At 28.6% G+C, this 144,179-nt stretch overlaps 8 protein-coding genes and 1 long non-coding RNA gene across 17 annotated transcripts in view; 4 read left to right on the forward strand and 5 right to left on the reverse strand.

Annotated features, from left to right (window-relative positions):
* Positions 1-7,833: 7,833 nt before the first annotated feature.
* On the reverse strand, positions 7,834-16,983 carry LOC119684671. Its single transcript, XR_005252748.1, has 3 exons — positions 16,847-16,983; positions 8,188-8,367; positions 7,834-7,919 (listed from the first exon to the last, which is right to left on the reverse strand). It is a non-coding gene; the product is annotated as an uncharacterized LOC119684671 (long non-coding RNA).
* Positions 16,984-21,681: 4,698 nt separating this feature from the next.
* Positions 21,682-55,455, reverse strand: LOC119684672 (probable multidrug resistance-associated protein lethal(2)03659). Of its 5 annotated transcripts, XM_038098765.1 has the most exons (14): positions 54,999-55,455; positions 54,900-54,905; positions 54,454-54,621; positions 40,796-40,901; positions 39,497-39,582; positions 29,800-29,959; positions 29,358-29,724; positions 28,885-29,302; positions 28,475-28,826; positions 26,329-27,156; positions 25,722-26,266; positions 24,887-25,665; positions 24,416-24,832; positions 21,682-21,929 (listed from the first exon to the last, which is right to left on the reverse strand). In XM_038098765.1, exons 4-14 carry the CDS (start codon positions 40,870-40,872, stop codon positions 21,900-21,902), a joined length of 4,059 nt encoding a protein of 1,352 aa, XP_037954693.1. In that variant the 5' UTR covers positions 40,873-40,901; positions 54,454-54,621; positions 54,900-54,905; positions 54,999-55,455; the 3' UTR covers positions 21,682-21,899. The 5 variants fall into 5 exon arrangements, with proteins under 5 accessions (XP_037954693.1, XP_037954696.1, XP_037954694.1 ...); XM_038098768.1 differs by lacking the exon at positions 54,900-54,905 and having other exon boundaries at positions 54,454-54,607; positions 55,308-55,455; XM_038098766.1 differs by lacking the exon at positions 54,900-54,905 and having other exon boundaries at positions 55,308-55,455.
* A 4,394-nt stretch (positions 55,456-59,849) lies between these two features.
* On the reverse strand, positions 59,850-60,791 carry LOC119684366 (40S ribosomal protein S13). Its single transcript, XM_038098394.1, has 3 exons — positions 60,683-60,791; positions 60,304-60,431; positions 59,850-60,212 (listed from the first exon to the last, which is right to left on the reverse strand). The coding sequence occupies exons 1-3, from the start codon at positions 60,703-60,705 to the stop codon at positions 59,908-59,910; spliced, it is 456 nt and encodes a 151-aa protein (XP_037954322.1). The 5' UTR covers positions 60,706-60,791; the 3' UTR covers positions 59,850-59,907.
* A 1,273-nt stretch (positions 60,792-62,064) lies between these two features.
* LOC119683394 lies at positions 62,065-96,796 on the forward strand. Its single transcript, XM_038097056.1, has 7 exons — positions 62,065-62,570; positions 74,792-77,122; positions 78,661-82,477; positions 94,412-94,488; positions 96,055-96,183; positions 96,271-96,501; positions 96,567-96,796. The coding sequence occupies exons 1-6, from the start codon at positions 62,238-62,240 to the stop codon at positions 96,430-96,432; spliced, it is 6,849 nt and encodes a 2,282-aa protein (XP_037952984.1). The 5' UTR covers positions 62,065-62,237; the 3' UTR covers positions 96,433-96,501; positions 96,567-96,796.
* A 2,362-nt stretch (positions 96,797-99,158) lies between these two features.
* Positions 99,159-101,725, forward strand: LOC119685820 (MORN repeat-containing protein 4 homolog). The gene is made up of 3 exons (XM_038100203.1): positions 99,159-99,308; positions 99,374-99,599; positions 101,410-101,725. Exons 1-3 carry the CDS (start codon positions 99,287-99,289, stop codon positions 101,675-101,677), a joined length of 516 nt encoding a protein of 171 aa, XP_037956131.1. The 5' UTR covers positions 99,159-99,286; the 3' UTR covers positions 101,678-101,725.
* A 282-nt stretch (positions 101,726-102,007) lies between these two features.
* LOC119685818 (MMS19 nucleotide excision repair protein homolog) lies at positions 102,008-107,315 on the reverse strand. The gene is made up of 7 exons (XM_038100201.1): positions 107,201-107,315; positions 106,760-107,143; positions 106,343-106,695; positions 104,741-106,201; positions 104,440-104,685; positions 102,397-102,564; positions 102,008-102,327 (listed from the first exon to the last, which is right to left on the reverse strand). The coding sequence occupies exons 1-7, from the start codon at positions 107,271-107,273 to the stop codon at positions 102,130-102,132; spliced, it is 2,883 nt and encodes a 960-aa protein (XP_037956129.1). The 5' UTR covers positions 107,274-107,315; the 3' UTR covers positions 102,008-102,129.
* A 1,976-nt stretch (positions 107,316-109,291) lies between these two features.
* Positions 109,292-116,042, forward strand: LOC119685819 (katanin p60 ATPase-containing subunit A-like 1). The gene is made up of 7 exons (XM_038100202.1): positions 109,292-109,474; positions 110,065-110,286; positions 110,340-110,563; positions 110,632-110,996; positions 111,203-111,324; positions 113,937-114,493; positions 115,481-116,042. Exons 1-7 carry the CDS (start codon positions 109,463-109,465, stop codon positions 115,677-115,679), a joined length of 1,701 nt encoding a protein of 566 aa, XP_037956130.1. The 5' UTR covers positions 109,292-109,462; the 3' UTR covers positions 115,680-116,042.
* Positions 116,043-117,857: 1,815 nt separating this feature from the next.
* On the reverse strand, positions 117,858-118,845 carry LOC119683804 (vacuolar protein sorting-associated protein 37B). Its single transcript, XM_038097668.1, has one exon. The coding sequence runs from the start codon at positions 118,692-118,694 to the stop codon at positions 118,056-118,058; it is 639 nt and encodes a 212-aa protein (XP_037953596.1). The 5' UTR covers positions 118,695-118,845; the 3' UTR covers positions 117,858-118,055.
* Positions 118,846-120,988: 2,143 nt separating this feature from the next.
* The window catches only part of LOC119680023 (trithorax group protein osa), a 91,014-nt gene continuing 67,823 nt past the window's right edge, over positions 120,989-144,179 (forward strand). For all 5 annotated transcript variants that reach the window (XM_038092637.1, XM_038092639.1, XM_038092635.1 and 2 more), the window contains exons 1-2: positions 120,989-122,464; positions 128,305-129,271. In XM_038092637.1, coding sequence (XP_037948565.1) covers positions 128,411-129,271 — 861 coding nt within the window. In that variant the 5' untranslated portion in view covers positions 120,989-122,464; positions 128,305-128,410. The remainder of the gene's footprint in view (positions 122,465-128,304; positions 129,272-144,179) is intronic.

A 144,179-nucleotide genomic window follows, 5' to 3' on the forward strand; every position in this document is an offset into this window, starting at 1 on the left:
ATTATTAAGTAGAATAGAAGTAGATTATTTATTATGGTATATTTTTCAAAATTTTATTTAACAGGAATTTAGTGCGCATACGTATTATATGAGATACACATAATAAATTAAATTAATTAAATTAATTTTCTGTAATGCTTCTAAAAATAATCCCAACGGGAAAATTTCGTTTTTTAATAAAATTTCATAATGATTTGAAATCAATATTGAAAATGATTTTGTTTTAAAAATAAACGATTAATATTAGTACTTAAATATAAACAAATTTGAATTGTTTATATTATTATGGTAACGACCAACGCAAAAAATTTAAGTCGTTATATTTAACAGAACTTAAGATATTATAATTTAAAAATATTATAATTTAAAAAAATTTGAATGCAAAAGTCTCTAAATACTATGAGTCCTAAGATACTACTAGTCCTAAGATAAAAAAAATTTTAGTCTAATCACAGATTTCGAAAATTTCGTTAATTTCTGTCAAAATCATTTTCGCTAGTAAAAGATATATATATATAAAAGAAATATATAAAAGAAATATGCAAATTTTACGTAAAATGAAGTTTAAATATTTTTTAAAGTTTAAAGTTATATATAATTTTTTTAACCGTGTTGTATTATGACTACCATAGACGTATATTCTGCATTGTCACTTATACGTTTGAACTAATATTATACGAGTAACAGAGTAATACCAGCTTCCATTAAATTTTTATCACATTAATATCTGGTAATAAATTATTGTTGTGTACATAAGTCTATTATTATAATTTTGCAGGAAGAAGAAGATTGTCTTTCGCAAAAACACAATGATTTTATTTTGCAGTGCCATCATATCATCTTATCAAATTATTCTCTATCAGCGTTTTAATGTCTGACACGTACATTTTTTTTAATTTTATTATAAAGATATTCTATTAAATCCACACATTCGAATATGTACCATACATTTTTATGGGCGTATAATGACTCTTCAAATTTATTCAAAACGGAATAACTACAATTATTATCTTAAGAGATGTTATCTAATCGAAATGAAAACCAATATTTCGTATAAATATTTGTAAAGATACTTCAGGTAAATAAAAATAATAATCTTTAAAAAATATTTTTGATTATTATTGAACTTTAGACTTTTGTTAAGAAGAGAAAAATGATGAAATAAAATATACATAATTTCATAATTAAGTGAAAACTAATAAATATGTTGCAACATCCACTAAATTTAAATTAGTGGATTTTGAGTTTCTATTTCTTAATGGATATATTATTATTTTTGAAATATCTAATGTTATAAATCTAAAAACTTTTTAATAATTGTTCAAAATTTAACATCAACCTTTAATAAATAAATTTATAACATTATTTAGAGCGTATATTATTTAGAATAAAAATGAAAATAACAGAATTCTGAGCTTGCACTGAAGCAGTGTAACCATAGCAGATCTTCTGCTCAAGCAACTGATATTATTCGAATCAAACGCATACACACTTTTAAATAAATGTCTTTCGTTAAGATTTTTCTAATATCAGATGTAGATAAGATTTACATATTAGTATTCCTATCTTACATTAAATCAAATCTGGGTAGTACAGAATGATACTAGAAGTCTCATCCTCTTCCAAACAGAGACGATATCTCAGACTAACCCATCTTATCGATATAATAACAGTAAAGATTGTCAGACTTATTTTCTTATCTTATTCTAAATCAAATCCGAGTAATAAAGATTGAGACTAGAAGTCTCAACCATCTTATCGATATAGTAACCCAAATAAAGATGTCCTGAGGGGTAGTCTGCTAGCAGCCTTAGCTCTGTCATATTTAAGACAAACATCTTTTTGTAAGAAATAAAAATACCATTTTAATCTGGCGGTCATCTAAAGTTTCACCTTCTTGAGATCATAATCAGAATTTTAGTTGTGCATAAACTAATTCCATTATAAGGTGACAGTTCATAAATTTTTATTGTTAAATCAGTTCTACAGACATTTTCTGTAGATTCATAACGGATCCAAAATATGTATGCACCTATTACTCGAAAGAATATATGGAAAACTACAGCATAAACCAATATATCGTTTTTAAGGTATATTAAAGTATAAATAATCGGCTCTCAAAATGTGTCACAAATTATTGTCAATATTTGTTAATTTATAATATGGTTTCTGAGAATAATGTGTATTACGTATTATTAACTACAAAGTCTGTTGTTTTTTATAACAACAGTTTTTGTATTAACTAACAATCATTGATTGACTATTCTAGGGGCTTAGTTTTTAAAGGATCTTGTTTGCCAAAGGTTCAAGGTAGTTTATGGGGTAATAGGCCTAGGCGAATGCTCAGAATCGTTAGTATAACCTAACGTTATCTACAATCATTTGTCAAGATATTGTAAAACAATAAAGATAACTATGTTAAAAGCTGTAAATTAGGAAAAGCACAAGCGATCTTTTACGTTTTAGTAAACCTGTAGTGGTCGCGCGTCACTGTAATACTATTCCATTGCTTCAACTATGGTTTGTTATTACAAACGAACTGCATACATGTTGTCATAGCAAAAGGAAAACCATCACACCTAATGACTTCTGCCAGGACTATAAACGAATTGATTCCAATATCTAGAAAATAGTTTACCTACTAGGTAAGCAGTGATATTGAGGTAGACTGATTGAAATTTGTTTACCTTATTTGAAAGATAAAATCGTTTAACACATATAGCTTCTGGAGTTATATTTGTATATTTGTATAACCTGGTAAATTGAGGGCATTATAATGTACGTTAGATGACTTTGAGTAAAAATTATTTTTTTTTGTGCCCTCTAAATCTGAACTAACCCAATACTGTAAATTGTTCTTAAATTATAAAAAAAATATCGAACTACTGTTTTTATTTATTTATTTAATCCTTTTATTCCTAGGTGGAACAGAGGGCCGTAACAAATAGTTTCCATTGAACTCTATCTAATGCAAGACGTTTTGTTTCACTCCAGCTCTTTCCAGCATTTCTTAATTCGGCTTCAGTTTGTCGTTTCCAAGTGTTGCGCGGACGCCCTGGTCTTCTACTGCCTTGAGGGTTGAAATCTAAGACATTTCTTGCGATATCATCAGCGGGTTTTCTTAACGTGTGGCCAAGCCATTTGTATTTGCGCATCATTATTTCATCAGTTATAAGAGGCTGATTCGTTCTAAACCAGAGCTCATTATTGGTTAAGGTTGCTGGCCAGAATACATGAAGGATGCGTCGTAGACAACGATTGGCAAAGGCTTGTAGCTGTTGTGCGTCTCTTGCCGTTAGGTTCCAACTCTCACTACCATATAGTAAAGTTGATTTTACGTTTGCATTGTACAGGTGTATCTTAGTGCGTTGTGTGATGTTGGATGAACGCCAGATTTTGTTAAGGGTTCCAAACGCTTGCTTCGCTTTCGATAGCCTGTACTGTATGTCTTGCCGACTGCCGCCGTTGTTCGAAATGTAGCTTCCCAGATAGCAGAAACTTTGTACATCTTCGATGTAGGAGCCATCTAGTTGAAACTTCGTTAAGCAGTTTGAATTGAGACGCATAGACTTGGTTTTGTTGATATTGATTGACAGACCAGCTGCCAATGCACGCTTTGCGATGTTGTTTAACGATATTTGCATCTGGGAAAAGTTATGCGTTAGTAAACAGATGTCATCAGCGTAATCGAGGTCAGTAAGTTTGTTATGAAGGCCGAATGATATGCCATGGTTTGTGCTCATAGCTTCCGACATAACCACATCTAAGACTATATTAAATAGTATAGGTGAAAGAATGCAACCTTGTCGGACGCCAGACTTAATTTGGATTTGCCCGCTGAGACGCCCTTCGTGAAGTACTGAGCAGTGCGCGTCAGAGTACAAGCCTTTTACTAAATTTATTAATTTACTCGGTATACCTTTACACTCTAATGCATACCAGATGGTGGTATGGAGAAGTGTATCGAATGCACGTTTAAAGTCGATAAACAGCAAGTATAGGGGAGATCGCCATTCGCTAGACTGTTCGACTATTATTCGAAGGCTGTTTATGTGGTCGGCACATGATCGATTATGCCTAAATCCTGCTTGCTCGGCTCGTAGTGTAGGCTCAGCGGCCGAAGTTAAACGTTTATGTAAAATTTGAGCAATAACTTTATAAGCTACATTTAGTAAAGTTATGCCTCTCCAGTTGGAGCATTCCATCAGGTTACCTTTCTTTGGTATATTAATAATGATGCCGTCTTTAAGATTAGGCGGTAATGACTCTTGGGACCAGAAGTTGTTGACAATTGGTTGAATAATTTGAGCAGCTGAAATTTTGTCTGCTTTGAGCAGTTCGGGGGCAATATTGTCCGGACCAGCGGACTTACCTGCTTTAAGCTGAGTTATTGCTGCCTCAATTTCACTGATGTTAGGTACATCTGTGTTTATATCGTTGCGAGCAACATGTTCGTGGTGTCTACTACATAGTTCCTGCTGAGGATAGGTGTTGTTTCCCGCTAGGAGATTTCTGTAGTGATCTTCCCAAACTTTTAGCTGATCTTCGGTAGAGTGTACTAGTTCGCCCCTGGTATTTTTTATTGGCTTTGCAATCCTGTGTTTACGTCCCACCATAGTTTTAGTGATGTTGTGTAGGTCTTTGAGCCTATGTGATTCGCTTGCTTTTTGGGCTTCTGTTGCTAAATTGTCGAGCCATCTGCGCTTATCGGCTCTAGCGCTGCGTTTAACTTTGCGGTTGGCAATACTGTAGTTGGCTTGTGCCTGTTGCTTTGTTTGGCGCGTTCTTGCCCTGTTAACCTTTTCTTTTTCTCCTTTGCGCGCTTTTATAAGATTCCATGTATGTTCGGTGATCCACGGATTATTTTGACGTTGAGGAATACCGACACTTTGTTGTGCTGCTTCAGTGAAGGCACATTTTGCTTGTTCCCAATAAGTTTCGGCTTCAAAGATTTCTTCTTCTAGTGGCAAGGGATTAGGGATTTGGGCCGATAAAAGAGATTGATAGTTATTTTGAACAGTAGGGTTGTCGAGTTTGGCGAGGTCGAACCGTTTCCTTTTGAATTGTGGCTTTCTAAAGACCGCATTTAATTTGAGTTGTATTTCACCGATTAGTAGATGGTGGTCAGAAGTCATGTCTGCACTTCTTTTATTTCTGACATCACATAATGAATGTCTCCACATTTTGCTGATGGCAATGTGGTCGATTTGATTTTCTGTTGCATTATCTGGGGAAACCCAAGTGACTTTATGCAAATGTTTGTGCGGGAAGAGACTACCTCCTATGGTGAGGCCCATGGTGTTACATAATTCATAGAAACGCTCCCCATTATCGTTCATTGTGCCGAGAGCATGTTTACCCATCACTTGCTTTCTTCCATTGTTATCTGGCCCGATTTGTGCGTTGAAATCTCCCATGACGAGCTTTATTTCACCTCTAGGGCATTTATTTAAAACAGAGTATAGGGAGTCATAAAAATTTTCCTTGATTTGTGGGTCGGTGACTTCAGTAGGCGCGTAACACTGTATGCATGTGAGGGTTCTGGCTCGAGTTTTAAATTTTGCCAGAATTATTCGGTCGCCATGTGGTTGCCATTCTATGAGCGCTTGTTTAGCTTCTTTGGATAATAGAAAGCCTACTCCACTTTCTCTTTTTTCGCCTGTGGCCTTTCCAGAGTATATGAGTGTAGCGCCGGAGGATGTTTTGTATTCGCCGCAGCCATTCCATCTTACTTCGCTTAGCCCGATGAATAAAAGATTGAGACGTACAAATTCACGTTCAAGTTGAGCAAGTTTTGATGTTTCTGCTAGAGTTCTTATATTCCAGGTTCCGAATCGTTTCCGTATTTTCATTCCAATAGTCGTCATCAAAGGGAGCCGTTGGTTATAATTATTTGTTTCGGTTTCAGTAATCGTGTAGATTCAGATGAACGAGTGATTAGCCCATGCATCCTATACTGGTACTGGGGCTGCCAGTTAAGGCCACCAGTCAGACCTTCAGACTCGAGAGTCCGAGAAAACGGTGGGCTTCTTAGCGAAGATTGATGATGCTGTATCTTGCCTACATCCCGGGACGTCATGAAGGAAAAAGACCATCCGGGTCGCGAACCGTTGTGGATTGCTCTTAGCTTCAGATGCTCCTCTTTGACCTTACCGGCAAGGGAGGCCCTACCAGTAGCTACGCTACCGCCGGCATCGCTCTCAGGATCATTGCACCCTACTAAGCCCCCTCGCCACGACAAGGCCACAATCCCCGAGAGGGGATTGTGGCCTCTGTTTGATATTTAGAAATTAATGATTAAAAATAGTTTGGTAGATACCATTTGTAATCTAATATTCAGTTATATAAAAAATCCCCTAGCAGAAGGTGTATTCAAGGAAGTTAATATATAAAACTTTTTATTACTGTGAAAATAAAGCACTTTATGATAATGGGTATTGTTTATTTTGACTGATAAAATTTATAAAAATTGTTCAATGGGTACAGTTTTAAAGATTAAGTAATATGCAAAATCTTGAATTGAAGAGAGGGAGAGGTCTCAATTGCTTTTGGTGTGTTCGTGTTTATTATGTGAATGTGCAGTATAGATATAGATTTTAGCATAACAAAGTTAATAATAATAAAGTTATTATATACTTTTTAAAACTAATATTTGGATAGTCAAGAGCAGGATACTGATATTTAATGTGTAATATTAATATATTTTATAAAAAGAAAACAAATTGTTAAAAATAAATTAATAAACGTTATAATGATAAAAATTCAATTTAAATAAATAAACAGTATATGTAAATTTGTGATACTTTTACATATGATATGTATAAATATTTACATATTCATTATAGTTTATTACAACAGAATGAAATTTAATGTGTTTTGTTATCTCTCTGTTGTTACCTGATTTAATAGAATTAGTAATTTTTTAAAATTACATACTATATTTTCTAAATTATATTCATAGATTATAGAGTTTAAACTAAATATGTATTCGTTAATGATTGTAGTTTTAGTTTTCCACGTTTAAAAATTTCATTACAAAATTATAAAATGCAAGGTGAAATAAATTCATCTAATTCATTTTTTATACTACAATTAAATTTTTTTATTTTAATTATAACTAAAATTAATTACGAATTATTTAATAAAAATGTTAAAACATGTTTAAAATGCTATTCCAAAATTAAAAAACCTGTATTATCATAAATTTAACCTTTGCGTTAATTTTTAAAAATTACTAGAATTAGAATAGAATAAGTAGAATTAAAAAGGTTAATTTAAAAGTTAACCTTTATAGAAATCATTTTTAAAAAATTCTTCTTCAGATGATTTCTAAACCGAAGCTGTCTAGACCAGATGCGTTCGCGGGCCAATACAAATCACTGTACAGATTGAAGGGCCGAAGAAAGAAATACATACGTTCATAGTTGTTTTTGATTAAAATAAAAATAAGGTTATAATGTTAAATTTAGTTTCATTAATTTATCAATTTAAATTTATTTGGCATACCATAAAAATAAAATAAGCTAGTTTTACCAGTAGATCAAAAGAAAATTTGTGTAATTGTAATAGATTAAAAACATCTACAAATATTACCCACGGGTAGCCTGCCGGCCGTGCTTTGAACAGCCCTGCTCTAAACTATTATCAGAAATGATCAGTTTAATGACAAGAACTGTTAGCAACAGTCAAATCTAACTTTTAGCTTTTATAAATATATAATTTGATTGAGTAGTTAATTACTAATACTATACTCTAGTATAGTATTAGTATTAATACTCTATATTATACTCTAGTTTCTATAGTTCAATTATAACAAGTTTGTTACAGACTTACCTGATCTATGTTCCTGTAAAGCTCGATAGAGATCATTTTGATCTAAAGTTTTTTTTCGGCCCTTAAAAAATGTGGGCATTGTAAAACTAAAAAGAAATAAATTTTAAAAAAATTAATAACAATAATAAAATAATTATTTCAAGCATTATTTTTCGAAAAAATAAATAAATGGTGAGAAGCACTTAAAATGTTTTTGTAATAATTACATTAATTATAATTTATAAGCGAATTAAATTGCTGTTTACAAGCGCTAATATACAATATATAGTTTCAGTTATGGCCTTGATCATATAATATATATGTATATATTTTTACAATTGTTTTATAGAAAAAAAAATAGATTTTTTAACTTACCAAAACATAAGCGTTGAGAGTGGATTCGCACGCTCGCGGGGATTTTCCGGCAGTTCATCCGCTTTTATTGATTGCATTTTGTATATATGTTGGATGTGTGTAAAGGGGGTACGAAAGGTTGATGAAAGTGTTTTTTTAACACTATATTATTGCTATTTTATTTTGAATTTAATGTTGACTCTGCAATTTAAATAATATAAAAAGAACTTAGTAAATTTTTAAAAATTAATAACAGATAATGCAAATAATTCAACAAATTTTTAAAAAATGAATATTTTTAGATGATGTGCATAATATGTGAAGAAAATATAGATATTTTCTTTAGATATTACATTTAATGAGTAATACTAAAATTAGTTTACTACAAAAATATATTTATATTTGTATATTCCTTTATGTGCATTCAAATTGTATTGAGTGCCTTGTCTTCAATATTAAAACTTGTTGAGTTAACTTGAGAGAAGCACTTTAAATAATACTGTATATATTTACAATATTTGTATGTAAATAAAATCTTAAATTAAGAACCTTTAGACTTTATTGACATATAACATTTCTACATACAATAAACTCACTCTATATAAAGTAGAGCTTGTAAAATAAACATTATAATTATTAATATAAACAACCGCCTATTTAGCTATTTATTTTGACATTTATTAAATATGTTACAAATTAAAACCAGTTTCTAAAAACCATATGTATGATAAAAGTAAATAGCTCAACGATAATTCTATATGACTGAAACCTTAAAAAGAAAATTTTAATGAGCCATATTTCTACTCATATTTAAGATTTTGAAAAATGTATAATTTTATTAACGTTAATATTTTTTTGGCCGAGAATGTCGCGTTTTATGAAAAAAACAAACTATTTAAAAGTTAGAAAGGTTCGAATAGAAATGAAAAGACAACAACAAAAATTTTAGTTAATTTATTAAAGTCGAGAGTACGCGGCTAATTAAAAAAAAACAAATATTTCCTAAGACCACTGATGATGAGTATTTGGCAATACTCGAAACAGCATTGTATGGTCAGTCAAACTTCAAACCTTGTCTTTTCATTTCTATTCGAGCCCCTCTAATGTATAATTTTAATTCAAATATTATAATATAAAATGTTGTTGTAATATAAGAAAAGAAACTAGGAAATTCAAAAATCTTAAACATTATTATTCCTCATGGGAAGCTTATATGGGTTACACAATTTTTATAAATTGAGGGGTTCATGCTGCAATTGGGCATTTAAAGATAAGTATATGTCAACGATTTTATGTTCTATATTAACCTAGTCTTTCAAACAAATCTTTACATTTTAAGATAAAAAATATTGCTACTCATATCATAATTAATAATATTCTTAGTACAATAGTACTAAGTATAGTACATACTACTTTGCACCCACAATATTACCGTTTATATTTAAATTATATTATTCTTAATATTAATATTAGGTAATATTTAATTTTTGCAATAACCCACATTACTATGTTGTTTATTAACACTATTTTATTTTAAAATTAAATAAGGAAATGAAATTTTTCTATACATTCATGGGCTAACTTTTATGTCTTTCTAAGCTCTGTAAGAAAAACACTGGCGTGAAACTGTCAAATTATCTCAACAATCAATACCAGATTTCATTTCACCAGTCTGGTTTTGAACTACTAAACTATAATTTTCTCTCACTCACTCGAGGAAAAACAAAAAAAGCTATATGGAGACAATCTATCAGGGTTTCAACCTTCAACCCATAATTATTTAAGGATTGTATGCAAACAAAAAAAATACAACTTGAGAATTATTACACAAATTTTGATAGGGCACTGTGGATTAAAATATTATCTTACGGAATTGCAAACTTTCTCTAATGGAGACCTCAAAGCACGTGCCGGGAGTTAACCGACACTTATGCAAAACAAAAAGAATATCGAGGTGTATATATTATATCAGATGAAGACGCAAGACTACAATACTACAACTTATTAAGGGAGTTTAGGTTAAGTTATTAGGGCGATTCCTAGAAAATCACTTAGGCCTATTTGCCTATGTGTTACCGTATCAAACGAGTTCAACTTAAAGAAATCTTCTAAATTCATGAAGTGCACAGAATAGATCTCTAAATTGCAGTGCTAGTTTTCCAAACGATAAAGATAATAACGAAATGAAAAAAAACATTCCATGATTTTCTGAGTCATTGTTGAGTAAGAACGCTCAATAGTCTTAACAATAAAAACTAATAATTACTACTTTAAAATATATACTCAGTTCTGGAATACTATAAGCAAATCGCAGTTTTTAGGGTGACATTTACGTTATTAATATTCCGTAATTTTGATGTAAATGTTTGGTTTTGATTAATCTTTGTCTCATTCCTAAAGTAATTTTCTTCACACTTCAACGTTTACAAATGATATGGTAATTTTAAACTATCTAGATAGACAGTCTGGCTGCCATTTATCCTTAGGAATAAAATGACAATGCATTGAAATTGCAATAATTTCTGAAATAAACATTGACATTGCAATGTTACTTCGTAAAACATTCTTTTAGATAAAAAATAATATAATTCAAGAAAGTTGAATGAAGTCTCACGCTGTTATTTTACAACGTATTAATTAATTAAGACTCAATCGTTTGTAACACTGAAACACAATTTTTTTTATACAGCAGTATGATTAAACTATCTTGGACTTATGCTTTCTAGTAAAGACCATAGTCAAAAAGATATATAAGAAACAAAAATATTTTTAAGAAAACGCCAGATTGGCAAAGAAAACTTTAATCCTTTCCCTAGAAAACTTGTCTGTGTGCCTAAAATCCACTAAGAAAGCTGGTTTATTTCTTACTATTTTTTTTTAAATTGTATATTTTATTTAGGTTAAATCTATTGAAGTGCAAATTACATATTTTAGAGGTCTTGTAGTATACAGAAGCCACACTGCAAAGGGAAGTAGTTTTCAACATTTATTAAATAATATGAGTTATAAACTAAATTATTTGGGTTAGCAACTGCTTATATAAATATTGTTCTATTTGGTTATTCCCACACAAAAGACTTTTATACTATTATTATTGAAGAAGAAAGGATACTGCATTGCGACCTAAAAGATCTATTATGGCACTTAGTTGGATTAGAATGTTTCTCAAAGTTCGATTTCTTTAATGAAAGACAATATAGAGCCTATATTTCCTAGTCTTGGATCCTTATGATCCATGAAATACCCTCGTACGTGTTTCTTCCGCTTGTGTGTCACTGCCGGGCACTCCCCAAGCACATGGTATGCAGTATTTCTCTCTTCTCTACATTATCTACTTTTGTTCTAACAATGTACTACATACTACATCAATTTATTTGTAAACGCGATAGAAACGTACTGTGGACTGCAAAAATGTTTTAGACTATTTATCTATTAATTTTTTCTATTTTAATTTTATAATCAATAGTTTCGACAGCTATTGATTGAAACCATTACTTTTAATACTAATTGTACATAATAAATTATCATTTTATATAACTTAGATTTATGAAAAATTTTATATGATCACGAGCTAATTTACAGAGACTAAGCACTATTAAGCACTATATATAGATAAAACTAATAATTACAATTATATTTTTTATTTGAAAAATACTTTCCTATATGAATAGATAAAATTTTAATATATTTTCTTTTCTGAAAATTGATACATTTTTTTTCACAAATAAATAATAAAATTAGCTTTATTTATGATTATTACTCATATTACTTGTACGTAAAAAATCATTTAAAAAAAATATGTTGGAAAGGGTCCAGTAAAACTTTTTCATGCATAACATATTTTTATTTTTTATATATGAATATTCCATACATTTTTAGGAGCTATGAGAACTTATATTCTTTTTCGTTAATAACAAATAACTTTTTATGACGGCCCGAGTTGACATTCATTCAACACATAATCTTATCGAAATTGTATGTTTTATACGTATTTACTGATAACACACGATATATTTTTTGTTATAGACGAATTTGAAACATTTGATGGAATTGTATTTAAGCTCAAAAGTTCACATGGTAAATCAAAGTTTATACTTTCATTTCGTATAATACACGTTTTGAATATACATATAAACACAAACTCATGGTTTTAGACTCACTTGGAAATTATAGTCAGCTAACATTATAAACAATATATATGTATTTGAAAAACATACTAGGTTGGTCACATAATGTTTGTTTAAATTGCTTTTCAAAAAACCAGCTCCGATGTATGATTGGTAATGTAGATGCGCTTATGTTAAATAATTTCCCAATAACATCTTTACTTCGGTAAGTATATAAATGGTTATAATAAGAAATATTTTTTAACTTGTTTTTATTTATACATACAATAAGATATTACCAATATGAACAAGTAATTAAAAACGTTCTCAGATTTATAGAAGTTTAGGTCGAATATTACCCTATCATACTTATATCATCATATCATCATATATTAATATTACATATAAAATAATAAATATAAAAACAATAATAATAATAATATATAATGTGCGAGTTCAAGTAAATTAAGGTAAATTGAAATTTCTTATGGATTTTTTGCAACTGCACTTATGTTTATATTTATTTATTGCACTTATTTATTATTTTTGGTTAAGCGTTTTAAAAATTTATTTATTTATTTATTAAACATCTTTTAAAATTTTCACAATGTAAAATTTTTCCTAATTTTTACCCAATTTATCCTACTCGAAATTCTGGTAAATACCAACATTCGCTGCCATACCGATATAGTTTACTGTTTCCCACAATTTACTGTTAATTTTCGAAATTGAAAAGTACAGAAATATAGTGAGGTTGATATGCAGACCTACAATAGCGACTGTTTGCTATACATATGTTCCCCATTTACACTACTTATATATCAAATATTAATATAAAATTGATTTGTGATAAAATTATAAAATTTTTTGTTGAATATTGACTCTATATTATTTGGAAGATATATGCACCAACTAATTTCTTTAAATAAACAACAATATAAATAATAGAATTTCAGTCTTAAGAATTTATGAAAAAGAGACTGACGTCTCTACGGGGCATCTCAATGAGAATTTTAGAATTCCCTTTTTCGGAAAGTGGCCAGATTGCATACAGATGTCTGCATATCGCTGAGTCTTCCATCTTTTGTTTAAGATTTCTGTACAGAAAGAGTTTAGTAATAATTTAAAAGATGTTCGCGATATGCCCAAATTGTCTAGGTGTTCCAAGTAAGGTCCTGAAGCACCCTTTCTTTGTAGCTCGTCTGCCCTGCAATTACCGAAAATATCCCTATGGCCGGGAACTCAGATTAGCGAAATATTGAGCTGCGTCGACATTTCGTTTAGATGTGTAGCAGTCAAAAACCGTCCTAGATGTAAATTGGACTGAACTCAAGGACTTTAAAGCAGATTGACTGGCTGATAGTATGTATATATTCCTGCCCAAAAATAAGTTACACGCTAAGAGTTTTATTATTGACTGCAAAAAATAATAGTTATTTTTGAGTTTTTCGTTTTTAAGGCGAGAAAAATAATAATTTTTAAAAAATATGATACAAAGTAATTTTAATTATTATTTTTTGAGTTTTATTATAAATTCCAAATATAATTAAAGTGTGCATCATATAATATATGAATGTTGTTAAAATAATAACTACATACTTACATAAATAAGAATTTAGACAACGATATGTTCCTAGTTTTTTTCTTGAAATTTTTTTAAATCACATTTATTTGCAGATCTAGAATTTCATAGAATTCCGATGTCTACTAATAAGGAATTAAAAGAATTTACTACAATGTTTTAATTCAATTCAGTAAAGAGAATTAATTGATATTGATACATACATTTATATAGTTTAATATAAATACTATTATATCAAATAAACACTTTTTAAAGTCTTGTTGAAATATGTTTTAATCAAAGTAATGAACTAATAGGAAATTAAGGAAAAAATAATTATGATCATTTTTAAAAATTACGTTTAGCAATATATAATATTACAATCATATAGTATTCAATAATGTTAGAAACGAACCAGTATATCCTGGACTGGACTGGGGATCGCTTCTATTACTGAAAAACTCAGTTCAGAATTTCGATGCTGTTATTTGATTTTAGGGTAAATTTGTATGTTTTAGTTGGTTGTTTAGTTTAATCACACTAAAAGGTCGTAGATTCTAGATCAAAAACGGTCGGTTTATAACTGTTCCCAGATCGGTTTTAAAGCGAATGAAATTTTATAAACATAAATTTATTTTATATTATTAATTTTTAAAAACGTATGAAGTTAATTATAAAATAATTAAGTTGCTAATGAAGTTATTTTCAAAAGTTTCTAAAGAAAAACTATTAATTAAATATTAGAGTAATCTCAAAAAATAAGTAAGTCAGCAAAGTAATTAATTTTTGTAGGGGTATTCTCGATCTCGCGTAACACATTCATTAATTGAATAATATAGTTACTGTGCAAAGCGACAACGACATGAATCATTTTGAGTACATATATTTTGTGGTTGGTAGTACACAGTGTTATTATGTTAGTCGAGATCCTAAATAGTTTTTATGTATATTTGATTTTGTAAATTACAGTTATCATGCTAAAAGCAGAACTTCCAGCCACTAGAATAAAAAAATACTCTTAAAGTTGCTTAGTGAGATTTCATTTTTTTATGTTAAAAATTGGTTTGATTTATGATTTGAACATCCTACTTTTAGCTGTTAATAATATTGATACAGCAGAAAGTTTTGTTTGATCTGAACCTTGCAAAGTTTAATGACTCCAAAATTTGATAAATCTAAAATGATAAAATCTCAGTCTTGTCAGAACAAATGGAAAGTATTTAGTTCCTCTGTTTTTAAATCACTCATTATCTGATTTGAATTGTTCAGTTACAACATTACTGAGATACCTTAGGGCTGAGCATTTTTAGTATTTTGTTAAACATTAGTACATTTTTTTACAAAAAGTAAAAATACATATAGCATTTTCTTGCTCTTATTTGTCATTTTTATTACTTTATCGCGATAGAATTATAAAACGCAGGCATTTATCATTTTATCACTTTACAACTTCACATTGTAAGCTAACTATCCTAATATAATTAGTTGTAAAAATAGATTTATTGAAATTTCGCTATAAAGTTTAATATGAGTAAAATAAATAATAATGTTATATACAAAGATATAAACACTTTAGCAAATACAAAATATCATCTTGATATAAACTTTTTAATATAGATAATTATCTCTCTTGTAAACCAAATAACTATCATTAAAGGTTAAAGGTATTAGGCTTAGTTGTATATTTTTGAAGATATAAATATATTTTATGTTATATATATTAATATTATAATAATTTTGTAAATATATTCACAATAATATAATTTTCAAAGATTCCTGCAGGAAAACTATTAATTAAATATTAGAGTAATCTCAAAAAACAAGTAAGTTAGCAAAGTAATAAATTTCCCAATATCTTTCATTATTAATAATTTACGATCATTATTAATAATTAATAATATATTTAGTTTTTATATTTTTTACCGGGCTTAGGTCGTTTAGTAATGTGTTATCACTATATGAAAATTTTTTTTTAAATAAAATAAAAAATTACATTTTTTTAACAGTGTTAAATATTTAGTTATATTTAATTTTTATTAAAAAAATTTATTTCTTATTATTATTTATTAAAAGACCTAAACCCGGTAAAATATATAAAAACTAAATAAATATTGGTCGTAATAACAATTTATTAATAATTAATAATTTATTAATAATACGAATTTGTAAATTAATAATTTTCGTATTTAATCTTTGTATTGCAAAAATAATTATTAATTATAATTATTAAATATAAATATAATATAAATATAATATTAAATATAATAATGATTATATTATTGTTATAATTAAAAAATAATATATTACACTTTATAATAGATGTAAAAAAAAACTCTATAATAATAAGTAAAGTTTTTATAAAGCATACAATTATATCACATTACAAAGACTTCATATAATTTAGTTATGACAAAATATTGTCAATCGGATATCAAATTTTTTCGTATATACATATATTATTAACACATTATTTTTATATAATAAGTTTATGTCTATTTTTCTAGATTATTGCATATGTTTATTTATTTAATAAAACATATTAAGTGAAGAACCTTAGCTTCATTCTTACATTACCGCTCGTGTCAAAATAAAACTTCACAAATAGCTGATTTAACAAATATTTTCTTATAGACTTCTAACTTTTCAGTTCAGTTACAATTTAGAGAGTTAAATTATTCACTTAGGTCAAGACGGTCGTTCACACTATTTTTAAATTAATGTATAACAGAGTACAGAGATTTCAATTTATACTTTTAACACTAGAAAGTTATTTATTGAATACCAATTTTTTTTCAATTTAATTTGCACTCCGCAGAATTAATTTGTAGCGTTTTATGAATTTGAATTCTGCAAATTCATGCTGTTCAAATAATATAATTCAAATAAGTTTCGGATATTGTGAAATTCGGTACACCACGCGAGAATATATAAATACATATAACACAAGGGCAAACATCTTATTTGATATTGGATTAAAGATACAAGATATTCTTCGTGAAATGGTAAAACTTACAATATATTCAGTGCAAGGAAAGTAAAAAAAATAAAATTAGATTAAATATATTTCTAATTGTCAAATGACACACGCCAATATATTTTTATATGACACTTTTATAGCACTACACCGTTTGGTACGGCTATCTAAACCAAAGCGTGTACGTCTTACTGCATAGAATACGAGTTTACCGAAAACTGTACCGATCTAACACAATGCTCAACACGTTCTGAGACTAATTCCATTTTGATTCTCTTGCTAAGCAAAAATTTTCACATTAACTATATATACGTATCTGTACACGTATCTATGTACGTTGGAAAGTGTTTTTTTATGGTTACTGCAAAGCTCTTATCGTGCTAAAGGCAGAACTTCCAGTCACTAGAATAAAAAATACTCTTAAGGTTGCTTAGCGAGATTTTATATTTCTTTTTATTTATATTATTCAGAGCGTAAAATATGCTCTGCCGGTTTTTTTATATATGTTTATAAAAGAATTATTTGTTACAAATTTGTTTTGATTTTGGTAATACCCTACATTTGGCTGTTGATAATATTGATACAATAGAAAACTTTGTTCGAGGGAAACCTTGTGAAGAGCAACGACTCTAGTGTTTGATATGTTAAATCCTCAGTCTTATCAGTGGTATTGTAAAGAATTTAGAGCAGAGTGTTTATATAGAACAGACATTATCGGATTTGAATTGTCCAAAATAAATATTCTGTTTTACAAGTAGTTAGTCATAGAAACGATTTTAAACTTCATATATTAACTTGGTGTGTTTTTGTTTTATATTTGATTCAAACCTTTTTTAATAATTTAATCAATTAAAAAGTAGTAAATTTAACCATTAAAAATAAATTCAGATTTTTCTTTCATCTGCTTCAAAACAATACATACAAATATATTGAAAACACATTCTAAGCAAACCATATGTAAATATTTTATATTATAATTAACTATCTTAATTTTACATGTAGTTAGACTGCAAACCTCTTCTTAATGTTTTTAAGAATGTAAATGTACTTCAAATAAACCAAGATCTTTGTGAAAGTTCTGTTTATCAATACCATTTAAGGCTATCTGTTTAATTTGTTGCTACAATACTCATATAATGACAGTCTTGTTATATTGTTCGTATCATATGACATATATTTGACTTAAATCGGTCTGTAATTAATACAGATATTTCAAAACGTGTCTTTGGTGTCTTTAGAGTGCCAAAAAAGTGGCTTTTTTTTATTTCCCAACTGTTTTAAGTTCATTTGATACCGATAAGATTGTAAACCGAAATCCTTTTTCTCGAGATATTTACTTGTTATACAACATCAGAACATGGATTAAAAAACAATCTAAGCAGCGTATTTGAGTCAGCAACAAAAAAAATTGTCTGGTTTGTCAGTTTAACTTTGTAGATCTTGAACTCAGACGAATTACTTAGATAACACACGCTGCCATTTGCAAGTTCTGCGAAAGACGGAGCGAAATATCCGTACAGCATCTTATGTGTTACAGACCTGCGATCACCAGAAAAGAAAAACGTTACATACATACATATTTTCATATTTTCGTTGAGCCTAATGTGGACTAGCCAAGAGAAATTTTTAAGCTGATTAATACCTTAGTTTGCTCAAGTGCGTTTTTTTTCTGTATATTTTAATTATAAATAAACAATTGAGTGTTAATAGTTTCAAATTAAAGATTATTGATAATACATTAAGCCGAAAAAAGTAGAAGACTTTGAGTTATGCTATTAATAATTAATAAAACAAAATTGAAGGAAGGCTCGATATAGGAAGGAAACAAATGTCTTGGCTATGAAATATTTGAAAGTGAACTGACATAAGCACAAGTAAAAAATATTACACCAATAAAATTTCAAAAATAATTAAAATTAATTAACTTAATTTTGTAATTTAAATTAAATTTTTTATGAGTTCCCTTACGCTATATTAAAAAAAAATTATATGTAGAAAAGAAAAGATACATGGTCAGCTTAAAATTGCATTCAAAATTTCACGGACGTAGCCAAAGAACGTTGGCCCCTCTCGAAAAGTGTGACCAAAATGAAATTTTTTGATGAAAAATGGGTCTATGGATCTCGATTCGACGATCTTGTTAAATGTTAAATATTTGTATAAAATTATTCTTGCTCATCAATTTATACAAAGAGAGATGTCTCCAATTTATTTTACTACTTCATCATATACACACAAAACTATAAATATTGACCCAAATATCAATATAAAAAGATATAATGAATTAACTATATGCATAAAAGCTCTTTCTTATTCATATTTTGCATTTATATAGGTATATCATGTACATATATTTTATTCACGCAACTGTTTTTGATTGTTTAATAGAAAGATTGTACTGTACATTTAAATTAATGTAAAGGATGTGTAGATCAGATACTTATTTTATAGACTATACTATTAAAGATATATATGTTATAAACAGGCACCATATTCAAATCAAAATAATTGGGTATGCTGGCAATATAATGTTGATTATCGACTCGCAGAAAGATTTATAGAAACTTTTGAGTACAACCCAAAATTGAATTCGAATAAATGATATTACATGGCTGTGTACAAAAATTACCTCGAAGTAGTCTGAGTTTAAAGGTATGAGCTCAGGAAATACTTCATAATAAATTTAATTAAAACTACAATTAAATTAACAATGTGATTATACTTAAAAATTTAAAACATGAAATGAAAAAGTAAGGAATATTTTCAATAAGTTCAAGTAATACCCCGCGCAGATGACAATCACATGCCCTTTCTGAATATAACTGAGGATTTTTATTGTATAGTTCGAATGTTAAATATTACGTTTTTCCTAAATTGTTTTGGTGTAGGGGCATTATAAGTAACATCAATTCATGAAGCTGACGTCATCACAATTTCAGAAATAGTGTGTATAAACAAATAAAAACAAAGTTTAAAAACGTTAAAGTGATGATAACTCGTATAATAGTCTTAGGAAACCTAAAAAAATAAAAAATTGAAAAAATAGTTAAATGCTGGAATCTATCATTAAAGTCAAATTTATAGTAAATCCCGGTTTTCTAAGAAGAATTTCCTAAATGTACATCACATAGATAGTGTAGTATCGATATTTTAATAGAATATGAATTATGTACTTTAAAAAGTATTTCAAATGAAAAAAAAATTAATTTATGAATATTGTAGCAATATTGACCAATTTTGCCAATTAGCGTTGACGAAATTTAAAAAAAAATAGATCTTCAACTACATATTAAAAATATAAATTACTCAGTCAGTGCCCAGGACTATTGAAACAGTTCCCAGTGCAAACAAAATAAGTTCACAAAAATATCACTATAAAGAAATAGTTATAATACATTATTTCAGTGTTCTGTAGTAAAATATTGTACTATATTATATTATATTAATATATACAATAAAAACATAGAATCTTTCTACATATTATAAGTACAGTAGTCCCACCTATAACGCGTTTTCATATTACGCGATTTCAATCCCCCGTATAACACGGACATTCCTCAATATAAGGCAAGGACTTGTACCTGCTTCGCGTACCTTTGCACATGTGTATACGGGGTATACGGGAATACCCTTATAACACGTTTTTCTATAACGCGGAACCAATCTACCGCGTTATAGGGGGATTACTATATATCAATAATTATCTTATAAACGTTTTTCCGGCAAAATCCAAAATTTTTGCATGGAATGCAAGAATAATAAATGTATCTGAAATCTGAATCAGCTCTGAAATCAATTTTTAAGTAAATTAATATTTAATCCATATTACATACGCAGGAGTATGTGAATTTGTAGCTTATTTAAATTAAAATGAATTATTGAATATATCGCTTTATATCTACATTTCAATTGTTTATAAAATACGGAAAAGATTTACAATTCCAAAAACGCTTGAGAAAATGCTGTGCTCTCATAAGTCCCAAAGCTGCACCGTAAGTATACAGCAAGGCACAAACGTATTATACACAATAAATAAAAATATAGCAACTGCTAGTAAAGAAAATTTTTGAATTTGACTTTTGATGTTATTAATTTCACTTAATTCTGAGCAATACGCAATTATACTCACATAATAATAACTATAGTTTTTATTTGTTCTCTTATAGTGCCATTAATACAAATTATATATTGCACAATAAAAATATACACAAAAATTCCAGCGAGCGAGCGAATCCACTTTTTTCTACGTTTTCGCAGCGTTTTATATATTAATTTATTAATATATTGTGTAAATAAATATTTAATTTATTAATTCATTTAATTTAGAATAAAGCCATTGTCACTAATTGTATTAGAATTTCGTTGAAAAAAATATATATGCAAAAATATATATATACTATATTTTCATTTTGGCAGTAATCAAAACAAAAACCACAAAACGTCAAAAATACCACGTGTTGTTGTTGTACTTTCACTTTCTTTGCACATTTGTTTTGATACAAGCAACGGTGCTGCCACCACCCAAAAATTATAAAATAAACATACACATTTAAAAATTTAATTTTTATTAGAAATATTTATAACATTATATATCAATATTTTATTTAATACAACAAATATGCTTACAAGTTAATATAAATTTATAAAGGCACAATTTCTTTTAAATTTACTAATGTTACACATACAAATATAATGCATATATGACACAATACATAAATACACTGAAAAAAATTTTACATGCAAATTACAAAGAAAATTTAAATCGCTATGCACATTTTACATATTTATACATTAAATTTGTATAAGATTTAGTTTCAAGCAATTTTCTTAACTTCATATATATAATTTATATATATATATATTTATATTACAATTAAAATGAATGGGTATATTATAAAATTTTAAATAAAATTGTTTTTCTTAGAATTAACAGTACAAAACTTGACAGCAATTTATATATTTAGTCTTAAATTGTGTAAATATAAGTGACAATTATGCTAATATTACTAATTACCATAATTGGCGGGCACTTAAAATTCGTTTAAAATTCTTCAATAAGAATTTGTACTTCAAATTTGGATTTTGTGAGATTCTATTCCTCTTTTAAGGATTTTTCATGCGCCTGTAATAAAAAAAAAAGTTTGAGGAGTAGTTTATTATTTATTGTAAACAAGTAAAAAACAATATTTTTAAAGTGGAAGAGCTTCAACTTTTATTTCGAGCGTTATTTTTAGTATATTTCTATACGTATTTCGGCAAATTCGCTTTTACTTTCATCAGAAGAATTCTTAATATTATATAGGAAAATTCTCCTTCTCAAAATTATAAACAAAATTACAATGGTTTACTCTTTTAAGTAGTGTAAACACTTGATTAAATTGAAACTGTTGAAAATACCAGCCCCAAAAAGATACATACGTATATATAAACATACATATATAAACCTGCAGTTCAATGTGATACCATAAGAGAAGAGAGATTAATGTATTGTAAATAGTTGAAAAATATTGCTTAACTCAAAGAATTATTGTAGGAAGCATTATAAAAGCATTATAAAAAATAAAAAAAAATATCTGTAGAAAACCTCTACATTTATATATAAGGGCATAAATGTTGTAAATGCTATAGTCTCAATAAATAAAATAATGTTTTCCTATGTAAAACCGATCGATTATACTAAGTATAATCGATTTTATTATACTAAGTGGATTGATAAATACCCGGTCTAAATAATAAAAAAAGCATTTTATTTTGGAAAATTATATTTTATGCTTCAATATGGGAACGATTTTCTACATTTGGACACTCTTTTAAATAATACGATTTATCAAGTCCTCCAAAATATACCTCAGTATATTTCCATTCCACTTCATCATTTGATGCACATCTCTTTCCCTGGAACCATCTTTTCAAGTTTGGAAACAAGAAATAGTCACTGTGTAGTATATCTACATATTACAAACAAAATAATTATTTGTTAATGGTAATATGATGATATACGTTACTGGCACATGCCAAAAGCAAAGACATTGGTCACACACTTACCATGTGAAGAAGCGCAAAAGAAAAGTAATTTGATTCTTTTGTTTTGCGCAAATGAAATTCGTAAAGTGCATTAACTTGCATTGGAATTTCATTATTTAGTATTTCGGGTAATTATTAAATAATAATAATAAATTCATATTTTTAAATTAATTGAAATGCATATTAAGCATTTTTATATGAAAATTACTAGGCGAACATAATATTCAGGTAGGTTAGTGTTTAAGTTAGAATAAGTATATATACTGTACAAATTTAATAAAAGATTCAGATTCAAACAGAACATTGAGTCTCGCCTATCATTATATTCAAGTTGCCTAGTTGCAACCTAGTTTTATTCGCCTCGTTGCGAACAAGAAAGGCGCCTCGCTGCGCTAGGAAAAACTTATAATACAATACATAAAACCAAATCTTATTACAACTGAAAGCCAAATGTGGAGAATTCGTAATAAGCTATTCGTACCGTAAGTCATTTAATTTTGTCATGGTTTTCAGTGATGTGAGAGTAGGTACGTTATGCTGCAAAAACAAAATTTTATCTTCCAAAAATTTAGTCGTTTTTCTTGATTTTCTCATTCAATCCAAAAATAGATTTAATAATATGCAATAGTGGTCTGATGTTATTGTTTTTCTTTCTTGAATCAAAAAATACGGAAGGCAAAACTTTTTCAGCCGATTGTTGAGTTCGTACCCGTTTGGGAGCACTACTTCCGCGCTCTACCTATTCTCTGGCTTGTTGTTTTCCCTTAGGTGTGAAGTAATGAATCCATGTTTCATCAATTGTCACTACTGGACTCTATTCGCTAGGTTATGCTAGATTAGCATAAACATTTCCAAACAATATTTTGAATGACGAAGTCGTTGTCGTTTTTGATCAACGCGGCAACCATCTTGCCGAGAGCCTTTCATACTCAAATATTTATGTAAAATATTCGATATACGTTCATATGATATGTTTCTCATCTCTACTATCTCACACAATTTAATTTTTGGAATATCTAACACAATATCATGGATTTTTTAAATGTTTCTTTTAGTTGTCACCTCTTTTGGATCACGTTTAAATTCAGCTTTCTAATATTTTATTGTTGTCAATGATGGTGCAAGGTTGCCGTAAACAGAATCCATTCCCAATTTGATTGCATCATTGGTCATTCCTTTCAAATGGAGGAATTATATTACTGACTAATATTCAATTCTTTCCATTTTATAAGAAATCATCAAGGTAAACTATTTCAATTATTTGCAAAAAGGCTAACCGAACATCTAATGAAGCCAAAACTTTTATAACTGTCGTCTAATACTTGTCAGATATACATGATATTATTGATTTTATTCACCTGTTGTGAAGTCAGATAATTATCAATCCACTTAGTACTAATACTTATTGTTATGTTAATAATTTTGAAGTTATAATTATTTAATCCTGCTACTATTGAGTTTTGTCTATTTATACAAAAGATACTGTAAGACAATACTTTGCTAAAAAAATCAAAAATAAATAATAAAATTATTTAATATCATGTGGTCATTTTGAGAGTAATGTTTAATATAAATCAAACTTACTTTTTGCGCAACTTTTAATAAATTATCGAATGTGGTTTTGCCAGTTTGTTTAACCATGCCGTAAAAAATTTGCGTTTCACTTTCAGTCAATAATTCGTATGGTGTACCAAACTCCACTACTCGCCCGGCATCCATTACTAGAACCTTGTCAGAATCCATGACAGTATGCAAACGATGAGCAATCGTTAAAACAGTACAATTCATAAATTTATTTCTTATAGTTGTTTGTATGAGAGCATCAGTTTGTGGATCCACATTAGCTGTTGCCTCATCCATTACTAATATTTTATTTTCTCTTAGTATAGCACGAGCTAAGCACACCAATTGTCGTTGTCCAACACTAAAGTTACCACCACCTTCTGAAATTTTACTCTGTAAACCACTGGGAAGTTCAGCAATTAAAGACTTTAATTTGACCTAGAATAAAAGATATTAATTTTATTTTAGAAACTAATGTTTTCATACAAAAACCTCTTCTAGCGATTCCCATAGTTTGGCATCTGAATATTCATCGAATGGATCTAAATTATAACGCATAGTGCCAGAAAACAAAACGGGTTCTTGTGGTATAATTGAGATTTTACTGCGCAAATCATGTAAGCCCAGTTCATTTGTATCTCGACTATCAATAATAACAGAACCATCATTAAAAGATAAACGGAAGAGCGCATTTATCAACGAAGATTTTCCAGCACCTGTGCGACCAACTATGCCAACTTTTTCGCATGGTTTGATAACGAAGTTGAGTGATTTAAGTACATATTCAGATTTTGGATCTGGAAAATAACGCAAGCTTAATTCGTCAAAAATAACTTCACCATTTTCAGGCCATGAAGGTGGTGGTTTCTTCTCAGGTTTTGATTCCAGTTCTCCCTCCGGTTCAATGTCATCATATTCTACTACACGTTCCACAGCTGTCATGGTGTTTTCCAATTCTGCGGACTGTCTCATACCCCATTGCACCATGCCAGTCATACCCATAGCTTGTGTTATAGCCAAACCAACATCTCCGCCATTAGTTGGTGCAAATATAAAAAAGCTTAACGTAATAATAGCGATGTAAAGTACACAAAAGCAATCTAGCCAATAACCGAAAGCACGTGAAGTTGATATAAACAAAAAAAAAGCTGAACTATGCAAGTCTTGATGGTTGTCAAATTCTGATATGAGCACACGTTGAGCATCGAATGCTCGTATTGTTGACAAGCCAGTTAAAGAAGCCGCCAAATGTGAATAAACAGGCGAACGAGCTAGAAATAAAATTTCATACAATATTTAATTCTATATTTTTAAATCAAATATTTACTTATCGCTTCTAAGCGTTTTACATTCCGTGAAGTTTTAAGATAGAATGTGCGCAAGTTATAAAAAATTATAGCTAATATCAGTGTTGGCAGTAAAAATAACGGGTTAACTACAGCTATAACTATAACAATGCCAAAAAGTGATAAAAAGATCTGTATAACATCAATCATCACGGAAGGTAAAATTTCATCCACTTGTCCCATATCCTTAGAAAAACGATTAAGTATACGACCAGAAGGATTTGTATTAAAAAAGTACATTGTAGCACGAGTTATACCACGGAACATAGAATTATGCAAGTTAATCGATGCCTTCATAGCAACATTGAAAAACAGGAAACTGCGTGCGACTGTAATAACTATGGTGGCAATTGTTATAATAGTGAACAGGTATATATCAAGAGTTTCAGCATCAATGTTTACACCGAAATCGTTGATAAGTAATAGTAAAGTTGAGTTGTCGCGTTCATCAACCGATAGTGTATCATTACTTTCTAAGTTTGTTTCCAACTGCGCACTAGCTTCCATGGCACCTTTTTTATTTACCCTTTAATACAAAAAAATAGAAAAATTTAAATATGATCATAACAAATAAACAATATTATTTACCAGTAAGATAAGAAATAATCACCAACAGATGCCAATCCCTGTGATATGACGCAAAATACAGTCATTACAAAGAACATAAAAAATCCGCCGCCAGCTTTAAAATATTTTTTATACAACTCAAAACCAATTTTGCCTTCCTCCTGTGTTTCTTGTTGTTGTAATGTTGCATCCTCCAATACTGACTCGGCGGCCGATATTAAAGAAGTTTCACTATTTTTTCTGTCATACAGCCGCGATGACGAAGGTCTGGAACGCAATTTCTCATCCATTACTTCATCTTTATCATTATCAGCTAATAACTGTGCAAAATCTAAACCGCTTTCCCGTAACGAGTCATAAGTGCCGACAGCGCTCACTTTACCTTTATCCATAATCACTATTTGATCCGCATGTTGTAGAAATTGTAATTGATGTGTTACTAATATTACAATGTTTTCACGTAAATAATCTCGCATGCATTGATCAAATAAATGACGACCAACATGTGTATCAACAGCACTTAAGGGGTCGTCAAGTAGATAAATGGAAGTTTCTCGATATACTGCTCTTGCTAAACTAATGCGTGCCTTTTGACCACCTGATAATGAAGTACCACGTTCTCCTACAATTGTTTTGTCACCATTAGGCAACAGTTCGAAGTCACGTTCGAGTGCACATTTTTTAACAACTGTCTTATAACGTCTCCTGTTCATTGGTTGTCCAAAAAGTATATTTTGACGAACGGTACCAGTAAACAGCCAGGGCTCTTGGGATGCATAAGAAAAAGTACCGTTTACTTTTATGCTGCCAGACTCTGGACGTAATTCTCCAAGTATACTTTGAATCAAACTAAAATAGTAGAATAATTAAAATTATATTAATAATATTAAATAATTGAGAGTTCAGTTTCTAATAAAAAAATATAAATATAGTGGAGAGTACCTCTGATGGTAGGTATTTGGTAATACTCGAAACAACTGTATGGTCAGTCAAAAATTCAATTAATTAAAATAATATAAAAAGATTTTTTTTTTGTTGTTGTAGTCTACTATTTGTCGAAACCTCTCTACTAAATTGCTAGTTTCTATTAAATATAATAGTCACTTCTGTCATTACTAACGTTAAATTACAATTTATATTAAAATGAATTTACGATTATTGTAGAATAAATTGCAAATTATATCACTTAATAAATATAAATATTTGACTCGTATTACGATGCAAATAATATAATGATTCCATGGACCTTTTTAAGAATGTAATTGCATGCAAAATTGAAATTTTTTTATAAAGAAGCATTAAGGACAGATATAACTTAATTACAGAGTCTAACGTTCTAATGATATAATATTCATATCTTGCTATCCTTAAAATTAATAGTCTTAAATACATAAATAGAAATGAAATGCAATGCGCTTAAAGGTCGTTAAAATTTTACAGTAAAGATAGTGCAAGATATAATACGAGGGCGGTTCGATAAGTCAGTGCAACAGTCAGCTGCAATCTACCAGTGGGCAACTTTCTAATTTTGAGCAAGCTATGTCGTTCAGTTGATGTTTGATAGCCGTTTAAAGCAGACAACCTCGTGAATTTTTATGAAAATGGAAAAAAGTGAAATTCGTGTGCTGATTAAGCATTCGTGGCCAAAATCCACGAATTGGGATACGAACTGCTACCCCATCCAGCATATTCTCCAGATTTAGCCCCTGCGACTATTTTCTTTGGAAACAGATAAAGAAATGGCTGGGCGGTAAGATTTTTGAGTCGAATGAAGAAATCATTACCGAAACAAACGCGTATTTTAAGAGCTTTGAGAAAACCTATTATTTAGAGGGAATAAGAAAATTAGAAAAACGGTGAAAGGTGATTATGTAGAAAAATAAAATGTTTATTTGTCGAATAAAATTTGTTTTATTCAAAAAGTCACTGACTTATCAAACCGCCCTTGTACATATATGATCAGATTTATTAATACATACTATGTACTCATGTTAAACTTATAGTACTTTAACATTATATTTAATATCTCATATATATATATATATATTTATACTAAAATTATTCCAATTACTTATTGCCATTTCCTTTAAGGCAGATGTATTTATAAATAAATATAAATATATATATATCAAGCTACAGATTTAATACTGCATTCTATAACACCTACCTTGATTTGCCAGCACCTACTGGTCCAATAATTGCAACTAAAGTCCCTGGTTGTACCCGCAAATCAACATTATCTAAAGTATACTCTGTAGAATTTTTATCCCACTTGGATCTCAATTTGTGTATTATTATGCCAGCTTCGGAAAGAGTTGCATGACTATTTCCATTTAAAGGAGGTTTCTCATTTGTATTTTCTAGGTATTTCTCATCGTCTTTAACCGTCGATTCATTGCTGCCATTAAAACTGGTAGTATCTTCTTCAATATTTTTGGCACGTATATCAGTTTCATCATAGAGCATATAATTTTTTATTCTTTTTATCGAAACTAAAGTCTCAGCAAGTTGAGAAATACCTAAAAAAATAAAATTTTTTTATTTTGTTTTATTAGTTAAATTAATCTTAGCATTTACCTTGAGGAAAAAAGACAGTCATTGTAGTACGCAATATATTGTAATAAGCCGTTATCACAAAAGCTTTTTCCGGAGTCAATATATTTGCCAACAATACATAACCCACCAAACTTAAAAATATTGATACACGGGTTAAGAACATAATGAATGAGAGTAGTATACCACGAATATAGGACACTTTTCTTATGCAATTAATTTCCTTTTTACGTGCGTCAGCTATCATTTTTCCAAATGGTATTTCCCAAGCGTACATTTTTATAACTTGTATACCCGATATAATCTCATTCATCATGCGTACACGTTCATCGGTGCGAAGTGCTGTACGCAATCGTAATACTGATGTTTTTTTACCTAACCAACCTTGCATTGGTAAAAACAGAAGCATAAAAGCAACACCAAAAACAGCAGAGACACCAATCTGCAATCAATTAATTTTACTCGTCATAAGTATAAGAATTCTATAAATTACTTACTTCATTATACATCAAATATGTAATAAATATAGTTTCCAGTGGTCCAATCCACAGGTGATGCACAAATATCATTGCTAAATCAAAACGTCCAACATCGTTTGATATTAAATTAACTACTTGACCAGCAGTAGTATCGCCCAATGCGTTCTTGCTTAGGCGCAAAGCTTTTCTATAAATCATACTACACATTCCAACTCTTATTTTCATACCCAAGTGTAAGGTACCCAACATGAATGGATGTATGATAATTACATTCAGAGCGCTGCATATTAACACACCTGCTGCATAGAGATACGCCTTTTGCATATCGTTTTCATCATTAGCATAATATGCAATTAAGCCCAACAGACAAAGTGGTTGTAGTGATCTGTAAATATATATATAAGAGTAAAGATATATATTAGCCATTTGTGATCATTTTTAAAACCAAGCATTAGCCTACCTTACACCCATTTCTAAAAGAAATAGTGCGATGCCCAGCAACGCAAACTCACAGCCAAATACCCTCATTGTTGCTTTTAATAAACTGGGACCCTTTTTTGTATTTGTTTTACGCTCCAACTCTTTTTCCCAAGATATACACATCTTATTGCCTAGTTTTTCTTAAATAGATAAAATAAAAATCTTTATAAATTATTCAGTGGACTCAAAAAGTTGAAAACAAATTTTATGATTTTTATTCTCTTAATAATTTATATCTTATAGAGGTCAGTCAAAATTTCGTATGCAGCTCATGCAAAATGATTAATTATACTCATGACCGGACGTTAACTTTAAAATAATCTGATAACAAATAAATATTTAAATGTAATTAATAATCATAATAAATTACTGATGCCGTTATATGCATAAATTTAGTGTGATCATACCACACCTTGGTACATAAAAGGACTAATTATAATAAGCATTATAGAATACAATTAATTCCATTAGAAAATATGTATAAAGTTTTGACACAATTCCTAACAACACATACAAATGTTGTATTTTTAATATCTAGGATGATTGGTATATTTTAATAGACATTTGTATATAATGTCCATTCCCGTGGCGTCCTAAAATTTTCCAAATAGTAAAGGCCCAAGACTAGTTCATGTAAAAACTGACTACAAATATAAGACGTATTCCAAAGTCTTTTTTTTTTCCAACTCACTGCAGTTTCTGCATATGTCACTAGTTATCATTTCTGTCTTGTATGTGTGTGTGTTGCTAATCAACTGCGGACCATCAACTTACCTATGATAGATCTACAATCGTTCTATGACCTCAAATTAAGTATACTTTTTTTATGTACTGTATACACATACACATAGTATACACATAGCTACATATCTACTCTTATGGGTAAAAAAATCTGGTGCATAACCGCACCCTATATTATTGGATAATATATATACAGTAACATATATTAATAATCATTTAAAAACTATATCAATATTGATAATATGCGCCATTCATAAGCATACGACTACGATTAAGATATTCGCGAATATTTACTTGGAAGCATTAAATCTATTAAAATGTGTGATCTAAATGTTGGGTTCTTTCAAAAGACGAAGGTGAGTAACATTTCCTGAATACTTATTAGCAATTAACTAATTATTGCTCACTTTGTTGAAGATAATGTGTAAATACTGCTTTCGCATGCCTTATTGTATTGGAAATATGTATTGAGTAAAGTTTATAAGGTGCTTTTTAAAAACTTTTTATTTAGTTGAAGAACTTGTCACCGTTGTGGATAAAATGATTGTCAATAATGTGTTTGCATCTCTTAATGTATTGGTAGTAGATTTTAAAGAAAAAGTCAATTCAAACCGAAAATATTTGATTATTACATTTAAATATTTAAAAAAAAAAGAATTTTGTATTTTTCTGTAATGGGAATTTTCTTAAGAATGAATGTTGTTTGCTTTCTTGCCAACCACAAAATAAGCAACGATTTTGAAAATTCAAAAAACAACTTTTTCTTAATCTAAGTTCAACTTGCTGACACAGTGAATCAGTCAGTCAGTTCACTGAGCACATATACATTTCTTTCTTATATCTAATAGGAAAGACTAGACTTTCGACATGGTAGTTTCTCTTAACATGGTAGACATTTACACAGACGGCTCCAAATTCATAAACGAGTCGGCTTTGGTATATTTTCTAAAAAACTGTGTCTTAGCTTTTTACTTTGACTGCTTAACCATTGCAGTGTCTTTTAGACAAAAATAATGTCAATCCACTATGCTGTAAAATGGGCACCAGGTAACCAGATCCCTTATGCAATTTTCGCAATTTTTTGGGGCAGTCAAGCTACCATTAATTCCCTGGTAGGCAATACAGCCACATTTCTAGTAATTTGAGAATATCAGTCAACACTTAACGAACTACATAGGCGTGTCAGTGTCCAACTCACATGAGTTCCTGGCCCCAGAGAGATTTCGGGCAGACCAGCTTGCTAAGGCAAGCACTCTGCTTCCTGACATTCACTTCTCAGGTATTAATGTACCCCTTGCAACAGTTAACGAGTTCATGATATGTGTAATAGCTTTATACTTTTAGACTCTATAAGAGTGTCAATGATGCAGATCTTACATTGATGCAAACGAGTTCATAGCCCAGTGAAATGTAAGAACGATTACAATTGTGAAAAATTTTGATTTGTACTTCGGATCGAGTCTAAGAATTTTGGTGTGGTACACCCAGAAGTAGGAGTACAACAACCAAGCTGCCTTCAACATAGCTGCTAATGGTAAAGATAGTCTTAATGTGTTTAAGTCCTACATAAAACATAATTTAAAGCATATGAATTAATAAAAAATATTTATTTAATTAAAACAATATCAAGATAAGAATTTGATATAATTGAGAAACAAATGTGCTATTTTTAATATTTCCAGTATGATTCAGATTTTGTAAAGGGATTATTATTTTTATAATATAATTGTTTTATTTTTTTACATTATTTATTTTAATTTATTAACGAATTTTGTAACTCGTATTTTTTAAGAATATTGCACGAATTATCTTATTTTTGTAGTACATTTCCCATTATTTAATTCTGATAACTCATGAATTAATTATTTTAAAAACAACAAATATTAAAAAGTTCAATGACTTGATTTCTCAATCTTTAAACTCTATAATTTTATATTTTAATCTGTATTATCTTAATACAGATTAATTTGAAATATTATATTTTGCCAGCGTATATAAGTAAGGGTATATATACTATATAAAGGTGTCAATTAAACACATTTGCTGGTATATCTTTCATGTTGGAATGACATGTTACATGAGTGAATACAGCCATATTTTATTTATGGAGGGGCGATTGTTTTGATGAAATCAATTAGTAACATAAGCCACAGAATACGCACATTTGTCTACTGGCGGCGCTTCTCTATGTTTTATTTCTAGTTAACTTAATAATGCAAATTGATAAAAAAAAATAGCTAGCAAATGTGCCACTATAAATACTCGTGGCCACTTGTGCTTGCACAACCATATATTCTCGTATAGATACGAATATAAACAGATACAAATGACAGTAAGGAAAAACAACAAAAAAAAAGTAAATAAATAAATAAATTCGAGTGTGTAAAAAATTTTGCTAATGTTTTGAGAGTGTGTTATTTATTTTGCACTGCAATCTAATAATATTAAGCTTAGCAAAAAATAAAAGGCAAAATTACATTGTAAAGCAGCTGAAGTTTTTGTTTTTTGATTTTTCTGGAAATGCTTTGTTTTAATATCGTTTATTACAGATTACTATTAAAAAGTATTCTATAAACGAAATATATCAAATTACACATTCGAACACCATACAAAACCGCTTCGTAACAAACATCTGTTACTAAGATTAAATAATAAAGATAAAATGTCAATATGTTTTTGAACAATACTGTAAACAGACACACATAACATATTTCTCATCAACTTTTAGCTAAACACAAAACCTTAAATTATTAAAATGTAATATTTAGACTACTATGGAATTGGATTATTTGAAAACAACATAAAACAGCTATTATGTATGGCTAGGAAACATAGAAACCTTCTATTACCGGGCAACCACGAGGGCTTTGTGTATAATTGCCTGCAGTGTATTGCGCCCGTGCGAATCGTGGAGTATTAGCACGACTTGCTCAGTATTACGTTCCTAGATTAGGTTCTATACATAAAAAAAAAAAATACAAATCCCACTACAAACAGAATAGTATTGAAATTTAACAATTAAAAAATAAAAATATAAGTCATTCATTCAATTATTCTACAGCTGGTTTATGATTTCGTTCGAATATAAACGCAGCAAGTGAATTTGTTAATAAAACTTTCACAGAAATGTGACAAAACTCCAGAAAAATGTGCGAACATAAAAGTCAAGTACGGCTTTGGATCAATTGGTTAAGGTGCGCTGACTCTGAGTTTCAAATTTGGCAGGACACGAGTTTGATTCTGGTACTTGCAGTCTCAAAAATAATTATTTACGAATAATTAAATATAAGAAATATTTCCAAGACCACTGATGATGGGTATTTGGCAATACTCGAAACAGCTGTATGGTCAACCAAAAATTCAATTAATTAAAATAATATAAAATGAATTTTTGTTATTGTAGTTCTCTACTGTTAGAAAAAACCTCTTTTAAAAAATAATTATGCAGAAAAAAGAAATAAAAAAACAAAAATATTGTAGCATTAATAAGCATTAAGCCTATTAAAATAGGAATATTTATTTATTTGTGAATTACGCCGTGTGCGAGTTCGAATAAATTGAAGTAAAATAAATTGAAATTTCCTAGGGATTTTCTGCACTGCAATTATGTATATATTTATTTATTTATTTATTGCATTTATTTATTATTTATTTTATTTATTTATTAAACATCTTATAACATTTTTAAAATGGTAACACGTAATTTACCTAATTTTTATCTAATTTACCCTATTCAAAATTCTGGTAAATACCAACATTCACTGCCATACCGACATAATTTACTATTTGCCTCAATTTAGCATCAATTTACTCGAACTCGCACACGGCCTTAATACTAAAATTAATTTTAAAGTTAACTAAAAAGGAGAAATTGAACTACTAGGTCCAGCTTCCTAAACAAAAAAAAAAAAAAAGAAATAAAGTATTAGTAGATTGGACATACGTTTTGAAAAAAATCTAAGCATATATACGAAATTAGCAAAATTAGAAATACAATAGAATCTGCAAAGTTCTAGAACATAAAACATACCGAAAATTATATGTTGAAGACCAGTGGTCATTATAGCAATTCAGAAAACTCACTGGCGATCGAAACATATATTTCTATAACATACTATGCTTTGTATTAGATCGACAAACATTATTACAATATTTTAATAATACTACTTATTGAGAAAATTGGACAATTCGGCTATATAACATATACTAGCACTAATGGTATTTAGTACGTATGTTGAAAAACATCAAGGACATTGTAGCTCAAGTAGTAGAAATAACATAAGAAAGAGATATATTAACATGAGCTTATAAAAAAGATAGTAGAGCGCGGATCGCTTATTCTTATTATTGTAAAGTGTTACACAAAACTTAATTTAATTAGAAATTTGAAATGTTTGAAGATATAATAAATAGAGTAGAACAATTCGAAATAAAAAAGAAATAAAAGACGAAGTTATATTTGAATTTTAAATTTGTTTTTTCAAGTTTTTCTGGTTATTTTTTGCTTTTTTATACAACGAAATAAACAATTTTACATATATTTTTATAATATTAACAATACAATACATTTTACAATATTAACAAGAAAGAAAGATAATAAAAACAAACAAACAAACTACAATTTACATAGTTAAATTTATAATAAGAGGAGCAGTTATATTCCCAGAACTTAATAAAAACTATGATAAAGTTAACAATGGTATATAATTTAATAATCCTTTATTAATTAATAAACTTCGTCTTTAAAATATACGTTCAGACATTTGTGATTTTATTACTTTACCGAATATCGAATTACCAAATGTAAACGTAAAAAATTCAATAAAAAAATTATATACCATATTTAAACTGAGAAAATGTTAAATATTACAAAAATATTCTATATAAAGTTTGAACTGCGGTTTTAATGACTTTTAACCTTGGAATTAAAGATATTTTTAAGTTTTTAATATTTAAATCTATTTTCTTGACATATTTTATAATTTAGTTAGTGAGTAACGTCTGAGTACCCCTTAAATACGATTGTTTAGGAAAATAATATAATCGGTTAGAAATAAGCAGATATTGCATTAACTGAATGCAATATGAATATCACAGACAAATTATATATATACCATATATATATCCAATGCCACACAAAATAAATCTGCAATATTTTAAAATTTGATCATTCAGTCGTCATTTGATTAACAATATATCGTCTTTTATACGTATACTATAAATAAAGAAAGCCAATGTCTGAAACTCACCCATATAAAATAAACAAATGCATATGTACTTAGAGAACTTACCACAAAAATTGTACTTTCGAAAGAAATTAAGATTTAATGTTTTAATGAAGTGAGCTTGATTGAGAAAAATCTGTTTTTCCAACTTTTTAAGTCAATGTTGACAACATTTAAATCGTCTATGATAGTATTATTAATAAAATCGTTATTGTCCAATGGTTATGCAACAAAAGTTTGATCGTTCTAGAACTATTGAACTAATATTGAGTAAATCGACATATAAAATCATTTGGAATAAAACGAAAATTATTTAAATGAAATAAAATATTAAGTCTTAGTAGAGTTGAGTTGGGTAGTACGAGGGCTGCTATATATATTTCTGGCCTAATAACGAAAATACGAATATTTATCATCACAAATTATTTCATATTTTTTCAAAGTATACTCCAGCCTGATTTATACACTTTTGCATGCGCTCAAACTAATTGTCGAAGCACTTTTTCCACTCCGATTGAGACACCTCCAAAACATGGTTTTTGAACGCTTCAACAGCATCTTCTGGCGACGAAAATCGTTCACCACGCATTTTTTTCTTGATGTGCAGGAATAAAAAGAAGTTATTGGGTGCCAAGACAGGAATGTACGGCGGATGACCCATCAATTCGACGTTTTGGCCGGTCAAAAAGGCGCTGGTTTGAACCGATGTGTGAAAGCTCGCGTTATTATAGTGAACAATGATTCGTCTTCCCTTTTTCCCTTTTTTAGAATTTCTCCGAAGACTTCAGGCAAACGAATTGTGGTATACCACTCAGAAGTGACCGTCCTTCGTTGCTCAAGCGGAACAGTCGCCACATGAGCAGTTTTGCCGAAGAAACAGGCGACCATTTGCTTCGAAGTGCTTCTTCCACGAATAACTTTAATTGGATTTTGCTCGTCTTTGAAGACCCACAAGGTGGATTGTTGTTTTGTCACCTGTGACGAATTTATAAACGTCTTTTGAAGCACCGCGAACGTATTTTTTCAACATTTCTTTGCACCAATCGATACGAACCTTTTTTTGAGCGATTGTCAAATTGTGCAGGATCCAACGAAAACAAACCTTTTTTACGGCCAGGTGTTCATGCAATATCGAATGTATGCTGGTGGGAGAAATGCCCAAGGATGCCTCTATCTCACGGTATGTCACATGGCGATCTTGCATTATCAATTCACGCACGGTATCAATGTTCTCTAGCACAACGACCGTTTTTGGACGACCTTCACGGAATTCGTCGTTTGAGCGAGCGTTGACCACGATTGAATTCATTAAACCAGTTTTTCACAGTGCTATAGGATGGTGCTTCATCGCCATACAAAGATTTAAGTTCAACAATGCACTGTTGTCGTGATAATCCACGTCGAAAGTTGTGAAAAATGATCGCTGGAAAATGTTCACGTGTTAATTCCATTTTTTGGTCGAGATTAATTTTTCAAGTCTCTGTAAATAAAACAATTTACAATTAAATGACAACACGTTCTGAGTGATGTTATGTTAAAAAATGTCAACTTTGCTAATGGAAATGTCAGATTGTACCTGGTAAGACTTAGTGTTGCCTAGACCAGAAATATATATAGCAGCCCTCATATAAAACAAGTAATGAAGGAGAGGAAGAACCGTTTGCGTCTGGTGTACTAGAAAGATTTTCCTGGATTCAAACAAAGCAAAGCACTGATCAAACCATACTCCTACAGTAACATTCTCAAAAGGTGATTTAAAGCTGCTAACGGGTTTCATTATGGGTCAATATAGCCTAAAATTTTACCTACATAAATTTCAATTATCTGTATAATTCGGAATGCAGATTATGCGTCAAAGATGAGGAAACAACTATGCATATTCTTTTTGATTATTCAGCTTTAACAACGCACACAAGAAACTTGTTTCATGTGGAATTTCTGTCATCAGTACAGATCAAGAGCTGTTCTCCAGATTTAGTTCTGAACTTTGTTCATAAAGCTTTAAGGGGCTTTATGTAATTAAAAGTAAATTTGATACAATAGGACTCTTTTGGCCGTAGTAATTCACATTACTAGTTTTTTTTAAAAAAAAGTTCTTCGCTTTGTTTTCAAAGGGACACTCCTCACCTCTATGTGCTTCAAATTTTTACCTTTAAGGTGGTCCTTACGGTTTGGCGTACGGACAGTGTCTTATCCATTAGCCATTATGTATGCTCAAGTGGGCTTAATGTTGTACATCACAACATTGTCACTCCAAGCTAACCCTACCTAACAATTTATATACTTTAATTAATCATCTTCAGGGAAACTAAAATAAGTAAAATCAAATTTTTTTTATTATTTCTAAAAAATAAAATTTAATATAAAACATTATAGACTCATCATTATTTTAAATTAAATTGAAATTAATTAATTTTATATTTAATAAATATTTATAATTTCTATATAATATTTAAATATTTATAGTTTAGTAATGAAAAACAAAATATAGACATATTTAGTTATAACATGAAATATAATATTTTATTGTTTAATTTATATAAAAAATTTACTAAGAAATAAATGTTTGAGTGCAAAAATGCATATGACATTCAAAAAAAATTTGATTGTATATATACATCCATGGGTACATGCATTTATATGTTAAGAACAATAGAGAACAGACATTACGAAATTGTTTATAGTCAATTTATTTGTTTAATTGGAAATGATTGAAGAGCAATTCAATTGTAAAATAAATTCAGCCATTTGGAATAAGTAAGGCAATTTAAAATTAGTTTTTCATCACAGATTTTAGATAAATTAAACAGTAATAAAAAGATTCAATTTCATTATTATGTAAGTAATATAATTAATTTAGTCATTTAAAAATTAAAGTCATTTAAAAAGGTTTCGTTTTTTATTTTTATTCAGATCAAAGCATAATACGAGTTAGGTATTTGCTCTAAATTTTTAAAAATTGAAAAAGTTTATTTAAATAAAACGGCACTTTTTCCTTTCTTATCGAATACGTGATTCATTATAGTTTATTAATTACTTTATTTTTTTTGTACTTTAGAATATACACATGTAAGTTGATTTGAGTGCAACAAAAGGCAACAATGCAAATGCAAAACTTATGTAAATAAACATATCCAATTTGAATGAAAAATATTGTCTTATGTACATTGAAATGGACATAAATCAACTAATCAATTAATTAATTAATTAATTATTACATAATACATTATAACCTAAATTATTATTAATAATTAATTATTAACTAAAAATTAATTTACTAATTAATTCACTAATATTTAATTTGCAAGATTTATCAACAGAAAAGTTAGTTTTTATTACTAATTGATTCATAAGAATATTTTCGATTTGTGATATAATGACTCTAGTAAATAATGTTGAGAATATTTATCTCCCTTTTTCCTACATTTTTTGCAACTGTCTTTGACAAAGAGTCTCATGTTAAGTATGAAAAATACTGTAACATTCGTATAAACCAGAATTTGTTTTACAAATTCTAAGGTTAAACCATAAAAAAAAATTTATGATTTATAATTCATACACAATACTTGCTGTTTCACAAAATTTTTATATTTGGTTTAAATAATTCTACAATTATAAAAGAATTATTAAAAAATTGGTTTGAAATACAATTACACTTTCCATCAAACATATATGTAATCTATAATATAATTTAATAAACAACTTTCTTACCTGATTTATGTGTACTTAAAGTCTGGTAGAGATCTTTTTCATCCAAAGTCTTTTTGCGTCCTTTAAAAAAGGTTGGCATTGTATACCTAAAAATAAATTACGAATACAATTATCGTTTACTTATATACCATATAAGTACATATTTAAAGTATATCGATCTGGATAACTATATATTTTAATATTATGTATACTAAATTTATTTTTATTAACAAAATAATATAATATTAGGTATATATCTAAGAGATGCAAAAAAAAATTTTTTTATATAAAAAAATGTTTTTCTTATATAGGTTAGTTAATATAAGAAAAAATTAATAGTTTTAAATTTTATCATTTGTATAAATAGGCTGGAAGATGCCGAAAATTAATTATTAAAAGTTTTAATACAAACTATTTACTATATCACTGTAAGGTCTTTTTGACACAATATAAAAAAAAAATTTAATAATTTTATTTTAACTGGGCATACAGTCGGTTATTTAATACTTAAATTGTTAATAAGTAACATTAATTTTTATTAAAATCTTTATAAATTTTTAAAAAATATTTTTTATCCAAATATAAAAAATAAAAATATTTTTATACAAATATTTTTTAAAAATGCATATATTAAAATTTTAACAAAAAAATTAGTAAGTATTACTTATTAATAATTTAAGTGTTAAATATCCAACCTTAAGTCCGGTTATAATGAAATTTATTAATATATAAATCAAAATAAAAATTAATTATTTAAAAAAAAATTATTTAATAAAACTGGCGTAAAAAATTATTTAACCAGATTACTGAAAATTTTTAATTAATAAATTTTATATTTTATTTATTTATTACAATAATTAATCAAATTTTTGTTGTTGCTTTCTCATTACGGTTCGAATCCTTGTAATTTCTTTTCGTCACATTCGACAAAAAACTTAAATTAATTGCAATAATTACCTACTATTAATTATATGTTATACATATGTATCATTTTTACCAAATAATTAAAACATTATTTATAAAGGAGCTTCTTATTTATAAATATAATATAATAATACAAATATAATAATTAATATAATATAATATTCATCAATTATAATAATATGATTTTTAGTGTTATTCTTTAACATAAGTGATAAAATATTTAATAATTTCATTTTAATACTTTTAATGCAATTCAAAATTATTTTCTTTATCTGAATGAGCAAAGAGCTTAATTACACTAATTATTTGGTAATAGCTGTTTTTTATTTTTCAGTTAACCTACTTTTTAAGAAGTTTTTTTTTGTTATAACCAGTTATTTCTAATTTAATACTCACCAGAATGAAAGACATGATATCACATTTGCGCCCTCACGTGGGTTTTTTGGTAATTCTCTAGTTTTTATGGACTGCATTTTAATACTTTACTAGTACTGCACAATAGCTGTAAAATGTTGAGAAATATCAAATTTTAACAAAATTGTTTAACAATTATCATGACATAAAGAAAAACTACTTTAAATATATTACACAACGAAAACAATCTACATTACTTTATATAAACTTTTAACTAACGACAGTATTAAAACAATAAGCAAATCACCAAGGCAATAGTCATAAAACAACCAAGTACAGAATGTTGCATGTAGAGATATATACACAAATATGACGTCTATTTCCACATAGACACATTAAAAGATTCTCAAGTATTTACTAACAAACAATTGACAAAAGCTTAAATCTTAATCAACTCAAAAGAATCTAAAAATTACTCTGTGACATATAAACAAAAAGTTCGAAAACAATAACTTCACTACAATTTCATAGAATTTCATGGAAAAGATCACGCCACAAAAAACAATTAGAAATAAAATATATAAAAACGTTATGTGAGCATTCATTTATTCTATAACAACATATAAAATTGTAATAAACAAAAAATGAAATGTTTAATATTTGATTATTATAAATATTAATATTAAATATTATAAATATTATTATAATTTATAGTTATTAATTTATTTTCACTGACAGATCCAAAACAAGTAGTGATGTAGGCAGTGGAGTTTTCTCAGAGGAATTGAATAAATCTTCCTTCTTTAGGCTTCCGGATCATTGTAGTGTCTTTAAGGCGAAAGTGATCGCCATTAAGGAAGCTATAGCTTGTTTGAATGTGGATGATATATTTGGAAGGAATATATGCATGCTACCAGATAGTCATGTTGCTTTAAAGTTCATGAGTTCAGTCCAATTAACATCTAAAAAGGTTTTTGACTACTACACATCTCTAAAGGAAATGTCGACGCAGCTCAATATTTCTCTAATTTTGGTTCCTGGTCATAGAGATATTTTCGGCAATTGCAGAGCAGACGAGCTAGCCAGAAAGGGTGCTTCAAGTCCTCACTCGGAACACCTAAGTAATCTGGGCATATCGCTAACATCATGCAAACTGTTAATGAGTTCTTTCTGTGCTGAAATTTTTAATAAAAGATGGGAAGACTCAACAATATGTAGGCATCTGTATGCAATCTGGCCACGTTTCGATAAAAGGAAATCCAAAATTCCCATTGAGTTACCCCGTAGAGATATCGGTCTTTTGGTAAGTTTACTTACAGGTAGGTCACTGTAAACTAGGGAACCATGCTAGAAGATTAGGTCTCCCTTTTAATCAAACCGGTTGATGACAGTGTCTGTCATCTACTAGGAGCCCCATTTCTTGAGCATCTTGATCAATTACAAGACTTGACACTAAATAGCATTTTAGGCTTCAGCAAATGTTCTAGGTGATTTTAAACCCTGAGTTTTTCTTACATATACGGTAATACAATGTGCCAATAGGCCTAATTGGATCCACCAGCGATCGCCAGTATAACCTAATTTAACCTATAGTAATTAATTTACTTTAGATCACACAATATGGAAGCAGATGCCTCACAGCAAAATAATTTTTGTGATTTTATAAACAATTTTTTATAATAAAAATTATTATTAATAAATATTTTGATAAGTTGTATGAAATAACTATTTTTAATAATTTTTTTCATCGCTCGACTTTAAACGTTTTGATAATTTGTTGAACGCTGTTTACGGGGTTTTGTGTCATATATGCGCAATATGAGCAATATTGACATAAAAGTAAGTAGCTGATTTCCGACATGTTCTACCAATTTATTTGACGAAGACCATTCTGCCAAGACTTTACACTACTGACGAATATGTGGAAAATGGTATTGGATTATTTTCATATAAAGATCAGAGAATTTTCTGAAACTTTAGACGAGTCGTCTGATCAGTTTTAAAAAATATTACATCCTATTGCAATTTCGGCACAAAACAACTTTGGACGTAGCCACACTTCCTGACACTAAATATGTAATCGATTACGCAAACCTAAGATATTTTTAAGTAGAGGTTAAGTAGAGTAAAAAAAGTGCACACTGGCTTTACTGTGAAACGAGAATATCTATTACTTTTTGGGTGCGATATCTATCTCAGAGTCACATAATAACTTGACCATACTATATCATTAAAAAAAATATTATTTTTCCTACAATTAATTGTCTAGAAATACAAATCTGTATATATAAAAAACATATACCCGGACCAATCTTTGTAATGGATGCAAATTTTGAGGCCTTCATACTAACGATTGCAAATATTATGTAACATAAAATATGTCCACCGTTTTTTGTCTCTAGATGGTATCTGACAACACTTATCCAATTATATCTAACGAAAAGGTTTTGAAGACGATATTTCAAGCTACATTTTTTGTAAAGTTTGTTGTGTAGTTCGTCGCTCGTGTAAACAGATTAATTGATTTAGAAATTATTGAAATATCTGAAGAAATATCCTAAATTGTATGTATGTATTATCCAAATAAATTTGATTGACCGAACTACAATCAGTGAAAGTCTGCTCAACTACAACGAAATCAAACCATTTTTAAAGCCAATCATTGCGGGCAATAAAAAATTGATTAAATACTATAATATTCAACGCAAGCGATCATTCTCAAAACCTGGTGATCCTCCACAAACGACCACAAAGGCTCGATTGTCCGCAAACAAGATTAAGTTTCGAATTTGGACGGATTGGAAGGAAATTGTCTGTTACGAATTGATGTAGCCTGCTACAATGATTAATTTGATCCATTATGACAATGTTTAGTCACACACATTTTTTATGTTTTGGAATAAATTGACGGAACTTGATTAAGAAGTTTGATGTATTCACCATATAGGCTGGACCTTGTACCATCTAACTAGTATTTATTTCAGTCTCTGCAAAACTTTCTTAATATTAAAAAAAAAAAAGTAGTTCTTTAAAAATAAAATTTTATAACGAACAAATTTTCCATTAAAGAAAGATAAAAATGATTATTTCACAAAGATAATACGGAGTGAGCTCATGATCCATATCCTTATTAATAGACTTGAAAGTTTTTAAGAAACTCATAAACTACATGTATTTCCTAAACCATTTCTGTGGTTTTTTAAGTAATATACGGCATATTAAATAAATTAATAACTTAAAACAGGTAATGTATTACATATATTACTTACTAATATTGTATATAGTTAACATATAAATGATTTCAACATGAGTCAACTTAACTTCAAATATTATAAAATTTATTTATGTATTCATTACGCCTATTAAAATAATAAACATCATTATATAGTACTTATATAATACTTTACTTAAAGTGTTCATTTATAATAAAGATATTTGTGAATCGTTAAATCAAGAATGATTCATTACTAATAAATATTTTAGACGTACATAATATCAAAGTAATTAAACTATAACTATTTAAAAATAAATATATTTTAAGTGAAATTTAATGAACACAAAATTTATAGATTTTAAAATAGTTATTTTCAAAGCACATACCTAATTTATCTTTTAATAGATTTCAATGTTATCAACAAGTTTTTTTTATATCTAAATATATATATAGAAATCTAATGGATCGCAGTGAGTGTGACGGTGAGAATATCTAAAAGGGTAATGCCTTAATCATTGAATAACTATATATATAGATACAGATAGTGTAGGGAATCTCTAAAAATATAATGCTTTAATAGGGGACAATTTATGTATTAGCAGGAAGTATAATAATTATGTGACATATTATCTAAGCGTATATGATGATTTAACTATGAAAACATCATAGAAATATCTTCTTCTTCTTTCTTAGCATAACAGTCCTGGAGGGACCAGTCATTTAACTCTATCCGATGCCAAATTTTTCCAATCGCTCACCTAATTCTCAGTCTGCCTGTTCTTCAGGATCCAATTAGTTTTCTTATAAGTGCTTATTTTACTGAACGTACTCGGTTCATATGCTGAACGTGTCCTAGCCATCGTATAACATTCTGCTTGTCGATTGAATTCTTTAATTCGCATAACATTACATAGTAAAATTATTGCGATTATTAACTTCAACTTTAACTTTTTCTGTCAATTAACTCTGAATTTATAACAAATACTAAACGTAGTTCTTTAGAACTATTATTATGTTTAATAGATCATGTGGACTTAAGTTTGCTCAAGATACCCATTATAAAAGTTAAAAACAGTTTTGCGAGTAACACTGAAGAAGCTTCAATTTATTGGACGTTTTAAAATTCAAATATATGTTATATTCTTCATGGTTTCTATTTTTCGTAGGACATAAGGTTACAATATAAAAATAAAACATACATTAATATATACATGTATATAATATATATATATAATATATACAGAAGTAACATAGATATACTACAGAAATATTATAGTGACTCAATGCCATAAATCTCTACTTAAACTTGGTTGAGGCAAAGACTTAAGAGAAAGATATTAGAAAAAATAATTCGAACGGTAAAAATTACTGTAAAAAGTACTGTAAGAATCAAATCGTGTTACTGAGAGATTCTGAAATTAAAGTCAAACACTCAATACTTAGTTTTAGCACAGGTAAATATTAAAGAAGAATGTACTTCATCTCAACAAATATAAACTGCGTGATCCTGACAGTGTTACACTTTTATAACTAATTAACTATACTTTCAATGTCTTAAGAGTATTCGTCTATTGGTACCAGTTTATACCTTCAATGGAAACAGCAATACATCGACCACCCATTTATTTTTAGAATGTCGAAGTACTAAATGGGCTCGATATGTAATGCAAGTAACTAATCCAAGTGCTTTTAAAACGCACTAATAAAATGTCCATCATAAAACTACATTAATTACTATCATTATCAAATATAATGATAGATCATTTTTTAATCGCATTTACATTGACACTTGTTAAAGTAACACAGGGCTCGCGGCATGTTTTTAATACACCTGCTCAAAAAATATTCGGATTTTGTTGTTTGTTAACTACTCCTTAAGTAATAGACCTTTTTCAAAAAACTTATGTACCAACATAAGTTGGTACAACCTTTCTTGATATATGGTACACATTTGAGTGCCATCTGTCAATTAGTTTGTTTACAGCAGCTGTTAATGTGAGACTACCTCAAGTGCATTTAGCGATTTTTACTATGGAAAATTCTTGTTTTACTCGATTTTTTGACCAAACACCATATTCGCCAGATCTGGATCCGTGCAACTTTTTCCTGTTCCCGAAACCCAAATTGCCCTTTCGTGTTAAGCGTTTTGAGTCGATTGAATCGGTAAAAGAGAATTCGCTGAAGGAACTAAAAGCCATAGCTTCGCGGGCCTACAAAAAGTGTATGAAAGATTGGGTTAAGCGTTGGCATATGTGTATCGCTTCAGAAGGAGCATATTTTGAAGGAGATAAAATAAATTTGAAATAATATTTATGTGTTTTATTTACAAAATCCGAGTACTTTTTGAGCAGAAGGTACTACAATTACGCAAATTTTCTTTTGTTATACTGGTAGAACTAAATTTTTTTTTTATGGTATACCAAATAAATGAATTTAAATTGATAAATTAATAAAACTAAATTTAATATTATAACCGTATTTTTATTTTTGTCAAAAACAACTATAAATGTATGTATTTGTTTCTGCGACCTTTCAACATCTACAGTGATTTGGTCTGGACAGCCCTACTGTAACAAAATAACCGACAGTCCTGGCAGCTAGTGTTCTTTCAGTTGTAGAATAATAATTATATTACTATCCAAATATATACATTAATAAATAAATATATTTATACCTCTGTTATTAGTGTAATAAGAATGAAATATGTAGAAGTTTTTCTCAAACAAATACATGAATCTTATATATCAACTGTAACTAATCTTAATGAGCTTTAACATAACCTTTAGAATACTAAATACTTACTGTATATATACGAGCATAACTAGGGTCAATTCGTTTTGTGAAGTTTATTAAAGCACATATTTTTTATGTGATATCAGATAATATTCTTGCCACTATTTATAAAAATGGAGAACCCTCTTTTAAGACAAACGCCGAAACGCATCGCTTGCATTACTATTGTGTCTATTGCAATTTATTGAAGTTGCACAATTCAATTAAAAACAATTTAGTTGCAACATTAAAAATCAATTTTTTTTGTAATTAAAATAAACTTCATAAACTTAACAATGAAAACATGTATATACATATTTATTTTTATTTATATAAATATTAAGACAAGTATGTAAAAATTTAATACTTGTAATTTTTTTTGTTAATCTTCAATGTTTTTATTTAAATTATAAAAAGATGAAGAGAACGGTTGGTAACGCAAGAAAATTTCGAATAAAGTATTGCAAAAATAGAATTCAATGTGTTTTTGCTATAAACAAGTCAGCATGAATCAATAATAAACAAAAAACCGATAGATAATACAGACATTGAATTTCTAAGAAGAACGTTTAGCACAATAAGAAAAAATCAATTAAATTCATAATTACGTATCGGTGCACAGTTTTTATTGTTTTAAATTTAGTAGTGAAGACAGATTAAATATCTTAAAAAATCGGCGAGCAAAACTATCTTATTTGTAATGAATGCGAATTAAGCTTAATCGATTGACTAATGTAATTGATATTTTCCGAAGTTTATTAAAAAGAATTTAGATTTAAATGATATATAATTATTTTCTTTTTTATTATTATAATTATAATTATGGTACAATATAATTTTTTCTAATAGAGCTCCCAAGAGTCAGAATGGGATTATTCACATGAAAAAATAATTCTTCAACAAAATATAATATATAATATAATAAATATTTGTAACGAAGCCATCTCAATGCACATCAAAATCTTAGAGGCCTCTTTTCTTACTAACTGTCATCCTTTAAAATTGGTGACAAAACCAAGTTAATAGACTTATTAAGTCAGGTGCTCCTCTACTTGAAAAGGAGCAGCCGTGTCTACTATTATGTGATGCTTCAGTACTGGCTTTTGACTAGTGTCTCATACGTGGTATCACAACGAATTATTTTTGCGCTCAAGTGAACTTTCGAGACTACCTTTTTGCAATTACATCAACATTTTATGCAATTTGGAAGAACACAAACAGATATAGTGCAGTTAAACTAACAATGCTTTAAGATGTTGGTACTAGCCTTATGGATGCCTTTTACGTCCACAATATGCCTTAGCTTTATCGCAAAATTCATTATCGAAAAGGTAAAAGTGCTAAGTCAGATGCAGTGCTTAGCTAAGTATTCAGTTGTACTCAAAATAACGTTTGCAAAATCAAACCTTGATTAGTTGAAACCTTAAATGTAATATGTAGAAGAATAAATCTGTCGATCGAAGGGTATAATATTTGGTCATCCGTTAAAATGGTTATGCGCTTAAATCATAGACCAAATTTTTTATCAAAATATAGTAAGTTCATATTATAGGGTATTCCATTTTCGTAAATTTTTGTTCAAGTATAGATGCGGAGATCATCGACTTCGATTGGCAGACATATTATCATTACAACCCTTTTTAAACAGCTTTAACTGCTCATGAGCTTAATGCATAAATTGAAAATATTTAGTAAAACTTTTAACAATTTTATAACAAAATTTAATAGTTCTTTCTTCGATGGTCTTTTTTGTAACCATAACATAAGCATACTTAAACTTCAAGCGCAATAACTTGCATATAATTTTTACAGAACATTAAGGAACGACGCATAAAATTACTAATAGAAGGCATCACTAAAACTATGTTCCTACTTTCAAAAAAATTCTGTTTCTCTTCGATCTCCACCTTATATTGTTTTACCGACAGGCCCTACTTAGCACTATCTAATCTGAGAATAATCTTTGGCCGCACGGGACGGTACGCTGATCCTACATCAGTCATCGAATAATCACAAAGCTTTTCCGTAATACATAAATTAGTCAGTGAAAAGGATGGGAAACTCCCCAGCTATCAAAGAGTAAGAGTGCCCAGATGCAATAACTCGGAAAAGGCTCAAAAGTCGAAACTAAATATTTCTCTATCGGACTGGTACAGTAAATGAGCCATGCGTTAAATAAGTAATGGTTAGGCAATTTTATCAAAGAGCAAAAGAGCCCAGATGCACTAACTCGGAAAATGCTCAAAAGTCAAAACTAAATATTTCTCTATCGGACTGGTACAGTAAATAAGCCATGCGTTAAATAAGTAATGGTTAGGCAATTTTAAAGAAGTCGGAAGTTATATACTGCACTGCATGGGTTCTACACAAAAGGAAATTTTTCGATATGGAATTCTAATATTACCTAAATAGTGAGAAAAATGATTGGTTTCTGAAGAACTATGTATTAATTACTTTAATAAGTGATAACAAAGCTAGTGATCATTACTCTAACAATGGATACATTTGTAATTATCACACGACAAAAAATCTATTAATTCTAATGGTAACCTTATATACTATACATTATCTTATGTAATTAAATGTAGTCTGTTTCTTATTACACCAAAAATACTACAGTAGTGTAATGTTCACATTTTCGGATTGTTAATTGCTTTTTTAATATATTGAAAGTAATGTCTAATATATTAAAAATAAAATAATGTTAAAGTATAATATTAAAAGCAATAATAACAAATAAAAAGTATAAAAAAATCGCTTTAAACAAAAAACTTATCAATTATATATGCATAATAATTTACTCTATGCTGAGATTAAAATACACTTAAACTATCAATCAAAAAAGTCTCATGCTCAAGTCTCAAAAACCAGAGAGATAAAATGTACTATACATAAATGTATGAACACATAATGATTATATTAATTTTTGTAGTCTTAATCATATTTATGTAAGATATAGAATGAATTGCAAAATTTACGAATATATTGTGAAATTATCAAAATATCCTTGAAAAAGTAGTTTAACGCAAAAAATGAATACAATTAAAAGTATAAAACCATAAACTTTTATAGAAAATTAATTAATTTTGATGAAACTTAAAAATTAAATAAGTTTTTAAGACGATTTTAAACATTCTGCTACGATATTATCTACACCTGCCTAATTTTCATATTCTTAATATTATCCAGTATTTTCCCGGTATTTCTGTCCCTAAGTGCCTACTTTTCTAGAATTCGTAGAGTTTACTGAGTTTAATTCTCAAAAACAATTCAGTGTGTCCAGGATAAATAATATTCTCAAATCGTATAATATAAAGTATTACCTAGTTGGTATAGTGCATTCATTAACAAAGACCACTGAACAACAACAAATTACATACTAAACAATAACAATTCAGTGTGTCCAGGATGAATAACCACCAACTCAAATCGTATAATATGAAGTATTACATAGTAGGCCATTAATAAAGGCCACTGAGCAACAACAAATTACATACTAAGGAAAAAAATAAAATCGGTTTTACTACTTGTTGTTATATCATTGTCCTTCTCTACTAAAATGCACTATATAATTCTTTGTATATATGTGTTTTAAATACAGTGCTGGGTCAATGTAATAAATACTGATAACAGAAATGAATGACATAAAGCACTTTTTTTTAGAGAAATAACTCTAATGACTATAAAATGTTTTTAATGTAATAAATTTTTGGATAAAAACTAGAAATAACGTATGACCCAAACATTATATAATTCGTTATAATGTGCCATCATCACTGTATAAAAAAAACCAACTCCGTACCTGTCAATTCTACATTACGATATACATCCTAATTTTGTGAAAACCACAATTTGTTTGTATTCTAAGAAAATGCTTAAGATAAAATTGAGTAAAAATGTTGATAATGAGAATGTTACCAGTAACAGATAGATGAATACAAGATTCCAGGTTTAAGGCATAGAATTGAATATGAAAACTTCATCATTCAAATTATAATATGATATATATAGTGATGAAACAAAAATATCTGAGTATAGCAAAAAAAACTTAGGGAGATAAAAACGTCTGTCCAATCTCAAGACCTGGTCCAAACTGAAGAAAAAACTTACCAGTTAGCTGCTTCAACTATAGCATAACCTGTTTAGTACTACAGTATTGATGCTGTCAGGTCACTGCTTATAAAAAAGCATTGCTATGAAGCTGAGTCTATCCTAAAATTATATTTGTCGGATTCAAAATGTTCGGGTAAAGATTATAGATTAAAAGATCAAAGATTAATCAGAAGTAAATAGAAACCGATTAGAAATCTGTTATAATTTGGTGTAAAGTTACATTATGCCTACTAAAAAATATAAATACATTTAATCTTTGATTTTCTTTTATTGTTTTTGTTACACTCCGGTTACACCAATAACTATTAAAAATTATAAACACATTTAGTCTGAACAAGAAGATATGGGTTACGTGATTTTTATTATTGTTTTTTATAATGCATTGTATAACTCATTAAACCTTTGCAGTTAAAACAAATAAACAAGTAAATACAATAAAATCAGAAAATCAGATAAACAAACAGCTTTGGATTTATCTAAGCTGACCACTATAGGTTTCACATAAAATTCTTTATTTAAATCGTAGTAACTCTTATATTTACTAAAATTACCTAAGAATTTGAGATTTGTTTATAATAAACTGTTATTATGTATTATTATATTCAAAACTATGTCAAAACATAAATTCAAGAATAAAATTATATAGTAATGATGTTTATACATATATGTGGAATTACTTAATAAACAAAATTGTAGTAAATATATTAACAAAAAATAATAATTTCTCTTTGAGAACATATATATAAATCATGAATTGGCTTAGCAACCTATTGATCGTTATAGTTTTTGGGGTATATATAAATAAAATAAATTTCATTCCTCAGCGATCATATTAGATATATTTTTAGCAATAATTTATACTAAAATGACCGATATATAATTTGATAGATGTATATGTAAATTCATTGAAAAATAAAAATCTTTTTATGCACCAAGTTTGAAGTTAATTACAGCATTGTATAAATTTCGATCGATCAATAAAATTTTTATTAAAAATATGTAATATAACCTTCAATATTAAAAACCGTATTGAGTAAAAATATATTGACAAATGAAATAGTTGTTTCTTTTTATAAAAGCTTGTATCTAAACAATTAGTGTGTATTGCAGACGTAACGTCTGAACCAACATGAATTTAATTTGGAAAAAATATTAAATATTTTCTATTCATTTAATAAAACAATAGCAAACAGGATTCCCTAAAGTAATTAAATCTAACATTGATTATGCAAAGTATCTATAAATTGTTATAATAAATTAAATTCATTTAATCACGAAGTAAACTCCTTCATTTCACACATGCATGCAAGCATTTTCAACCTAGTGTAAATATATACATTAAATGCCAGCAAAAAAGGACACTCTTCTTCCAACCTCTCTTAACAATATTGCAATTATTTAAATAAACAAAAATAATTTGTTATAGAGACTATACAATACTTCTGTCACACAAAATAGCCCACAAACCTTCGATGCCCTGTTTAGTGAACAGTAAAAAATATGACATTTAAATCTCTTCCGAAAAAAAAAATTTTCACGATCTCAAAAATTGCTTGTTGTTATTGTAATAGTCCGTAGAGATCTACATGACAAATAACATAAAAGGAATCACAAATACAAATATATGGGTTAGGATATGATTGGATATGGTTGAATTTGTGAAAGGGAAAGGAGTTTTTTGGTAACAAGAGCGGATTGTGAATGAATGAGATTCTAATTAAAGCTAAACTGGCTCAAGGCGTCAAAACTTATCTATTGCAATAAAACATAGCCAACCATCAATGTTCCAATAACGTGTTAATATATAGCAAATGTACAGAACAAATTATGGCTTTTAAATATTTTGGAACTGCACTACTTTGAAGTGTCCTAAAAAGCACGTATAAAAGGGGGCATAAGAGTGATACAACAAATATCTAAATAGAAAAGATAATGACAAAACTTGTAGAGAAAAAGGGAAGAATAGAATCAGTATGTACAGATTTGAAAATTACGACTTAGCTAAGATTGCTAGAACCAACAGCCATAAGAACTCCAGGGTGAACACCAAAAAATGAAATGAATGAACATCTGCTTAATTCAAAAAATTTTTTTTTGGTATTTTTATGGAATATAAAAATATCAGATAATATATATATTTATATTATTGATGTGATACCAATCATTAAAAATAAAAAAAAAAATATGTTTGCTTGAAGATTGGCATAAACTCTAAAATGTAGGGAGTTCTATTGGCATCTTAAATGAAACTCATAACTAGATATGTATATGCACTGGAAAGAATATCGAGTCCTTCTTAATTAGTTTAGTAAACCGTTTTGATTAGCCGAACGCATTGATAAATTTGAGTACTAATCCTAATGCTTGTAATATCACTGACTGAATTACTCATGACTAAGTATAAAAAGGAAATTATTGAGATGTAAAATTTTAGCCAAGATAATTTAAACGTATGGGAAACAATTTAAAACATAAAATATTCTTAAGACTCATTAGATGTCATATTAATGATGTTAATCAATTTCAAATCTAAGAAAAGGATCTAGAATCTGTTTGGAAACTATTGTATGACTTTTATTAATATTAAAAAATAATGGCATGAAGAAACCTCTATATATTAAACCAGCAAAATTAAGCAAGATAATTTTTATTTATTTAATAATTTATAAAGAGATTTTACGAACAGTAGTGAACTACAAGAATTCATTTTATATTATTTTAATTAATTAAATTTTGGCTGACCATACAGTATTGCCAATTACCCATCATCAGTGGTATTGGAAATATTTGTTGTACTTAATTATTCGTAAATAATTTTTTTGGGACTGCAAGTACCAGGAATCGAACTCATGTCCTGCCAAATTTAAAACTCAGAGTCAGTGCACCTTAACCTACTGACCCAAAGCCTGAATAATTTTTTTGGGACTGCTAGTACCAGGAATCGGACTCGTGTCCTGCCAAATTTAAAACTCAGAGTCAGTGCACCCTAACCAACTGACCCAAAGCCTGTGACTTGGCTGCGAAAATTTTTTTAACAAATTCACTTGCCATAAACCAGCTGTAGAATAATTGAATTAATAAATTATATTTTTATTTTTAATTGTTAAATTTCAATACTATTAGAACCTAGTAGTATTCCAGAAATACTATTAGGTACATAATACTGAGAATGCTAATGTTACTCCACGAGTCGCACGGGCGAGACCAATATTTTGTGAATAATGATTTATGTTAACATAAATTTTTTTTTAATTAATTAATTATAAATGATTGTAATGTGAAAAACAACATTAGTGAATAAGCTTAATCGTCTTTTACATCCTACTATGAATTTAATAATTGTCATAAAAATTTTAAAAACATAAAATAATGACAATTAAAAAAATAAATAATTAATATTATTTTATTTAAATAGTTAATATTATTTTATTTAAATAATTAATATTATTTTATTTAAATAGTTAATATTATTTTATTTAAATAATTAATGTTATTTTATTTAAATAATTACTATACACAAATACTAATTAGTTATAGCTTTATCAAGTTTATTACATAGAATCTATTTAACACACATTTAGCAATAGTATATAGATTTTACCTCTTAATTCTACTATAATTCTTTTGCAATTCCCCTCTCGTTCGCACCCTTTGATGCAATAAAAAAGTTGTTGCACTTTTATTTTATGTTTTATTTAATTTTATTTAATGTTCTCTTTTTATTTTGAATTCGTCACATTGGCCCGCCAATTTTCCTAATGTGGAGGTACTAAACAGAATTATTTTTTATTTTTTTCCTTTACTTTTTTTTCAGTAAAAAGCTTAGAGAGTAAAAAACTGTAAACAATTACGGTAAATTAGTTACAGTAATTACACACATATATGCAGGAGCACGTTTTTTGCACTATAATAATTATTATTTAAAATATGCATGTATTTTTCATTATTAATATTTTTAAATTTAATTCCGAGAAACTCTAAAAAGCCGGCTTTTTCATCACACAAAAATGTTGGGTCTTCCTTAAATTATGCGCTTATCTGACATACAAACATCTATAAGTAAATAAAATTTGTGCATTACCTAATCAAATTTTGACAAAATTTTTGCGAATAAATTGTTTTAATGTAATTTTATTATTTATATACCTTTTCTTTCTAATTTTGGCCGAATTTCAAATAGTAATTTTGCTCAATGGAATAGCACACAAGTTCCGCGCACTTCGCACTTCACCTTACCAAAAACAAACAAAAAACTAATTTCGTCATCATTTCCGATACTTTTGTGGCACGGTAGCTAATTCTTTTCTTTTTGTAAAAACACAATAAAATTATGGCACTCAATTTTTAATTATATATTATAAAGAGAACATTTGTGCCTTTGCAATTAAATGATTGTATTACACATAAATCCTTTCGGTAAAATTATTAAAAATATATAAAAAATTTAAAACATACAAAGGACATCATTCTTTTATTTCCTTATTCGCTATCACATTAATCACATCAAAACACAACCGTTTCGCTCGCAACGAACAAAAGTACTGAACGAGTGTTGCAAATTTCACTTCAAACGAGCAAACGGAGCATTGACTGCGGCTGCTTTTGCAACAAACAGTCTGATGTGTTATAGCGAGTTTGATTTCGTGGTTTGATAGCAACAATAGCAACAGAACACAAATCATACAAAATAGTAGCAAATAAAATAGTAGCAGATTTGAAATCCCAATTTAAATTTATTTAAAATATTTATATTTATAATATATCTTTTTAAATGTTAACGAATTGCTTTGTATCAAAACAAAATCTTACGATATTTCAATTAAAGTGTAAATAAACCAAGCTGTTTATTATTTTTTTGTTTTAATGACCAAACTATTTATAAATAAATTTGTTTTTGAAACGCGCTTATTGATCAATTGTTAAATAAAACACTTTTTTAAAGACTAAATTGTTCAAGAAAAAAATTCCCATATTCAAATATTTATTAATTCCATACCATAGCTTAAGGAAAGTTTATAATACAACTTCGAAATTAAAACTTAATATAATTTCTTGAACTACTATTTTAACAAATAGAAAAAATGTAAGAATATTATAAAAACATATTGTTACGAATTTCATCAGAGTAGCAATGAAATGTTTAAATAATATTTAAACATTACGTCAATTGATATTTTTATTAAAAGTTAGTTTGGAAATTTGTTTTGAGTGAAGTTAAATTGACTCCTAATTAATACTAGTTCTTTGTAATACACAAAATATATAAGTATAGTTTCTTCAATCCTAATAATTCGTTTCATTTTTTTACAAAATCCTGAGTTTCGAATAATCACGCAGGCGATTACGTAACAATATTATAAATATAAAATCGATTATTTTTTCTTATATATAAAAACTTTAATATAATTATGTTTATAATTGAAATTTTTTTTAATATTCACTAAAACATATATAAAATAAGAATAAAAAAAATGTTTATAATAGAAAGCTTGTTTTTAAAATTTACTACAAAATATATAAAATAAAGATAAAAGAGAAAATGTTTAAAATCAAAAAAATTTTTTAAATAACACTACACATAAATAAAATAAAAAAAAAATTCAAGATTATAACGAAATTTCTTTAAAATATAAAGGAAGTAACTTTTTCTTGTTGTATCTAAAAATTTTAATACAATAATATTAATAACCAAAATAATTTTTTAATATTCACCATAAGATTAATAAAATAAACATAAAACTATTAAAATTAGAATTCACATAATATAGATATATAAAATCAAAGTTTCGATATTGTACTATGGTATATACTATACTGAACATGTGGAACTTCCAGGTTAACATGGCCCACCTATAATAAAATTAGATTCTTGGAACTCATCAAAAGACACCGTGTGAACAATGCCCGGACCTGACATCCAGAAGAAATAGTTTTTTAGGAAAATACTTCTTTGACTGTTCATCTGTGAAGACGAGAGACCTATTAAATTATCTGAATTTGACGGGATGAATTTAGTCTCTACTCTTCTATACTATGGTTTTTACGAGCAATGTGGTAGCAAAACGGCGAAAAATCGCTAATTGGGGTACATGGAAGTTGGCTAATGGTCTGCCACTGCAACCAACCATACTAAACAGTTTTAAATGAACTGAACAATCCTACGAAAGCTTATGATAACGCCATGGAACGCAAATCGAATGGGAATAATATATGACAAAATAATCATTGCAAACACGGTCTTTTAAGTATTCAGAAGAAAATATCAGTGAGCCAAAAAGAGAAATGAGTTCAAGCGACGTTAGTTCACAATGTGTAGCTAAAACTGTAGCTCTACTTCCCGTGACGCCATTGGTTCTCTTGGCCTGATGCACAATCTTATTTAAGCCCAATTAATCTAGGACTTCGAACAATTGAAGTGTCAGATTCCTTTCCATTACTTAAATGTAATCAGACTTTTTACCTTGTATATTTATTCCTTCCTCTCTTTCCTTGACCTCGACCTAGAGTAATTACAATTAAGATCCGTCCACGCGCCCATACCAAACATTCATTCTTCTTCTCACCCTATCTTCAGCCAATCACATTGTAACACATGTATCAATAGGATTAATAGTTTCAATAAATTAAATGTTTCATGCTGTATATATATCTTAAAATTTTACCAAAACAATATAAATTCTAGCAGCTATAAACTTACTTCAAAATGACTAATAAAGAACTAAAATAATGATTCCTAACAAAATAAATCGAGTCCTCGTATAAACTTGGCATTGACAAGCAACAGTATATGTGTATGAATATGAGTAAGATTAAAGGACATGTATTACGACTGAAGTGTATAATGACATTTATTTTTACTATTACAGCTGCAAAATGGTTAAGATTTAATAAAATGCACTGTCTAATAGTTTTGTTGAGAGTGAGAGGTGCACTTAATTCGATAAGCTTGGGCTACATAATTCAATACCAAGTAGATCTGTAATTACCGATATTAAAAACTACTAATACATGAAACAGAAACGATTCTAAACGATATTCGATTATTGATCCTAAAGGATAGTTGACCCATCTAATGCATATATTCTGAACATTTTTTATTGTCACTCACAATGAATCGAAAATCTAAAATAGTCCAAAAAATAATTTTTCTCTAAATGATTGGAGTTTTAACAAGAGCCCAATAAAAAACTTAAATAGAATTATGTAGCATTCTCTTTTCTTTTATTATAATATATTAATTAACTATATAACCAATCTATATTCACAGAAATAACATCTTATTATGTCGAATAATTTTAAACCTTCATAAATTTTTCAAAAGCCACAACACAAAACTTCAAACTTATAGAAAGTAATTGATAATAGATGCCAAAGAATATCGAAAGCTATATTCTTATCATCAGGGATAAACTAATAACACCACTTATTTGATATATTTTCAATACTTATTATATTATTGCTAAAAAAATAGAAATTGTAACTGAATGATAAATATTATAATATACGTTTTTAATATATATTTTGTTTTATACGTGCCATGAATTTTAAATTATTATAAAAATAATTTTTTTTAAATTTATTATAATCTAGTTATATTGTATATATTTAACAATAAATAGCATTTACAATTAAATAAATAAAATACTAAATTAATCTCTTACCGAAGAAATTTTGTATTAAGACGGCATTATGTGTTACTCTGAAGTTTTTTGCACAGAATGAACCTTTGACTTGAAACTTTCTATTTTTAACTAAGAGATCCTTAATAATACATTAGAATTTAACTTTATTTAATGCAGAGATCTATAAATTCTATATAAACTTATAACGAATCATGCACAAATTATCCAAATATAAATCGATAATCTTAAAGGCGCATTGAGGTCTTTGAAGTAGATTTATGAAATTATATTTAAGAAGATAGAACCAAACAAATTTAATTAACTGGTATCTTAAACCTCTTTCTGTAAACAAGTCAGTCTTAATATATGTATACTACATACATGGATGAATAAGCAAAACGCTTGCTGAGACTACAGATTACGGTTATTATCTATTAATCCATTAATTATTTTTTATAGTTACAATAAAGATGATACAAACGAAATCCATTCGGAAGTATGAAATTTAATGAATTCTTTTCGCAAATAGACTAAAACTTGCGGCGAGATCTATAAAAACTAGGAATTGTAATAATCGACATTTTTAAGTCTCTCAAAGAGTAGTAAATTTTGATTTTTCCCTATTACATTTATTTTTGTATAATTGCCAGAATTATACAAAAGTTGAAGTATGTTACATTCATCATCATTTTGGCATCACAGTCCAGGATGGCCATGACCATTGCCTCCTCTACAATACGCCTCCATTCTTCTCTGCATTTCGCTTTCTTTCTATGTTGTGTTATTCACATCGTTCGTATGTGGTCTTCTATATCTTGTAACCATCTTTCGCGGCGGTCGTCCTCTTTTTCTACTCCCCTCTGGCTTTGTCTCGAAAATTCCATACCAACTCAATCTTTGGGCTTTTATGTATCGTGTTATGATTCGGTGCTTGTTACATTACAAGCAAAAATTACCAACGTTGTTGAGTTATATTGAAAATCTATTATTAGTGGTAGACATAATAGAATAACAATGGGTCAAATTCTTTGGGGCCTATGTGAACCGGTGTTTCTGCAAATTATACACTGTACCTCTTACGCATAGTAGTTGTAGCGACATAATAACTACTTAATGACTTTTTTTTCTTAACAATACAAGAACTAATTTCTTAATTTGGATTCCAAACATATACACATTGAAGTGCACCACATTTCCATTATTAATATAAATTCTTCGTTCAAGTTGATGTCCAAAGATCTTTCGTTACAAGTTTTGTACCAGAGTTAAATTATTAATTTTAATCTGTACCCGTATTAATAGCTAACGCAACTGTGTCGTATATAAATACAAACATTTTTAGTTAGCTTTTTATATTAAACATTTCTTTTATTTCACTTTATATTTTTAAAATATAAAAATCTATTTATCATTTTAACTGGAAAAGCTACAACTTAGGCTACCAAAGCAGATGCTGTGCTTGATTCGTATTTCCAGTTTGGTGGCAAAACACTCTTTGTTTTGTAGTAGCGGGCCAAACGGTGAATTCTGGATTCAACTAAGATAAGACGGAATTTACCATCCTTATCCTTACGGTTACGTTCTAAATGCTTACGGATAGCAACAGCCTTCTTGATCATGTGGTATAAATCCTCTGGGATGTCAGGTTTTAAACCAACAGACTTCATGATACGCAATATTTTATTGCCATTCACAAAACGCACCTGAGCAACACCGTGAGAATCACGCAAAATTATACCTGCAGTCACAAAAACAAAGTATATTAAAAATTGAAATGTATAATCATCTAGAATTAATATGTATGATTTTTAATATGATTAATTACATACCAATTTTGGATGGTGTCAAGCCTTTCTTGCCCAATTTCTTAATTTGTTCCTTAACATCTTCGGCGTTAAGTTTCAACCAAGATGGCACGGTTCTTCTATAAGGTAGAGCTGATTGGGATATACCCTTACTATAATGCAGCAGCAGAAATACATGTAATAGAAACAAAGATATACATTAACACTTAAATGTCAAATATTGTACTTAAATTAAAGCAACACCACATGGGAGTACGCACAAAATTTCCGGTTCATTTTTGACAACAATTTAGTTGTAACTAAACACTTTTCATTGAAATTAAATACTATATCGGTCTGCCCATGTTGTGGTGCATTAATTATGTTCAATCTACACTTTCAACTATAAATTATTTAATTTTACCCAGGAGCGTGCATACGACCCATCTTGTCAGATTTATTTTCTACACCAAAAAGAATGAAACGGAAGTGGAGAGATTTCACTCCAACATCACAAACAGTACTGACAACTAAAGTTGAGAAAAAATGTCATACATAATGGAAATCAGTGAACATACTTTATGAATACTGCAGACTTCTTAATAAAATTATATACACATATAAATTTATATATTTGTCTTTAAATAATAATTTAATCATTTAAATAACATTATTTAAACATTTATTCAGAAACAAACAATCAAAGAGATTCACGTCAAATTTAAAATTATTTTGGTTTTTAGGCATATGGGCATATGTAGGCATGCTTATACAATAATAAACATTTTTTATATTATATGTACGAAAAAAAAACGTACTCAAATTTTAGTAAAAGCAGGAAATTGACTATTGTGATATAACTTTTTATTAAACTAGCCCTTAGGTCATGACCAAAAATAAAAAAAAAATGCTATGATCACGTATCGTATGGCTGTTTGTATAAGACAAGCCTTAAACTCTGTTTAATACTTTCATTAAGTAAATTCAGTATTTAATTCTTACAAAATTTAAATAAAACTCTATATATTAATAAGCAATTATTACATAGCATTTATTGTCATACGAATTTTAATTAATGCTATTTATTGGAATTAGTGGGTAATATCAAAGCTATCAAATTTATTTTGAGTTTGCAGAATGTGAACAAAGTTTGGATTTTTTAGTTAATTGCCACACATCTTTTTATTGCAACAAAATATTGCTAGCTTAACGGACTACTAATCAAACGCTAAACTACTAAACTACTACACACATGCTATACATATTTACCCAACTTTATTTTTGTAGCTATTAAAGTCACTTACTGCGGTTTAATTGTTCATTGGACATAAAAATACGTATTTTTTAATTAACTTTACTAATGCGAAATGCGACAAATTGTTCAAGATTAACTAATCGAAAGCAAAATTAAAATTTTTATAAAAATGCAACTATGTGGATACGCTCAATATTAAACATACCGCCAAGAAAATATGAATTTCTACAAAATCACGAAGCCACGAAGAAAAAATTGAAAATGGCTGAGTTTTTGCGGAAAAGACCGAGTGCACAATTTTTTAATAATAGTTTTTAAATAATATGTATTTTGATATAATATTAAAAAACAGTATATATTTATTATCAATACAATTTGCAATGAAGTGAATTATAAATGTGATAAAATTCTTACGAAAATAAGCAAATAAAATTGATTAAAAGTGCATCGTAATATGAAAGATAAAATCTATATACATACATAAGTATTTGAAATAAATTAGGGAGGCAGAAAATTATTTTTCTCTGATTGTACATTAAATAATAAACGTTGCAAAAGTTATAATTGTATAAAATCAGAATACATTTAGTGAAATGTTATGAACTAAAAATATATGTACGAAAAACTTACATATAAAATATTAGCAAAAAGTCTTTACAATTACATGTATAGTAAATAATAGTTAATTTTTAAACATATGTATTGTATATTAAAATAATTTAGAATGTCAGATAGCAGTGATAATGATTATCAGCCTCGTCCATCGGGCAGTAATAAGCATCCGAAAAGGAAAAGTAGAATTGTAATGCGTATAGAATTCGACGATTCTGATGAGACATCATCAAGCAGCGCAAGTGGTGCAGACGATGACATTGATGAAAAGCCAACTTGTTCAAGAAACTTACGTACTAGAAACAAAATAACTACTAAAGGTGATAACAATAATGACAACTTCGATGAGTCTCAAGAAAATATAAGAAGATCTTTACGGAATCGACGTTCAAATATTTTAAATATAAAAGACGACAGTGAGGATTATTCATCAAGTGGAAGTGAGGTAATATATCATAAATTTAAGTTAATAGATAATAAAAGTATATAAAATATTTAATTTATAAAATGCTTATTATTTAATTATTTAATATGTATAATGTATAAATGTGATGTAATTAAATTTAAGAAAAACAAATTGTTAAAACATTTTGTAACCAAATGAAATGAATGAATAAGTAAATGAAAACAATATTTTGTATTTTAAAATATTTCTATAGCTTTAAGATATAGTTTAGTATAGGTGATTACACAATTATATGTAAAACGTTTATATCGCCAAATATTAGATAACTACTGTTATAAGTTATTATCATAAGCAGGGGATATAACTTTATTTTATATGAAATCTCGTGGCGAGGAGTTACAATGCACCTCTTCAGGGATGATATTCAAACGGAATTCGGTGGGCTGGATATCAAAAACTAAGGATCTTTTATGGTAAAATATATGTCTAAAGCACCGTTTTGTTGTTGAACCTAAAAATATAATAATTATTAATAATATAATATAATTTAAGATGCTAATATGTTAATTTTTAAGGTATTTTAGTAGATTTTTATATTGTTAATTCTGTGTTTTGAAAAATACATATAATTAAAATTATATGTTTATAAAATCATAGTAACGTATACAGATTTTTCTTATAAGTTCATTTATCCCTTATAAATCAAATAATCAGAGTATAAGTATACATATATAATGATATATAATATCTATATATATAATTATATATGACTATATAATATATGGTCGACTATTGTTATTATATTTGACTAAATAATATATGGTTGACTATATATAATTATATATGACTATATAATATATGGATGACTATATATAATTATATACATATATATATATGATTTGCAATACACTAATCAAATATATATATAGTCGTCTTCTCCTTGTGGAGCATAGGGCGTGTAGATTAATAGTATATAAGATTATAATATATGTAATATTATAAGTATATATATATATATATACATATATATGATTTGCAATACACTAATCAAATATATATGTAATCGTCTTCTCCTTATGGAGTATAGGGCCTCTAGATTATAAGTACTTCACGCCTATTTATAAACGCGAACAAATTACTATGGTTGACTTTAAAGAAGGAAAATGCCTTCAAGTGAAAATTTAAAATTTGGTGTAGCAGAATTCCGAAAACCTATAAATTAGGTATGTAACAGGATTGTAAATACATGGGGTGTAATGTGAAACTGATGTTGGAAGTCAAATATATGGAATATAATAGAAGAGAACTGAGTGGAGTGTAGCCAAAGAAGTATTGATGCTAGCTGCATGTCGAGGTAAAAAAGCTTGCAAACTCAATGGGGCTTAGCGATAAATAAATAAAGCTCCAATTTATATGTACAGTAGGATGGGTTAACAGATAAGAGGAGATGAGAATTAGAGCAACAGTCAAAGTATACATTAAAAATATATATCTTTATGCATGGAATGTGTTAAGCACATGGCTGGCAACTCATGAATATTGTGTTCCATCTTAAGTCACTTCAGGTAGGGGCATGTTGAGAAAGTTGTTGCACTGCAGAAATGTTTCAAAGTAACAATATCTCGGTATGAAGACCAGGTAGCTCTGCTGTTACTGGATCCATTGATTTTGATTTTCTGTTATGGTAGACGTTGAGGTAGAGAGGACTCTACTGATTGTAAAGCCATTTATATGTTTATTTTTATGGCACGTAAAGTGGATAAATGCTGATTTATGTTCTTTGTAGAAAATATTTGAATTATTCGCCAAAATGGTGGGCATGCGATTTCTACCAGTTGAAGTGTGTTGTATTAAGAAGTTTTGTCAAATTTGAATTTCATTTCATTGTGTATCATAGAGCTGTGGAATCTATACTGATGCAAGAAAAAATAAAAATCTATTATTTAAATTGATTGACCATTTTTGCCGCATATACAAAAATGCACGAAATTTTCGCTTATCATTTAACTTAAATATTATTTTAGCTCGTATCTATTTTAAGATATGGTAGTATAGAACAAAATATAAGTTAGCATATTTGAAATCTATTTACCTAGTACGTTTTGTGTGTTCCATTTTATGCAGTATAGTATAGTTAAAGTAGTCACAACAAAACATAAAATATGTAAAAATATATACGCAAAAATCCAAAAGTTCTCGTCTGCGCAAGTAACTCCTGACATACATACATTAAGACCGAAAAGTTTTCGGAAATTCTCATTTAAAATTCGCGCGCTGTATATTTTTCGATATTTTAAGTTTATGTAGTTTGGCAGCAATTAAGGACAATTACTATGCCAAAAATGAGCGCGATCTGTCAGACAGTTCGTTTACGGCAGCTGTTGAAACCAGTTCACCTCAGTAGGGCGTTGCGAAAAAAACAATGGAAAAAAAAATTGAACAAAGAGTTTGCATCAAATTTTGTGTTTCGAACGAAATTTCGTGTGCAGAATCGTTGCGAATGCTACAAAAGGCTTATGGGGAATCAGTTTTATCGAAAACTCAAGTTTATGAGTGGTACAAAGCCTTTCAGGACGGTCGTACGACCGTCGAAGACATTTCGCAACGCACTACTGAGGGGAACTGGTTTCAACAGCTGCCGTAAACGAACTGTCTGACAGATCGCGCTCATTTTTGGCATAGTAATTAAGGACAGTGCTGCCAAACTACATAAACTTAAAATATCGAAAAATATACAGCGCGCGAATTTTAAATGAGAATTTCCGAAAACTTTTCAGTCTTAATGTATATATATGCATAAAAAGATGTGCAAACAAATATAGGCTAATGTAGCACAATCTCAGTAACTTCTCTTACCTTATTGTTTCCAAAGAAACAGTAGATTTTAAAAGTAAGAAAAGTCTTATGTTAACAATTTGAGAAATTAAAATGGGTAGCTTAACAATGGCAACAGAGCTAAAACATATCTACTAAAGATATCTTTACTCATAACATTTTCCTTAAACATAAATAAAAATATCATAGCGGTAGATTTGATCAGAGCTAACAGATACTGACGTTATCAAAAAGACCAGTATTTTATGTTGTAAAATATTAATTTTTTTTTTAAAAATATTTTTTCCAAACTAATTGCATATTTATTTCGTTAAATGCATTGCTTCTTAAATGTAGACCTCCTTACTTTTGTTTTTGAAAGACTCACGTAGGGGCTTTTCAAAGTTTTATTTTGTGGAACATTTACATGCGACTTGACCGCATGTAAAGAATTATCACTGATTGCCGAACAAACAATATATGACGGTGTAATGTGAGTATTATAATGTGGACTCATCAAGATTTCTCAACCGAATTCTCTCAGTTATTGTGAGGTAACTTATTTTCTCTTCCTCTCACTTTAAACCCCTTTTTTGACTAGATAGTAATCACTCATAATGTTGCAATACCACTGAGCACATAGTCTTATCATTTTTGTCTTTGTCGTTGTTTTTGACCGTAGCTTTCTACAATTACCAATCACTTTCAAGATAAATATGAACTTTATAATAATAGTATAATATTTAGCTAATGTTATATTTTAAAACCGCTCGTTGGTCAGCTATGACTAGGGGTTGTGATAAGAAACTCTGTTTCAATAATAAAAAAAATATATTAAAAAAAAAAATCTTAACCAAACGGCACCTTATAAGTAAAGTCTACAGAAAAATCCCTAATAATTTTTCTTAATCTTTTATAAATGAATTGCTTAAGATATAAGTTCATGCATTTGAATCTCAATAATAGAAATTTACCATTAAGATAATTGGCTATATAGGTCTTCCTATAATAAATTTAATAATTTTTCAAATAATAAAAAATATAACGTAAGAAATTAACGAATAAAGATTAGACCTAAAAATAATAAGTCAATGTACCACTTGGCTTTGAATACTGAAAACATATGCAAAGTTTTGTTGAAAGTATTTTTTAAACAAATTAATTAATGTAATCATAATAACTTTTATAGATCTATTAACAATAAATAAATTTGAAATTATGTCCAGTTTTAATTTGAAAATATAAACGATGTAAGTTGTAATGCAATACTCGTATATAATCACAATATTCACAACGTATTAGAAAAAAAACAGTAACTTAAGGACATACTTTTCATTTTAACTTTTTACCTATTATGCGAATTAATATCACTATTTTTGAATAACAGAAATAAGAGAATCTAATATATTATTTTATATATAATAATGAATATACATATATAATGTATATATGCATTCGCGAAAAGACAATGAAACTTTTTAACACCATCAAGTTGCATTCAAAGACTACTATATCTTTGTTGAACTCAACCTTAACCATTACTAGATGCTTGGACATTCGCAAAATAATAAATGAAAAAATTATGTCGTTTTCTCAGTGGACTCGGCCCACACGACAAAGCACTAAAATTTTTTTGCATGATTGACTCTCATGAAAACATTAGTACTGCTTTGCCAAAGCATACCTTTATCACTACTAGCAGATATTCGCAAAATAAATATAAAAAAACCGATACCGATACTTTGACAATGACTATAACTTAGGCCCATGTTATGTAGAGTATCATGGACATAAATGGCTCTGTGGGGCTATGTCGTAAATGCATGTTATGCAGAGTGTCACATCAGTAGCAGTTTGTCAATTGCGTATTTCTACTATTACTTTGGTACTCTTTGGTTGTGCCTTATTTTTAAAGAAAATATAAACATACATACATACAAAAGGACTTTGACTGAGTGACGAGGCACAGATAGGCTCGACTCTCATGATCATCTTTAAACTAACATTTGATTTTTTCTTTCACTCTGTTTTTTTAATTTGCATTAAAAGCAACAACAATTTTTATTTTGACGTGCCGTGACACTCTACATAATATGGGCCTTACTCTGGCATAGTCAAAAAAAAATTTACTGCATTACCATTTATTTTAGACTAGATTCATACAAATTACATACAGATCGGTTTAAAATTGAATTCATTTTTACCGACAGAATTTATATTTAAAGTTCTAAAATTTTTGTTGATGTGTTATACGTTATCTAAATTTGATGTTTAATTTTATTTGGTTAAAAAATAACAATAACTACAAACACCTATATATAGTGTTTGTATAATTGGGCGTATTATTGAGTGATAATTGATTCTGTGATCAAAAAGTAAGCTGTGATGCTTTAAACAAAATTAAGTGCAAATTTAAGGCTGGAATAAAACTTTCTGAAAGATTGAGAACACAATCTATCTGTTAATGATAAAAATGTGGAACAAATGAAACGCATTGTGATTGTTAATCGAAGGATTACCATTAGAGACGAACAAATATTTTGAGAAAAGAATACTGTAGAGCCGCCAAACTATCCTATTATCTGAAGATGGCGCTATGTTGATTATTTTATATAGATGAAGATTTGGCGCTCTTTAATATAGATGAAAATAGAAGCAAAATCGTGTTTTACGCTTAAGACCATACCTTATGAAAACAACAGTGTTTTTCAAACTAAAAGTGTTAACATAAGTACATTATAGATGGAATAAACATTGGAGATTAAATACTTGTATAAAATTAAAAATGCGCGTTAATTTTTGATCAAAATTCGTATATTAATGAAAGATAATACAAGTGTGTAGGCGGTGGCACAACCACTAATAGAAACTGAAATATAACTTTAGTTACAAATTCTTCTCAGCCATAATCTTTAATTTGCAAAGATTTCATATATTCATATTGATGCTTACGACACGAACTCCTAAATGAGTTTATAAATTATTCATTGTTATTCATAGTAAAAGATATAAAAATACATTTCCGTAGCAAAAGTGGTTAGAATAGATGGTATACCCTTCAAAATTTAATCGTTTATGAATACCACAGTAGACTCTGGCATTTCGGAATTAGTTTACTAGTAAGCTTCTGAAATTCTCTGGTTACATAATTTTGAAATTCTGTTTGTACATAATTTGCTAAAAACATTTGTTATATTAATTGGTTATTATTATAAAATTATTTCTTAAATATTCATACGTACATATATTTCAGTTTATTGTAATTAATTATTATTGTAATTTTTTAAATTTATAAACATATAAAACGTATATCTATATCTGATAAATATATAACATTTTTCTTATATAGATATTTTTTTTCTCAAAAAATTAACAAATCAACTATAATATAATATATAATCGTATTTGAACTTTCATTTTTTAAAGGATTTGTTATATCGAATATTCATTATATTAAGAATCTACTGTATTTATATAAATTTTCGAAGAACAACAATTATTTATACTAAAACTTATCATAGTCTTTTTTTTCTAACAAAAAAATCAAACTAATGTGCCAAGTCCAATTCTCTGTTTTAAATCTCTAACTAATCTCTTTGTTTTTAAGCTAGTTCATTCAGTGTTATAAATAAAATATAAAAAGTATATAAAAATTTATTATATAATATATATATATAAATAAAATTGACACCTAAGTCAATTTTATTGACTATATTATGTATAGTTTCATATAGCAAAATTATATGTGACAATCAAACTGCAATGATATTCATAAAAACTTAAGTGAAAGTTTGAGAACAGACTTATACAGGGTGCAGTAATCTCTGATCACTTGAATTTAAGAATGTATGCAGAAACTCCTTAGACAGGTTTTTGAAAACTAATGCATTTCTCATATGAAAACACTTAAGTGAACAAAAATAAATTTCATATCTAGTATGAAATATTTGGCAAGATAAGATTGTTAGCCTTTTGAACACAAAGCCAACCCTTTTTTAGATGCCACTGTTTCAATTATCTATCCTTTATTACTTTGAGTTCTGGAACACTTAAAAATCTTATGAAATTTTGAGATTGAATGAAAATTTTTTTAAAAATAAATAAAAATATATATATAACTACAAAATAGACTACATATTCTGAGCATAAACCAAATTAACTATATATTGTATTTTATTTTTATGATAACGACACACTTTCAAATTGATGTATATCTTAGCTATCTTTATACTTAAAGTTTTATTAATTTTGTAAATTTTTAATTACACATTTATGTAAGGGATATTGTTACATAATTGTAATTAATTAATTATAATCGATAAAGTATTTCTTCACGCGTTTTCCAAAAATTTTTAAATTACTCCGAGTTGGATTGATTATCTAGACTTACATATATCTGAAATTTCTTTGTTTGTGTTTATTATCTTTACAATTTTTTGTTTATTAGCTTAATTTTATCCACTACTTCGTTTAGATCAAGTCGTATTCTATTTCATTTCAAAAATGTGTAAATACCGAAAGGTTAAACAACTATTAAAATTGCGATATATTTTGCAAGATCACCAAATTATTTTAAATGAAAAGAAAAATAAAGTTATAAATGAGGTAAAAACATTTTTTTGTATCTGCATAAACGTAATAATCTATAAGTACAAAAATTAAAATACAAAGTGTGAGTCATTCTGTTGAGCAAAATATAAATATACGTATCATATATGTATGTTGGATCTTATTATTTACACAATATATAATAATAATAATGTAATGTAATAATGTAATAATATATACCTAATACAGACTAAGAATATGCATTTTTAGTTGATATATCAAATAATTGGTTTCATTACAAAATGACAAACTAAATTATAGTTTTATATTGATATAATTAATATATTTATAGAATTAATATATTTATATGCATCTTTCATTAAAATTAGTAGGCATCAAATCTTTATCCATAAAAATCGAGTACTTAATAGATGGATTGATAATTACCTGACTTCACAACAGGTGGCAACGCCAAAAGAAAATCATTTATATTTTGTATATCAGCTAAGTTTTATACGACAGCTGTAAAAGTTTCTACTTCATCAGATATTTGGTTAGCTTTCTGCAAATAATTGAAATAGTGCACCTAAAAGATTTTCATAAAATAGAAAAAATTTAATATAGTTCATTAACAAAATTCCTCCATTAGAAAGGCACAAACAATGCTGCAATCAAATTGGAAATGGATTCTGTTTAGGACAACCTTGCACCATCGTTAACAACAATAAAATATTGGAAAGCTATATTTAAACGTGATTGTACGAGTGTTTTTTGATGAAAAGCGTCCGGGTTGCCCAAAAGAGGTCAGAAATTCCGTCCAAAAATTAAATTTCGTAATATAGCAGAGATGGTATATTAGTTTTTTTATATCCAAATATTTATATTTGAAATTTTTTGCCGGGCTTTAGGTCGTGGTTTTTAATTTTAAATTTTTATATAATAACTTGTATTTTATATAAAAATTTAAAATTAAAAACCACGATCTAAAGCCCGGCAAAAAATTTCAAATATAAATATTTGGATATAAAAAACTTTTGGCAAGATGGATTTGGCGTTTACTAATAATTGACCAAAAACCACAAAAACTTTGTCATTTAAAACATTGCTTAGAAACGTTTATGCACAATCTAGTTGACAGTAACAGTGGGTACCTACCATGAAGGCTTAAGACCATAGTGCTCTACAAACACATGTATCAAAATATTGCGACATTGAAATTTCGAGCAATTCCGCCGGTACTAATTATACGTTTGGATATAGTTTCCTCCTTGGTGGGGAGCGAGGCATACTCAAATCTAGTTCACTGTGAGCGTAAAGTGATGACAATTGATGAAGCATGGATCGATTACTTCACACCTGAGCGAAAACAATAAGCCAGAGAATGGGTACAGTCTGGGGTTAGTGCCACGAACTCAACAATCGGCTGGAAAAGTTTTGGCTTCCGTATTTTTTGATTCAAGTGGAATAATTTTCATAGACTATTTGGAAAAAAGAAAAACAATAACATCAGACTTCTATAGTATATTATTGGATCTATTATTGGATTGAATGAGGAAATTAAGAAAAACCGACAACATTTAGCGAAAAAAAAAATTTCGTTTTTGTAGGATAACGCTTACGGTATGAATTGCTTTCTCAGTCACCGTATTCTCCAGATTTGGATCCCAGTGACTATTACCTGTTTCCAAACTTGAAAAGATAGCTCTAGGGAAAGAGATGTACATTAAATGATAAAGTGGAATGGGAAACTAAGGTATATTTTCCAGGACTTGATAAATAGTATTATTTAAAAGGTATCCAAATGTTGAAAGACCGTTGAGTTCTGTGTGTCGTGATAAAAGGGGTCCATATTGAAGCATAAATTATAATTTTCCAAAAAAAATGCGTTCTTATTACTTGGGCAGGGTATTAATCAGTCCACCTAGTACAATTACTTGGATTTAAATAGGACTGAATTCTAAAAATAAAATTAACATTAAGTTTCTTAATGCTCCATTCATTAATGTTCACCATTCGGTGCACGGTAATTAAATACTAAAAACAACGTAATTAAAATAATTGATCTTTAGCTCAGCTTGTTCGGAATAGTGAGATTTCTGAATCTTATTTATACAAAATGGAGTAACGGAAATGAGATTCTATTCAATCGCAATATACACTGACCCAAAATAGGTCAAATAAAAATTAAGTCGTACATATTTAAATATACCATATAAATCTTATAATAGTTCTAACGAAAACTTTTTCGCACTAAATCGTAAATTTTATTAGTTAAATTTCTTTTTATTTTACGAATAATATATATTCATATATTTTATATAATAAATGACACATACCATTTGATTAAAAAAGAACGAGAAGTTAAAAAAAACGCAAAATTTTAATTTTTAATAATTTTCTTTATTATCGCCTTCAAAGTACTCTCCTCCTGCGGCAATACAAGCATGTCCACGCTTGATCATATTTTCCATGCAAGTTTTATAGGCCGACGAAGGTATGTCCTTTAGTTCACGCAGCGTGTTCTCTTTAATGGCCTCTATGGTCTCAAAACGCGTTCATTGCAATAGGATTTTGAGTCGGTAGAAGAGGAAGAAGTCACACGGGGACATATCTGGAGAGTATGGTGCTTGGTTGATGATATTGGTGGAGTTTTTGGCCAACAACTGCGACACAACCAACGCTGTGTGAGCTGGTGCGTTATCGTGGTGTGAAATCCATGAGTTTTCCTTCCATAAAACTGGCCTCTTTATGCGAATGGCCTCACGCAAACTACGCATAACGGCCAAATAATACTCCTTATTGACCGTTTGACCATTTGACCGTCCGGAAGGAGTTCATAGTGCACCACACCACGAATATCGAAGAAGACAGTCAGCATAACCTTGATTTTGGACCGATTTTGGCGTTCTCTTTTCGGTTTCGCCTCACCTTCGAAGCACCATTCGGTCGATTGTTGTTTAGTGGGCATGTCAAATTCATAGACCCATGTATCATCACCAGTTATGATGCGTTCGATGAAAGTGGGGTCACTATCTGCGTTGGAAATCATCTCTTTGGCCACATCACAACGACGCTTTTTTTGAATGAAATTCAGCTAAACGCCACACGAAAATTTTTCGACGTCTTTGTATAGACGCCAAACAAAAACGAATCGTACGATATGCGTTAAACTTTGACAGAATGTGTATAGTAGTGTTGCCAGCGTGAAAATAAAAAAATTTACCGATTGGATAAGCACGGGAATTCAAAAAAAGAACGAATAAGTTCTTTTTTGATCTGCCTCAATTTATATCATTCTTATTATTTGTGTATATTGACAGATTTGCATAAAATTATGTAAATTATTTTTGTTACACTAGTGTGGTTTAAAATTGCATCTGTTATTGAAACTTATTTGATTAACCATTGAAACACCGAGAGAAGTGTGGGAGTTTTGATCAATGTTGTTCGATGATTTCGGAACATAACTATTTTTTATTATGTAAAATTTCTACTCTGGTGTTATTATTAGTGATCTATCTATGTAAACCTAATTCTATATGTGACGCCTTTGAAATTTTCGGGTTAATATCTTCTTAAGCAATTATATATATGTATCAGTACTTCATCTTCAGCTACTTTGATAAATATTAAAAGCACAATATTTCCTTAATACATCCTTGATTGAAATTCATGTTGTCCCTATGTATATATACTATCACTTGCTTTAATTTACCATTCAGTAAAATAAATTTAAAAAATATTTATGTGAAACTATAAAGTAATATTTTATAATAGCAGAATATTAGAATATTTTCTAAATGTTATTATTTAATAACGATATTTATACGATTTTACGGTAAACTATACTATTTCCTTCGGGTAGAATCTATTATTGAGGCAAAAATCAATGGACCTCATAATGAATTTAAAAATCATTATGATTATGTGGAATTTAGAAGAAACCATTTAGCCATGTTGTTATTATTGTAGTAGCCCAGGGTGCTCGTATTTATAATTATTAAATAATAGGCTATGAATGCACCACAATCAAAAAAATTGTGCGCCTAAACGCCCACCTAAAACAATTCTAGACTATTTATAAATCTCGTAATTGCAGTGTGCTTATTTCACGTATTTCATTTGTGGTCAAGATCCAGCTTCAAAGGTAGTTAACTCTACGTCTTGCCGCCGCTGGGCAGTTACATGGAACATATTTTAATGTTTCCTTCCCCTCATAAGAAGGGTGTTCTTATACAAAAATTGTTAGTAAATCCATCCAGTACCTTTGTCGGAGTTTTACTTAACAAAATCTTTGTTGAGGAACAGAAATAGATACCGTAATCCCCCCCTATAACGCGGTAGATTGGTTCCGCTTTATAAGAAAACGTGTTATAGATGTATTCCCATATACCCCGTATACAAACGTGCAAAGGTACGCGAAAGTAATTATGAACTGTACAAATCCCCGTGTTATATGGGTGAATGTCTGTGTTATACGGGGGATTCAAATCGCGTAATATAAAAACGCGTTATAGGGGGGGATTACTGTACTCATAATTTGCGATCTATCATTATGTCTAGTAATAATAAAATATGTATTATAATATATAAATATAAATATAATATATATATATATTATTTAACATATAGTTCAGTTCATATATTCAGATATAATAATTCTTACCAGTTATTTGGTTATTTTAGTAAATAAGAAAGTTGCAAAATGTTATGTCATTACAGTTCGACGTATACATCATATCTCAGAAGTATCTGAAATATAGCAAAAGTATAGGCATAAGGAATATAAAACATTAATAAATATATAAATTTGTGCATTTTTATATATAGTGAATAAAAATATTTTTTTTAATTACGTTAACACATTTATATAATATATTTTTTATTTTAATTTTCAGGTCATTCGGTTAACTAAATCTCGCGTTAAATCTAAAACTGTTAAAAAATATATAGAATCAGATGAAGAACAAGATTTGATTGATTCTTCAACCACAGCAAATCAGCAACCAAAAGAAGATGGTGGTTTTACTTCTGATAGTAGCAGTAATGAGCTTTTAGAAAAATGCCCAATTTGTCTAGTGACGTTTCGTCAACAAGAAATTGGATCTCCTTCGACTTGCGAACACGTATTTTGTGCAAAATGCATTGAAGCATGGTCAAAGAATGTACAAACCTGTCCAATTGATCGGATAGCGTTTAATAGGATAATTGTGCGCGACACATATGAAAATCGAAAAATTGTACGTGAAATTGATGTCGATTTAGAAAAAAGCCATAAAGAATACATGTCCGAAAGTGAAATCAATGTTGATGAAGAATTTACTAACTGTGAGATATGTTCTAGACCAGATCGTGAGGATGTTATGCTACTGTGTGATAGTTGCAATCAAGGTTACCATATGGATTGTTTATCGCCACCACTTAGCTCTATTCCTGAAGGTACTTGGTATTGTGATAATTGTGTTGGTTCCGAAGAGGATGACGATGTAGATGAAGATATTAATTTTCTCTTTGAAGATTTACGAGATATGGGTATTCCTGATGCCCATTTACGTGTTACAGAAGTACAGCAGCCACGTATATTAAGAACGCGTCAAAATGAACGCATTCGTGCTGCAGTGTTGAGGCATACAAGGTCCACACGTTCACATACTGAAACTACCGTTACCGCGGCACATAGAACAGGGCAACAACACAATTCAACTATCACTACAACAACTACAACACGTACAACTAGATCTAGAAATGTAGCCAAAGTACCTAAAAGGAGAAGAAGACGTCGTAGACGTGCCCGACAACGCACTTATGTTGTAGAGTATGACTTAAATAATTATGATGAAAAATTTGCTATAAAAACATCTAAGAAAGTTATAAAACGAAGAAGACGCAAACAGCGATCAAAATCAAAAATTGAACCAAGAGTACGTCAAACAGCTAGTAAACGTTTAGCAGAACAAATGGGTGTAAAACAGGAGCCTACATATAATTCGCTTACATCTGGTACAGGAGCAGGGTTGTCTCTAATGGGTAATGCAAATGATTTAGAATATTTTTCTGATAGCGATAATGGTGGTATGGAAAGTCAAATTGAAATTGATACTGGCGGACACGGTGCTGCTGTACAAACTTCTGTACGCATATCGAGTTATGGACCACAAAGATCTCGGAAGAACATATTGTTAGGAAGATTAAAAAGAGGTAGTGGAGCTATAGCAACACCTGCTATAAATAATAATAATAATAATAGTAATAATACCGATTTACTCACGAGTATAATGAATATACAAAATCGTTGGCTAAACGCCAGCCGCAGTTTAGCTAATGTGCATATAAATTCTGATGGTTCTTTAAATCTAGAAGAGAGCGAACGCCGGTTGGAACAAAGAAAAAACACTACAAGTTCAACTACGGAACCAACACTAAAACTAGATAACAACAAAGCAACAAATACTCAAGAAAAAAGTACGCAAAATCAGCAAAATTCAGTAACAAATGCTATAATGCAAGCACCAATGTATCCGCAAAGCGGAGGCACAAATAGCAATTTTAACAACAGTGGTGGCGGTTACAATAACCGTTTCAATAATACAAATAATTACCGTGGAAATGGAAACCAATATAGACACTCTACAGGTGGTATGATGAATAATGGGAGCAATACAGGAAATGGTGGTAGTAATTATAATAATATGGGTGGTCCAGGAAATTTTAACTACAACAACACTAACTACAATAATCATAATCAAAATGCTAATTTTTCACCATTCAGTATGCGTTTCAATCAACGTAATCAGCAAAATAATCAACGCAATAATAATAACAATCAAATGCAACAACAACCGCAAGTAAATCAAATGCCACCAAGTAGAAATTCGACTATTGAAAACGCTTTCAGTGGATTACCACCACCACCAATCGCAGCACAGATGGAAAACCAATTATTTAGTGGTTTACCACCAGCTATCAGGATGCAACCACCACCGGTGCAACAACTTGCCTCCAATCCACCTTTAACTGTTGGACCACCATTATTAACAGTACCTCCACCACCTACTCCACCATCTGCCGTACAATTACCCTGGACAAATTCTTTATTTCAGTTGAGTAATGATTATGGCAATGAAGATGATTCAAATTGCCCAAATTTCTCAGTTTATTCAGCTGAATCTCAAGAACTTGTGAAGTCTGCAGATTTACCAAGACAGCAACAAGAAAATGAATCATCGAAGGTATGCTTTATTTTATTTTATATATTCATGTTTGATTTTTCTTTCTGATTTTTTTTTTTTGTTTATTGAAAATGGTGAAATATTTTTTTTTTTCGAAATATCTATATAAATATATTAAACATCTGATAAAATTGCAACTTTTAAACAATAGCGCTACTTGTCTCTTAACCTAAAATCTCTTTGAATACAAATTTAGAATTTTTGATGTGATACTTAAATTAATTTAAACCTATTTATAAAGAACTACTATCTAGAGTTTGAAAGTTATGTAAGAAAAGTCGAAACTATGCAAATTAAAGACTAATGGCATAGTATAGTTATGTTTTAATAACTAATAATCTATTTAATAATGTATAGTAATCTATTTAATAATGTGTATTATTAAATACACATTATTTTTTCTGTGCGAAATATATTGAACTTCTTACAAATAATGAAGTCACTCTTTAAGGAGTATTGATAGCTTTAGCCATATAATTCTAAAACTCCTAATGAAGTGCCAATCTGTAAAGAGTGTAATGGCTACACTCTTTCTATATATAGTGTAATGCTGACTGTAATCAAATATTTCTGTATTTCTAAATAAAACGTCTCTCTTTATATAGAGTGATATAATGATAGTGATACGATCTAAACAATCCTTTAAGTATTTCTCATGTTCATAAAATCTCTAAAAGAAATTTATTGAACAGTTAAATTGCAGTTACCGTATTAGAAACCATGAGTATTTCTAATCGATATTATTAATCTAAAAAGTATTATTTTTTATAATAATATTTACATTTAAATTTAAATAAATTGCAATTTATTTAAAAATATCATTTTACTCTAAAAAAATTTAATTTCTCATTCACCTATTAATAAATAGGTTATATATAGTTTTCTTACGTCCAATTTTTAGATAGTTAAAATATAGGAAACAATTGCTATTACAATCCATTAATTGAACAAATATGGTCCAGCTTTTCCTTGTGAGTATTTGTATATTCTCAAGTCATACTTTGAACCGAAATCTATGGACTTAATGCATATATCAAATATTAAATTATATCATTAATAAAATAAACTACATAAATCGTGGCGTTACATAGAAAAAAAACCTAAAAAGTAAATAAACAAATATAAAAGGTCTCAGCATATCTATTGCTCTATTAGTTAACTCACATATATAAATTAAAACAAAGTGTACCCAAATATGAGATTCATTGATATTTCCATTAATTAGTGAGCTTATTTAACTGTTATCCCAATTGCCCGTTTTTTAGTTGACACTATACTGACTATAAATATAACAAATGTTATATGCTCACGTAAGTGCACTTTATTGTTAGTGTTAGAATCAAAGCTTTCTTACATTTGATGAGATATATAGATTAACCGCATATATATTTTTACAACAGCTAGAGAAAATGTCAATTTTTAGATTGTGTTAGTTTCATAATAGGCCTTAAAAATCATTATTGCAGTAAACATACAATGGTATACTAACCATGAAATATCATTTTCTCTTTCCTATTTCACAAATTATCAATTCTCAGGAAGACGATGAAAATGAAGATTTAGTACAATTAGATGACGACGATGATATACCAATGCCACCTGATAATAAACCTGTTGAGAATTCTGAATTGTATGAACCAGAAAATCCAACAGAAGAGAATGAAGATGATGACGACGATGAAAATGAAAATAATAACAAAGAAAATAATGCTGAAGTTAATAAAGACGATGATGATAGTAATAGTAATACAGTGTGCGATAATTCTGCAACTGTAATAGTATATAAAAATAGAGTAGATAATGTTAAGGATAATGATGATAAGGGAAGTTCTATGTCAACAAATGACACGGTCAATAGGAATACTGCAAATATCGCTGATGTTGAGAATGAAAAATATAATCCAGAAGAGGAAACTGAGTCTCCTAACAGTAATTTAGAATCTATACACAATCTGAACGAAATAAGTAATGTTGATAAAAATGCTGAAGAAATCCCAAAAGATATGGATAATGACAATGAGATTAATGGAGAGGAAAGTAAAAAAAATCAGATGTCACCTAGTTCCACAGAATCAGAAATAAAATTACCAGGTAATGATATGGTTGTTTCGAATCGTAAAGGTGTTTTAGATTTATACGATGACAGTGATTGGGAAGAGCTTGATATAGATAAACCTAAAGAATATATGAAACAAACTGACAGTAAGGAACCTAAGAAAGCAACAGAAGAGCAACAGGCTGAAAATGAAAAAGCTGATGAAGCAGACGATACTACAATTGCACCGGATCGTTCTTATACTCCATGTTTAGATGAAAATAACGAACCAGAGGAAAACGCAAATACAAGTCCTTTAAAAGAGATTACTACTAAAGAAGCTACTCCAAAACCTGAAGAGAAAGAAATTAATGGTGATAATACACCAACTGCAAACAATTTAGTTGAAATAGAAACAGAATTAATTTCCGAGGAGGAGGAAAATGTTCGTAGCAAAAATAAACGTCGTAGTGATAAACATGACACCAATAAAGAAACATTTAAAAAAGTTAGTAACAAACAAAAGATAAGGAATTATCGCAGTGAAAAACAATTTAATAAACGTAATGATAAACGACGGTATTCTCGGTCCACATCTAAATCGAGGTCTAGATCCAGGTCAAAATCATTCTCACGGTCAAAATCACCCCGCGGTCGTGGGCGTAAAAGAACACGTTCACCTTTTTATAATAGATCAAATAAAGAAAATCATAATTATCGTCACAATAATAGAGATTGGGATGATTCAGGTAGAAATAATATGGGGAAATTGCATAGACAGCGACCAAAGCGCCGTGAAATGCCGCGGTATGATGTGCGTAATATAATTGGTACACAAAGAACAGTAAAGGACCGTTATGGTCGTGATACTTCTAGACAATTACGTAATAGTAGATCAGCAAGTCGCGAGCGCAGATTGCATTCATTTTCACGATCACGTACTTCTTCATTATCGCCACGAAGAAACAGACGTAGCAGTTTTAGCATGTCTCCTACACCACCAGGTGTTCATCGTATATCCATATCGCCCCGTCGTTTCGCTTCTCCCCCACGTCACTATCATTCACCAAGAAGATTTACGCCACCACGTCAGCGCGCGCGCAGTACATCACGTTTACGATCTCGTTCTATTTCACCATTACCACGTATGAACAATCGCAAAGTTATTAGACACATGCGAAATGTTTCGCCCAATATACGATCAAGATCCCGTGCACGTTCTTTTTCACCATCTCCAAGATATACGCCGCGTTTAAGTCGAAGCCGTTCAAAAAGTCCATTTAATGCAGTTAAAAGCAAAAAGAAAAAAACAAAAGATCGTAAAAAGAAAAAAAATAAAAAAAGAGCTTTAAGCTTGAGTCCAGAAACCAATCGACGGATCTCACGGCAACAAGATCCATTTATTGAAAATGCACCTCCAAAAAAGAAACGTCATGTTGTATCGAAAAATAAATCACCAGTTGATGAACAAACATGGTCTCCGTCACCCAGTCCACCGCCACCTTTATTAAATTATGAACGTGAACGTGAAAATAATATATCCTGGACGCCGCCTATTACAACAAATCGAATTTCACAAATTTCACGTGACGATTATGCACCTGTTCTTCGTAGAAGTAGTTCTATACTCAGCAAAAAGGAGAAACGAAAGCGCACTAAAAAAAAGAAAAAAACAGAGAAACGTAAAGACACGACGAGAAAAGACAAACGACGTCAACGACGTACAAAAACTCCAGAGCCTGCACCCTCAAAAGAAGTTTTTGCTTCTGGAAATAATATACTTGTCAGCGTGAGCTTTAATAAAGAAACTACAAACCAACAACCACAACAAACCACTGTTGTTACATTGCCTCCTACTCGTGAGGACCTATTAACATCGCGACGTATATCCATAGATCATGCAGCTAATGCAAATGCTGCAAAGAAAAGAAAAGAAAAACCTCATAAACGTAAAAAAATTGATGCTAAGCCAATTGCTATAATTGATTTGGATCGTTCACCATTCCAAATACATCAAGAGCCCACAGATGTTATAATATTAACTGACAGCGAAGATGGACGTGAAAATGAACGAGAACAACGTCGCGAACGTCGTCAAAGTATACAATCTGTAAATGACAACATAGAGCATCGTCAACAACTGACCACTAGTGCACGTGTTAGTGTTCAGCATGAACAGACACCACCACTAGAACGTTTGGAAACTATTATGGAAGAATCATACGAATTACAACAAACTGGACCTAAAACACCACCTGAACCTCCAATAGTAAAATTCAATATAAATAGCAAAAAACAAAATAAAATACGGATTAATCCTTTACACGATGAACAGGAAATGCAATCGGAAACAGAATCACAAGAAAGACCTGAACAAGATGAGCATCGACAGGACGTGGAAACTATACATACACACAATAATCAAAAAATTGGACCAAATACTCCGCCTGATTCTGGTCCTTGTTCGCCGGATGCCTATGATCCATTTGAACCGACTAAATCACCATCGATGTCGCCACGTTCTCCGTCACCAGCACCAATCGATACTTCACAAAACTCTATTAGTGAGTGCGGTGCAGATGGTATCTCACAAAAACATGTTGAAGAGCAAAGACATTCCGGCGAACGAAATGCGCAACAAATTTCTGGAGGTACCAGTAGCGGTATAACTACACAGAGTACGACCATGAATCCTGTTGAATTAGTAATGGCTTTAATGAACACAAAAGTCAATAATAGTCAAGATTTAGCAAATAAGTCGAATGAATCGCAATATACCACTTCAACACATATGCTAAGTAGTGGCGTACATGGAAGTACTCATGATGATAACATGGGTGGAATGCGTGAAAAATCTGATGATAACATTACAGTAATATCGAATGTATTAATTTCAACTTGTGTATCCCAACAATCACAGCACATACCTAGTATATCTAGTCCAACACCTCCAGTCAATAAAACTTCACAAGTTTTAAAATTACCTTTACCAAAAGTAGGTGGCAGTGTAGGCAGTAGCAGTGGAGTAGGACTGCCTGCAATAAATAACAATGTGCGCAACGGCACAGCTGATGACATATTTAATATAAATGACACTGAAAGTCCATATTCACCCGGATCTGCTGATTATGAAGATCTATTTGAACCGCCACCAGACACAAACAGCAAACGACGAACAAAACGCGCCGGTAAAGGCGATGTATTTGATAATCTATTTGGTAGCTCTTCTCCAGTGAATGCTTTACGTCTACCCACTTACACACCATCGCGAAAACAAAAGCAAAATGCATATGGCGTTGCAAATAAAAATAAATCAAAAGGTGGGTTTGAAGAAGTCAACGGAAGAATTTATTTGATTTTTCGAATAAAAATATGGTAAAATGGGTGTGATGTGAAGTGGTGTGTTTGTATGTATGTTTTTCAGTAGTTTTTTTTATTTTTGTTATGTTATTTTTGTGTTGGGAAGTGTCTTTTTATAAATTTTTTTTAGTAATAATGTCCAGTTACCAAAACATTGGGTAAGTGCTTTGAAAGCAATACATTTCTTTTAATGAATACAATTAATTTAAAAAGTATATTCGTTAGATAAAAAAAACAACAGATATTTATATTAAAAATAAAAAAAAAATTTCTTAATGGTTGGGCTAGATCTTGGTGTCTTGTTTCAATTAATAAATATTCTACTCTAAATTTTAAAAACAAAATATTTAATATAATATAAAATTCTTTTATCGTTAATTACTATGTATAATTTAAAAAAATATATAAGTATAAGGTTATAATATAATTTAATATTAAAACACATATCTCATTCTCTTTATTAATATCATATGTTTGACATTTATTGTTGATATATTTAAAATTACAAATTTATTGACACTATTATTACTCTATGAATTCTATGTTTCATCACAAACGAAAGAGCATAGATGATCATTGGCCCCTTTTTTAAATATTGAAGACAATACAACCTTAATTTTTATTTTCAAGTGATATTTTTAAGTATTGATCCACTATAACTTGTCGTGATTAAATGATTGTAACATTAGTTATAACATTCCGCCCTGATTATGAACTCGAAAAACTTCGAAACGTTGGCAATTTTTTATATACAAAAAAACTGTGTATTTAAATAAAATATATAAATACAAACTGTATATCAAATAAAACCAAAAAAAAATAATTCCTATTAAATATTTCACAGTAATCTTGAAATAAACAAACACATCAATTGAAATCAAGGACCGTAACAGTTATGTTTAAAAAAATAAAAATCACCTTACAACTGTTATCATTCGCAATTTTTAAATAAAACTCAAAAAATAATAATTAAATTAGATTTATATTACATTCATCAAAAATAATTGTTATCGTGTGCCTTTTATTTTTTTCACACAGATATAACTATTATACTCATCTTTTTATTTTAAAACACAGAAATAACTGTTATTTTTGTCTTATAAATACAGTAAAAACTTCCATAACTCGAAGTTAATTTTTTTTTTTTTTAATTTTATACTCATTATACTATTATACTTTTTATACTATTATATACTCTTATACTATTATACTCTTTTTTATTTTAAAACACCCAAATAACTGTTATTTTTGTCTTATAAATACAGTCAAACTTCCATAACTGGAAGTTAATTTTTTTTTTAATTTTTTTTTATTTTTTTTTTTAATTTTTTTTTATATTTTTTTTTAATTTTTTTTTTAATTTTTTTTTTAATTTTTTTTTAAATTTTTTTTTTTAATTTTTTTTTTTTTTTTTTTTAATTTTTTTTAATTTTTTTTTTTAATTTAATTTTTTTTTTTAATTTCATTTATTTTAATTTCATTTTTTTTTTTAATATTATTTTTTTTTTAATATTATTTTTTTTTAATTTTATTTTTTTTTTTTAATTTTATTTCTTTTAATTTCATTTTTTTTTATTTTTGAAAGAAACTAGAATTACATTTTAAGATATTTATTTATTTGCGATCAAATACAGTACAGAAGTTATAGTGAAGTAAAGTAATTAGAAATTAGTGTTTGGAATTTTAGGAAGGAAAGCTTGATGTACAAATTTTATTATCAAGATCAATATAATCGTTAAGAGTAGCATTAATCGCTGCCAACGATTGGAAAAAGCGACTTCTCCTAACATCAAAATTCGACTTTCCCATATACCTATCGGCACAAAACAAAATTTTTCTTCGAGTTATAGAAGTTCGAGTTATGGAAGCAGAATTGTATGTAATTTGCTCTCTAAAACCTAGGTGCAGTTTTTTTGGTTCGAGTTATAGAAAATTCAAGTTATAGAAGAAAATTAAGAATCAAGGTGGTTGTTTCTGTAATTTCTTACAAAATGTATTTAAAGGTTGGTGCTATTAAAAAGTCACTTCTGGTTTTTTTGTTTGTATTGTTTTGTGTACAAAAACAAAACTAAAACATTACTTGCACCAACTCTTTAATACATTTTATATGAAATTACAAAAACAATTACCTTCTATTTTTAAAAATATCAGACAAGCTAGTGTTAGTTATATATTATTTTCAAAAATAAGGGTTTATTCTTGATTTTTATATTTATAAGACAAAAATAACAGTTATTTGTGCGTTTTAAATTAAAAAGTAGAATGTAAGAATTATTTTTGATAAATATAATATAAAGCAAATTTATTTATTTTTGGAGTTTTATTTTATAATGCTCATATATACAAAGCATACATAATATTAAGGATGAAAACTGTTAGAATGATAACTGTATACTTAAATATGAGTTTAGACAGCCTTTTGTTCCTGCTTTTTTTCTTAAAAATTTTTTAAATAACTTATTTTCGGTTCCGGATCAATCTAATAGCATAATAGTATTGTTCCAACAACTATTTTTTTAATATCTTTAACCAGTTTTTTTAGTATTTCAAAATAGAGATCTGTGCTAATACATCTTGCTCCATTTTTCAGAGTATGCTAATGTTTTTTTAAATTTTCCTAAAAACAGTCTGCTTTTACACACATATAATCAGTTCTCTTCAAAAATTATTTGTGTCTTAGCATACGACTATAAACTTTAATAAATAAGTACCACTCATCCACCTCTAAAACGCTTTTTTAAACACATTTTATCAAAAATTTTGCTGACGGTGAAATAAGAGTGAACACACTTTCTGACCGTGTTTAATAAGATTTATACTCTACAAAATTAAATATAACAACTTTTTTATTGAAAAAATATCTCCTAATCTATTTTTGAGATAAACATCCCAATAACCGTTAAAAAAATGTCGAGTTTAAAAACATTTAAAAGTTTTCTTGGCTCATTTTTAAATATAACTTTATAATTTTATAGACTATTAAATAAAATATAAAAACTAAAAAAGAAATATGAATTTTAGTTTTTTATCATATTTGGATTTAAGTATACAGTAGACACAAATGTTTCATTCAGGTTTTCCGCGCACAAGTTAGCAAACTAAAGTTTTTGTATAGGTGCCACACTTACAAAGATCACCTTTCCAAAAAATCACATCATCTCAATATTATTTTCAGATGAACTATCGCCCAACCAGCAAAGATCGCACTCCCAATTGAACAAGGTTTTAAAACTAACCCTTTAAGAGAACTTTAATAGTTAAACTTTATGTGAAAATTTCAGAACAGTCTTACATACAATGCTGTTAAAATAGTTAGTACATGCTACAAACGAATTATAACTGATTAAAATATTGTAGGTTAATCCAAAAAAATTTCAGATCAGTCTTAATCAACTAAAGTCGTAAAGTAATAAAGTCAACTTATATGCATATTTGTGATGCCATATACCTTGTGATCAAAAAAGAACTTTAATTTTTGAATTCCCGCGCTAAATTGTTTTTACTTTCATCGGTAAATTGTTTTTATTTGCACGCTGGCAACACATTCTGTCAAAGTTTAACGCATATCGTACGAGATTTATTTATTTGGCGTCTATACAAAGATGTCGAAAATTTTCTCTATGGTCTCAAAACGCGTTCCTCGCAATGGCAATTTGAGTCGGGGGAAGAGGAAAAAGTCACACGGGGCCATATCTGGAGAGTACGGTGATTGGTTGATGATATTGGTGGAGTTTTTGGCGAAAAACTGCGACTTTTTTTGAATGAAATTCAGCTTTTTTGCCACCAGCCGAGAAGCGACGCGTTTCAAACCCAAAACATCGTTCTTTTTTGATCAGAAGGTATATCATAGCTGTTGAATAGCTGTTAGGAACCAATAAATTTCATTTCAAATACATAGGTTATGACTAAATTAACTAAACCCAGTTAAGTTAAATAAATATTATATGATTTGCTGAGAGAAGCAGCATTGTCTTTTAAAGCTTAACTTGTTGTCGGAACACATTGCCGTACGTGAAAATACTTCAACCTCAAGCATAATATCAAACAGTGGGGTAAACTCATATTTACTCTCTTCTCCCGGTGGTATGAAGCTCACCCATAAGGTTTATATGCATATCAAAAATGATGAGCGTAATTTTTGCAATTTTTAACAATTTAAAGTTTCCAGAAAGTTTCCGATTTTTCTACGATGATCATTCAATATTTGATTGTTATAATCAATTAACTGTTTGTTAGTTGACTAGTTGACCGTTAAAAACAAAATTGTTAAAAATAATGTAGACAGTTAAAATAGCTAGTAATTTTGTCGTGCTTCATGTTTAGGCACCAAACCTTTCATACACTACTCTTAATTCTGAGTCTCTAAGATAGACTTAAGCATCAACTGAATCTTTCTTGTTGTGCATCTTAATTTCTTGTTATATAAAATTAATTTATTTTATTAAAAATTTGAAAACTTGAATTTTATGAACTTTTTTTTTTATATTATTTGAATAATACATAGTAAAATATTGAATAATACTATTTTCCTTTAAACATTTTTAATTGGTACAATAGACGAAATAGTAATGTATATTTTATTATATTATTTAACATATGTAGAGGTTTAATATTAATTAGAAATAATCATTTAAATTATATGAAATGTAAATATTTATAGACTTAAAGTGCTACTTACTGAAAACTAAAAATAAGATTTAATACTTAGGTAAATATAATAAAATAGAATAAAATAGAATAAAATAAAATACAGTAAGACCACGTTTAACGCGTAAGATACGTTTCATCAAAATAGAGTAATGCGTAATGCGAAACAGTGCTAAACGAGACTGTCTAAATATGTAAATCCCCATTATTTAGGGGCAGATTGATAGAAAATTCTTTATGTATTAAATTTAATAATTAAGTTTTTTCTAATAACAATAAAACCAAATATTTGTTTCTTACAAAAACAAAGACAATGTAAACAAATAAAATTCTAAGCCAGTCAGATCATTCTGTGTTTCCAATTTTCTACTATTTTGCCAAGAAGGTAACTATGGTAGTTTGCGTTTTCTTTTTTGCGTACTGTTAGAAGTTATTGATAAGTGGATAAAGCACCTACAACACCCTGTCTTGCTTTGGAACTCCTGTCAAAATTTGGATCATTTTCAGCAAATTGGTCCATAATTTCAGTTGTAGTAGTCAAACTTCTTTTTACAAACGCCATCAAAAGGTCTTTTTGCTCTTCTTCGAAGTCACTATTATCAACATTTTCATTTTCTTCCAGCTTAGTTAATTCCTTGAGCTCAACATTAGAAAGACTAGCTTCTGTTTCATGAACTATTTCTTCGACGTCTTCCACATTTACCTCATCAAAATAGGTTTGTTTCGCTAATTCCACTTATTTTTTCCACTATTGCCTCCATATCGACAGAGCGTCCAATGTCTTCGCTCTTACTTAAATCTGGCCAAATGTTCTTCCATACTCTTTTAAAGATCTTTCTGTTATCTCATTCCAAGAAAGATTTGTGTTTTCTACAGCATTTATGATATTGTAGTTTTTCCAAATTTCTCTTATTGATTGCTTCTCTTTTCCGTCTGTTTTTTCAAACATCGGATTGAATAATGTGCGGATTGAAATTCAAGAGCACTAAACCAAAACAGTGTTAAGCGGGGTCTTACTGTACAATACAGGGTTCGTACAGTATTTAAAAAATAATTTGACAATTAATTTTTTTTTTGTATTTGTGAAATTTATTTTCACGTATTAAATGTTAAAAAAATGTTACACAATGTATTTTAAAACTCTTAAAAACAATTAAATTGATAAATACTTCTGCTGAGAAAATATATCTAACGTAACCATTGTATATCCACTCATTGCAGTAGCTGATCGGCAGACACACTTTCGTCTTAATACCACACTCCTCGCATAAAATCGCTGTAAATAAACTAGATTCATCCAGCTAAATTTATATAGTTTAAAAAATCTTGTGTTCTTACAGACTGAAAAAACTACCCCAAAATTCTGTTACTTTGTGTTAGCCAAAGCTGTGTAGTCACAGAGGCAATGTGTGGTTGTTTCGTAGTTTGTCTAAGTTAATGCGTCTCGTTCCTTGGTCGACAAAGGCAGGTTTTACACTTACTCTTAGCTGGCTACAAAATGTCGAGAAATGTCTTAACAGTTTCTAAAAAAAAACATACCGGTACCCCTAGAAAAGCATCCATAAACTGTCTACTTTTTTATTGCTTTCAATCCAGGAAGAAAGATAAAATAAATCGGCTCGTAAAATGTAGAATTTACATTTTGGCCATAAAACTCCATAATTTGTCGCTTAGAAAACCTGGTAAAACGAGTTTGACGGTACCTACATATAAAAAATAGTCTACGTAGAGCTATTTGTCAAAACGCTTCTTCTGCTAGACATAATCATAAGGTTTTTTTTTCTGACGTAGGTTTCTAAATCAGAAATGTGTGCCTTATATTTGTGGCTTAATAGACTAAAGTTGTCTGCGTCCGTTAGGTTATCTAGGTGAGAGAAAGGTGACTGCTGAATACTTGACAGGCATTAAACGATTTTCTCAGAACATTATATAGGTTCAGAAGTTTACTTTATTGTATTTCTGTTTTTGCATTAGACGTTGCCAGTAGTAACACGTTGTGCATTACTCCAAATTGAAACTGTTGATACGTTGCCATGATTATTATATTCACAATATTCTAAGGCAACTATCTAAGTCGTTGTGTATTCTAAATGAAGTTCCTGTTCAAAATATGGAATGTTTTTTTAAAACTAATAACTGCCGCATACAGGGATTATCGAAACTAATTACACTCTTCCACGACAATACGAACTGTGTTTATTAGATCGAATTGTATCGAATCGAATTTTTGCAGTCTAATTCAGCACTTTTTTTTTAGAAAAATTTATTTATATAAAGTCTTCTAATCTTATTTGTTGTATAACAGGATACTATAATGTAGTGGAAAGTTCTACATTATACTGCAGAAGTTCAGAATTGATGTCATCGAAACATGTTGCACTACGATCTCTTAGTTATTTTATGACCGTAATGATCTTAATTGTAGTAGGAAAGTCTGCATTTACATTATTCAAATAATTCTGTTTATTTAACGAAACTACGTCCTTCAACTAAGTTTTCTTGATAAGATAACTTTGCTGTTCTAGATAAAGAAGTTATCGACATAATTAACTTGACATTGTCCGATTTAACTACATTACCAGTTATATTGCCAATATGTAGATTTCATAACGTGATATTCTTTCTTCTGAATTGTTGAATTTATATGGGTTTAACATCTCAAACTTCGTTGTACCGCCTGCAACTACTTGAGGTGGATTAATCGAATTATACTAAAGTATCACGGAAAAACCATTTTGAAATATGTTTATAGATTACATTGCATTAGTTCTTATGTGGTTTTAGTTCCGATTTAAAAAAAATCACGCTTAATATCTTTTTGGGTAATATAAAATCCATTATTTTTCATAACACAAAGTAATAATAATAAGTACTACATTTTTATTAAAATAAAGTTTACTGTATAAAGTAAATAATATTTATTGTTTATTTATTTAAAGCAATGTTTATAATAACATTTGTGAGTGTTGTATTCTTCACATAAATGTTTATTACAAATTTCACATTCGATCATTTTTAGAAGAATTTTGGCACCTCGAGCCAGAAGAGGTCTTTCTTTTTTGATTGACGTTACCGTTTGTTCTTACTTTATTTTATGGACTATACGTTATGAGAAGTCTTCTCGTGGCTTAGTTCTTCAACAAGTATAACCAAACTTCTGCTCGTTTCTCAAAAGAAACGCCGTCTATATAGCTTACGATAATTTCAAACAGAATAGATTTCAGACTCACATTTATATTGGAAACACAATTAACAAATACGTTTAATTTTGATAACATATAGTGATTATTGTCAAATTAAATTTGATTTTTTTTTTTTATTCAAAATTTTAATAATAAATGAGTTTAAAATCCAAATTTTTTTTAATCCAAAATTACCTTACTGAAATATAAATAGAATTTTTTTTTCTGCATTATGTTTATGACTCCATTCTTGAAATCTTTTTTGAAGAAATTCACAAACGATATTCGATATTTTGTAAATTTTGCCTAGGTCCAAACTCGAAGTAATATATTTAAATTAAAAAGACATCACCTTTACCATTTCAGTAGAGCTGCATATTTTTAATCATCTTTATTGTTTTTATTTACATATATTCTTTAATTTTTATATCTGAACGTGATGGCTCTTTGTTAAATAAGAAATATATGTCATAAACCACTTCTGTTCGAAAAAGAAGTTACAGAAAATTAATTATTAAAGAACTTATATGAATAATAATGTTAAAAGGGGTGCACTTTTTGTATGCCAATTTGTGTGCTACAAAAGACACACAACAAATATGTTATTGTCAATTTAGATTTTTAGTAAAATTCTATAATTTTTTGCAAACACTGTATGAATGTTTTTTGAATCAATAATAAAAAAATATTCTTTAATTTTCACTTACAAAGTGTAGACTTACACTAACACACTAACTGAAAAAAAATATTTTTAACTAATTTTAATCATTTATCTGACTTACAAATATATCTAGACGATAATACGTCTTTAGACGGATAGTCGAACAGGGCAATTCTAACAACTGTCTTTGAGCTTACCGCACTCAAAAGATGTTTAAAATAATCTTTCGTATTCTGGCAGCCATCTTTTCAAAGACTGAATGCTTTTATTGGTCTTTCTAAAAACCAATTGAAATATCTGCTAAGATTTTGTTTGTGCTTTCATGTATAAAATTTCTTTTTGTATAAAATAAAATACATACAAATTTAAATAAAAAATAATAATTAATTAATTAATTACATTTTGTAAAAATGGAACAATTATTCATTGTCTTCATAAAAATCTTAACATATATATTTTACATATTTATATATAATATATATTTTTTATATATTTAAATGGTAATATTTATGAAACATTAATTTATTTATTTATATAAATCATAACTTTAAGTTATAATTTTAAAACTAATTAAATTTTTTTTTTTTATCACTGCTGTGCTAATGCAACAATAGCTGCTACCATTTCTTTCAAGACATGAATTAAATTCAGTTAATAATTATTTATGAATGGATAATAATAATAATTGAATAGGGGTAATCACTCTGTCTTGCAAAGTCATTGCAAGGTGCACGAAATGCAAGAACGCTATACTAAAATGGGAAATGTGTAAGACTACCACTGTTGCAGAATTGCAACTCATGATGAAACAGCTCTCTTCGCAGCATACCACATCCACATGAGAAACAGCAGATCTCGAAACAGCTGTTTTTTCTCCTTTTTTTTGCTAGCATATATACTTGGGTTTAGGTGTAGCAAGATTACAAGCAATTGCAAGAAATTTTGAAAGAAATAAATCAAAACAGCTTTCTATCACGAATTACAAATGATATAAAATGTTTTTTGAAAGACTTTTGTACCATAATAGCAAAAATGTTTCAAGCGGCGATCTTTCGTTCTATCTTTCAAAGATCTTACAACTTTTAACAATCTTTGCCAAAATTTTCCAGTAAAGTTAAATTAAATTTGAAGTAATTAACGAGGGTTTGTACTTTTATAACGAAATTCTTTCAAATTTTAGAGTAATAATTAATCTATTTAAATTTCTACATATATATGCAGAAAATTTTAATGGATTATAGATTGATCTGACTAAGTTGAAGTGATTCTTCAACTCCTTAAAAGTTATTCCATAATATTTTCCAGTATTTGTGTATGGAATTGAAGCCCTTAGTAACATGTTAGCATTATTGGGTAGTAGTTTGATTTTTTATTGTTGAAATCCATATAAGTTAATTTGGAGTTCTTTAGTCTTATTCTTCAAATTTACATCCAGTTTTACTATTACAACCTTTTTTTTTTTTGGCAAATCAAAGTTTAACTGTTGTTTTTTCAATCCTTTTTTTTTTTACAAGAATATCGTTGTCATCAGCAAAAGTTTAGCAGTTATGCTATTTTGGGGCAGCAGTATATAGGATATATCTTTTGTGTTTTCTTGTGGTAGACCAATTCATATTTCTTCTATACTTATTTTTTTACTTGGTGCAAAATTGAGGGTTGCAGTAATATGACTTTATGAGAACACTGTGTTCGAAACAGGATCGAAGTTTGTCAATTAAGTCTATCTTTTGTTGAATGCTTGAGCAATGATATATCTGCTGTGTATACCTTTTTCACTGTAATGATTTTTATATTTTTGTTGATTATTTATCATTATCATTTCGTCAATTTTCCAAAAAGTTGGACCATATTGGAGATAGATCGATGAGTCAAATAGCAAAGTAAAATTACGTTGACTTTTTTTATTCACTAAATAATTTTCGTGTTTATTGGATTGCCTCTAGCTTAAATGATCGAAAGTCATTAAAAACCAGATTTAGAACTTAGTTTTTAAATTCATCCCATTAAAAAATCCACACTTTGCATTTCCCAACAACGATTCATATTTTCGTCTTCGGATTTTTTTCATCTATCTTTATTTAGTTGTACAACTAATATAACCTAATTGCGCATATCTAGTATTATTGATTATTATTTTGAATGAAGAATTTAATATCATGAAATGTCACCTTTTTTTATTTTAAATCTCACAATTGTAAGCTATATGTCACCTTTTTTTTATTTTAAATCTCACAATTGTAAGCTATATTTAGAGCATTCCCGCTTTGTTTTTATTTTTGATTTTGCTTAGGAATTGTCGCTTTACAAATATCAATATTGGTTAACTATCTATAGACTTCCATGGTAAGTTATGTAGTAGCTGCTATTTTATTAAAATTTGTATAAATTTTCTTTTTGAGGAGTTGTAATTTTGCTTATTTGGTCCTGCCATTCCTGATATTTATACGTTAATACAAATTTATGATCTTTGTTACCTTAAAGTTTAGCAATTATTCAGTAATAACATATAGAGTGATATCACATAAAGTTCGATATCACATCGAACTTTTCATTAACAGAAAGACAAGTGCTTGTATTACACTGGTCGTAGTTTTAACATGTTCAAGGAAAGCGAGCCAAGCAGACTTCTCAAAGACATAAAATTTCAAATTGGGGTATAAAAAATTTTTTTTAAAACTATTTTTTTTCCTCAATATAGACATGATTTTATGTTACCCGATGCTTTCATTCATTAATTCTTATGTTGAGGCTAGTTGAGTCAGTGCACTTGAGCAGTTTTACTCTCCATTAGCTGCGAGGTTATCATTTCATCAGACTAAGCAATAATTGACCTCAGATCTGCATACCTCCCCGAGGAGCCTGTAGCTATTCTGAGAATCGATAACGCGGTGTTGATAAGCCTGTCAGTTTTTGTAAATAATTTCATGGTTCTATCTTTATGTATTTTTTGATCGGATCAAGCTTAAGGTCCCTGAGGTACTTGAAAAGTCTTCATTACATTTTTTTTTTCATCCAAAAAGATGGTCTTTAAAAAATGGCAATCCTAATGAAGTATCTGCTATGAAGATAATAGATTTTATAAAATTTATAACTAAATATAATTTTTAAAATATTTTCTCTTTAATTGCTAATTTAATTTTATCTAAATTTTTTAATATATTTTTAATTTTTTAAATATATTTAATTAATTATTTATTTTTTAAATTTAATTATTTTTTTTTTAATATTTTTGAGAGTACGTTTGTGTGTATGAATGTTGAATAAAATTAATATAAATCAGTAATCAGTATGTTGAACTGATTTCATATTTAAATGAAATATTTCACCATTTTCAAATATTTATTTATTATTATATTTTAAATATATTAAAAACAAGTTTTTAATAATTGTGTAACTTACTTTAGGTAAATCTAATGATGAACACCTTAAAATGTATGATGAAATGCCCAATTCTGCTGTCGATTTACAAGTTAAAGATAGGGTAAGTTGAATATTTTATATAGTTTTTGCGGGATAAGCAACTCAAGTGATGTAGTTTTCTGGCAGCTAATTTTGTTTCCAAAGAATAAAGAAATAATTATTTTTCACTAACCAAACAATTTATAAAACATATAAATAGTATAACTGGGTTCTTTACTACTCAAATACATAACATGTGTTGCATATATGATCCGTTCGATTAACTCAATTTTTTTTAAATTCTTAAATTTAAATGTGATAGCACTTAATTCAGACAAAGATTTTTATGTATATAAAATAAATGTTTCAAATAATAAAGATTAACATAATTAATTGAATGATAAATATTTTAAATCAGAATTAATGTACATTATTAAACACACATCTTTACTTTTTACTATATGCAGTTACCGCTTTTTCTGAAGATCACCTCATATATTCGTATTTAAAATAATGATATACAGCCCATATACTGAAGTTGTTCAGATTTGTTTTTGTAAAACTCATGTGGCTGTTGCTACTGCCTATGCTCTATGACAACATTTGGCAACTATAAGTTTTATTTATCTATACTTGCTGTACTGTATGGATAAATATATATAATGTATATATATGGATAAACCTTAACTTACAGATTCAAATAAATAAACAGAAATAGTTCACCAAAAATTTTGAAATCACGAAAAAGATAGAAAACAGCAAAAAAAAATATTTTTAAATATATTATTGATTCCAATATAATCATTCTAGAACTCCTGTCTCCGTTGAAAATAGCTCTTCAACAGTAAATATTCAAGGGTTCATATGGAATGCTTCTATTGCACTAGAGACAGTTATTAACCCTATTATACTTTATTTTCATTTTATTAAGCTAACACCAGTTCTTCAATCTCGTTTCTTTTTGAAATAAAATAATTGGTCACGCTAATTTTACAATGCATGAATAGACTCAGTTAATTTAACCAACTTTTTTCACTTCGCTATATGCGGATATATACAGATTTATAACTATATTTATAGTTATTTACATTGATTCCTGAAAATCAAAATAGTGCAATAAAATTATTTAAACATCAATACTAATTGTATATAATCGTGATTTCAATAAAAATTTTAATATTTTATTTCAAGACATTCAATGTTAGATTAGATAACATTAAGGCTGTCGGTCTAGTTGACAAACTCACTATTCTACGGATCTATTATGCTTAACACGTGCTGCTGCTTACCTGTTCTATTTAGGGAACCCTTTTTAAAAAAGCATGAAGTACACTTTTATAATATATAATCTTATGAAGCAGATGATGTTTTTAATCTTAGCGCTGCACTCATATGCGAGAGAGATAAAGAAATGTTTGTCTTAATTCGCTCCGCTTATAGCTAACGAGTACATTAAAACTCGGTCGCCTATATTAAGTTACAGTGGAACACTTAATTAAGAAAATATATTTTCTTATTAAATATCCATCACTTCTTTGAAAGCAATACATTTATTTCGTCTCCAGTAATCACAATTAGTTGCTTCTCCTCCCTACATTATTAACAAATTGTAAACAAATTATGTACAACAACAAAATTTATTTTCAAGTTTTTACGTAAGCTAAATCGACAAGAAAGAGTTGTTGAAGAGGTGAAATTGGTGTTGAAACCACGTTTCAACAAAAAGCAGATCAGCAAAGAGGATTACAAGGAAATTATGCGCCGTGCTGTGCCAAAGGTAAACAGACATATGTTATATTTTTTTAAATATAAATGTAATTAAATTTGAATTTCATTGACTAACAATAATTTTTTATTTGTTTAGATCTGTCACAGCCGCTCCGGCGAAATCAATCCTCATAAAATTAAAAATCTGATCGATGCTTACGTGAAAAAGTTCCGCGCTAAGAATAAGAAATTGACACTTTTGAACACTGGACAAGTGAGCAGTGCGGTGAAGTGCGCTGCATATCTGAAAAAGTTGTAGGAGGAAAATTCAATTAACTTGTTTTCATAATGGAAAAAAATTTAAATAATAAAAAATTCTAAACAAATTGTAAGCACTTATATGTTATAACCTAACTAACATATAATTATTAACTTACCGTGTTTCTTTTTTAGATTGGCAAATGAAAACACATTTCACACATGTGGGCTGAAAAACATTAACAGCTCAATATTTTTAATAAAAAATAGTGTAAATTAGTTTTTAAGTAAAAGTTATTGAATGATTCTTATGTTCTGCAATAAGCAAATAAGCAATTATTTTCTATATTAGTACCATATTATTTATTTGATTGTATATTCACTATGCCTATAATACGAATAGTTTATAATAAATACACTTATTTGATATATATAAAACTGTGCATGTTTGTTTATATATGTTAAATAAATGTATTTATATTATATTATATATACATATATATGTCAATAAACATTGATTGTATTATTATATTTTATATTATTTGAATATTGTATTATTCCTGTCAAATTTTTTTCTTATTGTAACAATAGTTAACTATTTTGAACCATTTAAAAATTATTTAAGTTTATTTATTTGTATACAATAATTCTTTGAAAAATAAATGAATAAAAATAATAAAATTCAATATATCAATAAATATTTGCAATTTTTGTCAAAAAATATTGTATTATTATTGTATAATGTAGAGTGACTAGTTTTGAAAGTTGCTACTATTAGACGCTTGAGTTTCTGTTGAACGCAAAGTGAACAGATTTGAACGTTTCTACTTTTGAAATCCTTCAAATAATATTGATTGAATAGTTTTTTGAAAAAAGTTGCTGTTTAGATTTTTTTTGCTTAGTATATATTAAGCAGGCTAACAATATTTTTTTGTTCATTTATTATAAATTTCGAGATATATAAAATGTATAGTTCATTGTTGTTTAAGTTTTGAGTTGGGATAAACTCAATTTTATTATTAATATTAGTAGGAAATCCTAAATTATATATGGTGTTATAAGACAAAATAAAATTATTATAGTTTATAGTTTATTATAGTTTATATTTATAATTATTAAGAGGTTTTCGATTTTAAATAATTGAATTTTTGGCTCACTTTTAGATAATTATATAAATTTATAGTTTATATTTATACATTTTACCCATTCATATTTAGGCCCAAAAAAGTCAGTAGTGTGATATTTATTACATATATAAATAGAATAATTTATAAACAAATCTAAAGCTATATTTTACTTCGTTGAATATTGAATATATTTCCCATAGAAGAATTAGAAATCCACCATTTAAATATACCATTTAAATTTATTTTCTTTTAAAATCCTTTCAGTCTAGAATATTGTATCAAGGTAATTAATTTTACAACTTTTCATGTTCTCGCCACATTTTCATCGTTTAAAAACAAAACAATTTCAATGTTAATCAGATCTGGACTATTGTGGGGTGTTCAACCAATTTAAAACGCAATTCCTGAATTTTAGCTGTAAGAACCATCGAATAATAAGACAATATTATTGGCTTTGGAATAATTATGATGTCTAACTTATTTAGATATATGCTACCGCTATCCTTTCCATGATAGTCGAAAGAAAAACAATATTCCCAACGAAATAATAGTAGCCCCGGTGACACCGTAACCTTTCTTTTCTTCTTTTTAATGTCCAATATGTAGTGATGGATAATGTTTGCTTAAACTCTGTAATATAAGTATATAATGTTGTAAATAATATAAGTAATATAATGTTGATACTATTAATTTTTGAGTTTTTAGTCCAAGATAAGTCAACGGCGCCTAAATCTTTATACGATACTTTCCAAAAATGGTCAAGCGTGTATTATCACAGCTTGTGCGGTTTCCATGAACTTAAGTAACATGGCCATATTAGAAGTCTTTATAGAACATATCATTAAATAAGCTTTATTACTAAATGATGAAAGTTGCAGTGAATTAGGGATGTGCAGAGAGATAAGTAGGCTCGATTCATTCTATATCACCATGCTGCACAAGAATATTTATAATGTATAGTTTATATGTTTCGGTTATGATTCGTTCAGAGAATCATCTCAACTATTATGTGACTCTATTACTTAATTGTTTTATATAAACCTTTATATAAACGAATATATTATGGGATTGTTTTCCAGATTGTCGATCAGGTAATTATAAATAAGGATGTTAATGGAAAAAAAGACAGTGTTATAGAACGATATCGCATGCTGTATCAAGACTCCAATAAAGATATTTATCATCCCGCATTTGAGGTGTTTTAATAATGAATTGCTTACACGGTAGCTAATTCTTACAACACTAAGTAGCGCGAAACCTAGATTGTTTGTAAAATTGATAGATAGTAAATAGCTTAAAGAGGTTACTTTCAGAATATTCTTACCAATTGCTTGGAATATAATCATGCAACAATTAATACAACCCATTGATGAGAATCGACTTTTAGATATGTATGTTAAGTAATTTTTAAATAATTTTCCTTTACCGAGATTTTCCATTAAAAATCCATTTTTTCGATTTTTTTAATTTTGTTTTCTCTACCATATAAGCAGCCCTTTTCAGTAGCTACTTTAAACCAAGTGTTCTCGTATAAGCGTTCTCCATAATACTCAGTAGGTAAACAAAGCAACAAGTTAAGAGAAATGGAAAATGCTAATTAGATTTGAGCATAAAGAAATTGGAAAATTAGGAAAAATGCCAAATTCAATGTGAAAAATGAAGCCAAACAAGCAAAACATTTTTTACCAAGACTAGAAAATAATCTATTAGAATTGTAGCAGTCAACGTAGTAATAGTGAAATTTTAGTTTTTATTAAACTTAAAGTAAATAAAGTATAAATTCACAATATGAGCGATTACGAGGACCAAGGTTCTCAAATTTATAAATATTATAAATTTTTATTAAAATTAAAATATGTATACCTATATATGCAGGTGCCACTGCCATTAGTCGTATGGAAAATACTAATACTGCGGGTGCTGTTAAAGTGGGTGGTTGGCGTTACGAAGATTCTACACGTTACATAGGAGAATGGAATCAATTAGGACAAAAACATGGCTTAGGTCATCTACAATTTGGCGATGGTACACGTTATGATGGTCAATTTCATGAGGGCTATAGCCATGGTTTGGGATGTTTATGGTTTTCCGATGGCTCCAAGTAATGTATAATTATTGGCATAATACTTATATATAAATATATGAATATTGTTGATATATTATATTGAAAACATATATTCCTTATATGTTCTTATGAAATAAACGTCATGAACAATGAATATTTATAAAAACCTGTGAAAAAACTTCGACCCAGATTGGAAATAATTAAGAAGAATAATAATTAAGTTGAATGATGATAATGAACTTTCTTACTGCAATTTTAACTTTTAGTTAAACTAAAAGTATTTTTAAGGATTTTAGTAAAACAAAAAAAGATATGAATACATAGAGCTTGCAAATAATGGTCACTGGTAGTTAATAAATTTGATAATATTGAAAATAACCCAAAATTGCTATTAATTTTTGTCGTACCAAAAAAATTTAAATATGGATTCATAAAACCAATTAAAATATTTGTTATTACAAACTTTGCTGATCGGTCAGTAACCAATCACCAATGATTATTCACACCCATAGTTTTCAGGTCGCTTTACAAATTATCAATTCACCGTATCCATGGTAATCCACTATTCTGCTATTAAATCATGTGCACTCTTAAGATCTTATACTGTGTTCGTTCCCTTGACATCTCACAGACATGACCTAGCTATAGAATACGAATAGAATATAGAAGAATATGTTGTTAATTCACAAATTAACAACATTTCTGCCGTGAAGAAAGCTTTCTGCTTTGTTATTATATCGTAGTCGGTAATATTCAACTCGGAAGTTAGTTTCCATTTGTTATTATATCGCATCCAATGCTAGACCGCAAATTGTACTGTGAGCTGAGTACTGTCGACGATTTAACACCACAATAAGATACAGAGAGACCCCTGTATAAGATAAGTAGAGTTATAAGTAGGTTAATAACAATTTAAATATAAGTAAACTGACTTATAACCAGTTTACTACAGAGTAGTACAAGGAGTTCGTAAGTCCAGATTATGGGTTTTAATAGTTTTTTAGTATTTCTTCAAGTACCTAAGAATCTGATTTTATACACAGTATACACAGTATAGTATAAAAAATAATCTGAAATTTTTATTTATTTTATTCGTAAATAATTTGCAAAAATTAATTATTAAAGGATTAAATATATCATGAAATGTTACGAGATACAAAAATAATCTATATGTATATAAGCCATTCGACAATTTCTCTCGGGAAATAATATTCAACTAAAGGCAATAAGGAAATGCTAAGAGAAATATTACGCAGCGGTCATGGCCACGTTAAATTGTAGGATATGTAGGAACATCTATAAAAAAAGCATTAAACTTCCGTGACCAGTCGTCATGAGATTCTCTGTATAACATGGCCTAATAAAAATTAATTAAAATGACCCGTAGATTCTAACTTTTAATATCGAAAATATTAATTCAGAAAATATTAAATATTAATTTAATATTATTTCATATGAATACATTATAAATACATTAAACTTCATAAAAAGTCTTTGATTTTTATGGAGTGATTTTTGAAATAAATAAATAAATAAAAAACTCTTAAACTCTGTAATAGAATTCTTTTCAGCAGATGTTGTTTACCTCTGCTACTTTTTAGTATCTCTAGAGTTTTCTAACATTCTAATTCCCCATATCCCCAATTTTTAAATGAGTATTGTTGTGGGTTTTTTTTTTCTTCTTAAACGTAATTTGTGAGATAGTTCCATCAAATGTAACTTAATCTTGTTTTTTTTTCAAATAATGGTAAATATTAATAGAATTACATAAATTCAGTTTCTGTGTGCATATTATGTACTCAAATATACTTTAAATATCATTATTTTATCATGCATTTCTTTGCAGATATGAAGGTGAATTCTTTCAAGGATGGTTTCATGGAAATGGCATATTTTGGCGTTCCGATGGCCTGAAATTTGAGGGTGAATTTCGTGGCGGTAAAATTTGGGGACATGGCTTAGTTACTTTTCAAGATTTCAGCCATGGTTTTCCGCGTAATGAAGGCTATTTTCAGGATTGCCGTTTAATAAGGAAACGACGTTGCCCTGAAATTGTGCAAAAAGCACAAAAATGTGCACTAATGGCCAGATCTCAATCAGATCATACATATTAATCTTATATATACAAATAATAATTGTTCATTTAAATATCTAAAATTAATAAAAAGGTTTATTTCAAAGAAATGCTTTAAATTTATTTAAGCATATTTTTTTTGTTTAAGTTTTGTGCATAATTTTAGTCAAATTATTTGCTTATTTCATTTAGCGGAAGTAATTGTGTTATTAAATTCTAAATAGTTCCGTGTGAATTATGATAAAATAATTATAAAAATAATGTGTTAGTAAATTTAACAATGAATTTAATAAAATAAAATAATTGTATTTATCGTCATTTTAAAACATGCTTAAAATATACAAAATATGCATTTTATCCTTGTCACTTATTTACAATTTTGAAACATTTAACAGCGTAACATAAGTTATAATTTACAAAATATTTGTTTCATATTAAAATTATGGAAATGAATCCAAAGATTGAATAAACCTCTTTAAGAATTGTTTGCATTTATTGTTCTGAAGTATCTGGAGCACCAACAAGAAACCAGGCATTCCTCGCTCTCACAGCAGCATTTCGCACTAAACGCTTGGGATCATCCAAGGTTTCATACAATTCCAGGACTGCATCCAATTTAAGTGGTAGTAGCACATATGTGGGGTATTTTGTTATGTCGTAAATAATGTTCAGTGCCTTAATACGAACCTCCTATAATTAAAAATTTTTATTAATACCCAACATGTATAAATAAAAAAAAATTATTCGCATAAGATTTACCATTGAACTTCGATGAGTAGCTAATCTAAGACAAGTTTTCATAAGGTGACTTAAATGAGCTTGAAAATAGGTGTCCTGATGCTTTATAAAATTATCACACATATCTAAACCTATATTTACGGTGTGAACATTTTTTGATTCCAAACTTTTGATAAGTATGGGTCCGATCTGTTTTTTAAATAATAAGTTATTTTAATAATTTTTTAAAGCATTTAATATTTTTTAATATATTTTCAAAATAAAAAAAAATTTGTTTTAATTAAAAGTCAAATTTTGCAGTAAAGTTTTAATATTAATCTAATCTATTATTGTCTAGTCATTGTTGGATGTAATATATTTTTATTATAAATAACATAAATTATTGACTAGTCACTGTAGATTGAATAATCACCTATCGAAGTTAGGAATTCAATCCAACTTAGACTGCAGATACTGTAGAGCAGAGAGAGAAACTGTATACCATATGCTTGGGGAGTGCCCTGTACTGATGCACAAGCGGAAGAAACACCTAGGAGGGTATTTCATGGATCATAAAGATTTTAGACTAGAAAAGGTAGGCTCTATACTGTCTTTCATTAAAGAAATCGGACTTGGAGAAACACTCTAACCCGAGAAAGGAGCACAATATATCTTTTAGGTCGCAGTGTACAGTACAATCCATTTTTTAATAATAATAATAATAATAATAATAATAATAATAATAATAATAATAATAATAACAATAATTATTTTCTAAAGCGCGTTGAAGTTGAAATATTTGAAATTATACTAGTATAATTGATCCAAACAACATAATAGTAATAGAATCAAAGAATCCATTACGTTCTTAAAAAATTATTTGGTTTTTTATTTTTTCTCTGATTTATCTATTAGGTGTATCGGGGTAGTGGCTCTACAGATGAAGAGGAAACTGTACTTCACTTTATGTATCAGTGTCCATCATTTACTAGAATATTCAAAATCTTTGGGACCACTTTTCTTACCAACCTAGAAGAGCTGTCAAACTGCAAAATTAGGGACATGGCCAAATTCATAGGCTTGTCAGATAAGTTTAATTTCATTTGAATGGGGGAGAGTGGTGCCTTTCAGAATTGTTCTTACACTGACCACGGTGATCCTTTTAGAAATTTTTCTGATCTGCGTCAAGTGGGCTTCAGCAGAATGTCACCACTTCAACCTAACCTAACTTAACATCTTAGGGTGTGGCTAAATGTAACTATGCATGTTTTAGAGGTAAGGAGAGAGAAATTAAATATCTAATGAAATATGTGGCATGCATTGTTATAAGTCCGTGAACTACACCAGAGACTCGTCAATATTTCTTAAAGATAAGAAATATTTTTAACATCGTACTTTACAGTGCTAGTTACGTGGTTTAATGACTTCAACAAACATTCTTTTTACAGTATTAATCCTGATTATATTATTCCTGCAACTATTTCAATTATTTATATACTCGACTATTCTCATTATATGTGCTCACCATCGCTTTACTCTATATAATGTCTTTGATCTGTGTAAATACCACCTTTATATCAATTTAAGCTCCGGTCAGACTAGATCCAAAACCTCTTTGCATCCAGTATAAACATGGTTCCTAATATCATTGGTTTACTAATACAACATAAGTGGTGTTAAGTAAATTTATTAATTTAGTTATTTACTTTTACATAGAAATACTCATTTTATGATATTTTGCTTTCAAAATCAACAAACTCTGACATTTATTAATGAGCAACAATGTTTTGACAGCAAAAATAATTTATCATTTCATGTGACCTGAACAGACTACATAACATGTAGTTATGCATCATCAATTTTGTAGTTACGCAAAGGATTCATATTTGCACACCTAATAAACCTAGTATCCCTTGGATATATTGCTTTTGATATCTATCATCTACTCTTTTTTAAATTTGATTGACTAATCAAATTTGATTTACTACAATCAAATTTTTATAATTCGAATACATAATTAAAATGATTTCATCAGAATATAATATATTATTATTTACATTAATATAAAAAATATACATTATTTACCTCATTGACATTCATTTTCAGTACAGAATGTGGCGTACCCTTCAACACATATATGAACGCATTAATATGATGTTCACAAAAACTAGTCAGTTTTGGTTTTAATGCGCGAAATGCGATGTGAAATAATTTTTGTTTAAATAAAAATAAAACAGTTGGTAAATGCAAGTGCGCACATTCAGCAGATATAATTTCGAATGCTAATGCTGCTGCAGTAACCAGAGATGGATTATCTAATAATTCCGCAAGCTAAAAGAAAAATTATATTTATTTGAAATAAATATTAATAAATTTATATACTAACAGCTTCAATAATATCCGCAATATCATCATCACCGCGTACTGCAAGTCCCTTGGCTAGCCAAGCTAATGCTTCTACAGCTTTTTTATTGTCATGTTTAATGTAGCCCTTTAATTTAGCAATCATTTTTCGTATAACGTTACGGTTATGGTTCGAACGCTCATAGTCAGTTTTATTAGACAAACCACAAAGCAGAAAATGAGAGACTTCTCGTAATTTGGAATTATTACTTTCCAGCGATAATTTAGTCAAATCTTCTATTAATTTTTCAAAATGATCGTCTAAACTGATATCTTTATGCAAAAAACTAAGTAAACCATTAGCAACGTACAAATCGGTTGCCAGCTGCAAATCCAATTTGGATAGGTGCATCGTAACAATCATATATTGTTCTGCCACATTCAAGCATTTTATTATTAAGCTAATTGCCAGTGATATTTGTTGCAAAACTTCCAAATTTATTTTAACGTCAAGCCGTAGTTCTACTAATTTTGCAATTAAGTCATTATTTTGTTGTAATTCCTCTACAAACCGCGGATCATCGGTTGTTAATAATATACTTAAAGCCTTCAATGCCAATAAACGTTCAGTAGTATTTAATTCTTTTTTGAACACATTCTCCATTATTAGTTCTAAAATAGATTGTGTGAAGGCTATTTGCTTTACTAAAGGTACTAGATTAGTGTAGACTTTATTCTTAACAAAAGCGGAAAATGTTGTGAATTTTCGTATGCAAATTTCAATCACATTCGACTGTAATTCTATAGGATATAAAGCACCCATTTGTTCGATCAAGCATGTAAATTCCAAATTGATTTCTTCATCCATTATAAACTCAAATAGAGCTTTGTATACCAACACACGATTTTCTTCAGTTATAATTGGCACGGATTTCTTTAGAATATCTAAAGCAGCATATTTCAATTCTTCTTTTTGCGGAGTCGTTATTACTTCTTTTTTACATAGTATTGCAATAACATTCGAATGTATTTGCTTGCACACATCGCCATCAATATCGTTTAATGAAACACATTCAGCTGTGGCGAAAATTTCAGAAACAATATTATAAATTTTAATTCGCTCTTCATGATAATTAGACTTCAGAGCCGTTTTACAAGCGCCAATTTCATTTAATTTTATTAATAAACAATTTAAGATTTTTGTAGCTGCCAATTTAGGTTCTGTTGAAATGCATATAAGGCCAATATTCTTTGCAGGTTCAAATAGTCGTTGATTTATATCATTCAAATGTGGTAATATAATACCCAAAATAAATGTTTGATAGTGCTTACTGACATCAGGTAGACTTTTAGCTCGACTTAATAATTCACGCAACGCTTTAAAAGCACGTTGTAAAATATCTCTGTTATCGGTATCAGGAAAAATAACCGTTTTCAATCCATTCCATATATCTTCAAAGTGAGTTTCAATTAAATTTGGTTCAAAGGTATGTGCTGCCTTAAACTAGAAAAACAGTATAAGTTAATTTAAAATTAAATATGATAATAACGACTATATAAATTATGTGCATAATATTCTATTTATATATGAATTGTCGAATTCGGCACATAATTTATATTCAAGTTTAAAATTTCTATATCGTACTAATAAGTCCAGTGAGTCCGTTTTTGCTACAATTAAATCGGTGTCCAGCTTTTCTAAAATCAGCGCAATTGTCCATTCAACAAATTCAGGATTGGCAACAAGACAATCTGATAACTTTTCTGCAAGTGTATCACGTGTGATAGTCTCTTCTTCATCGTTTTTAGATGGATTAAAATCGACAGGAAAATAACAGGCGAAAACTTCAAACATTTCTTCAGCTAAATGCAATAAATTGTATGCTTGTAAAATCTCAGCCATAAAAGAAAATATATAATTTAAATTTCGAGGATCTCTCTCGCCTTCTATGCAATTGATTAATCCATATATAAAATCGCCAGACATTGATTTTAATACTATTAATAAATGTAAACAATATGCTAGGTAAACAATAATAAATTTATAAAATTTACGACCTACTGGCGAGATGTCTTTTTGATAGATATTCTAAGATCCTAAAGATTTTTGTACGTTCATTTCGCATTTGAGACTGGCAAACTACATCTTGAAAAAGGCTTCGCAGGATTACAGGCACTTTTTCTGGTGGTATATTTTTCATTCTAGCTAAGACATCGAAACCAGCTATTACGGCTGGCTGTACATTGTGATGATCTTTAATTCGGTCGACAAAGAATGTAATAAGAAATTCTAGTTGCGCTTCGGTGAGATAATCTCGAGGTAGTTCGGCTAGTATATCAGATAAGAGTTGTGTGCCTTTAACTCGTTCGTCGACATTTGTTGACGTTAATTCGGCGCCTAAATTCTCTACAATAACTGATATGTCATATTTTCCATTGCTTATATCTACAAAAAAATATATATTCAAGTACAAGATTTTAGTGTTAATTAATAATTATTTACCTTTTGCTATATTTGTAACATCTTCTTTATTTATAAATGCGTTTTTTAACGTAGTATGTAAATTATTACTCATTTTATTTATTACTTAAAATATAAATATATATTAACTAATTTCTATAAAATAACATGTATTTAATTACTTTCTAAATATATCTTTTTAAATAAGAGACAAAGAAATTTGCTAAGAAAAACCTATTTACAAATTTAATGTAACCGACCTGTCAAATTCCTTTAGCATGCTTATAAAGTGTTCGGAATTAGTGTTATATTTTCTTTTATTAATGGAAATTGTTATACAGCTTTCCTGCAAAAATCATCAATGTTCTTCATAATCATTTTTTAAAGTATTAAAGTATTATATATATCAAATTTTCCAGATAAACTTCAGAGTTTAGCATATTACAATTTTAAGACCGTGAACACTTTTTTGCTTTTATAGTACAGAATGTTTTTTAAAGTCAGGTTTGATTTAAAAGTAACTATATGATATTTCATGCAGCATAAGTACCGTTAATACATATATATTAAATATAGAACCATTCGAAAATTCAAGAGAATCATTTTTAAAATTAATTGAACGTTCGCCCTCTTACTTTTAATTTTAGGTTATTGTGTCTTATAATAAATACATATATATAAACAAAAATTTCTAAATCGATGAATAAATTTGTAAAAAGTTAACTAAAGGTATTAGGTTATGGTGGCAGACCTAGGTCACGCCTAGACCATTAAGGTCCATTGTGATACCAGATCAGTCTTATTTTAAGCGATTGTGTGCATCACTTAGGATGCGCGTTTTATAAGCGAATTTTATTAGGATTTCAACAGAAATCTCAGGTATGTGATCCAGTCCGGTAAAACTGACAGGCCCTAAGTATTTTTGTGGAGTTCTAGAGAGAGCCGGGCAGTTACACAGTCCGGTAAAACTGAAAATCCCCAAGCATAAAAAGTTAAACAAAATAATCATATATAATTTAAATATTTGTGAAAACAGTTATTCAAACTCAAGCTCTGAAGAGAATTGTATTGTTCAAACAATTTTTTTAAATATATTAATTCGAGTTATTATTTTCAAATATAAAATCGATGTCGCCGGTTTCTGTAAATAAATAGGTAAATAAAAACTAATTCTTATCGTTTAAAGCCAAAACCGACTATACCTGAACCGGATCGCCGGTATAACCTAATCTTACCTGTGTCCATTTTTCGTGCCAAATAAATGTTAATACGTGTCTTTATGCAAAATTACAAATGTATAATCATACTTTTTTCTTTATTCCTTTTATCAGAAAACAGTTTGAAATACCAAGCTACCTTTAGGATGAAAATACCTAATCACTGGTTAATTTTTTTTTCAATCGTTTGATTTTTGCAGTTTGATTCGCAGCTCTATTTAATATGTATGTTTTTTCAAAATTTACACTTGTAAATTTCATATTAAATTTTAATTCAACAAACTTAAAAATAAGAACGTGCTTATCTAAATTTTTTATTGCAAACTATACATGTTCATCAAGTTAAGCCCAAACATGATTTAACGATGATAGTTTAAACATAATACAAGTTAAAATAAAAATAACAGTGTGTTTACACTAATACGATGTTATCACTTGTCTCATTTAGACAGTTTTGCTCATTAAGACCGCTAATAACGATAATTTATCTAAAAAAACTCTTTTATAAAAACGAAATCATTATAAAGAAATCAACTAATACAAGGCAAAAAAGTAATAATTTGAAATATAATTTATCATATAAAACATATGTAAAATGTAAACAAACAAGCTATAAGCTATATTACATGCATAAATCAGCTTATACCAATAGAAACGACCAAATCTTAATTTCATAAACGTAACTAGAGAAATGTACAGCAATAATCATTTGTCGACAAAATCCGTACAAAAGCGTGTTAATAAGCTTCGACAATTGTAAGTATTAGCGCAGTATGAAAAACGGTATCACAAATTATTCCATTCAAAACGTAGATATATGAAAGTCTCACAACAAGTTGTGACATTTCCCAACACTGAGCAGTTGTCAATTTATTTTATTTTCATCGTAATTCTTTGTATCAAAGCAGAACAAATGATTAAAATATAAAGAAGTAGAAAAAGCATTACAAATGCAGTTATTTTCTTTTTAAAATAAATTAAAAACTTGACTAACATTAAATAAAAAGTGTTGTTTATATATTAAAGTGTAGAAAATATTATTTGAATATATTTTGTATTGCAATTAAGTTAAGGAAATAGCATACTAATGTCAATAACCGTACGTATATATGAATGGGCGTCAAGAAAAAAAAAGATTGCGTATATTTCTCACATTTTTTCCCTAAATGACGGCAAATTTCTAACAAGTAGCAGAAGCAGCAGTTTAAAAAGACAACGATAATAGGAAATATTAATTTTAGCCACATTTGAGTTAAGGTTGAAGACTGTAGCACGGCTAAGCAAGGTCATTTGTTTGCCCATAAATGGCACATAAGAGTAGTCATCAAAATAAAATTTAATTAATATACAATAATATAATAACTTACCTTTAAGCCATTGTAGAGTTTAACAAGTGAATACAATAAGTTGAATTACAATGTAAACCAGTTTAATTAAGTAATTAAAAAAAGAAATTAAATATTATCATGGAGCATCATTAACGGAGTGTCACTTTCCATTTTGAGTTTTTTTTCATACTTTTTCAATGGTTCTTTTTATTTTTAATGGTATTGTTTTCATATTTTCATATTGACAATGTTTGTGAAGAAATTATTAAGCAATAACGTATTGTTATACTGCTGCTTGTGCGTCTTGCTGTTTGCTTTCTTATGCTATTATTTATAAAATGAATTTATTGTGTCGTATTAGCTATTGCGAGGTGGGAAGCAAAAGACGAAATCTTGTGTAGGAATGACCGTAATGGCCAAAACTACAATTGCGGAAATATGCGAGAATGCAAAAATGGCTAGAGATATGGCGCTGACTGGTAATTATGACTCCGCATCAATATATTATGAGGGATTACAGGGGATGCTATCCCGTATGGTTAATTCCATAACAGATCCGATGCGTAAGGGCAAATGGAATATGGTATAATGTGTATAATTTCTCTCATTAATTTATTCTAATATTTATTGTTGTAGATAAAACAACAAATTAACAAAGAATATTCACAATTAAAAGCCATACAGAACACACTATCAGAAATGACATTAGATCTACAGAATACACAATTCGCGCATAAGTTAAAAGCGCAAATACGCGAAGATGAAACAAAAGATCCAGCCTCATGGTTCCGTCCTGATCCTGACATATGGACACCGCCACCTAAAGATCCAGATGTGTGGGGTCCACCAAAACCAGAAAAGTATGATTTAAGTATTAAGAGAGCAAACTATACAATAAAAAAAATTTTCTGCACAACATATTTTGTAGGCCTGGCATAAATAATCGTAATCGTAATTTTGTTTTTAAAAAACCTGCTATTAAGAGCACAATACCACAACGTACAAATGGCAACTCAGGTAATAATGGTCCAAACAAAGCCAACAAAACTACCAGTGGGACATCAACACGTGGCAATGCAACAGCGCAAAGTAATGGACGTGCAGTTGCAGCATCAAATCGAAAAGTAAATACAAGTACTAATTCTGTGGGAAGTCCAACAAGTACAATCGCTAATGATGGAAATACAAAGCCTGAAGAAACTCGTGAAGATGAATCAGCAGATAATGACGAAAAAGAAGAAAAAAAATTCCAACCAAATAATCATATTGAAGCGGAATTAGTAGATATCTTAGGTAAGCTGTTGATATGTAGATAGTGAATGATTGTCGCAAGTGATAACACAGTAGAGAATAATAGATAAAATTACAAATTACAGCTTATCAAAATTCGAATTATTATTATAGAGAAATCTTAAATTTAACAATACTGACTCAGTGTTTTGTAAACACTTTTTGTAATTTAATCAAATTTAATTGATTTTATCATATTCATTTTTTAGAACGTGATATTTTACAACGAAATCCGAAAGTTCGCTGGAATGACATTGCTGATTTACATGATGCGAAACGTCTGCTAGAAGAAGCTGTAGTGTTACCTATGTTGATGCCCGATTACTTTAAGGTTGGTGTTTATTAAATAGAATGAGGCAAATTTAGGCCTAGTATATCATCTAAAATAAAATATGACGTGAAAAACTTAACGATAGTCACTTTTGCTAGTATTGTCCACATATTATCTTAACAGGTGTCATAAAAGTTAACAAACACAATAACAATTTGCTTTCAATTTAGAACAGAATAAATAAAAAGAGTACGATATAGAAGATGAGGATTAGTAGATACTGTTAAGAACGAAAATTATAGATGAAAGTTGTGATCTGGCTTTGAAGTTCAAACAATGTTTGGAAAAACATTAAGCCGAGACAATGAACCTAGAATAAGTTAAATAAATTCAATATATTAATTGTTATTTTGGTTTAGCATGCTGTGGCTTATAAATGTAAGTCTTATTTACGTAAAATCCACAAGTAAGAAGACATGTAAGAAGAAAATGTGAAAATGGATTTGGCAAGTCCTTTATTGAGCCGAGACCAAATAAATAAATATAAAAATAGTAAAAAATTTGAAATATCTACTACATATCTCATCGAGGGAAAATTGTTACATTTGTTTTGTTACTTGTTTTGATACTTTTTAGAATATGTTAGTCAGCTGCGAGAAGACACATTACGTTAAAATTCATATTAGGCTTTATATAAATTTCGTAATTGTTTCTAAACTATCGAAAAAATCATCTTTTACATTGCAGAACAGACTAACAGATGTAAGTGGATCCTTAGGATCTCGTTATAACCTAATCTAACCTACTAATGCTATGCTATAATAGAAGAACCTATCTGTTATAATTACGGATTGATTTTTGGAATACATTTCAGAATGTGCAAACATACAAGTCAAGTACGGCTTTGGTTCAGTTGGCTAATGAACGCTGACTCTGAGCTTCATATTTGGCATGGCATGAGTTCAATTCCTGGTACTTGCAGTCTAAAAAATTATTTACGAATAATTAAGCACAGAAAATATTTCCCAGACCACTGATGATGGGTATTTGTCCATATTCGAAACAGCTGTATGGTCAGCCATAAATTCAATTAACGAAAGTAATAGTTAGTGTCATAGTTAGTGAAAAGTAAAAAAGTAACAACTTGAGCATTGAAAATTTGTGCAGCTTTGGCTAATTTGACAAGCATGAGCACTAAGTCTAACACTTGCAGTTCAAACAATTTATAAACGGACTATAGACTTATTAAAAAGAAAGTCGAATATTTCCTAACAACACTAATGATGAGTACATGACAATACTCGAAACAGCGTTGTAAGATCAGTCAGATTTCAATAAATTAACTAAATTTTTGTTCTTGTTTTTTTTTTGCTATTCGAATCCGTCTAACTTTTAAATAGCTTTTTTTCGTCATAAAGACGCATCAGTCTTGTCTTCTGTGAAACAGAAGTTTAAAGTGATTTTAATGTAAAATAAAAATCGCTTGAAGTAACACATGGAATCTATTTTACTGTGGCGACCCAGTTGGCTGTGCATTTATTGAATTTAAAAAGTAAAATTCAATTTCAAATATTTTTAAGTTTTTTGTTTTGATTGATGAGAACGTTTCGATTTTTCTCTCTGTAAAAAGTTGAATAAAAGTTTATTAACATTGAAAATTTTTAGAGTTTTATTAATTAGCAAGGTGAAGAGATCATTGCTATAGTCTAATAGACTAATAGTCTTATAGACTAATAGTCTATAAGTGCAGTATTATCAAACGACTTGGATTATTTTAAACAACTCCAAAATATAAAAACGAAGATTTTACACATATTTTCTTAATAGTTGCTACGGTGCATAAATAAAAAAGTTTCGGATTATTAGCAATGACATATAATACTTTAAGAATGGAATTATTATTTATTGGAATTATATTAATTACCATTGATAATAAATAACAAAAAACAATTTTATAGAAAAGTACATAAATCTTGTAAACCTTTTATTACGAAATCGTATTGAATAGATCCCGCATGTATAATCTCGTTAAACGTTTACATTATTTATAGTATTTGTTATAAAAATATTCTCAACAAATATTATAAAATAACATGATATCATTATTAACGCAACCAGGAAATTATTAACCATAATTTGCACAAGTCTTTTTCTTATACATAGATAAAGACGACATTGTTATGCTACTTTCGTATGTACTCATTATCAATCAATAACTTCTATTTAATTTGCGTTTCGGTATTTTGTTTTATTTTTGTTATCTGACATAATTAATTTTTTATTCCGGGTGTTTTGCTTTTTTATACTTTCAAATGATGTATGAGTCAACACTTCAATTTGCGATACAACAATAAAAACCAGTTGTTTTCAATTCTAAATTTTTTATAATGTTTATATGTAAATCAGTGTCAAATTTTATTATTTAAGTTTTTAAAATGTATTAATTACAATCATTAATCTTTTAAAAAACTTTTGCCGAAATAATATTAAACCTTATCCCTTATAGGTTTTACCAATATAGTCCTTTATTTATTAGAACTATTAAGCTCCCTAATATATTAACTATATATCTGATAAAAATTTTTCTAATACCTGGTTTTTTATCTCAATTTATTAAACGATCTGTAATTGTTTCTTTTATTAAAAATAATATTATGTAAATGTATTTGTAGGGCATACGCCGACCTTGGAAAGGTGTATTAATGGTTGGTCCTCCTGGTACTGGTAAAACAATGTTGGCTAAAGCGGTTGCTACTGAATGTGGTACAACTTTCTTCAATGTTTCTTCATCAACTCTAACTTCGAAATATCGTGGCGAATCAGAAAAAATGGTACGACTTCTTTTCGAGATGGCACGCTTTTATGCACCGAGCACCATATTTATAGATGAAATTGATTCATTATGTTCGCGACGTGGGTCAGAATCTGAACATGAAGCATCACGTCGAGTTAAATCAGAATTGTTGGTGCAAATGGATGGTGTGGGCAGTGAAGAGGCCACTAAAGTTGTAATGGTCTTAGCAGCAACAAACTTTCCGTGGGATATAGATGAAGCACTACGTCGACGTTTAGAAAAACGTATTTATATACCACTGCCAACAGATGAGGGTCGAGAAGCTTTGTTAAAAATAAATTTGCGTGAAGTGAAAGTTGATGAAAGTGTAGATTTATCAGAGATTGCCAAAAAATTGGATGGTTATTCCGGTGCCGACATAACTAACGTATGCAGGTAAGATACGAATAACTTTAATTAACTCTCAACTTAAGGCAGTAGTAGACAAGTATAGGCAAAGTGCAATAAGATTTATTTTTGGCAGTTTATTTATAGTAGTCGAGTTGATATTTCTTGTAGAATAGATAGCTTTCTGTGTTTCTGACCTTTCTGACTTATGGTACAAAATGCAGTGAGTATAGTAGACGGTTTTAAGAGCGACCAGTCCTACGTCCTGAACACGACCAAGTTTCGTTTGCTCTTTCTTATACGGATCTTGATAATAATAACAGAAGTCTTTTTTGTGTGTTAACAGTTGAATAGAAAACACCCAATCTCTCGTTAAAGATAAAGAGTTTCGCTCTAATATTATTATCTGGGGCCACGTCAGAGCCGAATTGTCACAATAAATTTGAATGAATAGAATTCTCATATCTAACCTTAGGAGACATTCTGTCACCTTACACACACACCCATATTGTTGAAATTGTAACACAAGATGACCTGACAAACAGCTGAGGCACATTTCATTATAGTTATCAAAATGCAATATTCCAAAACCTGGCCTAAACTTATTACATTTTTGGGTTAATATCTGGATATATCTTACAAATATATGCATATTTTTATTTAATTTTTATTATATTAGATTAACAAAACCGAGAATATTATATCTTGTTAATGTTAATCTTGTAAACTGTTATAAACTGTCGTAAGTCCTGAATGGAACCAGCAGGAGAAACCAAAGGACAACTTGGTTCCTGTGTGGTATGGTAAAATTGACGTCATAAAGTTAAGACAGTGCTAAAATTTTAGCTCACACATTAAAAATATATGAATTAAGTATAATTGAATCTGCTTTTTTTCCTTTTTTAATTGAATTAGTTCACTATTTAGTGTTTATACCCAGTTATCTCTTTGCAGAGTATTTACAATTCTCTATTACCATATATGTTGAGAAAAATGTCAAAGATATATACTAAGTTAAAATAATTTTTTTTTTAGGGATGCTAGCATGATGTCTATGCGTCGCAAAATTGCTGGCCTTACGCCGGAACAAATACGTCAACTGGCAACTGAAGAAGTCGACTTACCTGTATCAAATCAAGATTTTACAGAAGCCATGAGTCGCTGTAACAAGAGCGTCTCAAAATCAGACTTAGAAAAATATGAGAAATGGATGAATGAATTCGGATCATCATGATGTCCTTATTTTGCTATCATTTGCAATTTTATTAAGAAATTTTTGTCGCTGCGATCCTTCTTTTATTTAGACTACATAAAGCTGAGTGAATATTTTTAAAAGTAATTAGCAAAGCTAAAAATGTTAAATATTGATTTGATTTAAAATTTAAATTGAAATAATATATAATTGCAATTAATAAGACTAACCCCCACGAACACTTAACAATATTATTTTTGATGCAATGAAAATCGCGTACTATAAGTTCAACATGTTCATTGTGTATCTGTATTTAATTTATGCATTCATCTCTATTTTTTTTTAATATTTAATAATTACGAAAAACAATTACAATTTATTGAAGACATTATGTTAACCATAGCGAAAGGCTTAGATTTATTTATTTTAACAATTTTATTATATATATTAGAAATATAATTTTAAACAAATTATGAATAAATTTTTTTAACATTGATAACTTTTGGCATTTTTAAATATGTAGTATTTGTATAATATATATATGTCATTATAAGTATATTTTTAATATTATAATTATTTAAATATGAGCTCGATAATCCATGGTATTTATAAGTTTATTTAGAGAAAAAATGAAACGATAAGAAATGTAAAGTGATCCTTAACAAGGTCTATACGGATATAATTTCAAAAATATTGAAAAATTCTTTCCCTACAAGTTGTAGAGGTATTATGTTCTACATTACTTCAACAGTTGATATTTGGCTTGCGCATTCCACATTCATCGACATTTGTAAACAAACTCTAAGTGATTGTAGTTCTTGTAGTAATTTATAAATAAATAATATAATTAATTTACTAACACAATAATATTTTAAAATAATTTAATTATTTTGTGAACAGTAGATTTACAATACCTCAAGATCTTTGTATTTTTAACTTCATCTTATAGAAGAAATCTATAATAACAATCTATAACAAATCTGCCAACAGTAGAAAGGCATATCTTTTCTGTTTAAATTCTTACTTTTTAAAAAATAGTAAAAATGTTACAGTTATACAAAAGTATCCATTGATTATATTGAGAAACATACTACACACGGATATAAACAATATGCGGTTTTCGAGAAAGTTAGAAGAGAGTTCATCAAGTATCATTAAAAAAGACCTAGTGTTTATGTTAAGTTATTAAGATAATGTAAGATATAATAGTTCTATATATAATACTTTAGAACTATTGTATGCAATACAATTGTATATACAATACAACTATTGTATATTCTAACATATTGAACTATTGTATGCCCGAAATAAAAATACTTTATTCAATAATAGTATAGTTCAACATCCAGTCTTATTAATATTACGTGCTTTTTTTAATGTAGCTATGATATATAAAGACGTTTTCGTTTGACCAAAATTTCGTTTAATAACTCCAACCACGAATTTTAAAACAGAAAACAAAAATTGTGAAATAAAATATTGAGACTATACATATTGATATTAAACGTGAACTTTTTTATATATCCTATAAACCTGAGTTATAAATTAGACTAAATAATATAAATTACTATATTATCAATAGTGAATTAACGATAATGTATGTTAGGAAGATAAATATTTTTGCCTTCCATGCAGTGCTGCATTACTTGTAAACGAAATGGATGCATTTAATCCATTGAAATGCTTTTACAATTACTGCAGTGATAGAAATCCATATGTACAATTCTATGAATAAAGAATCATCCCTTAAATTAAAAATTATACTTAATGTTAGATTCTATTACTAATGAACGTTTCCCAAAAAAGTTCTATTAGATTGCTATGACACGCAGCGACAGCTGGCAAGTAAAAACAAAGTGATGCTTTGCTCGATGCTTTGTCACACAGGAATCAATGGTAATGAGTCTGCCGACAATCTTGCGAGGTCAGGATCTGCCATTCATATTGAGAATTAAATTGGTCTACCACTAGGTCTCTGATTGATAAATGGGTTTCAACCGTGAGAAGTCACTACTAGCGCGACATTCCAGGTAACTGTCAGGGTAAAGAGCTGGTTCATCCCTACAGTTATGGTAAGTTTAGCGTCCGTTGCAGCACAAAAGATCAACCATGATCGCAGTGCTCCGATGGGAGCTGGTACCCCGTTTATTCCTATCCCTAGATTCAATTAGTATTAACAATTATTCATACAATTTTTTAAACATTTAAAACATTTTATTGCAAACTATATTTTTGATTTTCTTTTATATTATTAATTTCCGATATAAATAAATAGTAAATAATTTCCAACGATTTTTGCTACCAAATTATATATTGGAGAGATTTTTGTTTCTAATTTTATAAATTAAAGTAAACAACTTCAAGATTTCTCGTAACGGCGTATTATAATTTGTAACTGTTTTTTTGACTCCCTTTATGTTAAAATGGACGCGGTGGCATTGGCATCATTGGTCCTACTGGATATGGTAAATTATTGCTTGGATAAAATCCACTTCCTGGCATATTATTATATGTTGGCATTCCACTCGCAGAACCTCGCTGTGCACCCCCCTGTGCATGTCTGCGCATCAACTCTTGCATTTTTTCCGCTTTTAACTTGCGTAAATGCATTTGCTTGCGTGCACCCAAGAAACTCTCAAGGAATGCATCAACATTCACTTCATTGTCTGTAAATTTTTTTACTATAGCTTCTGAATCTTCTTCACTTTCAGCTGCTGCTGTTTGTAGTAATGCTAATGCTGTTTCCTGACTAACATTTCCAGATTTTTCTTTGATTTGTGACAATTTTTCTTGTACTGACTCACAAAAGGTTTTTGCTTCTTCTGATAATTCACTTACTTTACCACGTAATTCGATAATTTTTGGTTCTTTTTCAATATTTCCTTCAGCTTTCACTCTGTTTTCAGTTAGTAAACTATCTTTTTGTGCTTTCAAGATTTCAAGAACTTCATCAACTTTTTCATCTAATTTGTCATCATCATTCATTAAATCCTTAAGTTCATCTGATGTAAGTGGCGATATTGTCGCCTGCAATTGATTCATATATTCTTGATACATATTTCTTTTTTAATTTAAATAAACCATATGTCGGATGTAATCGCTTTTTAAATTTATATATTTTCTTTCTTTCCGAAATATATGCAATTACGCCGTCCGTTGTGCTTCAATATATTACATTACTAAAATCTAAAAGGCATCAATTGTTTTTTTTTCTCCAAAAATGTATGAGCAAAACAAGATGATTAATTGTTGATGGTAGTGTTGCCTAATGTATCGTAAAAATCGTAGTTATTGCTTGTAAAAAGTAGTATGTATATATAAAATATCATTATTAGTAGAAGCACAAGAACAAATAAATTAAATTAATATTTACTTTAATTGATGAAAATTATAAATTTAACAATGTATATTATATTATATGTATAAATATTATATATATATATATATTTAAAGTTTTGTTTGTTCAATTTGCGTAGTATTTATTTTTTCTCATTTACTAAATCTGGAGCGATAATGCACTTTCTTGCTTTTAATATACATATTTACATAAAAAATAATTAATTAATTGATCAATTAATTATTTAAATATTTTTATTCTTTTATAAATTACGGTTTTTATTGTTAATTTTTTGATTTTAATATAAATGTATTCCACTATCACAATGAATACCCTATTCATACAACAAAAATAAACGTAACTTTGAGCAGAATTTGGCTTGAACGGTTTGTTGACTTATTTGTTATAAAATCAAATTAAAATTAATCAAAATTACGATTGAATTGTAATTTAACCCAATCAAGTTGATTTTAAATTTGTAATTTAGAATAATAAAATTGTGCAGTAATATTGTCAATAATTCTAATAAACTAAAAAATAATATCACTAACAAACAAAACAAAATATCACAGTAAGGTTCAACACTTATTTTTATAAAATTAAATTTTAATATATGTGGTTTTCAATTGGTAAATCTGGGGCAAAATTTATAACAATTGAGATTAATTTATAACACTCTAATGCAATTTTCATTTTCGATTGGCAAATCTGTATACCACTCGAGATTCATGTATAACAATCGAGATTAATTTATAACACTCTGGATATTTTGCCAGAGTAACAATATTACCCTGAAATTAACGGCTATTTTATATGATTTGACAAATGAAAAAGTGTGATTTGTTTCCATATGTGCCCAATTTGTTTGTTCATGTATTTGGCTGTTACAATGTGCAAAAACGGAAAAAGTAGAGTTGAAGATTTTGTGCTGAGTGTTGTGCACAATTACACAGAAAAAGAATCCAGTGTGAACATTTTATTTCAATTGATTTATTTATTAAAAAACTACAAAAATTTTAGGTTACTCTAAAAATGTTCGATTGTGCAACAAAATTTGACAGATCTAATGTAAATCTAGATTGAATCCAGATTTACCAATCGAAAACGTCAATAGTGTTCGTTTGGATACAAAAACGGTATATTAAGCATAAATTAAACAAGAACAATATACCATTAAATTGTTACCAAAAATATGTAGTATTTCGGCTTACATTAACTATTTTAATATTTTAAAATAAAAATTATTAATATTATAAATTTATATTAATATTATAAATTGATACAAATCTTTAATATTGTGTGCATATACTATACTTTTGTATTTGTCCTATTAAAATTATAGGACAATAGGACTTTGTAAGTATCTTATTTGGACTATTAAAGTATTCCATTTGAAAAATATAATTACAATTTGCAAATGAAAAAAAATATCACTACAGTTATTTTAATCGTCGAAAAGTTAAGGCAACAACTTGCTTTAAAGAATATCGGTGGTAGATATAAAAGGAGCTTTGTTAACACACATCAAAATTAAAAATCTATGTATTACTTAGATTATGAATTGCAATTATGAATTGCTGTTACAGCAATTATGATATCTATATAGACCAACACAACTATTATAAATTATATTTTTGCAATTAAGTGGACATTTTAAATATTATTATTAATGGAAATTTACTTGTCATTCAGAGATTAAAGAATTTATGAACTCATAGAGAAATTTTTATGGATATATGAAATAGTATTTTTAAAATAATTTTATTATACTACATTAGAAATTATAAAGCAATATAATATTTAATACAATATTTTACATCATGTTAAAAGAATTCTTAATATATTATCATAGTATTTTTTGTGGTATTATTAAAATTTATATTTTTTCAAATTTTATTTAACACTGTGTTAGACATTTTCTCTCTTTTAATCTATTACAATATTACCACACGAAATTTTTTCACCAACACTCTATTACCATAGTCAGTACGATATTTAGTACAAAATTGAAGTCATTTCCCGACCGCCATATTGTTCGCGTCTGTTCAACGACAAAAAATGGAGTCATGTCGATGTGCGATAATAATTAAAAAATTTAAATAAAATACATTAAATTAATTTTAAATAATGTTACTCTATTGTTAAGTAATATTGGGGCTATTAAAATATGACAAAATTTGTGTGCAAAAGGTGTTATTCCGTTAAGAAATTGTGATTGAAAAAAGACGGCTAATGAAAAAATTTTCAGACGACTACAGAAAAATTTAATTCGTGTCCCGAAAGCAAAGCGTTCGTGTGTTCAGCGCAATTAAGAAAAATTGAAAAAGTTTACTTTCCCTATGGAAATATGATAGAAAATTACACAAAAATATATAATTTAAGTTTATTGTTATACACCCTATAAATGTAAATATGCTAATTTATGCAGAAACTTATAAAAAACACGCTTAAAGATATTTGCTTTAACAACTACGTTAGTCGATTGTGCAAAAGTGGTGATTGCGAATTTGAGAATTTGTTTTGCAATCATTATTGCTTCTGTTGTAAAACGCAAAGAAAATTGACTTAAAACGGCAAGAACAAATATATTATATGTTGTGTAAGCGTTGAAGATATTACGGATTGTATCATCAGTGTCCTATTAAAGAACTGAAATATTATAATATTAGTTAACTGCAGTGTTAACATAACAAGACAAACGGGTTACCTCAATAAAAAAAAAAGTAATTCTAGTGCTAAGATAAAACGTGGGTATCAATAGACCTACATGTAACGTATAACCCGGCGATTACAAAGCTAAAAGAAGTGCTACTGGTATGCTGTGCGTGTTGTGCAATATGCTGCTTATAGAGAATGTATTTAGCAAACAATCAATCAACACATTTAATATATTAAACTAATGTTCAAAATAAATATACTCGAAGTTTATAGAAAAAGTATAATATAAAAAAACAACAAAAAAAGGCCAATCATTGTGGTGTTGTATGCTGCTCTGCGCTCATACAATTTTTATAGTGCACAGTGCAAAAGTAAGAGCGACTGCGAAACAAGTTTTGTTGTTTTTAGTACACATTCAGCAATAATTTGTAATAGATTTGTAATGTGCTATCGTTTAACAAATAAATATACAAAACATATATATCTCCCTTTAACCCATGCACTAGAATACTTAAAAAAAGCCGCATAAAAGTGAGATACATATATTGTGCTTCTACTACTCACTAATGAAAATAATAAAAGGAAAACAAAACAAAAATCCAGAAATTGTCTTATTTGAAATGTTTGTGTTTGTGTAATGTTGATGAAAATTGTTGAAAGAGCGTGTGTGTGTTATTCACGAGCAAGAAAGCCGTATACAGATCGTTGTTGACTTAAAACTTATTTTTTATTTTAGTATAAATTACAAACACATATATTTCGTTGGTGTATTTCGCATATGCATATATATGTGTGTGTGTGAGTGCGGTCGCTGCAGTGATGATTTGAATGTGTAAGTAATAAATTTCAAACGAAAATATTTTTCACATTTTTATTATAATTTTGTTGTTTTCTGTTTTTTTATATTTGAGAAAGCATTAGATACACTAGTTTAGCCAGTATATATTAAAAAGATGCAATAATAATTACAATTCATATATTTATATGCCCATTTTATTCTTAGTTAATTTGATGATAATATAAAAAACGTAGATATTTTTCAATAAAAATTATCTTTTAATTCAGATAAATTATATAAATTCATTCAATATTCTCAGAATTCATAAATTAATGCTATATTCCCTTTTAAAATTATATATAAACCTCAAATCTGAGAAATTGTTTAAATAAAATTTTTAACATCAATAGTAAAAGCCCAGATATAAATTGTACGCCAGTTAAAGTTAGTGATGTAGTCTTATTACGGAATTAGATTTGAGTGGTGGCTACTGTATATAATAAAATACAAAATACTTAACATATTTTATTAAAGCAATTAAGGCTTTTTAAATGTCAAAATTCATGCCGATTACTAAGTAAAGCCCTTCACTGTGTTTACGTAAGCAGCTAGTGCTCAACTTAAGACCAAAATAGTTCACATGAATTAGTAACTTCTGGGTTGGCTTCAGCTTTGTTTAACGTTAGAACTATATTAAAAAATTAAAGTTAATTATAAATTTATGTATATATTAGGAATAATTGGTTGTTTCTCAGTATAGCAACAGCTGGAAATCAAATTTCAGTTATAAGTCACGTATTACCTATAACTATTTTATATTTAATATTATACTGTGGTTCTCTCTTAAATTAGAACCCACTTTATTGAAAATGGGTATGAAATATAACTAAAAAAACAAACTTAAAGTTATCCTACTGGAAATAATAGTTTAACTTTTTTTATAAAGAGAATATAAATACGATCGCTTTGATTTAAATATAACTTTATATAATTAATCTAATGTTTGTAATAAATTGTCATTTTTTTAGAGTAAAACTATTAGTTTTACACTCAAAAATGATCTATTGAAGACAAAAATTTCTTAAAAACTATTTAAGTGTTTTTCATAGATAATAAATGTTTCATACCTTAGATTATTTTAACTCCTAACATATCCTAGTAATAAATACTATGAGGTCTAATTATTGATGAGGCTTATTTAGATAATTAATTATAGTAACATCAGGCAAAAAAAAAAATGCATAAAGGAGGGAGTCTAAGAAATTTATTTAGACAATGCAATTATTGTAATTATAGTATAATCAAGCAATAATAATATTTACAAAATATACTATTTTCCAAAATATCAATGCACTTCTCATTATGCTATGTTTATATTAACCTGACAAACATGCAGCACTTTAGATTTTTAAGCTAATAGCTAGCGGTTTAGGTTTTAATATAATAGCAATGAATCACCAAATACGAAGAAAAGGGACTGAGGCTTAATAATTCACAAAATAGAAAAAAGTAAATTTTATTTTTGTGTGATATTTATATATATATAAATTTACAAAAGTTAGGTTGAGATTCGTGTAGAATCAGAACTGTACGCAATAAAAATTTAGTTTCTATATATTAACCTTATTTAATAAGGTATTTGTCTAATATGATATGTCAAAAAATTTGTATTGATTTAAATATATAAAATCTCCTAAACAATGAAGGAGAATTCACTTTTTGGTATTTGATATAATTCTACCTTCTCTATGAAACAGTGACTATCCATCAACTTAGTAGATCAGCTTAATTATTTCAAAAACTCTTGTTATAACTAAACGAAATTATATTCATAGTAGAAAAGTTATTGTGGCAAACGTCTCTAATTGTATTTCTGGTGGACTAGTATTCAGATTACATCTTCTTCAAAATTACTTTTATTACTAAAAACTTGCAGGTATATTATAATAGTTGAAAACCATAAACGATTGTATTTTGATTGTAGAAATTATAGAAAACATTATGCAAGTATTAATCAGATTATTTATTGGCATGTTCTATATATCAGACAGTCGAGCAGATTAATTACTATCATAGGAAATAACTAATAATGAAAGTATCAGTTTTGAGGAATTGATCTCTGTCTCTAGTACTAGATTAAATTATCTTTTAAAATTCGAAAAACACACCTATTAACTAATGTGTACGGTTCAAAAAATATTGAACATAAATATAATATCACTATTATTAAAAAGTGAATTCCAATCATTTTCTTTTAATTATAATTATCTAATTATTGCTTGTTTTTTCACCAACCTTCTCTTCCACTTTTAAAATTATTAACATCATTATTTCTATGTTATAGAATATTTTGATTAGAATATTATCTTCTGCAAATTATTTTTAAATTGTTTTTTAAAGTAAATTTTACGTCAGATTGGAAGAAATTGTTATCTAATACTTAGGACTGTATGGTGAATGTGGTCCATTAAATTTTCACTCGGTTCATAAGACATTTGGGTGTCTTGTGAGTTTCTAATTGTAACCAGCTTTATACATATGCTTTAAAGCATTATTGTGCTTAGTCTGCAGTTGCTTAAATTCTTTAAAATTGTATATGATTTCTTCATGCTTTATTTATATGGTATGCACAGCCAAGTAAGGAATATTTTTCAGAAAATAACCAAATCCCTATCTCGTAATAAAATTGAAATATGTACTTCAATTTTTTTTCCCAGATATCACTCATCCTTATTTTACAATAACTTATAACATAAAACAGCAATTTATAGTCACAAGTGTGTATATAATGAGTTACAAAAAAGAATTGATTGAATTTGATTGGGCAAATATTTTTTGCCCAACTTAATGGATATTTTAGAAAAAATATTTAATTGGTTTATAATTGTTTGTTTATTAGATTGATGAGATACTAACAAATGGTGATTATTAATTAATATTTCAAAGAAATTTATATAATCAATCTATAATATCCTTTTTGATATACTATGTACTTCTAATCAAAATTTTCGTCTATGTTTGTCATTATAATATAACTTATTTTATATATTTCGATTTACTGGATTTTAACAGTTTTAATTCATTAAATGTATTCTATTGCTGTTATTATGTGAGAACGATAAATATAAGCTTTGAAAAGTATTAATTCGAGATTTGTTTTCGTATCAATCCTACCAATTTAACTTATGTATTTATATATATACATCTGTATGTATATGAGGAGATATATTTCTAGATATGTGATAGATGCAACACTGTAAATTTTGTTCAAAGCAGCAGTTTATTTCTTTGTAGTACCAAAAATGAAATACAACTGCAAAGCACTGTGTGAGATATTTAAATTATTCGAATCGTAGTTTTTCGTGCAATAGTCATTATGTTTTCAATAGATTTAGTAGTATTGTGGTTACAGATTAACATGTTTGTAAATTTCTTTAATAAAATATAATCTTTATAAAACTATATCGTGTATCTGGATTTAATAAAATACAATTTTTAAACTAAAATTTTTAAATAAAAATATGCTTTATGAAAAATCATTAAAATTGTATTTGTACATTGTATAAAACATCAGTGTATTGACTTAAGTGCATTAGTGCAACAAGGACATAAATATATTTTGCCGACCAAATCACATGTATTAAAACGAGACAAATATATGTTTGGTACGACAAATATGAGAGTTTGTTGCCGCTTTTGTTTTCTCAACTATTGCAAATGCTGTGAAGTAGTATGGTGTGCTGTGTAGTGTCGTTTTCGGTTCTACTACTATTTTCTCTCATTTATTCGTTCGTTCGTTGTCAATTGATTTCAATCCTATTTTCTCCACTGTTTGTGTATTTTCTTGTTTCTGTTACTCCATGTAAAATATTATTTCAAAAAAATATCTATATATATAAAATATATATTGGGGTGTTGGCAATTAAAAATAATTCCTATATTAATTAAAAAATTAGGTATACAAAAAATTCCTGCATTACATATGTGTATACGTATAGTTTATAGTTTTTTTAATAAATAATTCGAAAGTTATTGTAGGCTAGATTTTCAAACTGACTGCAATATAAAGATAATATAGTTTATTGGGTAGGATAATTAAATAGTTTTCTTTATATTTGAATTCCAATTATTAATTGTATTTTTTTATAAATGACTTCAAAATTTTTATTTAATCTCATTGTTACTTTAATTAATTATAATTTTAATAAGTTGAGGTACATAAATTATTTTAATTTAAATTATTTTTTGTTATATATTAAGTTGTTCGGAAAAATTTAATTTTTCTCAACAGGGCCTTACACTTAAACCGCGTATTCATTAAATATTTTGACAGCTGACATAGCAAGGTCTGCTTGTGAAAACTTCGTTTGATTATACGCAGTAGTTTTTGTTTGGTTTTCATTCAAATATGGAACGTAAAAAGCCGCATTTACGGCATATTTAACTGTTTTAACTATTGAAAAGTTGAAAATGCTATTGAAGGGAAAAAAAATTTGATCCGTCAATTTGCTGTAGACGATGCACCACGTTCTGGAAGATTAGTTGAAGGTATTGAAGACACAATAAATGTATACATTAGTAGTATAATCCTCGGATTTAGAAATGATTTTCAGATGACAAACTGTCACTCATCCCACTATGGGTCTGTGTATGTTATAGTAACAATAACAATAAAACACATTGAAATTATATTAATTATTGAATTGGCTAAAGCTAGAACCATCATAAGTTCAAATAGCAGTAAACCTTACACTACTATTATTTTATATAATGGGATATAATATTATAATTTAATACTTTTTATGATGAATAGATAATTTCTCTTGTAAACATTATATATTGAGTATTTAAATTTTGTAAGTAGTAGCTTGCGCTAATAATTGTCTAAAATATTCCAATGAATCTATTTTTGTAGATTACAGTAGGCTCTTGGTATAATATAAAGGTCTGAAAGTATTACAATATTATAATTGTCTACATTTTAACATATTTTATTTTAACAAACATTTTTTTTTGCATTTATTCAATTAAACTAAAAGTACTCTGTACTTTTGCCACAATTCGATTTATTCAGTTTGTTGTTATGTTTTATGGATTCGAAATCGTGTTAGTATTTTGTGTCAAAGTTAATAAATTATTATAACTGTAAACTACAATTATATGTGACACATGAGTAAAACAGTGCATTTTAAATGAAACATTCGTTATTACAGATAACATTTTTAAGATGCTTAAAAATATTTAATATAAGTATTGGATCGTTTGATATGAAACCCATGTTATATTTTAAGTCGATCGTCTACTGTACTACACTACAGTTAATTTATAAGTTATGCAAGGAAAAAAATTATTAGTTTTCCTGCATCAGCAATATTTGTACAATTTAAATATACAATTTGGTCTGTTAGGTGGCTATTGTATTCCGTTGATCATTCTATTTTATCATTTTATTTTAATCTAAACTGGAATCCAAAAGAATCAAATCATTAGAGGTTTTAAGAAATTTCGATGAAAAATAAACAGTGCATCTTAATGTCCAAGTGGTTGAACAGTTTTAGGTCTAGTAGGTATTTAATAATGTATGAGAAAATTTCAAAATATGAGTGGTTTTATACTGTCTTAAAACCTGTCTGATAACAGGTGCATTGCAAAACCTAGTGAAACTTCTATTCAGTGCAATTAAAACTTACGGTTTTTTGGGTTATAAGATAAATTCTGTCATAAAATCCCGATGACATAATTTTTATGTTTCCCATATTACAATTTCAAGAAAAAAAAAATTGCATCTATACAGTGTACATTTACACCTTATTGCATTATATATTAGTAGTAGTTTTTATATATTTCAATTATATATTGTAATTAAATTTTAAAAATCTATTTTTCTTTTATAGATAAATTACTAAAGCCAGTTGCAGAGGTAGTCGAAGGTTTTTTAAATCATCGTCATTATCAGCAGCTGCGACTAAAAAAGTCCAACCGGATAGAGTTTCCTAAGTAATGAATGAAAAAATAAAATCACCCTCAGCGCAGGGTGGTACTGGTGGTAGTGCGGGTCCACCAAATAATGGCGGTTCTACAGGACCAAACATAGGCGGTAATAATCCTGTTGGTCCACCACCAACAACTCCCGGCGGTAGTCCATCAACAGGTATTGGTCCTCCTGCACCAAATAATGGCAGTGATCCGCAAACCGCACAGCATCTATATGGTCCGCCAGCAGGAGATCCAGCTATGTCACATTATCATTTACATCAGCAGCCGCATCCATCACAACAACACATGCCCCATCCACAAGGTGGTCCACCACCACCGCCACAAAATCCTGGAGAACATCCTAATAAAGATGATTATGGTCAAGGACCAATTGGTGGTGGTCCGCCACCTCCACCAGGTGGCCATCATCCTGTTTATGGTCGCTATCATCATCCTGATCCCAATATTGATCCATATCGTTATGGTCATGCACCAATACAACAACCACCACCAGGTGGTAAGCCACAGCAACAGCCAAATCCTCCAACAGGACCTGGTGGTGCATTATCATCGCCAAATAGACCACCTCCACAACGATATATACCTGGGCAACCACCACAGGGTCCTACGCCAACTTTGAATTCATTATTACAGTCATCGCATCCACCACCACCACCTCAACATCGATATTCAAACAGCTATGATCAGCAGCAACAACAGCAACAACAAGCTGTACAACAGCAGCAACAAAGTGGTCCGCAAGGTCCGCATGGTCCGCCACCGCCACCACATCAACCATACGGAGCGCAACAGGGTTGGGCGCCTCCACCACGTCCTTATAGTCCACAAATGGGACCTTCACAGGTGTATAGGACACCACCACCGGTAAGTGAAGTTCATGTCTTTTTAATTTATTATTACTTTACCATTATATCTATATATTGAGATCAGATTAATATTCATATTTTTTTGATATACATTTAAGATAAGCAGTTTTTAAGATTAAAGTTCTGATTTATAGTGGAAAATAAATATATATTTCAATAATTTAAACCAAAAAAATATGTATAAATACGAAATTGCAAATATTAGCGGGGTGGAAGTTTTAAAGAATATTTTCTTTGTTTATTGACTAAAGAGTATGACCGACAAATTTTTGATAATATGATATGATAAATATCTGATAGATAAATTTATCTGAATATGTACATATTTTACTAGTGAATAACCACGCAACTATCGGTATATCGGAAATAAATTTGCCATGAAAAAATTAAAATGAAAAGTTTTTTCTAAATTTACTGTTTGTTTAATTTAACAATAAAGTTTAGAAATGGTAAGAAATCATTATCTTTTTGTGTGAAATTTTAAACAGAAAGTCTAATATAGAGTTTAGGATCCTTTATTTTTTATGACAGGAGTACATTTGTGTTGATATGAGTTAATCAGTTGCCGACGTTGTTGTTCTGAGATACTCTGCCTAACTCATTTTAACATACTATGTTTCACAATTCTTAGGACTAAATAGGTTTGCTTCCGGGGCCTTTTTTTAAACATGTAACCGTAGGTTTTTTTATAGGATTCGAGGGTCAAGGGATTCAGCTGATCATTGTTTTGTTGGAGACTCACATATGTTCTCTGTTTAATAATATGTTCCAAATTTTATGGTATGTACTATGTTCACTGGTATGTTCTGTGGGTAATATGTTCCATGTTTAATATCATGTTCTAAATTATGATATCATTATTGCTGTCTATTTAGTAAATGTTACTAACATCGTTGTAAAATAAACAAAACCATATCATTAATTTGGGGCTATATTGTTTGAGAGTTTTTACAGGGTAGGATAGTTAGGTTAGGATAGGTTGGCGAGCTTCCACACCAAGCTCACTTGGACGCAAATAATGGTCCATGGTATCACAAAGTGTTATATATATCTAAAATATAGATATATATATATAATATAATATATAATATATATACAAATATAATATTTTTCTCCACTGACCGTTTTGCATACCCTATACTATAAAGTATTTTTTTTTGTTAGTAAAAGGATTTATCATATACTTATAGCACATACTTTCTGACCTATTAAACATCTTAATATCGTTAGATGTTTCTGAAACATCTAAATATGGTTATTGAAATTACTACAAGAATGAGCTCCAACTTAATTATTTTAAATAAGTAAACGGATGACATCTGTTGTAACTGATGATCGTTAATATTTAAATGACATTCGTTCATATTTAAATGACATAATGGCAATTTTATATATTAAGAGTTTATTTACTATTAGCAAATGCAAAGCTCTTTTAAACCTGAGTTTGTTTTGTTTCTTTTTCTCGTTATGATTCTGATTTTTTGAATTGATGATTATGTCTAAGTACGTTTATGCGATAGGAATAGGAATAATAATAGCAGTTATGGTAATGATAATAGCGGTTACGGTAGCGTAGAAATGACTAAAAATGCTATTAGATTAGTCATCGCTTCTAATTTAACTGGCAAAAGTTCTAAGCCTGGCACTTGCACTCCAAACAAATTAAATACAGACTTATAAACTAATTTAGAAATTCGAATATTTGCTAAGACCGCTGATGATGAATACTTGGCAATATTCAAAACAGCGTTGTATGGTCAGATAAATTTCAATAAATTAACTAAATTCTTTCTTTGTTATTCGAAACCAATTAAAACTTGAAAATTTATATAGAAAACTTCTTTATAATCTGTACAATGTTAAAGCATTTTCATTTGTTAAATATTACCAAAATACTGTCAAGATAATAAATGTATTGTTTAAATAAATGCATAATTTATAATAAATCTGAAAAAACTTTCATTAGTGGATTCTCAATAACTTTGTGTAAAGGTATTTAAACTAAGTACAGTTTTTTATGCTTACTTAAGCTTCAGTGGATTACATATTAGCTAAAAGTATTTTCCATTGACTGTATTATTATACAATATTTACAAATAGATTATAAATTGATTTTTACTACAAAATAACAATGCAAATGAGATTAAAATTAATTTTCAAAAATTTCTTTGATTCCTTGAGTCTTTATAAAAATGTTTACATTTATCTGAAAATATTATTTTTTTCTTATTTGAAAGTGAATCTTTTAACACGATCAATTAATGTTTCTGTTATATGATACTGTTTACGGTAAATAATAAATATTCAGCAAAATTTTTTTTGATAAATATAAATTTGCTGTCAAACGGTATCAGTCGGTAAATAACACAAAATAAAAAAAAAACAACCAAAGAAATCAAGGCTATAAAATTTTTATTTGAAGCTGGGAAACAAACATACATACAAAATATATACGTAGCGTGCATATATTATTAGACATACAACTTGTTACTTACAAAAATATAAACAAATGGAGGCAAAGTAACATGTACGTACGTAGGTTTGTATACTTATACAAAAGTGTGTCAATTCATGTTTGTCGTTTTTATGAATGAAATTCAAAAAATAGGAAAAAAGCACACGATATAAATAAATATACTCTTCAAGGTTCACTTAAGTAGCGGTGGCGGTGGACTGCATTGTTGGTCTTGTCTGGAAATGTTGTAGTATGGTTGTGATGGCAAAGATATACACTGCCGTATCCGTATCCATTGCAGTTGCTGATGCCGCCAATTTCACTTTTAAAGGAGTTAAAAAAAAAACCAACGCACTGCAAAGACAAGAGTCGTATGTATGTAAGTATTTACTTTGTTATTGTTGTTGCTGTTGTTGTTGGCGCATCAAAGAAACTGATTTCAAGGATGATAGTACTGTTGTTGGCTGTTTCATGCTATGAAAAGTGTATGCAACTTTTTTAGTTGTTGGTTGCATTTGCTTTGTTTTTTATATACTAAGAAAAATAAATAAATAAATGAATTAAAGATGAAAAATAATTTTTTCACCAATAAATATTTACGTTTCCTTTCATTAAATTTTTCTTCTTCTTAGTTATGAGAAGATTTAATACCTAATACATTTATTGAATTGAAATGTAAACAATCATGAGAAAATATTTTGCCTAAAATAAAAAAAAAATTTATATATATATATATATAAATATAATCAAACAAGTTAAAGAAGAAACAGATAAAAATGATTCATTGCAATATTTCAATGACGTACAAGCAAGCAAGCATGTATGTATAAAAAAAGACATAGCAGCAGCAGCAGCACAATCAGTGTATTTCCTAGATACCGTTAAAAGGTTAATAAACTTGAAAATTTATACATTATATAGAAATACATATATTTACATGAGCACATATAAATTGTAAATTAGTTAATCACAGTTGTCACACACATTCGTTTAAATATTCGTTTGTCTATCTAGAAAGGTGTTTGACAGTGCCTCTTTGTCTGGTTGTTGTTTGTTTGTCAATATGTTTGTCAGTATGTCTGTTTGTTTGAGTCTGTCCGTCCGCTGAAGTCGTCGTCTGTTATGTATGTTTGTAAGTTTGGTTGAATTATATACATACATATTTATATTTTTTTTGTTATTTTTATTGCCGTCGCGTGGCACACTTTTCATTTCTTGTTGCTGCTATTGCTGCTGTTCTTTTCATTTCTGTTGCTGTTGTTGTTTTTCGACTCTGATAAACTGAAGCGAAACTAATGTGCAAAACAATAAATATAAACCCTATAAACAAATGTATACACTTGCTTATTATAATAATTTCATATTGTGAAGTCAATTATGGAAAACGTCATAAAAGTGTTCACACAAGAAGCTTACCTACGTTTACTTACAAATGAATATTTCTACGAATGTATTTCAGAGTGTTTATTTTGATTAAGCATATTAGAGCTTCTTTTTAAATATTCAAATTTTGATGTGAATTTTAAAAAAATTTTAAAAATTTTAATTTGATCATTTTTTATTTCATTAAAAAAAACATGTTATAGTGTCAAAACTTAATTAAATGCTTACTACAACAAAATTTCTTAAATACTATGAAAATATTTATGTCTGCGTACCTAGTTTTTATCATTTGAATATCATATTAAACAATAATTATAAATATAATTAATCATTATAAAGATTAATAAAATTGTTGTATTTTATTTTTTTTCTAAATTTTATTTTTTATTTATTGAGTTTTACAATCCCACGTTTGAGAATAATGTACTTGTATTTAATTTTTGATAATAAATTTAGATTTATAAATATATTTTAGTAATAGGTTTGGTATTAAAGTAAATTTGGGAAGAAATAAAATAACAATTTTTGGGGAAATAACATATAAATAAGAATATGACAAATATATAGCATATACATATACGCATTTTTAATAAATAAATGAACTATAATTTTATATTATGTAAATATGAATGATTTATAAAATATATACAATCTTTTATAAAAATTACTATAATTTTTAATCTTTTTTTAATTATATTACTAATTATAACGACTGTCAGTTATAATACCAAATTAGGTCGATCCCTTCAATGTTGTTATAACTCTGTTATAATTTCTATTATTATTATTATAAAACCTATTAACTAATATCAAAAATAAAAACAAACTACTCGAGAATTGTTAAAACGAATGCTTACCATACAATTTTACTGCATTTATTATTACACCAGAACTTTCTATTTAAATACAGCTGGCCTTAATACGCCTCTAGTAAATGTCTATTGTCCTCTGATTTATTACGAAGTACATCAAATTGTAAATATCATTTTTATATGTATATTAGAAAATAATATTTTCCTTTTCTATTATTGAATATTTTAAAATGAAGTTAATAAGCTTAATTTTAGTTCCCTCAATATATAATTATTTTACAACAAATAACTTTATCGCTAAACTTGTTTTTACTGCACTTATATACATATGTTTCAGTAATTTTAAATTATTAATGCTAACTTTTTGCTATAGGCATGAATTGGTTAGATTTTAATAGCAAACTTTTCCGCTCGTGCTTAAGTAGGTGGTACAAATATATGAGGTGTATCACAAAAATGCTTGAGAAACACTGATTTATAAGCTGAAACTCAAATTTGTTCTTACCTCCAACTAATCTCGATTTATCTAATTTAAACCGCAATATCAATAACACTGATTTCATTTAGTTTAACAAGTTTTATAAGAGTATGATATTTGTTAATCCGAGCTCGCTTGTGTCAGTACGAATTATTTTTTGTGTTATTTTAGGTTTTAAACAAACTCCTTACACAAACTCCTTACAACATATTTTCAAAATTTTATTATCTTATTACTAGCTGGAAACAGTAACAATTTAGTTGAAATAAGTTTTTGTCTTACTTAAAAATTATCTTTAAATTCCGCAGAACCTTTATACGACTAGTAGTCTTGTATTGCGTTAAAGACGTGTGCCTATCATGTATATGGCGCCAAAACTCACAGTGGGTAAATGTCATTATAAGGTATATCCAGTCTCTAGCATGTCTTCCTAGTACACAATGACCCGACACCGTAGTGTCGAATAGGTTACGAGTTAGTTGCAACTGACTGGTAGGTTTCTTGTTAGATATGGGTTACAAAAGTTAGAAAATCATCTTAATTAACTGAAGGAAGGCAATTTCAACTAACGGCGTTCTAAAAATTCAAACTTTGAAAATGTAGTGATTCTAGTTCCTTTGAATTAATCATGTTATTTCTATCGTTTCAACTATTTTTATATTAAAAAAAAGGAACATATACAAAAAGCACTCAGCAAACTTTAAAGTGAAAAGTTTATATCTCATGCATGTGCTGGTATGTACAATTTATTAAATGACCTTGTTTTTGTAAAAAAAGTAAAAGATAAAAATTCCTATCAATGGTGCAGAATATATATATATATATATATATGTATGTACATATAACATTTTATACGATTTTCTTCCAAAAATAAAAGAAATACCTTTATACGATATATTGCTCTTTGTGTTATGTCAAGCAAAGCAACAGATTATATTGAAATATATCTATATACCAACAGCAAAGGGTTTTCTTCCTTCGTATCATATTAATACATACTGACGTCGTACATACTACTGACTCAGATACCCTCCCATATTATTTACTTACCATTTTATATGTTGAGTAACATCGTAAAAAATATTTGTTACCTTCTTTTGTTGTGGTTTTGCAATTCTATGCCTTATTCATGATTTCATTGTTATCCTTGCATATAGCGGCGATTCTTCAAGTGCGTTGGTTTGTATGTTTATGTATATTTAAGGTTGTGCCTCTAAAGCAATTTACATTACGGTAATATTTCATGTTCTTCATGTTTTTAATTTTTGGGTTTCATTGCTCTTATTACGTAGTTGTCATTTCTTACCGTACAAAGCTGGCTGTTGTTTTATTTTATGTGCTTGTATATGTTGTTGTTGACATGTGCCAAACAATAATCTTAATTGTTTTTTTTTTTACATTTTTTTTTCTGTTTTGATTGAATTTTCTTAATAGTTCATTGCTTATTTTTTGTTGATATTTCACCAACTTAGCACATGGTTAACAGTGATATGAACATGTATACATACCTTCATATATATTTATCTATATATTGTATCGAACAGCTGTATGTCTCTTTGTTGTTTTTATTTTTTGTATTTTTTTATAGCCACCTTACTACTTGTAGGTCCATTGACCTTTTTATTTTGCAAAAATGTATGCAAATAAATATATTTCTATAAAAAATTTGTGTGCGCTTTTTTATTTTTATTGTGTGAGTTTATCAATTAATTAAAAATGTGTTTTATGGCACTAACCTGCCTTACGAAACAAAAAGAAAAAAATTCAAAATTAGTCTAAAAGAAATCATAGATATTTTAAAGTTACTTCAATGACACTCAAATATATAAATATTTTTTAATATGTGAATTACAAATGATTAAAGTGAAAACAGATAAGTTATCGCAATATTGTGCAGAATAAAAAAGATAAACTAAAATATGTATACAATATTTATGTCTTCTATGAAAATATATAATTGTAAACAGTCTTCATTTTCTTTAAATAAAAATCTTAAGAATTGACTTCAACTAAATTCCAAACAACCAAAACTATATACGCAATGGCCCAGATGAACTCCAACCTACCTAAATCCATAACAACCCTATAATTAGTGTTAACACTACGTCTATATTTTGGCTGAAGACTGTTGATTCCATATTTTACAAGCTTGCGTAAACATTTGTCTCATTTTTTTGTTGATTTGAATTACTTTTATTTAAACGAGAATAAAATGTAATTATACGATAGTGCTATATTTGAGTTTTCGATAGAAAAGTTTTTCGTAAAATGTTTGGTGCCCTACACGCATTCGAATGAACTACGAGCTATACGTGCTTTCTATCACGATATTGTTATAATTCAGCGAATTAATGTCGACACTGCAGAGAAAAATTATTTTAAAGCGCCAGTTAGAGGAAGAAGGTGTAAAAGTAACCCGAGTCTCCAGTGAAGTGATTCAGCTGAGGGAGCACTAACCGCAATTTATGTATGAGATTAAAGCAGGTGAACACGAAACCCGGTGTTTTATGGCTATTTACCATCACTTACCATAAGTAAGAAAGGTAGATTTGAGAGGAAAATTAAAGGGACTTACACCTTTCGAACACATCAATCTAAATAAATCTTAAGTTTTTAAAACTATAGCACATTATAGCGAAAGTTATAACCATACATTGTGATTCAAAAAGTTAAGACTGGGATTTTCTTCAATTCTTCAGTTAGTAAACGAGCTCAAAAAATCCATTTATTTATATATAATTTATATACAATTATATATAATAAAGAGATAAAGAGATATAAAGAGATGCACTTTTCGTTTCTCTCTGACATATGATGACGTAAAACAACACTTCTACTGTAACATTGATTATATTAAAGAATTAGTGAATTGCAAAATTTTGTAGTCCAAACTATCTGAGATCTATTCTGCATATTCATTGGATTTTAGTGTAAAAGATATATTCAGAAAACTTTTTGTGTGTTGGTGTTCGTGTAGGAATGTGTTGAAAATAGACTACCATACCCAGTGCATTTATTTTTATTATTCACTTTTAGGAGATATATTTAGTAAAATTTCTGTGGCTTGCTGTTCGTGTAGGAACAGCCTATGTGCATTAAATAGACTACCAGGTGCACATAAGAAATAGACTCAATGTTATGCACAACAGATTATTGAAGAACCTGGCTACTTGCATTATTGCTTACTTAGTTGATATTTTATTTAAATAAACTGTCAATTTCTGCAGATAATGATTCTAAGATTAAATTTTTAGATATCTTAAACATCATGATTATAGTCGACATCCTTTCTAAGGTTCCTGATCTATACGATTTGAGCTATAGAGTCCAGATAACAGGAAAACAGGAATGATATAAAGGTTAATACCTACGACTACTGCTGATAGCTGTGAATGCGAATTAAGAATAAGTTCTGGAATAATGCTGAATTGTTGTCGTTTAAATAAGCTATTAAGCATGGTGTATAAATATAAAATAAACAAAGATTTATTAACGATAAATAGGCAACTATTAATATATATCGTTATACTATTAATTAAAACAATTATTTTCATACATATACTAAAAACTATTGTATCAAAATATTGTTGAAAGTAATTAATAAAAGCTAGCCAATATAGTTTCACCCCAACTACACATCGATGACAATCATTTAATTTGTCTAGTTAGGTCACCGTTGTTCTTGCTCAGTTTTTATGACTTTTAAGAACTTAAATAATTAAGAGCCTGCCATTCATAAGTAAATATTAAATGAGAAGTAGAAATTATAAATTAATTATTTTGTAGTGACATTTACCCATAAACATTGTGTAAACAAAAAAAATCGTTTCTTTGATTCGACCACCTATGATAAGCAAAAATCTAAGTATTTTTTATGGGTCAGTATTTTTAAGGATTGCTCTTTTGGTTTTGTCTATACAAGTACAATTTTTTTTATTTTTCAAATAAAAAAATCTCTTCACTATTAAAGCATTTTCGGCTCTGTGTGTCAGTACAGTTTTTTTTTTTAATTATTTTTTTCATGCTATTTTTTTTAAATTGTTAACAAAAGCACGACGGACTGTAAAGTTTTGCAAAACATATACTAATACAGACATTGTTGCTCGTCTGAAATTGCAGTGAATTGTTTACTGTTGGCACAAATTTAAGTGCTTTGCCGGTGCTGCCGTTGTAGCCGCTGCCATTGACGCGCACGATTACGTTGTTAGAATTTGCTACTGCAATGGTATTTTTGTGTTTTATTTTGTGCTTCGAGTATTTCAATTATACTAGAAAAAGTTGAAAACAGTCAGATTTTAAACAAAAAAAATATAGAAAACATGTTTGCGCTTTTCTTTGCCAAGTTATTTGCGATGTTAAAAATAGCATAAACATAGAACAACTAAAAACCAAAACATTCCGTTGAAATTATTCTATATACGTTTTCACGTTCTTGCCCCTACAACGTTTTCCACCCACCCGATTCTGTTTTTGTTCTCTGTATTTCTGCTAGATGTGTTTATTCTATAAACACAAAGATAAAAAACTGCCAACATTTCTGTATTCGGTTGGATTTGTAAATTCTTGAATTAAAAAATTAAATTAAAAAGAACCACTTAAGTAAATGTCAGTCTGTATTGCACGGCAAAATTATAATTAAATTGGAATTTATTATTTTAAAGTTCTAATTTATATTGTTATTTTTACATTAACACTGATTTAAAGATAAACTTGTTATTAATATTATTATACATAGGAACAGATGTTTTTTTCTGAAATTAAAAATATTTTGTGTTAATGAAATATATCAATTATTGTAATTTATAAATAACAAGAAGTTTGTGAATATATCTTCACTCAATTTGGATGTTGACAACGTACTTGTCATAATATATACTTATATCACATATAACACATGGTATATAAGAAGTTTGTAAATATATCTTTACCCAATTTGAATATTGGCCAACGTATTATATACATCGCATCACCACCAAATCTAAAAGGTATATAAGAAGTTTGTGAATATATCTTTACCCAATTTGAAATTGGACCAACGTATGATATACATCGTATCGCTACCAAAATCTTAAATACTTGTCATAATATATACAGTCAAACTTTTATAACTCAAACTTCTATAACTTGAATTTTCTATAACTCGAACCAAAAACAGTGCACCAAGGTTTTAGAGAGCAAATTACATACAATTCTGCTTCCATAACTCGAACTTCTATAACACGAATTTCTCTATAACTCGAACAAAAAGTTTCATTCTAGAAGCATTCTATAAGTCGAATTTTTGTTTAAAGTATAAATGCATTTTGATGACAGGGAAAGTCACTTTTTCTAAACCAAAATATTTAATTTTTTCTTTCTTAAGTTACTGCTTTGTGCAAATGCCACTCACTGGCAACGTAGTTTAAAGTAAATAAAATAACTTCCAATGCTTCTCTTAACGATTATATTGAGCTTGACAATGAAATTTGTACATCAAGGTTTTCTACAGATGAAAACCTATAGCTCTGAATTAGTGAATCCGATTCTAAGCTTAACGGAAAGTAATGATGCAGGTTCAGTGGATGAAATTGTTCAATAGCCTTCCAAGAATGAAGTAGAAAACTCATTCAAAATTCTGAATTTTTATTTGCAAACGAATGATACTCCAACTGATGATCACTATAAGGCTTGAAAGAAATTGGAATCTTTTTTTTACTGGAAATAAGAAAAAAAAAATTAAAATTCCAAACACTAATTTCTAATTATTTTACTTCACTATAACTTCTGTGTATATGTATAATTCTAGTTTATTTAAAAAATAAAAAAAAAAAGTTCTCTAACTCGAAGTCTTCATAAGTCGAACCTTTTCTTTGCAAAATTGGACTTCGAGTTATGGAAGTTTGACTGTACTTATAACGAATATACTTATATCGTTTTTATATAGCTATCATATAAGCCAGAGCTGTCCAAAGTACGACCCGCGAACCATATGCGCCGCGCGACAATTTTTTAATCTATTACAATTATGCATATTTTCTTTTGGTGTTCTAGTAAAGACTACATTACAGTATGACCTCGATTAATACAACTATTAGAATTCGAGCGTGTTGTAATAAGCGAGGTTGTTGCAATAATCCACTTTAGTTTATTTAATGCACCCAAAATTTTTAAATCAAATAAAAAGACGTTAACACAAAGTTTATTAGAAAATAATATAATTACTTATTTTTTTTTATCATAACATAATTGCAATTATATTTTATGATTATAACATGTTATTTCAGCTTACTTTTTATTGCAATTAAGATTCGTTGCAACTGCCTCATTTTTCAGATCTTTAAGTATTAAAACTTTTGTAAGAGTTATGGAATTTTCCTCAGTCCACTGCATGCATGTGTTAAGAGCATTTATTGCCGCGTCATTTTTGATTTAAAGTGGATTTGTACTGTTCTCAGTTTCCGAGTCTGAATCGATGTCAAGTTGTTCAGCAAGAGACACATTTTCCATAGAAAATTCGGTGACCCACTCATCCATTATTTGTTGAGAAGTAAAATTATCTGGAATAATTTCATGGAGTAAATTTTTAAATTTTCATTATGATGTCGCTCTTCGATAATATTAGCTTTTATTTGATGCAACAGTATGTTGTCATCATGAGTCTACTGACCGTTATTTAGTTTTAAGGTTTGAAAAGCTTTTTGAATAACATGTGATGAAACTTTTTTCCATGCAAGTGACAAATAAAATATTAAGAATACAAGAGTTGAATATAATTAGCAAAAGTTGCATTCTTCGCGATAGTTAATTTTCAAAGTTGCAATATCAAAGGTAATACAGGAAAAATTTAAGAGGTTGCAACAACCGAGGAGCTGCGGTATTTGAGGGTTGCATTAATCGAGGTCATACTGTATTTTATTTATATGGTATATCAAATAAATGAATTTAAATTTATAAATTAATGAAACTAAATTTTACATCGTAGCCGTATTATTATTTTTGTCAAAAACAACTATGAACGCATGTATTTGTTTTTGCGGCCCTCCAATCTGTACAGTGATTTATATTGGCCCACGATCGCAACTGGTCTGGATAGCCCTGATATAAGCGAATAGTTCGAGTACCAGTCTATGGTGGGAAATTTGTATAGATTGACTTATTTGAATTGAAGTCAAATTTCCAGAAACTTGTTTATTGTTATTTGACATTAAATTTTTGCATCCCTAGGCTAAAAGTGAAACAAATGTTTAAAGTTTATTCGAGAACTTTCCGACACTGTTAACGCATGCTACACAAATGTGAAGCAGAAAAGCTTTATCATTCATTAAGTTAGCGGGCCTTTTTTGAACATATTATCGTACAATTTTAATTTTGACTTTATTGATTGGTTAATGCTTTATGGGCGTTATATTGCCTTTTAAAATGTCTTTTCGCAGGATATTTTTGGATTAACTTCGCCACCGCAATCCAAAAACAAACTATGTTCGATGGTCGCCTAAACGATTACAACAGCGTGTGCTTGACTTCTTTTGATTTTGAGTTTATGTTCAATAAAATTACAATTACTTGCGATTTGCTGTGAAGTCTAATATACTTTATTTTAAGCATGTCACTATGCATTCCATAGTTATTTTTGATATATATGTCTTCCATGGTAGTGCAAATTTTGTTCTATTGTAGCTTGAACTTACCGAATCCCTATATTTGAGAACGCAGCTTCTCCCGATCACCATAACACTTTGCAACATACAGTCAGTTGCTTTATAAGATTATAAGTGACATTAGCAGCTCACTGACAAACACAAAAAACAATAAATTGATGAACTAACAGTTCATTTGGTTTACGTTCTGTCTCAATTTGGAATATAATGTGGAAAATGAAAGTGAATTATAATTAGTGAAAAATGTCTTTCGTTGGCAATGTAACTTTTTCATTTGATTCGGTGCAATGAGAATGTAAAAGAAACAAACATTTTGTAAACAAATAATATAATAATAACAGTTAATAAATATAATGCGTTGCCAATTATTCTCTTTTATGATTCGTACTATTTTTGTAGAAAACATCTAGTCTATTCTTTGCTGCGGAACCTAACTATTGAGCTGTTCGACGGTTCTATAATTAGCCAGTTATGGGGTATTCTACTTAAATCTAACGCTATCAGCTTATTTTGTTTAAATTTTAGCAGAGATAAATTTTTTCAAAACAGAAAAACAATAAAATAGTTTATGTTGCTAACATATTAGTTTGAAAAGTGAAGTATACACATGCTTCTTAACAATAAAATAGTTTATGTTGCTAACATATTAGTTTATTAATTGGGCCAACCTGTATTTTTTCAATTTTTACTATTTTTATTCGATTTCCAAAGCAATTATAAATAATAAAATTCAATTGAATTTCTACTCACAGTTTCAAACAAAATGTTTAGTCAGCAAATGTAATTACAATTGCTTAATGGTTACAACAGACTTTATTCATTCACAAATAACTTTAAAAATAAATATTACTTTTATTCAATCCTATATCAATTCTTATTCTCGTTCGTATCAGGTTTGTAATCGTAGTTTACCGCCATATGTTTCGAAACTAAAGTTTCTTATGCCAATGCCGGTCTGGTTTGTTATTGTTTTATTGTGTTTTGTGAATGAAAATTGGAATTTTAGTTACAAATATATGTAGACCAAATTCTACTGTAACGACATCAAAGCAAAAGAGAAACCAGATCAAACCGTGTAGCTGGCTGCCTGTTCCTATATGTCCTCATTTTTCTGTCTCCATCTACTCTATGTTCTATACAATTTTGTATGGTTGTGCCGTTTCGGTATTATGGTCCGCATTTTGTAGTAAAAGTATGTATATTTTGATGTTTGTATGTCGATTGGTTAGTAAGTTTGCATAAGTTATCCTATTCGTGCTTTTGAAGTCAGTAGTTAACAAGGCAGCGAAGGTTTCACCAACATATTGTTGTTGTGCGCAAATGTTATGTTTTGAATCTAAGCACCAGTATGTTAGTCAAATATCAGCATTAAAAACAACCATTGGAATAGTTATGCCGCAGGTCGTCAAATTCACAATATACGTTTATAAATATCTGTTCCACAAAACACAATAAGTAAGCCGGTATATCATTTTAGAGATGTGCTTGCTTGCATTTTAATACATAAATAAAATATTAGACAATCGGTAGACATTGCAGAGACACCAGAATTGCCCCAATTATTATGTGAATACTCATGTGTATTTTTAAATACAAATTTAACAGATTATACCATCACATTTTTTATTTATCGAAAAATTTATTCTAGTAAAAATTAATATACTACATTCAAATTTTATTATGTTGCATCTAAGTAGAAACTTCATTTTAATGAAAACTAAATTTACTTTTTCATAGAAAAGTTATATATTATTGTACCTCTGCTTGGTAATTTTTTCGTTGAGTAAGTATGTTCACATAAATTTATATACTACCCAATTCACCCACTTGCCGGTTTCTTCTATTTCAAATTTTGGGAAACATTGTAAAAAGGTGAATTTATTTTATTTTATATTGTTTTGTTTTTAATGTAATGTATATTTTGGTTATTTGAATATTTTCCTCGTTCCTTCTTTAAATTTTGACCTTCAAAATGTGTGCCGGGTCGGCATCAAATGGAAATAATGGTGCCGGGGAGTTGTGTACAAAAAAGTTGAAAGAGTATTCCAGTTTTTACATAATTTAAAGCTTTAAAATTGTGTTTACAATTTTCTTATTTATGGTCATACAAATCTTATTTCCAATATTCAATTTAATATAAG

This window comes from Teleopsis dalmanni, chromosome 2 (genome assembly GCF_002237135.1).
Source record: "Teleopsis dalmanni isolate 2A chromosome 2, ASM223713v2, whole genome shotgun sequence".
In the NCBI taxonomy this organism is placed as follows: domain Eukaryota; kingdom Metazoa; phylum Arthropoda; class Insecta; order Diptera; family Diopsidae; genus Teleopsis; species Teleopsis dalmanni.

Excerpts from the sequence above, each read along its gene's own strand:
- LOC119685819 (XM_038100202.1), top strand. Across the intron at positions 110,287-110,339 it reads GTAAGGGCAAATGGAATATG|ATAAAACAACAAATTAACAA; the intron begins GTATAATGTGTA and ends TTATTGTTGTAG. Across the intron at positions 110,997-111,202 it reads GGAATTAGTAGATATCTTAG|AACGTGATATTTTACAACGA; the intron begins GTAAGCTGTTGA and ends TTCATTTTTTAG.
- LOC119683804 (XM_038097668.1), bottom strand. The coding sequence starts at position 118,694 with ATGTATCAAGAATATATGAATCAATTGCAGGCGACAATATCGCCACTT.
- LOC119684672 (XM_038098768.1), bottom strand. The coding sequence starts at position 40,872 with ATGCAGTCCATAAAAACTAGAGAATTACCAAAAAACCCACGTGAGGGC. Across the intron at positions 29,960-39,496 it reads TTTAAGTACACATAAATCAG|AAAAACTAGGCAATAAGATG; the intron begins GTAAGAAAGTTG and ends TATCTATTTAAG. Across the intron at positions 29,303-29,357 it reads CATATTTGATGTATAATGAA|ATTGGTGTCTCTGCTGTTTT; the intron begins GTAAGTAATTTA and ends AATTGATTGCAG.
- LOC119684366 (XM_038098394.1), bottom strand. The coding sequence starts at position 60,705 with ATGGGTCGTATGCACGCTCCTGG. Across the intron at positions 60,432-60,682 it reads GGTCGTATGCACGCTCCTGG|TAAGGGTATATCCCAATCAG; the intron begins GTAAAATTAAAT and ends GCTGCATTATAG. Across the intron at positions 60,213-60,303 it reads CTTGACACCATCCAAAATTG|GTATAATTTTGCGTGATTCT; the intron begins GTATGTAATTAA and ends TTGTGACTGCAG.
- LOC119685820 (XM_038100203.1), top strand. The coding sequence starts at position 99,287 with ATGAGCGATTACGAGGACCAAG. Across the intron at positions 99,309-99,373 it reads GAGCGATTACGAGGACCAAG|GTGCCACTGCCATTAGTCGT; the intron begins GTTCTCAAATTT and ends CTATATATGCAG. Across the intron at positions 99,600-101,409 it reads TGGTTTTCCGATGGCTCCAA|ATATGAAGGTGAATTCTTTC; the intron begins GTAATGTATAAT and ends ATTTCTTTGCAG.
- LOC119685818 (XM_038100201.1), bottom strand. The coding sequence starts at position 107,273 with ATGAGTAATAATTTACATACTACGTTAAAAAACGCATTTATAAATAAA. Across the intron at positions 104,686-104,740 it reads TTGCGGATATTATTGAAGCT|CTTGCGGAATTATTAGATAA; the intron begins GTTAGTATATAA and ends TTTTTCTTTTAG. Across the intron at positions 102,328-102,396 it reads CTACTCATCGAAGTTCAATG|GAGGTTCGTATTAAGGCACT; the intron begins GTAAATCTTATG and ends TTTTAATTATAG.
- LOC119683394 (XM_038097056.1), top strand. The coding sequence starts at position 62,238 with ATGTCAGATAGCAGTGATAATGATTATCAGCCTCGTCCATCGGGCAGT. Across the intron at positions 82,478-94,411 it reads AAATAAAAATAAATCAAAAG|GTAAATCTAATGATGAACAC; the intron begins GTGGGTTTGAAG and ends AACTTACTTTAG. Across the intron at positions 96,184-96,270 it reads TGCGCCGTGCTGTGCCAAAG|ATCTGTCACAGCCGCTCCGG; the intron begins GTAAACAGACAT and ends TTATTTGTTTAG.